General features: G+C 49.6%; 1 protein-coding gene across 1 annotated transcript; it reads left to right on the top strand.

Annotated features, from left to right (window-relative positions):
- The first annotated feature begins 55,721 nt into the window (after positions 1 to 55,721).
- SMOX (spermine oxidase) lies at positions 55,722 to 103,631 on the top strand. The gene is made up of 7 exons (XM_084285958.1): positions 55,722 to 55,893; positions 81,686 to 81,920; positions 86,344 to 86,570; positions 93,634 to 93,807; positions 96,085 to 96,784; positions 101,846 to 102,006; positions 103,135 to 103,631. The coding sequence occupies exons 2-7, from the start codon at positions 81,713 to 81,715 to the stop codon at positions 103,270 to 103,272; spliced, it is 1,608 nt and encodes a 535-aa protein (XP_084142084.1). The 5' UTR covers positions 55,722 to 55,893; positions 81,686 to 81,712; the 3' UTR covers positions 103,273 to 103,631.
- The last annotated feature ends 19,062 nt before the right edge of the window (positions 103,632 to 122,693 follow it).

Here is a 122,693-nt window from a genome sequence, read left to right as displayed (position 1 = left end):
ACATAATGGGGACACTGGGGACAATAGGGACATGGGGACAATGGGGACATAATGGGGACATGGAGGATAATGGGGATGTAGGGTGACAATGGAGACATGGGGACAATGGGGATATAATGGGGACATTGGGGACAATAGGGACAATAGGGACAATGGGGACAATGGGGACATAATGGGGACACTGGGGACAATGGGGACATGGGGATATAATGGGGACATAATGGGGATACTGGGGACAATAGGGACATGGGGACAATGGGGACATAATGGGGACATGGAGGACAATGGGGATATACGGCAACAGTGGGGACATAGGGACAATGGGGACATAATGGGGACATGGGGGACATAATGGGGACATAATGGGGACATAATGGGAACATTGGAGACAATAGGGACATGGGGGACAATGGGGACATAGTGGGGAACTAATGGGGATATAGGGTGACAATAGGGACATGGGGGACAATGGGGACATAATGGGGACAATAGGGACATGGGGACAATGGGGACATAGTGGGGATATGGAGGACAATGGGGATGTAGGGCGACAATAGGGACATGGGGGATATGGAGGACAATGGGGACATGGAGGGGACAATGGGGACATAATGGGGACACTGGGAACACTGGGGACAATAGGGACATGGGGGACAATGAGGACATAGTGGGGACACTGGGGACAGTAGGGACATGGGGGACAATGGGGACATGCCACCCCACCCAGGCCTGTCCCACCACCTGCTGGCCTCAGCGGGGACACCGGTGGCACGTTGCGTGACCACGGGGAGGTGGCACCATGTTTAATGCCATGGCTCTGGGCGGTGTCTCTCCTCGTGGAGGAGGCCGAGGTGCCTCCTGCTGCGTTACCTCACCCGGGCGAGCCGTGGAGGCGTTGCACAACCCGAAACTCCGGCCCTGCTGCCTGGCTCGGGGCTCCTCCCGTGCCCTATCTGGCCAACCTCATCTCCACCTCGTGAAGAACCCCAAAATGGCCATGGTTGGCTTCCCTCAATCCCTCCTCTTGCACGCACGCTCTGAGCGACGTCCTCCACGTCCCCTTGGAGGAGCTGTGGCTGGCCATGGATTTGGGATGTTCCCATTTCCCAATGACACGATGATGGGAGGGAAGTCGTGGGATGGGACCCGCTCTGCTGTCCTACACCACCTCCTTGTCCCCTGCCAGAAGAAGCAGGCAGCGAGGATGTCCAACGAGGGGCAGTTGGAGGATGGAGGTCCGCCAACTGTTGGCCTCCATGACCCCAAGTTGTTCCAGGGAGGTTTGGGTTGGGTATCTGGAGGGATTTCTTCATGGTCAAGCACTGGAAGTGGTGGGGTCCCTGTCCCCAGAGGGTCTCCTGCTACAGGTGAGGAGCCCACGGAGCCCTGGCCCGGCAGGGATAGGAAGAATTTTCCCCTGTGGCTGGTGATACAAAGCTCGTGAGATGGCAACCCCAAAACAGCACATTTATGGGAGCGGGGATACGTTTCTGAGCTCCGATTCATCACCCTAATTACAGGTTCACTTTCTCCCTGCACACCCTTGGGCTCCCGGCGCTCACGCTAACGCCGCCGCACTTTATTTATGAGAAGATCCAGTTTTTCCTACTCGTTGAGTGCAGGAAGAAGAAATCCGGCAGGCTCCCGTGCCCGGACCTTAGGGCAGAGAGATGGGGTGATAAGGGAGGGTGGGTCTGTCTCCTTGGGAAGGTGAAATGCTCGCCTTTCTCCTCGCTTCTTATCCAAGATGGTTTTGCTTTGTGGTGATCTCCTACCCGGGGTCTCAACAGGGCTGCCAGGTTGTGGTGTGGACACCACCACCTCCTCCCCTCCATAGGTCTTCTTGAGGGAACCAAGCCAAAACCCTCCTCCTGGCCCAGCATGAGTTCAGGACCATGAGTGCCACCACAGCCCTGTTGTCCCCCCAGGAGAAATGGGGTGACAGGGCAGCCATGGGACCTGCGTGTCCCTTTGGAAATGGGTGGAAACCAGAGTGGTGGCAGCCCCCGGGGTTCTCCTGCTCCTCTGGGGTAGCCATGGGACCACAGCTGGGCCAAGGGACAGGGACAGGGGCTTTGCCACTGAATTTCAGCCCTGCCTGCAGGCGGTGGCAGTTTTGGGTTCCCCTGCTCTGGGTGAGGCCTACCGCCACCTACACAGCCCAAGGGAAGCCATGGTCTGCCTCATGGCCCCTCATCTGAGCAGAAAACCCAGAATTTGTCCGTGAACACCAACCTAAACAGCTCTTGGGTGCCACATGTGTGATTTCCCATGTTTGAACAAAAATTCATGAAGTGATTTTGGGGACAGACCCCCTGCGTTTGCCATCGCAGGAGGCTGGCCCATGCCTGGTGCCACACAACCCATGGGGGGATTTGTAGGGCTTGGCTGAGGTGCAGAGGAAATAGGGCAGAAGAAAAGCACTGGCAGCTCTCGTGGGAGGATTCCCGTTTCACCTCGTGGTTGAGATTCAGCCTCTGGTGTGGAGGAGGAGGCTGCTTCCCTCAGGCTTCTTCCCAAACTCTGTTTCTGGGTGAGGTCCACACTGCCGAAATCTCAGCCCTCGGCCCCTCTGCTGGTGGCAGATGTTGTGGTGTGGGCTCGGGTCTGCCAGCAGAAATGGGATTTGGTCACCTCGTTGGGTGTCAGTGGTAGAGAGGACATAAAAACAGCCTGTCTGGACTGTCTGTACCCAAAACTTGTCTTTGCCTGGTCAAGGGGACTTTGCCAGGCTGGTTATAGAAGTGCTGCAGAAAGGAGACCTGGTGGGCTGAGGAGGAGATGGGCTCCTGCAGACCCTCTGTGGTCCCAGCACACCTGGAATATTGCTGCCAGCTCCTGGCCACCTTCACCCTGTGTCCTCCCCCAGCTCCTTCACTGAACATAATCACCCTCATTTGTCCCTTTGTGATGCTTTCATCCAGCACAGGAATTTATCCTTGGCTCCCCTTCTCCCTCCTTTCTCTCCAGATCTACGGGGTGGCTTTGCTGTCTGATCTAGGAGGCAGTGCAGCCAAAAAACTGGCAAAAACGAGACATTTAGAGAGTTGCCACTCCATCTCTGCCTCGCAGGTGGGACGCAGAAGACCACCAGCAGGGTCTCTTTAGGAAAATCTTGGAAGGATACTGGGGAGGCTCCTCCAGGAGGACGCATTATCGGGGCTGCTTCCTCTGACGTCTTCTCCACTCCCTCTGTGGCATCAGCAGGACTTTGCTTCTGCCCCGTGCCAGACCCATGTGGAGCAGGGTGGAGCAGGGCAGACTCCTTCTCCTCCTCGATTAACCCGGGGCTTTGACTCATGCGTGGCTTTGTGAGTCAGGGGACAGCGCCGCTTCCACGGGGCTTGCCCACGGCTGACCCACCTCCTCGCAACCCACCCAGGCACCTCGTGCTCAGCCTCGGCTCCAGCTGAACGAGTGGAGCAGGTATTCCTCCTGGGTGGCAACCCCAGCCCCGCGGCTCTTCCCCTCCTTCGGCACGCCGTGGGGCTCTGCTCTGCTTATAGGAAAGGGGAATTGGGGTAAGCAGCGCCTGCATCCACGCTGGGAAACCCGTGGGGTCGGGCAGGATGGAGAGCCAATTGCCCAGGGTGTTTTCCTCCCACTGATGTCAGGAAAACGTTTTGAGTGTCTTTTTCCGGAGCACGGACCCCTCATTCCTGGGATGCAGGAGATTGCCTGAGATGTTCTTGGGAATTGCCGTGATGCAGTCAGATCTTCCCGTACCCCATTAACGCATTTGGGCTCTGCCTCCGCTCCTTTCCTGCAAAAAAAGACCCAAATCTTTTCCCTCTGGTCCCACTACAGGAACCAGCTGGGGTGGTGAGACCCAGGCAGCTCTCGGTGCTCTGTGCAGGATCTGGCACAGGGATGGATGCAGGGGACAGAGAGAAGAGTGAGTGCAGCGTGGGTGGAAAACACAGATATTACACGAGAAAGTGCCCTAAAGGGAGGTCGAACCAGCTCTTCCAAGACATTATCTGCATTATATCCAGGCAGACAGTGACTGATGCAGCCTCACCACACCGATGCTGCTGGGGCCACCCCAGCTTTGCTCTTTGGTTGCAATTTCCACTCGTTCAACAAAATCCACCCAAACCGGGCAAGAAGGGCAGTGGACACAGAGGCACTCAAGGTGGTGAGGGATCCTCCTGGCCCAGAGCCCCCGGCGGTCTCCTCCAGCATCCGGCCGCTGGCTGGGACCCCGAGGAGCTGCTCCGGAGGAATGCGAGGCGAGGGCCAAGCGAGGGTAATGCTTTCCACATTATATTTTCCCAGCTTCCGGCAATTTGCTGCTTCGGGACTTCCCGAGCCAGGGGGTTGTCTCCGGATCTCGCTGTTTAGCAGCGCTCGGTGGGCTGGTGGAGACAGGGGGGTGAGCACAGGCACCGCGTTTCCCCAAGCAAAAATGTGCAAAAAAAAAGTCAGCGAGAGCTCAGGGTATGCAGCTCTGTGTAGCTGTGGTCGCATTCGATGTGCTTTAAATATCCTAAATGTTTAAATATCCTAAATATCCTAAAACGCAGCGAGCTAACATCACCCTCCGCCTCTCCGCCGGCTGTAGCGTGGAGGGCTGAGCAGGATTTCCACAGGAGGCCTTGCTACGAAACATCTGGAGAACATCAGCCGTAAAGAGGCAGGAATGCTCCGAAGCAGGAACGGGGCCAAACGGCCCCTCGCAGCCCCAGACGGTCCCGTATGCACAAGCTGCCTCTTCCCAAATCCCTGCTGGGCCTTCAGATGGGTTTTAGCGATAGCTGCATCACATCCAGGAGCACGAAGGCTCTGCCACCCCGTCCATTTTGCCAGAATCCCCTCGAGACTCAGCAATTTTAGGGATTTTCAGCTGCTACGTGTGAAACAGGAGGTGATCCCACCCTTACCAGGAGCGGCAGCATCCCCCAGCATCGATGTAGGAGTGGAGGCCAAAATCCGTCACCGCACATGGGTTCGGAGGACGGTTTGCTTTTTGGAACAAAAACTGAGTGGAAATAGGGATCTCGCAACCAGATCGGGAGGATTGGAAGCTCAGAACATCTGTGTTAAATGCTGTCCCTCTGATCCTGGCTGTGATATTTCAATTTGGCACCACTCTTGCCTCAAAATTAGGCTGGGAAAATCCTAGCAGCAGCATCCACAGGGAGAGCAGGGGGGAAGGTGGTGGGATGTCCCCTGCCCCATGGCAGGTCAGCAGGAGCTGGGGACGCTGCCACGTGCAAGGGATGGCAGCGTCTGGGAGGAATCAGGAACATCCAGCGGCATTGGGATGAGCAGGGTGGTTTTGATCCCTGACATCAGCTTTTGGAGCCGAGGACACCGGCTTTGGGACGAGGAATGCTGCTTTGGCAACCTGCCTTTGTGGAGCAAATCGCAGCGTTGCCAACCCGCAGGAAGGAAGGAAGAAAGAAGGAAAGAAAGGAAGAAAGAGAGGGGAAAATAAATCCCCCAGAGCCTCTGCAAGAAATGACATCTCCAGCCCCGTCCTCGTGGCTACCAGTGGCCCGCAGCCGGAGGGGCCAATTCGCCTCCCTCTTCCATGCCTGAAAAATCTGGCGCAGCAGTCATCAAACGTCTGCCCTCGTTGGGTGCTGATTAGAGACAGATGCTGCTCCCGTGAAGCTGCAGCGAGGAAAGTCCCCACCCTCCCTAGCGAATGCATATTGCCTCCTGCAAGTACGGGCAGGGCGGAGACTCCCGATAGCATCGCTGCTCTTACAGACCAGAACCCCAAAAAAAACGCCTCTGAGTGCTCCAGCATTGAGCAGGTTGAGCCTGGTGGGGACAGCGGGGATAAGGACACGCAGCAGATGGCACCGACAGATCCATCTGGGGCAGGGGTGACCCCAAATCTTCCCTAATCCTTCCTCCAGCGCTTGCTCCTCCAAGAGGGGTTGCAAATCAGCTCCATCACCCACAGCAGCATTATGGGATGAAGAAATTCTTCCTGACATCCAATCTAAACCTCCCCTGGTGCAACTTGAGGCTGTTTCCTCATGTCTGATATATCCCAGTGGGATTTTGCAGCTCCCAGCACCATCACCACCCCCTTGCACACAAGCAAGGTGACACGGGACTTCCAGGGCACTGAGGGGGTGAGAGGAAAATCAAGAGCCCGACTGGACCCCAAAATCCTCTTGGGTGAGCGTGGGGCTTCGTAAGCAGGGGATGCACAAGGTGGTTTTCTCCTCTCCACCGCAAAATCCTCCTGCCAACCCCTCTCCAGCAGGAGAAATCCCAGCCCAGAAGCGCTTTGCAAAGCAGGAGTCGCACCAGGATGGGATTTTCTCCTCTCCTCCCACTCCAGCGTGCAGGTCTGGTAGGGGAGGAGTGGCACCAGGACTGCATAAACCTCTCCGTGATCACCCTCAGGATAAACAGGAAGGCTGGAAGAGCCGGGCACGGCGACTGCAGTCATTTCTGGGCGGGGGGAAACCCAGCGCATCCGTCCCTGCCCGTCACCCTGCTAATTGTGGAGGCAAGGCCGTGTTTTCTCTTCCTGGGCGGTGCTGGGTTCCCACCTACGTGATGGCCGGGTCCTGCCCTGGCCACGTTTATTTATGGACCTCAAAACATCCTGGAAGGGTGCTAATCCTCTTGTGGTCGATAGGGAAACTGAGGCACAGCCCGCAGAGGGTGACCTGTTCTCCCCAGAGGCATCCGGCTTCGTAATTTTGTCCGGGCACTGAGAGAAATTGTGTCCCTTGGGGCAGAGTGGGGAAAAGCAGCAGCAACTTCTAGACCCATGGGAAATATGTAGGGGACCTTCACTTGGAGAAAAGGGAGGTCCCGGAGAACATCCTGCAGCTCCCAAAAAATTGGGATGTTCACGGGCTGAGCCTCGGAGAGGAATAATACCTCTGTGGAGCAGGGCTGGGAGAGCTGCAGCCCAACTTGGGGTTATCCTGAAGCCCTGGGAGAGGCTTTCTGCCTGGGTTGACCCAGAAAATCCATCTGCTGCAGCCGGGCCACCCTCTTGGGGTCCTCCATGAGCTGCTCTTCACCAGCCCTACAGAGAGCCGCGGCTTCCCCGTGGGTCAGCAGGTTATAGCAGGCCTTTGGGGCTATTTAGGATCACCGGAGAAGGCTGTAGGATGCCCCTGCCTCCATCCACGTAGCCGATGCCCCGTTTTGTGCTTTTTGGAGCACTTGACCTGGGCGATGCTTCGTGCTCCTCTTGGCCGGGCGCCTTTCCCGTGAAGCCGGGGCGCAGCGCGTCCAGCTGGCAAGGCGCGAGGGAGCTTTGACTCAGCAGGGCTTGGCTCTGCCTCTGAAACCTCAGCCCCGGTCCCCCCCGTGAAAACCTACTCTCCTCGCTGGGAGGAATGCGCTGGATGAGCCTCGGGTCTCGCTCTGCCTTTTTATAGCTCTGTTTGGGTGCAGAAAGCCGAGCCGCCGCACGGAAATCCCCAGGGGAGGAAAAAAGAGCCTCGTGTAGGGTCTGGGTGCTCGGAGACACCCTCCAGATGGGGCTGACGGTGTCCTGTCCCCAACAGGGACCAGGCTGAGGTCCTCTGAAGGCATTGAAGGGTGTGGGGTCAGCAGTGCTGATCCGTCCTGCTTCTGCACCTTTTTTTGGAGCAGGATGACCTCTTCTCCAGAGCCAGCAGCTCCTTCTCCATCCCTGCAGCGCCCGTGCCAGGTAGTGAGCGGGGAGCCAAGGTTTGGGGGATCTGTTTCCACCCCTGCCCTTGGCGCAGCGGCAAGCCCTGGCCACCCCTGGGTGTTATGCAACCTCGTGGCATTAAAACACGTACGTCAGAGGCTTTAATTAGCAGAGGGAAAGCGTTTCGGGGACGCTGCTGGCAGGTGCTGTGCTGCTGGGTCTCCCTCCCCGGGGCTGGGGAAGGACGAGGTGTTGCTGTGCCCCTCCAGCACCCAGCGGCTGGAGCAGATGGCCAAAGGGCCACGTCCCCGTGTGTTCCTGGGGGTCGTGGGGACCTTTATTCCTGTTCTTTTTTTCTCCTACTCCCCTGATGCGGGCAGCTAGAAGCTCTCCTCGGCTGGATTTAGCTCCCATGGCCAACAGCGGGGTGGAGACGGGGCCAACAGGACCCACCTGAAATTCATCAGATGTCCAGGACGGGATGGCTCAGCACCCAGCTGGGGGCAGCTCTGCAGAGCAGGACTTGGGACCACCACAAGAGCACATCTGGAAGCCGGGTCCCATTTGAGATTGCCTCATTCGGACTGGCTCAGGTTTTACGTTTCCTCACCAGGAGGAACGTTTCCTCACCGCTGTCCCTCAGGCAGCACATTTTTGGCACGGGTGGGCTTCCACTTTGACCAATTCCAGCGGTCAGAACAAAACCGCTGGTGCGTTATCGGTGTCCGTAGCTGTGCCTCAATTTACCTGCCTGGGGAGACCGAGCTCAGCTATGGGGCAGGGTCACCCTGGGGATCCTGCACCCCAAAATGCCCCCTGTGGCTCCGGCGCATCCCGGTGGAGCATTTTTTGGCCACCTCGTGTTTCCAAAGCTGGATCTCGGTGATTTCCAGCGTGCGGCGGGTGACCTAGGACATTGCCATCCTCTAGTGGCTGCATCCAGAAGCACAGCAGCGGCGATGTCTCCGGAGTTAAAACTTTAGAAACCTGTATTTAAAACCACTGGTGGTGTTTGGCTCAGGTCCATGTTGATCGGACAAACGGGGCTGCTCCATGACCTGCAGCGTTTCCCCATCACCACGTGCACCCTGCAGAGAGACCCCCTGCTTCCCTTGGGTGCTGAAGGCCAAAAAAACAGGAATTGGGCAAAAAAAAAGGATGGAAACTCAGCATGGCTCCTGCCTCGGGCTGCCACTGCATCTGCTGGCTCCCTGGTGGGAGATGCATGTGGTCAGGTATGGTTTTGGGATGCTGACCCTATTTCTCTATCAGCCTCCTGCCCAACAGTACAAAGGTTGGGAATGACAGCCGGTTTTTGGAGTTTGGTGCAGATTTGGAATATAGCTTGAAAAAGTGGTGGAATTCCTACCTCTTGGATCCTGCTCCATGAAAGGGTGGCTTAGGAACCAAACCAATGAAATCGATTAATAGAAAAATTATTGAAAGAAACTAATTGAGGACAATACAGCAGGGATACAGACGATGTTGGATGTTGAATGGGATCTCTGCTGCTTTTCCTTACTGCCCGGAAAGGAAAGGAAAGGAAAGGAAAGGAAAGGAAAGGAAAGGAAAGGAAAGAAAAGAAAAGAAAAGAAAAGAAAAGAAAAGAAAAGAAAAGAAAAGAAGAGAAAAGAAGAGAAAAGAAGAGAAAAGAAAAGAAAAGAAAAGAAAAGAAAAGAAAAGAAAAGAAAAGAAAAGAAAAGAAAAGAAAAGAAAAGAAAAGAAAAGAAGAGAAAAGAAGAGAAAAGAAAAGAAAAGAAGAGAAAAGCCCCAAGGAGATACTCTAACAATCCAAAAATTCCTCAGTCGGTGCCCCCGAGGTCTGAGTGTTTTGGTCGCTCTGTCCTGCTGATCCCAAGCGGGCTGTGAATATTCTTGGCCGAAGCAGAGTTTCAGATTGTTCGCAGCTTTTGCTGTAGCTGCAATCCTGACGCTTTGTGGTTACGATGGAAATTTGCTACCCTCCAGCTGTCTGTCACTGGATTACAGGCTCTGGCTGCATTTCTCGCTCTGCAGTGAGGTTTCCATGTATGTCCAATGCCTGAGCTGCCTGGAAACCCCAAATCAATCTGTGCATTTTAGGATTGCATCCCCACGATGCTTTTGGTGGTCTCAATACAAATCCCATGTCCTGGCAGCTGCTGAAGCCCCTCAAGGAGGAGCCCCCCAAGCTGTGGGCAGCCTGTGCCAGGGCTCCGGCACCCATCCGGCCCAGCAGTGCTGCCTGAGGGGCTGCTGCAGGTCTGGAAAAGACCAAGAGCTTCTGCAGACATCAGGGAAAAAATGAGTTTGCACCCCCACCCCTTCTCCCCGTGAGATGACAACTGGTGGCATCCATATCATGGGCTGTGGGGTGGCTGATGTGCATGGAGAGCGGGCTGGGAGGACCTCCTCTGACTGTGGTTGTGCTCATAGGGCTTCACCTGGACGTCATGAAGAACATCCTGCTCTTTATCCTGAGCAGGGAATGGGTTTCCCAGCTTCTTACCACTATGCTCCATCCTCCATCCACCCATCCATCCCTCCACCCACCCATAACTCTCTCCTTTTCACTGCCCCAGGGCATCTTTATGGTTGATCATCTTTAAAGGAGAGCGAGTCTCTACTGTCAGCGTGCTCCTTGTTTCCAATTAAAAGACTTTGCCATTAATTACTGATAACTCCGCCAGACTCTCGTTTTTCTCCGGGCTGGCTGGCTGCCTCCAGGCTGAAATGTTTTTGGAAAGTTTCGGCTAAGATATTGCAGCGTTTTGCAAGAACGAGATTAGGAGAAAAAAAAGTTTTGCCCCCGTTGGGTGGAGAGGGAAGGCTCCAGCTGTTTTCTGCAGCTGTTTCATGTCTTGCGCACTGGAGAGGGCCCTGAAAGCCAGGGGACTGGAGGAACGGTCCTTGCTTTCACTGTACAGCAGGGTTTGCCAAGGATGGGGCTCTATCCCTGGGCAGATCTCGTCCTCAGATGATAGCACGGCAGGGCTGCTCCTTCCCGCAGTGCTTAATCAGGAAAAAGGGATTAAGGGCCGTATGCAGCTGCCCTGAAACTCTTTACGTCTTCCCGAAAATCCCTTTCAGTTCCAGAGAAGCCTGTAAAATACTTTTTGTCTTCAGCCCTCGGATTTTTGACTGGTCCTGTGAGGACCCAGCAGTTGGACTCGATGAACCTTGTGGGTTCCTTCCAACTTGGGATATTCTGTGACTCCGCGATGAGTACAGAGCCTGCTACCCAAACTAGAGCATCTGGTTCTTCATTGTATCTCCTCTTTATCCACAAAAAATAAATTGCATCTCCTCCTGGGACTGCTCAGCTACGTGCTTGTAGCTCTGGTACACGGATACTCTCTTCATTAATTTGCTCCAATTATTTCCTCCGCAGCTGTGAGCCTTGTTTCTCCTTTTGGTTGAATAGCCCTTGTTTCTGGTGGCTTTGGTGGCACGTAGGGACCTGCAGGAGAGCGTGCTGAGAGGTCACCGTGCCCCTTTATTTGTATGGTGCTTGAGGGTTGGATGGGGACACTGGAGGACCTCCTGCTCCCCTGTCACAGGATGTGTCTTGTAGCATTTCTGGCCTGACCCTAAACGGCTGCCCCGATGTCCTCCCACAAGAGGGACAGCCACGGGGCACGCAGGCGGCTGTGTAAATAAGTGAGTGTCGCTTTCAGCAACTTGCCCTGAAAAATCAAAGGGAATTCGGGGCTGAGTCAAATGAGGTAAATAAACAGAACCCCCCCCCATTGAAAACAGAGTCTGAAAAAAAAAAAAAAAAGGAAATCTGACTCAAAACAAAAGAGTTATTTTGGGTTTGTTCCTAGCCTTAACTCTGTTTTGATTTAGTACTGCTGGTGTGAAAAAGCCGTGGCAGATGTTGGCTGTTCTGAAACAAACCCTGCGCTTTTGTGTATTTATTTTTTTTTTCATCTGGCCAGAATGATTTGCTAAATTCAGGATTTCTTCTGACCACTTACATGCACATTTTTTCAGCGGAAAGGGCCATCTGAGCCGTGACTCATGTAGGACACTCGTGCAAGCGCTGACCCACAGCTCTGCCTCAGCTCGGGGTCTCCAGATGCTGCTCTTTGGCCCTCGCTCAGATCACCCAGCCCCTTGCAGATGGTGCCTGGAGCTTCTCCGTGGTCCACAGGTCCCTGGTGGGGCAGCTGCCAGGGTTTGTGATCCATCTTATTCCTTCATCCTACCTTGGTACCCCATGAGGTGGTAAATACCTCAGGGCCTGAGCAGGGACCTCTCCCTTCTCCTCACATGGTGAAAAAGGGCTGAAACAGCGTGCCGTGCTCTTCTGCAAAGATATATCCGTGTTGCTGAACAATAAATACACCTGGGTAGGCTTGTTAATTCATAACGAGGCCTGGAAAAACCCGTCATCATTTCAGTTCTGCAGCTGATGGGAATGAAGGAAGAACGTTTGGCAACAGGAGTGGTCTTCTGAAGTCTTGGCCATGGCACTGGGCCTAGTGTTAATTAGGATTGGCTTTTCGTTTGACAAGAGAAACAAAATCTCTAAAACAGGCTTACTTGTCTCAGACTTGGCTGAGATGTGGATTTTGGGTCTTGCATTTTGGGGAAGGAACAGCCATGAGGGTTCACCAAATTCCCTTGTTCTTTGCCCAGCTGTGCTCCTTCAGCGGCTCTTTTCAGAGCACCTTGTGCAAGCCAAGTCATTAAGCTTCATAATATCTCCACGTTAATGAGAAGGTGATTATTGCACCCTAGCTGCTGAGAGGCAGCCCACCTGATGGGTGACACCTGACCGTGTAGCTGTGCCCCGCACCCACGTGCCACATTTTGGCTGCTGCACAGCCCCTGGGAATTCCAGCAGGATCCGAAGGAGGCAGGAGATAACTGTACTAGGGGCTCGGTGTTAATGACATAGCCCTCATTAAAAATGCTGGAGGGTTGCTGATAATGAAGAAGTGACAGGACCTGGGCTTGATTTGCCCTGGAAGGCAGGACCTCCAGCAGTCCAGGAACTTTGGTTTGCTACCCCAAAAAGGTTGGGGGTCTAGACCGCATCTCCTGTAAGGAGAGGTTGAAGGTTTTGAAGGATAGCTACAAAAACCACGGCTCAGCTAGAGTCTCTCCTCTTTTCCACTGAATTTCACCAGGATGGACCCAACCCCAGACTCTGGTGGGCCCTCTGGAGCACCGAGGAAATTCAGATCCAGAAGCTGGAGTCTGTCTCTCTGTCTCTCTCTCTGTCTGTCTGTCTCGCTCTGGGCTCTGTCAGCACAACGCTCAGGTAGAAATATGCTGTCAACTCATGACATCTGGAGGCAGGTCTGAGCACTTTCCTTGGCCTGCATCCAGGTGACAAATCCCTGGCCCGCTGGCAGCCCTAGCTCAGGAAGCTCTGCCTTTCAGCTCCTTCTCTCCACCACTGTCACATCGCCGACTTGTTGGCCAGGAGAGGGTAGGCGAAGTTGCTTTCTCCTCCTGTTTCCTAAACCAGCATAAGAGGCTGAATAAGGTGACGCTTTCCGATCCTGGATGGTTTCTCCAGGGCTATACAAATTATTTGAGTTGCTTACAATTAAAAAGTACTCTGATATGTGAATACTGGAAAGAAAAGCCAACAGAATATCACTCGCCCTGACGCTGGTGAATGCCCACCATTAACTTATATCCCATAACCCATAACAAGTAATCCCTAACCATAAAAATCCATAACCCATGAGCTCAAGGTGGTTGGGTGCAGATTGTGGTGGCAATGTGTTGGGGAGTGGAGGGAGGAGGAGAAGGCTTCTTGCTGGTGGCCCTCTCTTTTCCCCAACCCTGCTGTCCTTGGGCTATCCCGTGATGTTTCAGGCTTAGCGGAGGAAATGAGGAGATGAGAAATGATGACAAATGGTAGGATGGCAGCAGGTGAGCAGAATATGGTAGACTTTGCAGGATTTGCTTTCCAGTGTCTCTTGTTGGGCAAACCAACAATAGTTTGGGATGGTGGAAGCAGTCACCTGCAAAAGAAGAAGACCCAGATGCACGGCTGGAATTTTTCTTTTATGCAACTGCATCAGAGCGTGCCCTCACAGCCCAACTATATCTGGGCTCTGGTTCCATGCTGCCGGGTAAACAGGATGTTGATATAATTAGCTTTCCTGTCATCAACCCTATAGTAGCTGTAGAGTGGAAAAAACCCTCTTGGCAGTGTTGGGGCATTTCGTTATGGAAAGATCCAGTGTCTGATTTCAGCCCCCTCATTCCTTCTTCTTCCAAGCTGTAGGGGGGAGGTCCCAGAGATCTCCTGCTTCTCTTAACACTTCACTTTCCTCACCATCTCCATTTGAATCCAGGAGAAAAGGTGTTTGGAGCTTGGCACAAGTTAAAAAAATGCCTGTGGGACAGGGAAGGAGACTGGCCTACTCATTGCCAAGGACTTATATGGGGATTTAGGGATTCTGGGGACAAGGAGCCCTGTAAATACAGGGCAGTAAATGACAAAGGAACAGTTTGCATGTCCTAAAGGAAGGACTGAGCTTTGAGTCCTTCTCCCAGGAATGCAAAACTCCCCTAACTATTGGTATGGTGACTATTGCAAGCACAACGAGACTCATTTCAATCTGGAATGCAGCAGCAAAACCAAAGCAAAACCCATCAACCCCCTCATAACCTCGCATTCTAGGAGGATGCAAAGCAAGAGATTTGCACAACACCAAACCTTTCCCAGCTGCCCTGAGCTGGGAAAAGCAATGTGAACGAGTCTGTCCTGTGGAGACACACATCCATATGTTCTGTGATTTTTGATTAGAGTATCCCTGCCTTGCTGATGTGCTGAGGCTTGGAGGCTGTGGGTTGGGGAGGGTTGCAGAGGTGTTTGTGTGTGTGCACAGCTTCCCAGCCGTGTCCTTGGCTTGGGGCTGGGGTAAAACCAAATGGGTTTTGGTTGAGAGAGCTCCTGGGCCACAGGGAAATGTCCCAGCCCTTGATGTGAGACCGAGTGGGGGCAGTTTGGGGTGATTTGGGGCTTTACTTCCATAGCGTGGTGGGGAAGGGGCTGATGCAAGCCAGGGTATCGCTGGGATGCGGAGTGGGGAGGATGAAGCCTTGGGTGGGCTCTGAGGACACAGGATCCCAAAATATGAGGGCAGGCAGGGCCCCTGGGTGCTGGTGGTGCCCCCTGAGGGGCAGGGGCAGCCTCCGGGGCTCCAGGCTGAGGCCTCTGGGCCTGGCCCTGAGCAGAGCCTGGCTCCGGCCCCTCCACAGCCTATTTTCTTGTATTTATACACCTCAGTAAGATCCCCCAGACATCAATAAAGCCTCCCAGTGTCTGTACAGAGCTTGTATTTCAAAGGGCGTGTTGCCCTCAGGCTCCTCACACAACTTCTCCACCGGGAGCACCACCTTGCTACGAGCACGCTGACGCCTGGCCTGGTAGGGCCGTGTGAGCAGGTTTCTTCACGAGGAGAACCATAACCCTAAACCAATACAACTCTCAGCCTGCTTGTGCTGATAATTAACAGGGTCTTGCTCAAGGCCGTGCTCTGCCGTCTTCCCCTTGCTGATGTTTAAACGTGCCTTGGGGTGCTCCACACCTCGGTGGGCTCTGAGGTCCTGCTGGCCTGATTTTCAGAGGCTGTGACTGACACAGACTGCTCGCAGGGGCTGGCCTGGCCTTGGTTCACCCACGGCACGATGGAAATGCCGTGGTTTGTGCTTTCAGCCCATGGGAGCCTGCCCTGGGCTTGCTTTTTGTCTTGCAGCCTGGGCAGAGCCTTGCCTGTGGCCCGGCCCTCCGCGAGTCCTGCCCTTCCTCCAAACACGCGGAGCTGGTTGACCTTGACAACTCAGTGCTCTCGCTCTTTATTTTCCTCGCACAGACATCCCTCGGGGCTTTCCCAAGCTAGATTAAAAACAGAGCACCCACGGATTACAAAACAGAGCCGCAGTCACATCTTTTTCCTATGCTATTTTCCTACTCCCACCCCGACCGGCTCTCTGGAGCAGAGGCAGACCAGCTGGAGCCACTGGCACTAAAAAAGCATCCAGGACCCCAGAGCCACCCACGGCTCCTATCCAGCCAGCTAAAGACACTCGAACTGAGCTCAGGAGCTGCGAGGAGAAGCAGCAGCCAAATCCGTGGAGATTTAGGCTGGGTTGACCAGGAGGGCTCTGAAGGAGGGGATGTAGAGAGGCTTTGAAAGATTGCACCAAAAAACCCAGCTGCATGAAGCTGTGGGCAGACATGATCTTAACTGCCAGCAGAAGTTACTGTCCCAGCGGATTTTCTATCCCACCCAGTGAAACACCAGCTACAGCCATGCCCTGAGCTGCTTCAGGTAGAGTTTGGTTACTCATGGTCATCGGCATCGCCGTCTGAAAACAAGAAGGGTATCACTGGCTGCAGCCTGGGTTGGGCAGGTAGTCATCTCCTGATGGCCAAAGTCATTCCATATTGGCTGGTCAAGCATCCTGAAGTGTCCCCATACGCTGGAGAGAGATGCTAGGATCAGCTCATGCTGCAAAGTACTCAGCACCACCTGATTTACTTGTTCTTTGCTTGTCTTCTTTCACATAAAGCTCTTGCTCAGCTAGATCCTCTAGCACTTGGGAGCTGAATTTGTTTTTCCCCCAGCACGTGGGCAGGGCTGGGCCCGTGCACCGTGATAATTTGAGGTGAGCAGCCTTCCTTCCCTCAATTTCCAGGTCCAGGTTGTAGATGTTATCAGAGAGGTGGGGTGGTGAGGCTTCACAGGAAGGGTTTTGCCATCTTCTTGGTTGTCTTCTCTGTGTTAAGGCTTCCTCTCCCTCCCACCCTCTGAAGTGACCACCTTTTTGCTACCTTTCTGATTACTACCTGGGGCAAGGGAGCAACCTAGAGTCCTGGTGGGCTGCCAGCCAGGTCGGTCCAAAGTCCCCTCTGTAAATAAAGCCCTTCTAGCAGAAGCACTGCAGGTCCTTCTGTGGCTTCTCCTTCAGAGGTCCCGCATGAGCCAGGGCTTACAGAAACAGCCTGAATTTCAGGCCTGGGTCTGCCAAGGGCAACCCTGGCTGATGCTGTTTCTGTTTTGCTTGGGCTGCTGGCAGGCGCTCCGCAGCCTGCAGTGAGCCAGCTTCGCCCAGGGCTTGCAACGGCGGGCAGGAGATCTGAAAGCAGAGGGATTCCCCGCTCACATTACCGTTAGCTGCAGCCGGGGGTCGTGTGTATTGCTGCCAAGCAGCAGAACGGTGGGAAATGCCTACGGTGTGGCTCAGCCGGGCTGGTTGTGTCTCTGCGGGGTGGGTCCTGCTCCCACCTTTTCCGTGTTTCGGCAGAGAAGACCTGGAGGAGCATCTCCAGCATCCAAAGGGAGCTGGTGCCTCCTTCCCTCTACATCCCATCCACTGACCATGGGAACCAGAGACTCCACGTGCCCCAGATGTCTTCAGGTCAGGTCTGGACATCTAGCAATGACCCCATGGGGGGCTGCCATGGGAGAAACCTAGAGCTTGTGTCATGTTGCTCCTCGAATAACCTCTTCTTAGCAGTGGGTGGTGGCAGAAGGTGAGCTGGGAACGGAGGTAACATGCTGCTTCACTCCTCGCACAGCCTTTCATTGCTTTTCCAGGTCCCTAAGATAATTGTTTGCCAGCTTACAGGTCCAAACAGGGTTAGGTGAGGAGGAGCTGGGGCTTGGTTCTGTCTCTTCCCAGTGCTTGTGTCCTCGGAGGCACAACTCAGACTTCTGGGGCAGCTCACAAAGAGATTTCTGCTCATTATAAGGTCTTCATTGCTCTCTTGTATGGCCAAGATCTTCTGAAGGACTGACCGGTCCCTCAGTGGTAAGGTCACAACCTGTGAACCCTCCTGTGGACACGCTGATGCTGGCATGGGAACTGACCTTTCCTAACGCTGAATTTAGAATCAGCTTTTAGTGTAAAGGCATGAAAAGAAGACTGCCTTCCTTCCTGGGGTGGGACTCTTTCCCCTTCGGGCACAAGCTTTTGTTTGCTCGTGGGTATTAATGTTCAGGAGAGATAATGTCCCCAAAGCGATCGGTTGGCGTCACAGCGGAATAGTTTCCCTGCTGGGCTGCAGCAAAACCAGGCCCTTTTGAACATAAATGTCAGGATTGCTAAGCTCCTTAACTTCCAGTTGCATTACCCACTGGTCAGATGACTTCCACACTTCAAAGGGTGACAGAAAGATGACGCAGGCTTGCGGTCTGCGTGCATCTCCTGGAGCACCACGGCACCGCTTGCCCAAGGGCCTGAAATGCTTCACCGAGTGGACGCTGTGCCAGCCCTGGGGCTAGAAGAGGGCAACCCTGAAACAAAGCCACCCCTAGAGTAAGGGAGGACAGCAGGAGAAAGGCAGGAGGGTGTTTTCAACATCTGAAGACAAGATATTTGGGCATTTCTGATGTGAAAGGACTCTGCAGGCCCTTTTGGGATCTGTGTCACCTTCACAGCTGGATTATCTTCGCTGAAACTTTCAGCTGGTGTGGCTGCAGGAAGGGTTTTGATCCTGCTCCATTCAACTGTCCACACACAGGCACCTGTGTTACCTGAAACATCCTTGGTGTCAGGGCTCTGAGGGCACTAATAAGCCTTAACAGCCCTGAGCACCTCCACCTGGGGCCTCCACCCCACCCATGGACCCAGGAGCACTATTTAAACTCAGCCTGGGGCTTTCAGATAATGTTTGAGCTTTTTTTCTGAAAGGGTGTTGGTCTTCAGCTAGTCCATCAGCTCCTTGCTTTCTGCTTTGAGGTTTGGTTTGTGTCCCCTGAATGCTTGCTAAACCAGAGTGAGCAAAAGAGTGCTTCCTGCAGCATCTCTGAGCGTGCATGCAGGAAAAAAGTATGGGATTCAGCTCCTGGACTGAGATGCTAATGGTTGGAAGTACCAACAGGCCAAGCCTGGATGTCCCAAGGTAGGCATGCTGCTGTTTGAGATGTCTGAGAGCATCCCAGATATCCACAGGGTGCTGGCTAGGACAAGGTAGACCTTTATTGCTGAAGGGGGAAGGCAGACTGAAGGCATCTCCAAAAGCCCTAAAAGCCTGAGCACCTGGATGGGGATATTCCAGCCTGCTGTGACTGTCTCCAGCTGGAACTCCAAGCTGGTCCCAAAGGGTGGCCTCCAGACCTGCTCATTCCCAGCATCTTTTCTCTTCCAGCCTCACCTCACAACCACTGCCCTTGGCTGTGTTGCATTACCTTGCTCCCTGTCACCATGGGGTGACATCTTCCACCTTCCCAAGGCCCTATTAAGACTCTTTTTTTTTTCTTTTTTTGTTTCTGGTGTCCCAAACAGTAGCATCCATCTGCTTGCCCTGCTCTATGACCAGCCGACATCTGTGTGGCCCATGGGGTCTTGAAACAGGAGAGCAGCTGAGGGATCCTGGCCAGAGGACGAGCTCCTCGCCCTGTGGGGTGCGATCAGAAGCACGGCACCCTGGCAGGTTGCCACCCGAAACTGAACCGTGGCCACGTTCCTGTCATCAGCCGGCCTTGGCACAGCTTGCAGGTGCTCTGGGGTTTTCCAGGACGCTGGTTTCAGCTCAGGGCTTGTAATGTAAGCCTGCCCTGTAATGAATTTGGGGGTTGAGCTCCCGAAAGCAGCACGCTGTTCGCGCTGTGGCTGGTGGTTGTGAGCACTGAGAGATTAAACTTCTGTAGTGGGGCTGACAGCAAACCCTGGGGCTTGAGGGCAATGTGGTAAGTGACTCTTAGGATGGATGTGGTGGGTCTCTACTTTTTTTCTACGTTGTAAAATGCTTTTTGGAGCATGTGTAAGGATAACTTCACCTGATCATGCTGTCCCACTTGCTGAAAGCTTTGAGATATCTCATCCACGAGAGTTTTCTTTCCACTTCTGTCACTAGCTGGCATCAGATCATGTCCTACAGTCCAAGCCTGTAGAAACCTTCCCACATTTCCCCCTCTCCTCTGCTGAGCATCACTGTATATACCATTAAATTGCCCTGAGACAGTGAGGGTTGCTCCCCCAAGACCCCAAAAGCTGGGGGATGCCAGGCTGCCTGTGCTAATGCTCACGTTGATCCTTGGGTGTGTGATAGCACAAACTGGAATCTTCATTTTCCATTATAGATGTGCTTTTTTTTTTTTTTTTTGTATTATGTGTGCACCAAAGAGGTTATTTAGGTTTATTTTTGTTTCCTCCCCGTTGTCCTGGGTGACTGCTGGCTGTCCTCCTCAGGCGGAGCGTGGAGCCCCGCTGCTGCTGGAGGTGCTGCGTGAGCTGATGACGCAGGTTTCCCTGCCACCGTGGGCATCTAGGAAATAAAGAAGGTGTGAGCGAGCAATCCCTTCCTCCTCCCCCTACTTGAGGTGATTTAGTGTGGCAGCAGAGGTGGTGTCAGTATTTGCTGACGACATGCAGTGACTTTTTTTTAGCAGCAGCCCTTCTATTCCCTGCCTTGTGCAGGGCACCATCTCCTGACCCCCAAGGAGAGCTGCAGACCCTGATTTCCTATTATAGGGTTCAGATTTGGTCCCAGAGCTGCTTTGTCCTCACCCTGAGCAAAATGAGGTCTGGTGGGGATGAGCGTGAGCTCTTACATGCACCGGGACCCAGGGTGAGGATGGGGAGCTCTCCCGATTGAAGCATCCTCCATCACGTTAAAGTTTGACATCAGAACCTTCATTTTCTCTTAATGCAGATGTTTCTGGCTATGAATAACGTAATGAAAGTGAAACACAAACCTGATGCAGGTGCTCCAGCATGGGAATTGTTCTGGATCATATGAGGCTGAAGGAGTGACAGCAGATGCTGCTTGTGGAGATGTCAAAATATTTAATCCTTCGCTGGAAGTCGTTACCCAGGGTGTCACTGCGAAGCAGGAGATCAAAAGAGCACAGTGAGTATGTCAAAATAAAACCAGAGATGAAGGGAAGCAGCTAGCAGGGGATAATTACCAAACAAAATACAGAGATCTCTTCATCTCTGGAAATTCCCTGTTGCTGTGGAAAGGTACGAGGTGGAAGTCAGGGGCTGCAGTGTCTCCTGCAGCCTGCAGAGCCGTGCTGCTTCCCCTTGCACGAGTCTGGCTCACTGCTACGAGCACTGTTTGGTGTCGGGACACAAGTTCCAAACTCAAAACTGTTTTGTCAGATTTATTTTATTTCCTTTTAGGGCTCCTAAAGTGCAATTGGTCTCTCTTTCCTTATCAATTCCTTTTGGGTGAGCTCTGCATCTCCCTGCCAGGCAGGAGGAGGCTGCAGGGCTCCCCTCGCTGGCAGTGCCTTTATCCTCTGCTTGCTTGCTCATGTCTCTCTGCTGCACGCACGCCCACTTAATCCCCAAATGATTTCCTTTGGATGAGCTGTGCTGGCAGGGCACGTGGATTTTGCGTTGGGTACGGAGCAAGGCTCTGCTGAATGATGCCCACACCTGCACGTGGGGCGTTAATTCTGGAGCACATCCACAACATCCTCATCTGCAGCATCCTCCTGGCCTGAGCAGCTGTCACAATCCCTCCTTTCTCAGGGATACAGGCTGGGATTTTGCTGCTGCTCTCCTGGCTGGCTCCCTGCCTGCTCTGGAAGTGAGGGAGAAAACCATGGGATGCTACTCCAAAGTGTTTCTTCTTTAATTGTCACCTTAATGCTGCTTTTTTATGCAGGTGGAGCATTTTTAGGCATTTGCCTGGTGGTTTTCATTTTTTCTCCTGCCTGTGGGTTTCTTATCTGTGATAGAGAGGAGCTATAAAATCATTACAAAGCTCATGGTAGGTCTTGGTGCTTAGCTTTCGGTCTGAATCTGTTTTATAAGCCCTGAATTAGGGATCCAAGGCAGGAGACAGACTTGGACTCCTCGCTCCTATCCCTGGTTCCTTTCAGGCACTGAAAAAGCACACTGGAAACTTCCCATGAGAAGGAAGATCCTCAGAAATCCCAATTCAAGTGCTCCCTGAGCTCTTGGAGACCTGTTGCTGAGCCTTTGGTCTGCCGTGGCACAGCAAATCCTAAAGGGATTAGGGATCTGAAGGGTTTGGGTGTGGGAGTCTGTCCTCGGAGTGTCTGAGGCATCTGTGTACGGCATAGGGGATTCATTACTTTCCCCCACCAATCTGCAAAACCCATCTTAAAGCTGGGGCGTTTGCTTTCCCTGCAGAACAAGCACGGGAAGTCCCCTGGGTGTGATGGGAGATGCTCCCGCAGCTGGCACGGGGAGTGTTGATGTTGGATGAGCAACATCCAAGCAGTCTGGGTAAACGAGATGTGGCTCGTTCCCAGCGCTGGCACAAGATCTGTGCCAGAGCAGAAAATCAGAGGGAGAACCTGCTGGCTGCCGTGGGAGAGCTGACACCCAGATTGTCTTTGGTGGCCTGAAAATGGGCATCTGGTGGCATTTGAGACCCCTCTCCTGCTACAGCATTGAGATGCACACATTTTTTTGTGCCATCTGAATCCTGCCTCTGATAAAGGGGTTGCAGAATGGCAAATACAGAGGTACAGGGTTGAGGGGAGAGCAAGGCTCACCCCTACCCACATCAGGATGGAAGAGCTGTGTGTAGGTCTCCTGAAGACCTGGGGGGAAGCTCGGCCCTAAACCCACAAGAAACTCAAGAGTGGGGAGCTGGAGAAATGCTCAGAGGTGTCTCAGTCCTGTCTGGGTTTGCGCTGGGTAGAGTGGTTTTTGGAAATGCCTTGGGTGATGGCATTCCTTGGGTGAGCTGGTGGCAATCCTAGGGGGTTGGGAAGTGGAAGAGGGGAGTTCCAGGTGGGGAGATCCTGAGGGCTCCAGCCATCTGGGACCAATGCTGGGAAGAAAGTGGAGATGCAGCATGGGGATCCTAGGGGAAAGCACGTTTAATAGATGTGGCAAAGTAGAGGGGTAGTAGTGCAGGGGCAAGGCTTTTGTGGTAAGGAAGTGATGTGCTTTGGAAATGCTGTGTCTGGGAGAGAAGTTGGGCAGGATTTATCTAAGGCTAGTCAAAAACCAACAACAACAAAAAAAAAACAACACCCAAAACACTGGGAACTTGAGATGTGTAAGCTGCTTTGAGGCCGGGGATTTTGTCCCTTCAGGGTTCTGTTTCTAGTGGGTTTAGCTTTGATATTTAATCTTTCATTTTCTTTTCTTTCAGACTTTGTGCCTGTGTTTGAGGTTAACCCCGAGCCACGTATCGCGGCGTGCTCGGGCAGATCCTGTCGGAAGCGGCGCTTGGTCAGGAGCTCGGGTTTTGGGGAATGTGGGACCCCTGTGAGGCCTCACAGAGATCATCTCTCATCATAACAATGGGATGTCCTTGGGAAAACAGCCTTGGGATTAGAAGGGAGGTGCTCCTGGACTGATTTCCAAAGCCAGCTCATCCTGCCTCTCCTTTTTTTTGATGCAGATGCCCACTTCTATGGATCAGAGCCCACGCTGGGTGGCGAGGACTCCTTTGAGGCATCCAAGGGTCACCCACGATGACCCAACTGATGAGCCAAGCAGGTATGTGATCACCTGGGTGCTTTTTGGAGCAGGTCGCACCTCCCTGACTCCTCTCCAGGAACGTGGCACCCTGCGCATGCAAGGACGGGCTCCGGTGCCCTTTGCAGCTGCCTGCTTTGCACCTGGCTGCTTTCATCTCCCTCCCTTTCTCCGGGGAGAGGCTTCCAGAGCAGGAGAGGGCTGCCAGGTGCTTTCCCATGGAGCTGGAGCTTCGTTGCTGCCTGTCCCGATGATGAGGCCTTTGGGATGGGTTCTTCAGCCGCTCTTCTCCCGTGAGGCTTGCCTGCACTGCCAGCAGCCCCGTGACAAAAGGAAGCAACCAGGGCTTGGGCTGGAGGTCCCATTTGAATATGCTGAAGCCACCAGGTGCTGCGGTGCCTCCAGGACCTGGCATCAGGTGTAAACAATGTTTTTGGAGAGGTGGGTAGTGCAGAATGAGGCGATGGAGCTGGACCTGATGAAATTTCTCGCCTGGTGGTATTTTTACATCACATCTCTTTGATGTGTTTGGAGGTGCTGCGAGGAAATGCAGCACAATGAGCTTGGTTTCCCTAGTTTAGGATAAAAGGATAGGAAAAGCCCTCCAGAAGGGTGAAGCAGCCTGCTTGGTCAACGGGGTGACACTCGGGGTCGTGTCCTTCTGGAACAAAAGTCCTTGGAAAGAGCCATTAGGATCCAAGCAGGTGGGTTTTGTTGCCCGTGTTTCTGTGAAGGCAGGTCTCTTCCTGCCCTTCCAAGGAAGGACTGTTGATAAAAGTCCTAAAAAGCAATAGATGGCTTCATATTCCAGGGAATGTGAGTGCTGGTTCAAGGTCCGATTCCCAGCAGCGAGTGGAAGTGACAGTGCTCACCATAACATCCTTCTCACGACAATAAAGGTCGGATTTGGGGCTGTGAAACCAGGAACACTCAGAGCCGAAGACTGCCCACAAATCGCCCCCAGGGCCCTGCTAGGTGCAGGTGTCAGGGAAATGCAGGATGTTGTGTGTGTGCCTGGCAAGTCAGCCCTGTCCCAAGGAAAGGGGCGTGCTTGGTCTGGAACAAAGTCAAGAACCGCTTGCTCTGTCTGCATCACCTCTTGAAGCTCAGCTCTGCATTTCTGACCTCTTGGGATGTCCTTTGAGGTGATTTTACCCCTGGTTTGAGCAAAGTTCTGTTTGTTGAGGCCGAGATCCTGGTGTACAAGGTGAACTGTTTGAGTGGAGCGAGTGGTTGCCTTCTGGTGACGTTGGGAGGAAAAATCAGATAAAGCACAAGGTCTGGTAAGAGGCTAAATGGGAGGATGTGGTGACAAAGAGCTGGAGGCAGCCTGAAGTGGCAAAGGAGAGCTTGAACACCTTCAATGAGTAGGGTCAGGGGGTTGTCCTTGGTCATCCCTCTTAACAGTGAAGGGAATTGATGGTGAAGGCAATGCTGGAGTGACAGAACAAGCAGCAGGAGGCATGCAGGAGCCTGTGTTGCTTTTGGAATAAATCTGAATGTCCTCTACAGGAACCTGAGCATGATTCTGGGGATAGCTTGCACCAGAGACTCCTCTCCCTGATTTCAGGTTGTATGGATGCAGTTGGTCTGCCCTTGGTGGCATCCCCCAGGACTCCAAGAGTCCCCACACCAGCACATGCTGCTTTGCAGCACCTTAGCTCAGCCCAAACTCTTCAGGGACATCATTTCAGCACAACAAATGGAGCAGAAACATAAGAAATGGTGTTGTCTCCTGGCCCCAGGAAAGCCACAGGAGGTGCAGAGGAGAACCAGCCCTGGGTGATGGGGTGAGGATGTGCACGAGGTGGTCTCACAGGGAAGATGTGAGCTGCTCGGCACCGCTGGGTCTTGGGTGAATCGCCTTCCGCAGGATAGATGTGGGTGCTGGGAAGGGGAAAAGCTTAAAGGGAGGGAGAGGTGGAAGGACAGAAATAGGGTGTACAGAAGATTTAGAGGATTTGAGGAAAGCAGGTGAGGAATGGCACTCTGCATCCTCTCCAGGACACAGAAGAGGATGAGGTGAGAAAGCAACACCAGTGGAGGGAGGGGATGATGCTAATGGGTCACCTGCCTCTGAGACCTGTGCAAAAAGATGCTGGAAAGGGAAGGGGAAGAGTACAAAGCAGCAAAAGCTGTGCCTTCACACCCTGGGAGGGGAAGGAAAGCCCCTTGCGTTCAGGGAGGCACAAGCCTTGAGCCAGCTGGGGGCTGGAACAAAACGCCTGCTTTCCCACCGCTTCCAGTGGCCGTAACGTGGCCGGGCTTTTTGGCAGCGAGTTCCCCCGTCTATTTGTGAGCGGTGTGAAAAAGCACTTCCCTTTGTTTGTTTTAAGCCTGCTGCCAGGCTCTCTCGGCACCTTGCAGTTCCTGCGGAGGGGGAAGGCAGGAGGGCGGCTGCTCCCCGGCCCCATTCCCTGCTGCCCGGAGGCACAAAAGCCGATGGGAACCGGCCACGTCTGCGGGAAGTTGTTGCATTGTGGCCGTGACAAAGGCTGCTCGCCCCCGTGCCTCGAGCTGATGCGGCTCTGGCTTCTCCCAGCCTCGCTGCAGGTGCTGCTTTTGGTCTCCATCGCTTGGGAAAATTCATCGTGAGGAGCTGGGCGCTTGGTTTTGGGGGCTTGGTTTTGGGCATTTGGTCGTGCACTTGCTGCTGGCTGTCCCCCGCTCCTCCTCCTGGCTGTGAGTGTGAGGAGGCCAGGTTTGGGAAGCAAAGTTCCCACCAGGAACGCAGCCCGGTGACGAAGCACGACCTGCACAAACACCTGGCAAGCGTCCCTGGCCCGGCTTCACACCTCGAATAAATCAAACCATCTTCCTTCCTGCGCAGGCAGCCCCCGAGGAGCCTCTCGCTCCTGCCACACACGTTTTCTGTTCTTTTCAGGAGAAAACGGGCTTCCTCTGGAAAGTTCACAGGACGAAAGCTTTTTATTTCAGACTCGCCCCCTTGACCGTGATTCCGGCCAAGAGCTGGGAACAGGGAACGCTGGTCGCCTCCTGCTCTGACTTCAGGCACGTTTCTGCTCATCTGCTGCTAATCAGGGCTCCACAATGAAAAAAAATGGGAAAGAACCTCACAACCAGCTCAGGGATAGGATAAATGTCCTCCCAATGATGGATTTTCTTTGGATTTCTGCAGCTTCGTGCTTGGAGGTGGGAGTGACAAGGTCCTCCTGTCTGTCTGCTGCCCTTTTTGTGAGCTTGCTGCCTGCAGAGAGGTGCAGCAGCCCTCCTACACCGAGCCAGGGGGTCCTTGATGTTAGCTCGCTTTCAAAGCATGATCTCCAGCAGAGGATGAGAGGATGAGGGATTCATCTAGATTTCCACATGCAGCTCTGAGGAAATAATTCAGTGCTGTGTGTGCCTGTGGAGGAAAATCACATTGCCTGCAAGGCGACCTGGTGCCCAATGTCCCCCCCACCTTCCTCTGGTTTCTCTTGATGCCACCCAAACCCTTCTTGGCAAGAGCACCACCACCAGGAATGAGCTGTGTGTCCTTCTGAGAGGAGTGGTTAAGAGATCAGGGCTCCTTAGCTTGTGAAAGAAGAGACTGGGGGGAAATGGAGCAGGTTCCTAAAACCCAGCGTGATATGGGGAGGTGGGAGGGGACGGCTCATTGACAAGTGGTTTCTTGGAGGAGTTCATAGCTGAGGTTTTGGGGTGCAGATCTACCCCTGAACCATGTCCCGAAGCACCACGGCCACACATCTTTTAAATACCACCCACTTTATGTGGATGGAGAGGGTTACGAGTGTTGGCACGACAGCAAAGCACTCCTTTAGTTCTCCAGCACGAAATCTGGTGGTTCCCAAAAATGCTCTCAAAAACCTTTCCAGGTGTCAAACCCTTTGTCAGCTCGGCGAGGCAGGAGGAGGAAAGCACGGCGAATTCAATGGATTTTTTTTTTTTATTATTGTTGTTGTGTGTGTATACAAGTATGTACTTGGAAAAGAAGCCTCCCATTGTGTTACCTCGGAAGAGGGAGAGCTCCACGTGCCTACGGGAGCTGCAGCTCAGCATCCTGCTGCTCTACAGCATTTCCACGTCCCTGGGTGAAAGTTGATGCGAGGCTGCCAGCTGACGTTATCGAGGAGGAGGAGGTGGGTTTTTTTTTTCTTCCTCCCAAATGCCCCGGTGACACAAGATCTTTTTGTTTTGGAGTTACATCAAGAGCTGCTTCAGTCTCCCCACTGGCGACGGGGGAGATTTCACAGCAAACCCCTTTTAGGGTTGCTCTTGTCAACAGCAGAAAGCAACGAGGGGGAATACCGTGTTTTGTCACTGTCAAATCTCGCCTCCTTCTAGAACAACGTATTCCCTGTCTCCTCAGCTAGTAGCTCAAGTGATTAACTAATTGTTGGTGATTTATGGCACCTCTCGAGCTACTGCCAGGGTTGCTGAGCTGACATCACCCGATGGTTCCCCTCCAGAGCCAGCAGATAAGTGATGCTGGCTTGTTGCTGCCGTTTCGGGCAGGCTTTGCTGAAACATCCATGGGGTGAAGCACAGCTAGGACGGGATCCAGGAGCAAGCAGAGGCTGGGTGTGCTCGCCCATGCCTTCCTCTTCCCGCAGTGGCTCTCCAAGCTCTGGAGTGGAGCAGGAACTTGCGCTTCACAGCATTAATCCCTGCCATAGTGGTTTCCAGAGGAAGAAAAAAAGATAAAGAAGCCAGTAGCTGCATGCTGCAGGTGAGATCAGTCGCACCCAGCAGCTGACAGGCCTCAGGCTATGAGGGAGCAGCTTAAAATTGGCTCCTCCTTGCACCTCCTGGCTGCGGTTGTGGAATGCCGAAGAGGTGGCGTTGCTTTTCCTTCACCTCTGGGTCTTCTGCCCCATCCATGACCATGAACCTTCCTGTCGGCAGGTCCCTGGTGGTTTTGCCCTTGTTGCAGGTATTCTTCCTTTCCCATTCTGTGTCCTCTGCAGAAATCTTCCCCCCCTGGAGCTTGAACACCTTCTGAAGCAAGTCTTCTGTCACTGCGGTGCCCGCGGCTGCTGGAGCCACCTGCCTTTGCCACGTGAATCCTGCTGGTTATAAATGGATGGGGCCAGGTCTGGCAGACCTGGATGGGGCAGGGGCTCTTTGAGCTGCAGAGCAGATGTTCACCTGTCTGGGGTGCCAGGAGGAGAATTTAGGATCCATCTTCACAGCCCGTTTGCTGGGCTGGCCAGGAGGAGGTGGCCCTGCAGAGGGGGTGCACCCTCCTTCTCTCCTGGGGCTGTGCTCCTCGTTCAGTGCAGTCCCACATCTGTTGGTGTTTCAGCAGCTCAGCAAGTAATTTTGGTTTCCAGCTGCTTGGGGATGAAAGAAACATCCCAGCAGAAAGTTTCCTCGAGCTGCTCACTTCTAAACACACCCCGCACCCCGCCACGGCGGCTTCGTCCTCAGGGATGTGGGGCTTGTGTCTCGTGGGGAAAAGTGGTGGTTGTAGGATTATCTGTGGGAACTGATAGCTCCTCCTGCAATGGGCACAGGTTATTTTGTCACCTGGGGTGACTTCTCACTGTGCTTGAGCCCAGGGATGTGAGCCTAGGGAGATAGGGAGAGCAGGGATGCACCAGCGAGGGGGCTGCCAGATGCTCTTCTTGTACTTGGGGTTTAAAAAAAAAATAAAATTGGTTTTGGCATTTTTTTTTACTTAATTTTTATTCTTTGAAAGCAAAGGACAGAAAAGAAATTGGGCTAGTGAAGCAAGAGCCTTCCAAGTCAGTGGAAAGCTTATGGACACGGACATTTCAGCAGCCAAAGGCAGCAGCCAAAGGCTGTTGGTGATGCCCTAGGACCCACCTATGGTGGTTCTCCCGCAGATATATGGGATATATGCAGTTTTTTAAGATGTTTAAGATATCCTATAGTGTATTATGTATCAGCAGGCATCCTGCGGGCAGGCAGCCGACCCCTGAGTCCCAAAGGCAGCGCTCTGCCATCAAACTGCCAGGCTGAACTCCTCAGCTGCTCACGGTGACCATGCATCTCTGGGAATAGTGCTTTGGGTCAGGTCGGAAGAAGCAGCAGCAGAGGGAGCTGGTCGGCCGGTGGATGCTTGAAAAGCAGCGCTTAAAAGATGTTCTCGTTTCACGGAGCAGGATTTGTGCCCTGCTGCTGTGTGCTGGGTCAGGTCCTGCGTGGTGCCCTTGCCTGGAGACACGGAGGGGAAAGGTCTGACGCAGGAGGTGTTCTTATTTCTGTCTTGTGCAGATCTGCAGGTCTGGGTGAAGTTTCAGCTCTCCTGGGAGGTTGTATCCTCCAGGAAATCGTGCCCAAATCTGCTGGATTTTCCAGAAAGGGGCATTTTGGCTGCTCAAGGAGAGGGCTGCCTCATCTCCTCTGGATCAGGCTGGGGTTTCTTCATGCAAAAAAGCATTCCAGCTAAAGGTGCTTCTCTCCTTTGCAAGCAAAATCTTTTCAGGATTATTGCTCTACCCCTCAGAAAGCTGATCTTGGTGACAGCCTTAATTTCACGTCACTGAAATTTGCTTTGATTTTTTAAAATTTATTTTTTTATTCTAGGGTTTTAATGGTTTATTTTAAATTACAGGGAGGCAGGATTGTTCCACAGCTTAGGAAGATGTCGGTGGCTCAGGGAAAAGAAAAAAAAAAATGCAGTCCCCTGATTCTGCTAAAAATTTGGGTGATCTTAGTAAATTTTAATGGATTAATCAGTGATAGTCTCTTGAGGTTTATGTCTTTCGAATGAATGGCCATGCAGACAAGGGACTTCAGGATCACTAAAGGATGTGGGTCTACATCTGGCCTTGCTTTCTCTTTGCATTATCACTGCCCATAGCTGTAAAAAGAGGATAACTGCTTGTCCAGGGAGGGGACCTGTCATTTGGCAAAGAGGCCCCCAAGATGGGGAGACAACTTATAAAAGCCCACACTGAGCTTCCTGCATGTCTCCCTTTGCAATTCCTGCACTTACAGAGGGCTTTCATCTGCTTAAATTTGATTCCCTTTTTGGGGTTTTAGCAGGGAAAGCAGATCAATACCTCCTAAAGGACAGGTGAGATTTGCTGCCCTGGGGTGGCTTTTGGAAGCTGCATCACCCCCTTCCCCTCTCCTTTCCCCATTCCCTTCCGTGAGCTCGTTAGGTCGTGCCACAGGCAGAGATCCATCCCAGGATATAACTGCTGGGGATGCTGCCTTAAGTGTCCCCTTCAGACGATGATGAGACTCGAGTGCTTCTCCTAATGCAGTCACAATTCAGAGTTAGTGGTGTGCTCTTAACTAATAAACTCGCAATTGCAGACCAGAATAGAAAGCTGTGTAATCATGGGAAATTGCTTTCTGATGGGTGAAAATGCACGAGGCTCAGGCTGAGATTTTGTTCCCTTCCCCCTTCTCCATCTCTCTGAAGGCAGAAAGCTGCTGGGAATTGGGGGATTTTGCATGGCGGGGGTGGCGAGGAGGGGAGAGGGAGGCAGGAGCAGCCTCCAATTGCTATAACGATGTCTCTTCTCGCAGCACTCGGCATTCAAATGGGATTTGACACTGGTTATCCTTGCAAATTATGGCTCTAGGGCAGATAGGAATGAGATCTCTCCGAGGTGCTGTGAAAGCTGCTGTGCTCTGGGCTTCATTCAGCATGTCTCTAAGCCTCCTCCAGCGGTGCAAAGTCCCCGTTCCCCTGGAAAGGATGGGTCTCAGCATCCCGAGGAAGGGTACATCCTCCTTTCACCCACATTTTCTGATCCATTTCTGCTTCATCAGTGTGTACGTGAGCTCCAGAGTGAGTCGGGAGAGCCTGAACCCAGTCAGAGACCTCCTTGCCTTCAGGAACATCTCCCTGCACGCCTTTCTGGGGTCACACAGCTGACGTGAAGCACCGCAGGGAGCGAGGAGCCCATGCAGCACGGCGCCAAGCCCTCTCTGAGGGGACTTGGGGGCGAGGAGCACAGCTGGGTCACCTCCAGCCCCGGCACGGAGCAGGAGGCTCTGTCCTGGTGTCAACCCCGGTGACTGTGGAGAGAGGGCCAGGACGTTCCTCGGGCTGGAGCCGAGCCATGCCGAGGTCAGATATCCAGGGGCAGGAAGAATAATGTGTCTCCAGGGATGTCTGATAGACCGATGGCTGTGTGTCCCTAACGCCTGGCCCCACGAAGCACGTTGATGCAGCACACGTGCAGCAATGAGGATGCCAAGCTGCTGCAATTCACGTGCTCCTAGCTCCAGAAAAGCCAAATCTTCAATCCATGCTTCCCCCTGAGTGGGCTGCCCTTAATGGGGCCCTCTGTGTTTGTTCTGAATTATTCATAAATAAGGGTTCTTCCATACACACCCGTTTTGCTTATCCTGCTTTGGATCTGGCATCTTGCATCTCAGGCTGGCTCCGCTAATTAATTGGCACCTATGAGATTAGGAGGTGAAAAAATCCCTCCAAGCCCTTCTGAGAGCTTTGTATCTGAATTCACAGACTAACCGAGGACAGAGGTTCTGCCTACTATTAATATTCATTAAATAATATTTATCCTTATCCTTATCCTCCTCTTCTCTCTCCTCCTTCCTTCGTGCTGCGTTACCTCAAGACAAGGCCATCACATCAGCATTGCTCAGAGCCCTCCTGGAGCTCCCAGAACAGGCTTTACAGACAGAATAAGTCACTATATATACGTCAAAGAAGCTGATATACTTCAGTAACAGAAATAAAGGTGATCTCCCCATCAGTTTGGCTGGGTGGGAGGAGTGCAAAGTACTGGGAATGGGCTTGGAGGTGGCTCAGCCCCAAATGCTCACTGTCTGTGGGTGTTTCCATGCCAGGATGGCCACTTTGTGGGGTCAACTTATGGCTGATACCTTAGCGATGTAGAAGACATTGCCTCCTGACCAGATGGATTTTGATGATTTGAATTTTCCCCTGTGTCGTGTTTCCTTCCAAGGCGGAGCAAGTTACAGCCACGGAGCCTGGAGAGCTCTGGGCTGTGGGAAACTGCAGCCAGGCCCGAGGAGGAGCTGATGAGGAGGCAGATGAAGGCTGGGCTGAGCTGGGAGGAACATATTGTTCCCTCCAGGCCTGCCGGGATGCTTGGGGGAATTGGAGAGCACGCAGGAGCTGTGGGATGATGTGGTTGTGAGGGCAGAGGTCTTGGACAAGGGGGAGATCCCCAGAGGCTGCAGCTCTGTCCATGCTCCTGCCTCTTCCTCGCGCTGTGTTTGGGCTGGAGAAAAGCCTTGAGTGCAGGAGGACCCCAAGCTGAGGGGCTGGGCCCACGTCCTGGGACCATTCCCATAGTAATGTTGGCTCTCAGAGGGTCGGAGTGAAAATTTGGGCTCTCTGGGCCTCACAGACGAACCACAGCCTCTCCTGACGGGGCCTCTCTGCAGAGCTCTGGGCTGCTTCAGACCTCGTAGCAGCTAAAGAGTAAAAAGGGCGATGAAACCGGCACAAATGAGCACAGAGACCAGAATCCAGGCCTCCCCGCTGCTTCTGGCCTGACGGGGAGCCGCAACAAACCCTTTTATTTGAAAGGGAAACCCACACAGCTCTCTGCCATTCAGCCTAAACACAGGCCCCTTCTCATCCCAGGGCTGCTTGTAGGTGGGAGGAAACCACAGTGGCCGAGCACAGCGTTTTCTAGGGCACGTCCCATCCCTTTTTTCCAGGGGTGAATGGGTAAAAGTGGGTGGGAAGGCAGCCCAGAGCGTGCTGAGCTTCCTCATGTAGTTCCTATTAGGGTAAACAGGGCCCAGCAGGCAAAGGGAAGGGATGAAGGCATTGCCTGCCTTCTCTTTTCTGCTCCTGAAGAGGGCGTTTTGGCCCTCCTCCACATTTTGTGGCAACCTTCAGGAAGTCCTGGATGCACCTCCACAAACCCTTTGATTTTCAGCCCGAAGAACACCTTCAGAAGCAGCTCGTCCTCATGGGTGGGTCAAGGAGAAAGCACCAGGCTGTGAGCCACGCTCCTCCCTGTGCTGCTTATGTGTCGGAGCAGAGGTCATAACACTCATTTCACCTTCCCCAAAGCCTGTGATGATGTTCTCAGAGGCATGCTTGCACGTCGAGATGCTATTACCATCACCCACAGCTCCGTTTCTCCCAGCTCTGTGGCTTTTCCCCTCTGTTCTCCACTACAAAGCCTCTCGGAGCCCGCAGCCACCACTTCAGTACCCGGCTCGTCACGAGGAAAGTCCCTCGGAAAACCACTCCTGCCCTCTGAACATGTTTCCATTTGATCTGCTGCTTTTTCCAGGCTTCACCACTTACAGCACTGCTCGTTATTTTGGCTATTCGGTGCCGGTGCTGCTTACGAGGGATTTTAGGTCCCCTCTGAGCCAACAACACAGGGATTCAGATTTCTCGCTGGCGCGCAGGGATCGTACCAGGAGGGCTGGCGATGCCAGGAAATTCCTTGCATTTTCTTGGGCAATTTGTTGCCCTGTGCCTCCTTGCTGGAAGGGGCTCTGACACAGCTTTTTGTTTGTTGCGGCTGCCGCAGAACAGAGCTGTTATCATTCTTCTCCTCCGTGGGTGAAGCTCGTTATTGTGGAAAGGGGGCTGGCATTTTCGGAAACCTGCTGAGTTGGCATCTTGGGTGCCAACGTCCAGGGCAAGCACAGCCCAAGCTTTTTGGGCTCTCTAATGGGCAGGACACACCTCTGGGCTTGCAGAGACACTCGGGCAATGGTTCAGTTTCCTAAATACAGGTTTCCAGTGACGTTTTAGATATGTTTTATTCACCCCCTCTCCAAGTGGGCTTGGCGGTAGCTACGTCTCCAGTCCTTCTACCAGAGTAGAGATTTGGCACCTGCTGTGGGAAGGACACGCTCTCAACACAAAATCTTTGGAAGTGATGGAGTGGAAGGAGCAGCATCGCCACGTGCCCCTCTTGTGGGCTGTGTGCAGGCAGGGCAGTGATCGATGCGCTCTCCGTGCCGGCGGTGGGGGAGGCTCATTTCATTTGGGTTCCCTTCAGCAGCCGGGGTAAACCTGGCTGTTAGCAGGGAGAATAAATGTTGCTAAGCAACACGTGATCCCAAATCGGCTCCACCAACTCTGTGGGTTGATGAAGGAAAAGACAAAAGGCTTGCGAGCGGGGATGTGAGCAGGGAAAATCAGCCCCCGGTGAGGAGGTGGAGGACAGCACCAGCCCCGGTCACCCTGGGGACAAGACTGTCCCTGTCCCCATGCTCACTGGGGAGAAGGGGAAGCCCTGGGCTGGCCGTGCTGAGGTCCCCAGGGATGTCCTGCCCTGTGTGCTGCCTGGCTTTGCCCTCCTGGCTGGCTGGAGCTCCGCTGTTATCATCTCTGGCCCTAAAAGCCAGAGGCACCAATGTCAGCACGGAGCTAGCTGATATCCAAAGGGGTTTTCCCGGGGAGGGATAACACAGGAATTGGCCTCTCCTGCTTTTTCCGCTCCCCTCGGATAAGAAAGCCGCCTCTCCTTGTTGCCCTAAGCTCACAGCAGCTGCGGGATGAGCACAAGGGGTCACACACGTGTCCCTGGGCTCCTCCATGAGCCCGAGCAGTTTCCTGCCCTGCCCTGCTGGTATCTCTTCAAGCTCCTGGCTGATGTCCTTGAGACCTCACCATCATTCCTGGCTCATCGCAGCAGAGATGCCACCGTGCTCATCGACTCCTTCCCATGCAGCTGTTAGGCAGGAGGGAGCGTGCTTTGAGCCTCTCCATCCCCACCCTGCTGCTGACTCCCTTTCTCCAAGCCCTCCCTGCTCAGGTGCCTTCACCCCTGGGCTGTCTCATCACACAAGGGGGCAGACGAGGCCAAGCCAAACCTGGTGGCTGCGATGGTTTTTAGCCAAGAGGAGCAAAGCAGGCAGCAGCTCAGCCATGGGGGCTGTCCCCAGAGCCACCGAGGGGCCAGGAACTCTCACGCTGGAATAAAGAACAGAAGGGAAAATCACAATGCTCCGTGTGTCGGCCCAGCCCTGCCATGGAGACAGCATCCCTGGGCCCAGAGGTTCTGGAGAGCAGAGGAAGGTCTGGAGAAGGGCAGCGAGGCCGGCAAAGGCATGGAGTGAGATTCCCCTAAGGAACAGGCGGGTGAGCACGTGTTGGCTTCCAAAAGGTGGCTGTGGGAAGACACGAGGGTGGTGTAGAAAGTCATGAGTTGTCTTGGGGGGTGGAGGCACATTTTTAATGCACAGCAGGGGAGCTCTCGCACTCTGAGCCAACGCAGTGTTGCTGCAAATGCAGAATGAGATTTTCCCCCCCGTGGTTTTCGTTGTGCCTGGGTTAACCTCTTACCCACGTCTGCATCCACAAGGGGAGCCTCTGTGGGACGAGTGGTGGCCACTAGAGGGTGGCCATGCCCTAGCTGGCCTTGGGGACAGAGCCTTGGGGACCTCCTTGGGGTAAAAAGGAAAAAAAAATGGGAGTCCAGGAGGTCAAGTAGTTGTCTAGGCAGGGCCAAGAGTAATGCCCCAGCTGTGTGCCCTACCCCAGTCCCTGTGTCCTCCCCTGCTCTCCCGCTGCGGATATCTGGTGATAAAGCCAGTTTCCTCGTTCGTCCTCCCCCCGTTTTGGCTCTGCACAGGAGCTGGCTGTTCTCTTCCAAGGAGACTTTGGCACACAGCTCATTTCTTCCTTCCCCTCCAGCAGCCCCCTTCCTGCCCCGGCACTGTGCACGGCCAGACCTGTCCCCGCTCCGTCACCCCGTGCCCCCTCCTGCTTTGGCTCTCCCTTTGCTTTAACCTCCCGCCGGCTTCTGGTTCTCCTCCTCCTCGCAGCCCAAACACGATTTTAATCTTTTCCATCTGAAACAACTCTCCTTCAGCTCTGGTTTCCTCTCCAGCTCGGTCCGATTGCCACTTCTGTGTGCTCGCTGTGCCAAGCCCCGGATCGTGCCTTCGCTAAAACCTTGGCCGGGGTCTGACAAGTCCTCGTGGTTTTTTTTTTGGGTTGTGCCCAGCACAGCTAATCGCTTCCTCCTGTGCTGTCCTCGTGCCTTTTCTCTGAGCCTGAGGACAGCCCCGTGTCTGCTGACAGTGAATTTGGCCCATCCTCGCTTCACCCAGACCTGGGTGAAGACCCAGCTGCCCACGGCCAGGACCTGCTGGAGGTTTTGTGCTTCAGCCTGAGCCTCTTCAAGGCTCGACTGTGCTCATCAGAAGGGCTGGCCGTGTTCGCACGCCCCCAGCACATCGCGGTCCCGTGCTCTGTGCAGCCCTTTGGGGGCCCTGACCAGAACAAAGAAGCAGGGACAGGCATGAAACCCTCACACCAGCTCGGGAAGGCTGTGATTTCTGTGATCAGAGGCAGAAAATACTCAACAAATCCTCTTAACACTCCCCACCTCCCCGGGCTGTGGGCTGGGATCAAAAGGAGCCTGATTTGCTTGGCAGCGCTTCCGTGCCCTCCTGCCTCGGCTGTCAGAGCTTCCTCATGTTGCCTCGTGTGATCCTGGGCAGGTTCCTCCCTCTGCTGACTTTGCAGACACCAGCAGGCACGGATGTTTGCCCGGCGAAGCTTGTGTGCCTCTGAGATCTGCTCTGCCCCTCTCCATCGCTTCCTCGGCACCTCGGGAGCTGGAAACGGTTCACCCAGCGCCTGGGGTAGCACAGGTGGAAAGGGAGAGAGGGGGGAGAGGTTCACGGAGGATGCTGATGGTCCCTGCACGCCTTTATCAGCACCCTGGACCTTTGTCACTCACGCATGTCCTCGTGGGAAGGAGCTTCAGAAGCTCCTGGTCTCTTTTAGGGAGCATCCCGAAAGGTGGCTTGCTTGCCTCAGAATGAAAGTGAAGTTGGAAAAGGGTCAGGTGAGGACACCAGGATGCTCAAAAAGCTCTTCAGTGGCCACCATATCACTAAGCAGATGAGGACTCATCAGGGTGCAAGGGAGACATCTGAGAAGGGCCATGGCCGAGGAGAATAAATCACTCGGTGGCATGGGAAGGGTGGGCAGGGAGAGTTTGTCCACCTCTGCCTGCACAAGAATTACAGGGCAGCGGCTGAAACCAGCAAAACTCAAAACAAACACGAGGAGGTGGCTCTCCCAAGGTATAATTAAGCCGAGGAACTCCTTGCGACAGGATGTTGCAGATGTTGAAAATCTACGGCGCTTCGTAAGGCAATTAGGTAAATTCATGGAAGAAAAATTCACTACGGGTAATGAAGTATGAAAATGCTCTCCGTGGCACAGGAAGTCTGGAAGCCACACATTGCTGGAGGCTGAGTGGGTATTTTGGGGCAGTGTTTGGGGCAAAGCGTTGGCTGTATTCTGACGCTCTCCTCTGGACACCCACTCCATGGCCTACAGATGAGCCAAAAAAAAAAGCCTATCCTCTGGAGCCAAGTAGATGCAGTCCTCTGCCCTGAAATTATTTCTTTCCCATCTGAAGCAAAGCTTCAGTGAGCACGTAGATGGCTCCATCACGATGAGCACCCAGCTCCGTGGTATTATCAGCCCACCAGACTCTTGCCTTTTTACAAGGTGACTGCTCCAGGGGGCTGAAAGCTGTATGGGAATCTGTGGGGATGGAAATGCCACCCTCATTTCTGGGCATGACCAAAGCAAGCTGAGCTGCTAGATGTGTGACCCGTGTTAACCCAGTTCAACTTGGAGACCTTTAAATCAACACGTTCCCTTTGGCTACCAGTGGGTGACTTATTGGGGCAAGGAAAAATCCTCCTGCCTGGGAACCTTGAGGCTGCTGAGCCTCCCCATGTGGAGCCTTATTTCTTCTGTTCCCACAGATCACAAGGGAAGGGAGAAGTCACGATGCCGGCACTTGTTATTTTGATGGCCACAACTCTCTGCCTTGCAAATTAACATCGGCTTCCCTCCGCAAGCTACGGTGGATATTTCCTGCCAGAAGGAGCCCAGGACAAGCAGAAGCCTGCAGCTGGCTGACAAGTGGCCTGCCCAGAGCCCAAAGTGAGAGGTGACTTTGCCATCGAGGTAAGGCACGAGGCTGGCTGGTTGTCCTCGCGACAGCTCTTGCAGATTTGCAGTTGGAGGGTCCGAGGCCTGCAGGTGAGGGTGCAAAAGACAGACAGATTTGGAGGGGAAGGAGAAGTTTTCACAGTCCTTGGTGTCCTTACCCCAGGCAACATCATCCCACTGAGCCTCGGTGTTGTCTGTGAGCATCATCACAGAAGCTGTAGCTGGACGGCGTTGGAGGTTGTCCCCAGAGGCCAGTCCCAAGCATCCCACTGGGATCCACCAGCTTCAGATCGATGGGGACTCCTGCTCCTTGGGCTGACATGGAAACACTTCAGTTCATCTCCTACCTTCACGTTTACCTTCCCAACAGCTAAAAGTGAGCATTTCTACCCCAAATTCTATTTCGCTGCTCAGGTCAGAAAGATCTGAAAGTCCCCAACTCATTAACCTTTGATGCAAGGTTGTGTGGGAGCTGCTCACTGCAAACGAGGAATCAATTAGCCTGCTACAAGCTAAACGATATCACTGGGATTCAGAGGTGTGAAGGTTATAGGCCACAAATCAAGCTACCTAAAACCAGCTGGAAATTTGGAATAGCTGCAGGCTGCAGCACGCAGGGCTGCAGGTAATGTACGATAAAGCTGAGCTCCCAGGAGCTAAGGAGGAGGGCTGATCCTGGGTGCAGAGCTCTGGGTTTTTAAGTGCCCAAGTACCAGTTTCACTAAGCAGCATAAAAAACTCGTAGGTTGAAGGTTTGTCTGCTTTGGCAGGAGAGGGGGACACCGTGAGCAGATCACTTGGAGTCCAGTATCCAACACTGCTCATCGCTTGGCTTCTCTTTAGCATGGATAAAGTGCCCTGCTGGCCTGAGCTGGGCCAGTGCTTTCTCTCATAACAATTTAAACCCTCTCTTGAGTTCACTCTGATTAAGCCACGCCACATGCTTAATGCCCATGCAGGGCATTTTGGGTCAAATGACTGTAAAATTCCTACTTCCTCTGCTGGGACCCCGTTATCTCATCGATTATTAAGATAAGTAGATGGATTGACAACAGTGGTCTTTGTAGGGTGGGAAGGACTCTCGCATATTCTGAAAACACGGTCCAAAGGCTGGTTGTGGTTTGCAGTTCTTGCCTTTGCTAAACTGAAAATTTGTGCTGAGCTTTGGTGCTTGAGTGAGATCTGAGCTCGCTGGGTGCGTGCACGAGTTGGGCCAGGGCTGACAAAATGTTGACTCTGCACAACTTCAGCTGGCTTGAGGTGGAGCTGAAGCACAGTCGTGCCTCGGAAGATGGTCATTGCCTCTGATTTTCTTTCAAAAGGCCGAGAAAGATCGTTCCCATGTCTTAGAAGCCAAGAGCAGAACTGTTCCCCCTGCCCTGCAGGGCTTCGCCAAGGCAGCCGGTGCTCTCTGGCCTTCTGCAGCTACTTATATTTTAATCAGAAGCCTGATAAATGTCTCAGGGCCAAAGGACACAACCTTGCTTCATTTAATGACACCTGCCAGGAGAAGCCTCCTGGGGACGGTCCCACACTACGTGACTGCTCTCTTGTCCCCAGCTCCGCTGCAGGGAGGGGATGGGTCTGTCAAGCTGCCTTTTCTGCTCCTCGTTGACCATCTCTGGGGGCGTCCAGCCTCCTCAGCTGCTGGTCCAGCTAGCCAAAGTCACTCCAAACATGGGGCTGCCCCTCCTGACCTTTCCAGCTTTTCCCTGAACCTTTGTCCTCGCGCTGCTCTGATATAAAGCTTAACCATTCCTACTACGGAAGGTAGCAGGAAGGCTTCGGCAACAGATAACCATGAACATGAATTTTGGGAGATACGCGTCATGGGGGTAGGTACTACTTTGTACTTCAGTGCCAAGACTTTCCATTGGGATTCATTTCCCTTGCTTTCATCTATATGAAAGTCAGGTATTGAATCTAAACGTTGCCCAGGCTCCTTCAGAGGCTGGTTCCCCAACCAAAAAGAGGATGGAAAGGACCATTACAGCAGGAATACGTTTTGCTGTGCTTGAGCTTTTGCTGGGCCAAATCCTCTCTGCCCAAATCTCCTGCAGACTGAGAGCGCCACTTCCCTGCTCCAGCCATGGGCTGCATGGACAAAGTCTTCCTTGCAGTGTGTGTTTCAGCCACAGCTGGCCGAAAATTGGTCTGGGTTTGTCCAGGATGAGATGGAGGGGGAGGAAGAGGGCTTTTCTCCTTCAGCCCCCTCACCCCTGGGACTGCTGCCTGTGCCTCGATCTCCAGCTGCTGAGCCCAAGCAGCAGCCAAAGGTCACAGGCTCAGTCCTCAAACGCCTCAAAAGAGGAAGTGCTGTACATGCTGAAACTGTCTTCTTGACAAAAATAATAAAAAAAAAGCTAGACAAGCACCGCAGCTGGTGTTTAAATAGGCTGACCTCGAGTAACATGGGCCCACCAGCTCGAAGTGCAAGGTAAATGCCATGTTTAGGAGCAGGGAGGTGACTGCAGGAGGGAAGGGTCTTTCAGGAGAGGTGAGGGCAGTGAGTCGTGACACAGTCCTTACAAGATCTTTGAACTTTTTTTTTTTAAAAGAAGCCCATTTTGTGCATTAAGGCATCAGGGGACCCAGAGGAGACTCAGAGGAAGCACTCCTCAGAGTGGGCATGGTCAGGCTGTTCCAGGTGAGTATTTCTGAGGGGTGTAGACAAGAGCCCCCAGCATCTGGCCTGGAGACCACAGACCGCTTCCCGGAGAGGGTGGCTTTGGCAGCAGGGAGATAGTTGGAGTTAATTAGATCATTTGTAGCTTGCTCAGAGGCCGTGAGGGATTTATTTCATCTTTTGTAATGAAAAGTCCACAGCCTTGTTTCATAGAGCAAAAACAAAGGTCTAAGCCCTTGGGAAAGTACCTTGGCTCCTCAAACATGACTGGCCATGTGGATAGCTGACCCATGAGGCCCTCGTTTGCAAAGAGAGGGTAAAACAGGGTAATTGACTGCTCTGGCTTGGTTTTAGTTTGGGGTTTCTGTGTGTTGGGAGCAGTGGGAGCACTGACATTTCCCAATGGGAGAATGGGAAGGGTCCCTGACTCCTTCTCCAGGGACCAGCCCCAACTACCACCGCCTTTTGGTTTAAAAGTGGGCATAGATGGTATGAGTCGATATCAAAGTGCAGCTGGCCATGAGTCTCCTGGATAAAACAAAACAAAACGAGGCAAAACAAAACAAAATGAGGCAAAACAAAACAAAGAAACAACCTGCATAAAAAGGCCTGGGGACGCTGGTGGACAGCAAGCAGCAGACAGGCCAGCAGCGTGCTCCTGCAGTGCTAAACCACAAATAATGCCACATCAGCAAGAGAGCAGGCTGAGGGAAGTGATGATTTCCTTCTGCTCAGCACTTGTGAGCAGTTACTGGGCCCAGTTTTGGCCTCTCCAGTACAGGAGAGGCATGGACGTCCTGGACTAGGCCTGGTGGAGGCCTTGGGGGTGGTTGAGGAGTACGGGAGGTACAAGGAGAGGCTGAGAGGGTGTTATCTGCGGAGGGGTAGGGCGACTCGTTATCTTCTTGCTGTTGACAAATAGGTAATGAGAAGGTGCAGAGAAGATAGAGGAGATATGTCTTGGGGGTGGACAGTGGAAGGACAACATGCAATGGGCACAAGTTGCAACACGGGAGATGAGATGTGAGGAGTTCTGCCCCATGAGGGTGGACAAACAAGGGGCAGGGGGCTGGAGAAGTGGTGGCATCTCCATCCTTGGAGATATTCGGAACTCAGCTGGAGAAAGCCCTGAGCACCCTGAGCTAATTAATAACCCTGCTGTGGGCAAGGGGCTGGACCAGAGACCCCCAGAGGCACCTTCCAACCTGAAACGCTTGGTGATTATAAGGCACGTGAATATACGTGTATGTAGATGGTGTTGTAGGCAGGCACCTCAGGGTGGCTAGTACGTGATCTGAGATGCCTCCTGCAGTTATCTTTAATTCAGGGTGTGAGGGAGTGAGTAGTTATGGCTCCTGGGACAGCATCCCAAAGAGAAGAGAGAAATTATCTTCTTGGCTCGCCGCTCCCTTAATGCTCCTTTACAGTTTTGCATTATTCCCTAGTTTTGACTAACCTAAAATCTGAAATGCTGTCGCGTCCCTCCTGGGCCCCTTGAATTGGGTCATCAGCCTATTCAAACATGAGTTCGTATCTGGCACCGTGGCTCAGGGATTTGGAGCGGGATGGTGCGAGGGAGGTGACTGCAGTCACTTTCAGCTCCTCCATCCACTGCAGAAGCAGCAGCAGCAGCAATCCTGGCTCTCCTGGACTCCAGCTCCACTCCTTTGTCTCATCTCCAAGCCCTTCATCTCCTGAGGCAAGGCACCAACTCTCTGTTTTATAGGGATCAAATTTCCTTTCTTCCTTTGCTGCCAGAAAGCCCTGAGCCTGCTCTGTCTTCAAGGCACTGTGCAACACCCCCAGAAGGATCCTCTGCATTTTAATCTGCAAACCTGATGCAAATTGGGCACCAAATGCTCTTGCAAGCCCATGAAATCCTCTACCAGTTTCCACATCAGGATAGAGATGGGTGATTGTTTTGTGCGGGGAGCCAGGCCCTTTCCTCCCATCAGAAATGCTGGTTTTTGGGGAGTCACCAATAGCAGCCTGGGTCCGTCCTGGGGTTATCAGACTTAATTAGGTGTCCGTCCGAAACTGCCCCGTTTGTTTTGTCAACACGCATGGCTCAGCTTCTTGGTGGAGTTTGTGGTCACAGCGCTGCAGGACAGTGCTGCTGAGCATGTTCCCCTATGTGGGGAAGTGATAAACCTAAGAAAACTGGCGAGCTGAGCCTGCAGACTTCTCAGGAATTTCACTGTTACCTATAAAGTCACGAAGGACTTCTGTGAGAATAACCTTTCCTTTTCGGCCTTGATTACCACATCTGTCAACGCCTGCAACAAATGAGGTGAGGATACACAGAGGAAAATTGCTTTGGTTCTGCACAGCAGAGCTACCGAGGCCAACACACGGTGCAGGAGCTCTGCAGGAGAGCAAGAACCTGTGCACCAACCACCTTAAATGTATTATTTCCAGGCTTTAACCAGCTGATGGCTATGAGTCAAGGTCCCCTCACCTGTGCTTCATCTCTATCCACGAAACTATTGGCCAGACTTGATAATTCTTGGCCCTGAGACCAGAAGAAAGTGGATTTCTCCTACAGGTTATCAGTGTAGCTTGGTGGGACCGTATCTCATGGGCAGGCATGGCCAGCAGATGAGTTTGAAGGGTTCTGGGCTGCCACGGCGTGAACGTTGTCAGCACTAGAAATTCCTGGGAAATGCCACATTTCATCTGTGTCCTCGCTGGCTACAGAAATATGTATTTTCCCTTCCAACTGGAAATCTCATAACATTTTCATCTGAGGCCGTACCAAGTCCAACTGCTTCCAGACTTGTGTGTGGACCCCAGGACCTGGCAGTGCAGACTGCAGTGATGTGATGGTTGCCAATTTTAAGGCTGCTATCCCAAAGCGATGAGAGCTCTGCTGGTTTCAGATGGTGGCTGCGGGGATTTCTAAGGGTAAAAGAAGGAGCAATGACCTCAGGCAACCCGACTGGGTTTAGGTCTTCTGAGGCTGTTCAGCTTGATGGGTCCATTGGCCGCCTGGCTGATGGGTTAAGCTCCCCAAAAGTGAATCCAACATCCCAGAGATAACACGAGCAGGGATTGCACCTGTAATGAGCTGCTCCAGAGCCACGAGCTGCCAAGCTTATCCCGTTACATGACCAGGAGCTCTCAGAAAATAGTTTGGAGAAGTCCTGAGCTCATCGAGTCCTCTGGCATCACACGAACTGGTGGTGGAAATTCGTCTTGCCTAGTGAAAACATCTCCCTGCCTGGGCTCCATCGGAGGTTCACTGAATGCAATGCCTTTTCTGTGAAACGCTCAGCGTTTCACGTTCTGATGGGAAAAAAATGTTGCTCTGGAAAGCTCCCAAGCAGCTTGCCTGGCCCTGCGTGGCGTGGAGCAGGCCTGGGAGCAGGGTGATGTTGAGCAAACACCCTGCGTCATGCCGGCCGGCCCGTCTCCTGGGTGTAACCTCACCCCAGACCTGACTAACCTGTCGCTCTTGGCTGCAGGCGCTGGCTTTCTGCCCCTGTTCTCATCTCCCCATTCTCTCCCGAGCTTGTTCCCAAGGCTCTGTGCCACGGGGATAGCTGTCCCTCGGTCCCCTAAGGAAGCACACCCTCCGTGAACACCCTATGGGCTTCGCCATACGTTCGGAAGAGACGAGTGGTTTCATCTTGTCCTTCCCTACTTCCACTTCTTGAGGCATTTGACCAACTTCCATCAGATTTCATGGTAGGAGAGTCATGAAGATAAATATTTTTTCAAATGTGCAGTCAGCTTGTAGCAGGGTCCAAGCACAAGGCACAAATCCACGGGAAGTCATTGGGTTTTTAGTGATTCCGCTGCACGTTGAGCTATTTATTCTTGCTCCCCTCCTGCTTCTGTCCTGGCAGGGTGAATTTTAGGAGGGTGAGGAGGCCCACAGCCTCCAGCCATGGCTGGAAGGAGGATGCTGCAGAGTTTTTTTGCACCCAATGTGTCCTTAGTAGCTGAGTCAAGCAGGGTCCCTTCTCTTTCCCTGGGGACGTCGCTCAGCAGAGCAAAGCCATGGTGACATCTGCCTAGGAAGCTGACCTCTGGGTTCTGCTTTGGCCTCCCAAATCTGCAGTGTTTCTGGAGCATTACAAAAGGAGAAGTTCATGTTTCATGTTAACGAAGCCAGCCAGACGCCTCTGCTGTGCAACCAGCAAACTTTCCTGTTTAAAATTCATGCTGCCTGCGCTCCTCGAGGGACGGCAGGGAGGCACCAGGAGCAATCGCTCACACACTCCAAGCTGTAAATGAGTCCTTCCCTCTTCTCTTCCCCACAAACATGGCATTTGGCTGAAGGTTTACATTTATCTGCCTCCTCAGCATAAAGCACCGAGCTGGAGGACTGGAAAATTCAAGGGAGTGGCACCACAAAACCTGGGTTTCTCCTCTAAATGTGTAAGTGTAAGGCTGAGCTTCAGGAGGGATGCTGACGATCAGGAGGCTCCTGATGACAAGGTGTGAGCTGGCAATGCCCCCCGTCCTAAAAACATCTCAGGGGGATAAAAGGCGCAGAAATGATGCGTTCTGGCATCTGGTAAAAAAGATGAATTCTGGATTGGATTCATTTTCGCACTCCTGGTTTTGAATGGGAACCCCCACCCCAGCTGCCAAAATCTTCAGGGACAAGGGGCAAGGGACAAGGGATAAGGTACAAGGGACAAGGGGCAAGGGACAAGGGGCAAAGGCAGTCTGTGGAGGACAGCGTGATGAAGGCCTGATCCAGCTGATAAACGGCGCCTCTGGGAGTGACCGGCACCAACCCAGGTGCCAGTGGCACCTCACCACTGAGAACTCAGCTCCTTGTCCAGTTGGTTTGACCGGACGGGGAGAGCCAGGGGTGGAGGGAAGGCAACAAGGTGTTCTCACATCCCTGACCCACATCTGAAGCAGAACGGAGACCTCTATCTGATTAGAAGAGCCTTAATTACAAAAAGGGTGAAGGGCTGCCCAGCTCGGCGTTACCCAGCTGGTCAGTGGGGTTGTGGCAGTGCTTGGCACGGGATGGACACCGGGTGAGGGATGGGGACTTATCCCTGCTTAGGGCTAACAGAGAGGATCCCAATATAGTGAGGACATCGGGGACATCGATTTGTCCCGTATCACCTCCCAGCTGTAGAGTTCTGCTGGTCGTATGGCACAAAGCCTGGCGAGGAGCCTGGAGCTACTCTGTCGTGGTTCAGGAGCACTCTCTGATGTGTGGGATTGAGTAAAAACTCAGCATGTGTTTCAAATTACCTGCCTATGGCAAGGAGAGGGTTTGGCACCTGGTCGCATCCCCAACTCGCAGCTCCATCCTGTGAAATAAGGGATTATTGGCACACACGGAGGGGTGCCAGCAGATCCACCACCAGGTTTGTCAAGGGGGCTCCATGTCAGCTGCCCCATCCCATCGGGATCCCAGGGGAAAAAAAGAAAAAACACAGAAGTCCTCTGACTTCCCAACACACGGAAGGAACAGACCAAAAGGGCTTTCTCAGATTCCTCCCAGCCTCCTAACTCTTACCCATATATACGTATATAAATGGAAAAAAACAGCTATTAGCCATATATATATATATGTTAATGGAAAAAAACTTCCTGTGCAGGCAATTGATCCGATGTTTCTTGGTGAGCCAGGACAATTAGCTCATCGTAGCTATATGCTGCGAAGCGCTCTTGCTATTACAAATAAAGGTCAAACACAAGACACTTCCTGCTACTTTTGCTGACACGTGGCTGCCATTTAATGATTCATAATCTCTACACACGGCTTGGCAAACAGAGGGGGATTTTTTTATAGGCGCTGTTTTCCACTTGTGCAAGCACAACAAAGGATTTAAAGGGACCCGGGAGCCGCTCCCAGCCCCGGGCACCAGCAGCTGGAGGTAGCTCGGAGACGTAGGGATGCTGTCTGCAGGGGGAACCACGCACAGGAGGGGCTCGTCCTCCTCGTAGGAGGCTGAAAAAAAGTTGAAAGTTATGCCTGTTTGTGCTTTTTTTTATACGGTTTTGCTTCTGCGTATCTCATTGCCTGGTGAAACTGGACGGGCGCTGATAGCGCCGAGCGGCAGCGGGGGAAGGCAGGCGCCGGGAGATAAGGAAACCTGGTGGTGTTTGCATGGGCTCGGGGTGGTCCTCTGCTCCTCGGGATGGGCTTTGGCCCTGAGATGAGTTTAATTACACCACCTGGGCGGTCAGAGGGAAAAATTGGACGTGGATTTTCTGTGGAGGGTCAGTTCTGGGGTCTGCTCAGCACCTCGGGAGCAGGGATCCCACGGTAGCCCTTAGGTACAGCAGCAATAGGAAAAGGTGAAAAGGACCCTTTGCTTTTAGGAAAACAGCTGGGCTTCATGTCCTCGTAACATCAAACAGTCTCTTTTATTCCCAAAGATTGATGTTTGAGTAGGAACAGCGTTATTTTGAGACAACTTTTCTCCTTTTGCGTGGAAAGTGTCTGCAGGGTTCAGAAACGTGGAACACAGAGACACTGCGAGCTGCTGGAGATTTGGGAATTTGGTCTGAATGCAGAAAAGAGAAAAGGCATTTTCAACGCTCTCTTACCCTTTCTCAGGCTGCATCACCTCTCGTTTCAACTTTTTAAATGACCTGAGAGGAGACCTTTCCGATGGGAGCTGGGCTGGGAGGCACAGCCCGGGCTGTGTGTCCGTGAGCAAGAAATTCCACAAGCCCACGAAGGACCATCCTTCACCTTTGATGTTTGGCCCCTTTCATTTCCTTTCGGTAACCTTTTTTCTTTTCTTTTTTTTTTTTTTAATGTTCATGGAAAGTTCAGGGAGCTGGTTTGAATTCTGCAGTTTGAGTGAATTCCTCTCTCGGTTGGGTGTTTGCATCCCAGCCCAGCGCAGATTTTCCACTGTGCCGGGCACCACCTGGGCCAGCGTGGGCAGCTGAATGAAACGGGACAGAGAGGGCTGCCTGGGGAAGGGAGATCCGGGGCGGGCACCCCCATGGGAGACCTGCCACCCATAGCCCTGAATCACACGGATTTTGTCATTTTGCAAGGCTTCCTGGTGAGGAAGAGACTCCGCACCACGTGGGGCACCAGCCACGGCTGGCACCCAGGAGCAGTGAATCAGCGGTGCTGTTTGCGGAGCTGAGTCACTTGCACGGACAGAGACAGAGACCTATTCACAGAAACTCTTCCTCCGTGAGCTAAAAACCTCCAGCCAGTCTGTAAAAACAAAAAAACAATAATCCAGGCCTCTTCTTGGTAGCCTTTTTGAGACGGCGGCGGTGCCCGTAGAGCGTTTTGCTCAGCTGTGTGTCGCCTCCTCCTGAGGATTTATCCGTGGCTGTGCCCGGGTGCAGGATGACCTGAGGTTTCCAGCTGGCAGAACAAAGCCAGGGGATGGTGTTTGTCGGCTGTTTGCTCAGCGTCCCGGTAACAGCACATGGGGCACCTGGAAACTTTGGCATGAAGAACTTCTTTTTTTTTTTTTTTTTAAATTATTTTATTAACAAAACACAAATTGCATGAGGGAGGCAGAAATTATTGCCGGGAGGCCAAGTTGTCACCTGCTTGCTGATAAACCGCTCGGATACGGGCTCAGGGGAGATAAGTGAAAGCTGAATGTGGTTTTGGGTACTGGAGGGACTTGTGGAAAATCCTGAGTGCCGGGGATGGGGCGGTGAGACACCACGAGGCCAAGGTGCCAGCACGTGATGTTCCTGGGGTACAGGCTCCGAGAAAACCAAAGGAGATGACTCCTCGAGCACTGGGTGGCTGAGCTTTCTTGCTGAAGGCTCTTGTGGGCCCTGTGAGCTTCAAGAGGAGAATGGGGAAGGGTTTGGAGGAGAGAGAAGCCAAATCCCATCGGGCTCAGCAGGTCCTAAGCTCAGATGTGCCCCAGCACCGCCAGCAAACAGCCTGGATGCGCAGCTTTGCCTTTCATTTCTTCTCCCAGCCCCTTCCCAACCAAACCTGGACCCAACAAAGCAATTTTCCAAGCCAGACAGCCCCTGGGACAGAAAAACGCGGCTGTTTTTAGGCTCTTTGTATGTCCCTAAGCACCAGGCAGCCAGCCTAACATTTTGACTGAGATTTTTGACTGCTTGCTGTTACAACTTCCCTTCTGTTTCTCTCCCAGCAGCACCGGGTAATTTTACCAGGTCTTGTTATGTCTTGTTTCGCCCTTCCTTTGTGGTCTGGGACCAGGAGGCTCTTTCCAAAAATTGCATTTGGGTGCCAGCCTCCTGCCGGTGCCGGTCCCATCTTCCTGCTGTGTGCCATCCTCCTTGCCCACCTCAGAGCCAAACACATTCTGTCCTTTGAGGAATTACGCCCTAGCGATCTGAATGTCACAGCAGGCTGCCCGCTCTAACGCAGGAAACATTTGCGCCTGCTATTTAAGAGAAATAAGTCGCTCATGTTTCCCTGGGAACCAGCCTGTCAGTCGGGCTCGCTGGACTCCCCTGTTATTAAAATGAAATGTGAAAGTGTAAACGGATAAGTTGCGAGTCGTGGAAGGGTAAAATGCGACCTGGATACGTTTCGTATCCAAAATATGTGCCCTTACGTAAAGAAGGAGATAAATCCGAGTGCTTTTTTTGGATGATTTAGGCGCGCCGTTGTGCTTTCAGATTACTCCTGGGGCTGTATCTTCATGCACAGAACTTGGAGGCTGTCTGTAACGAAATCCCCGTGGCTCAGCAGTTGTCACATTATGTCTGTGTGCAGGTTATACACAACGCTTGCTCCCCAGGCCCCTCGGCACTAGTTCCTCCTGTTGCCCGTGGGTGCTGTATTTCCTTCTCCGTTCTACTCCTTAGCCTAATTTTCGGAGCATTTCTCCTCACCCCAGGAGAGCCTTTGCTCCTGACTTTGCAATCCCGACTTTGCTCCCGACTTTTAAGCCTTACCACCCAGACCTGTGTCTTTTAAAGACTGCAGGTTACCCAGGGGGCAAGCTATTTTTAGGGAAGGCAGTACCAGGACAGCCCGCTGCACTTGGCAGCGTACACGTGCGGCAGACAAAGGCAGCCTCTGTCCCGGGAGGCTTGCAACCCCGGCGTGGTCAGGAGCCGAGACAGGCACGGGCAGACAGAGAGGCTCAGCAGACAGCAGGACCCTTCCTGGGATGTTCCTGCCTTGGACGAGGTGCAGGAGGAGACGTGGGGACTGAAAACGGGATGGAAACAGTGGCGAGGGCAGGAGGACTCGGCGGACGGTTCGCTGGCTTGTGCAGGTATCTGCCCTCGGCCTTTAAGGGGGAGCATCCAAAGCAGAGAGCCTGGCAGTGCTGCTGCTACTTGGTCCAAAATGAGTCTTGCAGGACTTGTTTGCATTTTTTCCGCTGTTCTCACCGCAGTTGCTGTTGCTTGTGCCTCCCTCTGCTACCTGCTGCGAGATGCGCCGCGTTGTTATCACCAGCAGAGCCTCCTCCCACGTTTCCACATCCAACCCTCTTCCTTTGCACCCACCAAATTTTCATTTCCCGGACTCTCGGTGTTCAGAACAGCTCGAGTTCTTACAGTTTCATGCAAGTGAGGCTGAACTGGTTGCAAAGCAGAGTTGAGGTCTGTATCTGCTTCCATAAGAAGGCACAGAGCTAGGACTCTCCTGGAGATTACTTAAGAGGGGTTTTCCAGAGGAGTACAATATCTTGAAAGGCTTGGAGACAAGTCAACTATTTGCTGTGTTATCCAAGACCATGAGGTCATTGAATGAAGCTCGCCAGCTCTGAGCAAACCAAAGGTGTGTGGTTTAATACCAATAACAGTTATGGTTCACCGTATCGCTAACACCATAAAAGATACGGCTCCTCGGCGGAGCTCCTTGCTGCAGGGCCTCAGGTTGGTAAAGGAGGAGCACAGACGGGCTCACGAAAGCAAATTCCAAAGGAAGTTTCTAAATACAGAGAAAATATCTCGAAAATATCTATTATGAAGTCCATGAGCAGAAAATAACTGAGATCAGAGAGGGGCGAGTCTTATTCTTCCCCATGTGGAGGCAGCATACTGTCCTGGACCGACCTTTGACCCTGGAAAGTTGTTCTGTTCCTTGTCAGACCCATTTTTCTGCCTTTTTTTTTTTTTTTCTTTTTTTTTTTCCCAAAGCAGCTGCCCTGTGCTGTGGCTGGGGCACTGCTGTCCTTCCCGGCGTCTCCTGAAAATAACTTTCTCCAGGTTTTGTGGCAGGATGCGAGGGAAAAGAGTCCGTAATAAAATCCTGCAAGGCAGAAGTGTGGCTCACCCAACGATGGTGGGGACTGAAGGTACAGGAAGGATTCATCTCCTGTGTATCCCCCCTTTGGTATGCACAACACTCTGGCTGTCCTGGGATGTCTCACAGGACTTGTGCAGCCCACATGAGGCAGAGAAGTCGTGCAGGCTCCTTCTGGATGCCCCAGATGTGTACGAGGAGGCATTGGTGTCTTTTAGCCTGCTTTCTGGCTGGGTTCCTGCAGAAATACTTCCAATTTCCCTCCTAGAAACGAAACCAAAGGGTTACTTTAGCCAGGAGAACTCGCAGAAATGGAATCGCACAGGGTTTTTAAATTTAATCAGAAAGAAGTCGTGGTACGAACAAATATTTGGGACTTGAAGCTTGATAGATGCAAGCTAGGAAGAGCGACACATCGCTGGCATTCAGTGCACGCTGCCTGCAACCATTTATCGAGGATTACAATGGAGATTGCCCAGAGATTATTTCTGCCGTTGTTGAGATCAGATGCGTTTCTCAGCAGCTATATTCTTCCAAGAAACTGTGTAGATAAGTGTTAGAGACAGCAGCTGTCGGGTTATTAGAAGAAATTGTTGTTGGAGCTGCATCGTCCTGGAAATCACCTTCTTAGAAGGGAATACAGAAGGAAAAAAAAACCTTTCGTGTCAAGGGAATTTCAGGAGTTGTCCTTCTCACCCGGGCTCATTGTGTGTCTCGCTGTAGAGGTGAGCTGGATGGTTATTGGGGATTGTTGGTCGTTGCGGGGATGTATTTATGATGGATCTCCCCATCAGCTTGTCAAACGATGAGTGAGCAGCAGGCGTCACGATTATTCACTGCTCTGAATTTCTGTAGCTGTGCTGGAATGACTGGAAGGTCACAAAGCTTTTTAGCAAAGGGCAGGCTCTCTGAAGCAGCTTTGGAAAATGACTGTCGCCAGAATATTCTTTCAAAGGGAGGCTGCGGGGCTTTCGGATCCCCTTTGTAGTCTTGGTAAAACCTTCTATTGAATTATTATCAGAGGATTGCGAGGAGAAGGGGAAAAACATTGACAAGAAGTGATGCTGTTTGATCTTTGCCCTTCCCCGTTGTGTTTATGATCAGCGGCCTTTCTTCAGCTAAAACATCTAGCGGGATTTTTTTTATTTATGTTAGCCTGTTTCTCTCTCCTGTGCCGGATGTGGTTTTGCTTTTTTCTCCTGGGAATGGGTGTTTTTGTGTGCCGACTGCAGTGTCCCTCGGCTGGGTGGATGAATCATGGAAATTCCGTATTGCGTGCGGATGGAAAGATGATAAAGGATTAAACCTGAGCCCCGTCGGTGAGTTTGCCTCGCCTGCTTTGCCTGGAGCAGGTAAAATGGATTCGTCCCTCCGTAGCAAGCTGTGCGGAGGATGGAAAAGTCAGCTGGGCTGTTTGGGATTGCTGTAATGGGATTATTTAACATGGGCATTTCCAACCCGTGCTTAACGGACTGCTCGGGGGAACACGAGTTGCCTTGAAGCCAAAGGCAGCACCCAGCTTCGACATCACAATGATTCCTTGATTAGGAAATCAGAGGAGCCCTGTTCTGTGCTGCGTATATCTGCTTATGAGTTAAATGGGGACATCAGTGCATGAGTGAATCCCTCAAAGGCATGAGCAGGTGCCAAGCTTGTGTTTCGCCAACCTTTTAAATCTGTGGATAAAAAAAAAACACAACACGCTGTGTGAAGACGGTAAGAGGAGAAGGTGTTTGTCTGTTGAATGTCAGGAATGCAGTGTTTTGGAGCACCGAGGAGTCCCGAGTGCTGCCTGCTTTTCATCTCCCCTCCTGCTCTCTTTTACAGGCAGCTGGATCTTTATTTTTCCTAGAAAAGCTTTGTGCCATGCTTGATCCTCATCTCGCCTGACAGTTCTAGGAATGTGGCATTATGTTGCTCAAGGGGAATCTGGAGGACAGTCGCTTAATGGCTTTGCATCATTATTTTGCTTGGCAGAACAAAAAGGATCAATCCAGCCAAGAGATCCCCTTGACAAGACTTCAAACACCCCTAAACCCAGAAGGACAGGTTAATACCGTGTCCAGGTACCCCTCCAGGCCCGCCGTGATCTGTCCTGATTAGTTTGCTATCCTCCTTCCCCCTTTGAAAGTGTGTGTGCGGACCTGAGCTATTTCTGGCCACCCCCAGAGCCTTGCTGTAGTGCAGAAAAAAACCTTCCAGAAAGAAACCTTCTGGGCAGTTCCCTTCTCCTGCTTTATGTGGATTAGTTCTGTGGCTTGGAGCTCTTGGCAGTCTCCTCAGGTGTGTTGCACACGGAGATATTTCTCCCTAGCTTTTGGGTTATGTTCTCTGGACTTTCGTCATTCACTTCGCATTTCATTCACGAACCTGCAGCTCGTGGGTTCTTCCCGGGAAAGATGCCTTATTTACCTTGAAGGCCAGCTGTTCGCAGACCACAAGCTAAGAAAAGCAAATTTCAGAGGCACAAAACGTCCTTGTTTTATGATTTCATCAAATTTCAAAGGAACTGCTGTCTGAATCAGCCATGCATCACCCGTACCTATTAACTCTTTGTTCTTAATGCACCGAACACTGCATTAAATATGTGCTTGCAATACGTTTTATCTTTATTTCCCCACAGGTAATTGCATTTCTACGCATCCTCAAAATGTCTTGCAAACGTGTCGAGGGCTCTCGAGCTGGCTGGGCTGTGTTGCCAAAATTAAAACCGGAGAAAGAGGGTAGAGCCCAGGGGACCCCAGCTACTCCGAGCTTTCTAGATTTAGTTCAAATCCTTCAAATTGCAGCCAAGTGAGCTGAAAGCTACTGCAGTCCTGGAGCAGGGTTGTTTATTTGCTGTGGAGGAAATAGAAGTGCCATTCAGTAGGAATTGGCTCGCCAGCTTTCCCAGCTGCTGGATGACTAGCATCTCTCATGGGTCAGCTTCTCTGTGGGAACAGGGAGCACCGCTCTGTTCTTCGCCGTGGCTTCTCTTTGGCTTTGAAGAGGCACGGCCCCGGTAGGAGACAGCCCCCCAGGGCAGGTATTGCTCTGAGGAAATCCTGGCTTCCTCCCCGTCCCCTTCCAGAGAGGCAGCTCCAAGCTGGACCATCAAACTGACCCTATTTCCTCGTCATCTCAGACTCTCTCCGGTCCTGTGGGAGAGGCTGCTCTTTCCAGCCAACACAATCCACCTCGTTGCCAATTCTTCCCCTTCCAGATATAGCTGGTTTAAACAGGGAGATGGCTCACTTCCCTCAAGTCCTTTAATTTGCAAAGCTCTGCTTCCATCTGTAGGCTTGGTGGAGACCCCATGCCACGGGGTATGAACGAGAGCAGAGCTTCTGCCTCTCCTCCATCAGCACCCAGTGTGGGTGTGCAGGCTGGGGACAGCCATCCTTTGGGCTTGCAGGCTCAGAAATCACATTTCAAATGTAGGAAAACAGCCTGTGGCCATGGGATGCCTGTTGTCCTACACCGGCAGTCGAATACCACCAAAGTTTCCCCATCTGTGTGCTTTAAGATGCTTTGCAGATATCAGTTACAGATATCAGTACGGGCAGTGATAAGAAAGCATGGTCTGGAAGGAAAAGGCCCACCCACAACCACAGTACACATGAAATGGCAAAGTTTACACAGTTCCTATTTAATATTTGGTTGAAGCTGGGAAAGCCAGGTCCCATATTGTTGCTGCTTTTTTTTTTTTTTTTTTTTTTTTTTTTTTTTTTTTTTTCTCCAGATGTTTTGGCTGTCTGCAGGTGTGAACCCCAGGCAGGCAGATGAATGGTGTACAAACCTTAAAATGCGATGTGCAGACAGAACTGTTCCCACCCTAAAACAATCTTTTTTTAAGACCACCCCTGCCATACAGCCAGCATTTGATGGGGACACCGGGGGACACCTGAGCCGTTCAGCTCTACAGGGGGATCCTCATTCTCTGTGTTACACATTCCTTCCTATAAACTTTTTCAGAGAGGGACTCTAATTTAATAAAAAATGTGCTGTTTACAGGGCTGCCTCCTGGAAACAGACTTTTACCATCTATTTGCAGCTGCACGACAGCCATCAAATTCAGAAGCAGGAGAGCCCTGTCACCGGGCGGGCTGTTATGGGGCTCTGAGTGCTGCCTCCTGGCTTGTTAAACCCTAACGAGGTTTTCACTTTCCCCTACCTTTGGGACAGGTCCGTATCATGAAGGTTTGTGCCCTGAGGGTAGTTTTTAGGATATCTATCTCGTAGCAGCCTCGATGGTATCTCTGAGGGGCGCTGTGGGTTAATGTTGTGATTCCCAGCGCAGTCCTTTACCCAGGTACCAGGCCTGCCCTAAAACATTACACAGAGATTTATTAGACCCCATTTGACTTTTCGAAGCAATTTTCAGCACGGGGCTGTAGGTTGCAATAAATTTGAGACCGATGCGAGTTTTCTTGGCCTGTGCAAGCTGCTGGATGCTTTCAAGGGACGTCACGTAGTCGTGTTTTGGCAGGTAGGGACAGTGCTTTAGGTCCTGTGGGTTTCTTTCCAGGCTGAGTTCTGTTTGTATCCGAGTTTCAGAAAGCTGCAGAAAGTTATTTATTTGTTTATTATTTATATTTATGCTGTGCAGGAATGAGATGGGAAGGCTTGCCCAGGTGGAAGTGTGGCACTTTGGAGAGCCGTAATTGGGGCTAACTGGGGAGATTTGGGGAAAGCCGTGCTTCCAGGTTGGCAGGAGGGACCAGAGGCGATTTTGGGAGCCAGATACCATCACTCGGTTGGGATTTGGCTACGGGAGGCGTTTGGGGTGACATTTTGGGGTGACGATAGCGGGGTCGTGCCAGCACGCTGACTCGGGGAGGGCGTTTGCGTTTTGTGTGAGGGCTTGGCCACGCCGGGGTGACACCTGTTAGGGCCAGTTTGGGGCTTTTTGGGGCGGCTTTCCATGATTTGAAACGCGGAGAGGAGCACTTTGGGGGCACGGGGGCGATGGCGGTGGGGTCCCTTTCACCTCACACCACAGCCGGGGGGCGCGGCGCTCCGTGTGGGGGCGAGAGGAGGAGCCGGAGGAGGAGCCGGAGGAGGAGATGGAGGAGGAGGAGGAGGAGGAGGAGGAGGAACGGGGAGGAGAAGGGGGGGATCCTCGAGGCGGAGCCGGGGCGGGCCGAAGGGGAGGCGGCTGGAAAACAGGCCGCCGCTGGTTCTCGCCTCGCAGTGCCAGGAGCCGCCGCCGCCACCGCAGCCGCGCCGGGAGCAGCGACAAGCGGGGAGGGGAGCCAGGCGCTGAGGCGACCGAGGGCGGCCGGCGAGACCCCCGTCCCCTCCGCTCACCGCTGAGAGAGGTACCCGAGCCCCTCCGCCCTCAGCGGGAGGCTCCCCTCCGGCCTCGGGGGCTCCCCTTTGGGGTTGGGGCCGCTGCCCGGCCCCGCTGCTCCCCTCCCGGGTGCCGCCCGCTGCTCCCCTCCGCGGGTAGCCCCCCGCGGTTGAGGTGGCCCCGGAGGGGGACAGAGCACGGCCCCCGGCCTGTTTCACCCCCCCTTTGCTCCCCAAAAAGCCCCCAAAATGTGCTGAGGTGGGCAGGAGGCGGCGAGGGGGGGGCGGCTTTAGCCCCCTTTTGGGGAGGCTGCGGGGAAGCAGGTTGGGGGCGCGGAGCTGGGACAAGTGGCAGAGCATCCCTCAGAGGTGTCTTTCTTGTCTTCTTCTTCTTCTTCTTTTCATCTTTCTTTCCCCTGTGTGTTTATGTCAGCGGACAGCCTGCACGGGATCCGTGTCGCTCCATGCCTCTGCTTCCCCTGCCTCGGCGGCTGAGGCGATGACAGGCGAGCGAAGGTTCGGTGGGGAAGGCAGGGCGAGCTGACATCTCGCTGTAAAATCATGAGCCACGAAGGCTCACAGCCCGCCGGTGTGCCGTGTGCCGTCTTTACACGGAGCTGTTACGCTACCGGGGGCAGTCTGTTAAGGTCCGGTGTTTTTGGGCACATCCATCGACGCCTGGGGATCTGTCAGGTCGCTGTGGTGGAGCAGGGATTAGCCCTGGACACGTAGTAGTGAAATGTGTGAAGGCAGTAGTGAAATGTGTGAAGGCAGTTGTCGCCAAACCTGGCCTCAAAGCAAAGCTTTTGAGCAGTTGACATCCTTCATCCCAGCAATGCAGCTGCTCCGCTTGATCCTTGCACTGAGCACTCCAAAAAATCCCGTCCTTATTCTATAGGCACGCTGCTTCAAAATCAGTTTAAAGTCCAATGTAAAGAGAGGGCTGAGGCCAGCTGTAATTACCCAGCTGTATTGGATGCAAGCACGAGCTTTATGTAAAAGCGAAACCGTACGTATCAGCTAATACACATCCACTTCGCGATCCTGCACAAACAGAGTTGTGTCCAGGGCTCTGTCCTCAGCTCACCCTGCTGATCCCTTTTCCCTCAGCCCCTATGACACAGTCGGGTTCCCGGAGTTACGAGGCAGGTTTAGGGGAGGACACGGAACCAGCCTGCGAGCATTACTGCCTTGTGGAAGAATGCTGTGTGTTTTACAGTCTTTTACGGATGTTGCCTTATTGACTTACTGATAACATTTTGCTCTCCTAGGTCCTTTTCCCTTTTCAAACTGTTAGCCGAACACGAGCTAATCTTTTGTGGCACTCCTGTGGAAAAGATGTGTGGTGCTTTTCAGTGAGTAGCAAGGTTCATAGTTTCGGCTGGTTTAGCCTCTAAGAAAGACAAAACCTGATTTTTTCCTTGTCCCCCTGTTCTGCCCTTTGTGGAGTGGGAAACAGATAAGGACAAATACTGAGCTGGCAAAAAAAACAAGACAGTCTTCGGTCTGACTTAGTGCCTGGATCCGAATCATTGCATCGCTGCTCAAGTATTTACATGGGCATCTTCGGGGTCAGAGGAGCAACGAGCTGGTATTTTGGCCCAACTGTGTGTGGAAATTGCCTGGAGATCCGGGTCTTTAAGTCCCGAAAATGGCAGCTGATCTTGGGCACTGTTGTCTTTTGTAATCCTTCTGAATCCTTGGGCTCAGCAGAGCCCAAGCTGGACTGTTCTGTGCCACACTTTCTTGAAACTGTGGGGTGTGTTGCTGGAGCACCAGAAACACACAGCATGTGTCCTGGGAGCCCCTGCCCTCGCCTCTTCTGCTGCTGAAAGCCCTCTGTGGTTTTCACTTGAAGGGCTGTGCCTCTTCCAAAAAAATCTCTGCTGTGTCTTTCCCACCAAGATGTGTCAGAGAGCTGTCACAAGTTGACGGTGGAGTCTTTGCAACACATCTTTTCCTGTGGTGGTGAAATCTCAGGCAACCTGGTGGGCATGGAGAAGTTGAGGCAGAGTTTGAAAAGCTACGTCCTCATAAGCAGAAGGATGCAGTTTATGGGCTCCCTACAGGATACTTTGGTCTAAAAGGTGTGGATCCTATTCTTAATACTCGTGTCTACTTCAGCCTCCACTGCTGGTAGCATGATTTGGGGTTTTTGCAACGTGTAGTAGGCTCCTGCCTTCGAAATCTGGAGGGGTATTCCTACACGTCGTGTGTTCCTGCTGCTTACTGTGAAAGTGGAGCAGCGTTTCCTTTAAACCCCGGGGACTGGGTTATAGCGCTTCATGGTTTTTGTGACTGTCTTCCCAGAGAAAAATAATCCCTTCTAATGAAATCTAGGGCTCTTCATTTAATTTCCTGCTGGCCCAAACGAAGGTCTAAGGAGAATGGCAATGCTGACTTCTGAAGTATGTAGATTTACTTTGTGTGATTGGGTTGTACTGAGAAGAAACAGAAATTATTTTCTCTGTGCCTTTGACAAGTATTAAAATACAGCCCGTTGTATTTCACAACTCTAACTGCTGTCTCCTTCTCTCAGTAACCATAATTAACCGACCAGAAAATGGAAAAATGTAGAAATACCCTTTCCCAGTGGCTACAAGCATCAGTCCTGTCTAGAAGTTAATGAAGTCAAGCCTATGAAAATTAAATAACTGAGTTGTTTGCTTCTGTTGGTAAGCTAAAAAGTTGTGTCAGAGTGGTAAATAATGAAGAAGTACAAAGGCTACCTCTTGGAAATGAAGCGGGTGGCGATGAATTTGAACTCTTTGTTCTCAAGAAAGTGGCTGAACTGTCTGGATAAAGGGTCTGTCCTGCTCTGCGTTGGGGCAGAAATGAATCTGTAGGGTGGGAGGGTGATGGCAACCCACAACGTAGTCTCCTGGTGAGTGAGGTGGGAGCTGGGTTTCGAATCCCCTTGCACAGTCAGCGTGCTGGCTGCTCTGTAAGGAGGGGGCAGGAGCGTAGCCACAAATCAACAAACGCAAGCGAGCCCTTGTGTTGTGGGCTCCCGAGAAGTCAGCTGCCTAACGGGTTGTGGCATCCCCAAACGGCGTGCCATTTCCACAGCGTGTCGTCACGTTCCTGCTGAGGGCGCGTGGAAGTTCTGAGTCGCTGTGATGATGCACCCAGTTATCCTCTGCTCCCGTCGAGGAGCTGGCTTGGATGCGTCCGGGTATTCCTTGCTCTGCGCAGAGGGCACGCTGGGGTACGCGCAGCTGGGGTTACAAATCTTTGCTTTTTTGAAATCTGATGTTTCGGTGGTTCCTTTTATTTTAAGAATAACTTCCAGAAGTGCTGTGGGTGGGAGTACGAGCTACTTAGAAAATCAAACTTCCTGGGGACTCGGCTGAGCACCAGTGCTCGGCGGAGCCCGTGTGGTTCAGCTCCTCCCTGTTACCTCCTGAGGATCCGCTGCAACCTGTAATAAAGCCTCCTGAGGTTTAACCTGACACATGCAGTTGTCTTTCCTGGAGCAGGCTATCGTCAGTGCGGTTTTAGCAGTCTCGTTCTTCAGCTGTGTGGGGTGCCTGCTTTTTTAAGGAGTTCATGGCAACGTTCTTCACCTTCACCTGACCAGAGCACACTCATCACGTCGCCAAAACACCCGGCTGTGCCACCAGGGTTTGGCTGAGCTCTCCGGTCATTGTTTGGGAAGAAAAGGCATCGGGTACCGGAGCCAGCACTCGTGAGGAGCCCTGGGGTAGGACTGCAGGCTGGAGGGACAGAGCTGGTGGTGGGGCAGTGCTTTGCTGCCCACCCTGGCTGCAGAGAACACAGCAGGCAGGGGTTTTGCAGGATGAACCTGGCCCTAACGTGATGCAGATGCATGGTATGTGTAGAAACACAGAGTATCTTGAGTCAGAAGGGGTCCACAAGGATCATCGAGTCCAATGCGTGATGTATTGGTGACTTTTTTTCCTCTGTAGATCTTTAAATTCAGTGGATTTTTAAAAAGTGGTGTTTCTTAGGTGAATTTCAATTAAGCCTTTTGGTTTAAGTGCAGTTCTGTGCCGCTGGAGTTTTTCTTTTATGACTTCTTCGGGCCAGAGACGCGGAGGTTGTAAGGATGGAAGCAGCGGGGAGCTCTGGCACTGAGGAAGGCGGCCGTGAAGGTGGTGAGGTGAGCAGGAACGAACAGCAAGAGGGGATCAAAACACCTTTCCCTGCTCCTCACGCTGGAGTTTGATCCCCGAGCTGTTGCAGAGCGGTTCTTTGCGACTGCGCCGCTCTTTAAGATTTTCTGCAAGTCCCGGGGAAACAACACGCCTATTGTTAGTGCTCTCGGATCCCTCCAAATTGTGGCGTCTGGGAACTTGCCGGGTCTGAGCGAGACAGAGCTCGCAGCCCTGGAGTAGGGATTCGCACAGAGCTTCGGTTGTCGCGCTCTCTGTCTTCAGGGCCTTCGCCCACGTCGTCCTCGGAGGCGATTTGCAGCTCACTTTTGGGAGCAGGAGGTCGGAGCTGGAGGCCGCGGAGCAGGTCGGTGGCAGGCTGGAGGTTGCAGTCAGCCAGGCAGATTTGCCGCTGTGGGAAGTCCAGAAAGCTGAACTGACATAAATAAAGCTGATTTCAGGAGTCTTTGGTTGAAAAAAAAAAAAAACAAACATTTATTTAATAGCTCTTGAAAGAACTGCAAAGTCTTTCTAATGGCTTGAAACTTTCGTTCAGATCTGTTTTTTAAACCCACTGAGCTCAAAGGCAGGAACTACCTGTTAAGAAATCAGAAAATGTTTGTTCTCCAGGCTGATGAAATAGAGAGGTAGGTCGGTTCAGAACAATGGGTAGTTATTTATTCTTTTCTTCATAGCTCATTATTCAGCATAATGGTGGTTTTTTAATTTTTTTTTTTAAAGCGTGCTCTCCAGGTTTAGCTGAATGGCATTTAACAGCGTAGGTTGCTGGCATGCTTGGAATGACTCAAATATTGGACAGGATATGATGATGTTTGCACACTTTGAGGAGAGAAAAGGAAGAAAAAGCTTTGGCGTGGATCATTTCCGTTGTGAAATACCTACTCAAGTGTCCAGAAAACACCTTGCTGGAAGCTAGGCAGGGAGTCCTGGCCTATCCCTAAGCTGGCTGTTGCATAGAAAGGAGTGTTTGCTTTGCCTTTATAACCACCTCTGTTCGGGCTTTTCCTCCAGACCTCGTCCAGGTGTAACTTCCTCGTGTTTCTGCTGGACACCCAGCCGCCGATTCTGAAACGGAATTCAAAATTCCCCAGTCCCACGGGCGTGCATGTTCCAGGATGTAGGTGTAACCTCCTGCTTTGATCTCCTATCTTCTTCGAACAGGATTTTCTTTTTTTGGCCACGGTCGCGGTTGTGGTCCCAGAGGACCCTGCCAGGAAGACGTGCATCATTAAAGTGTCTGCCGAGCCTTTGGTTGAACTCCCGACAAGCGCAGACCCTTTCGACAAGTTGCTGGAAGGAGCCCGATTTTGCAAGACGCTGGCACTTGAGCAGTGAAACTGCATCGAGATATTTTCGCTGCGCTGTCCTATCTCTGCCTGCTTATTTCCTCTCTTGCACAAGTGCTCTCCACCCCCGGCGGGGCACGGTCTCACGGCTGGCTTCCAGAAATTGAAGGCTGGTGAAGGGCTTGGTCCTCTTCTCGCTTGTCTGCCGCTGTGACCGTGGACGAGAGATCCCGAGCAGGGATCCCACCCTACTGACAAAGCCTTGTACGCCCCCCTGCCTCGCTGCTGAAGCTGATAGCTCCAGCTCTAACCCTGAGATAAAGGTCAGCGCTTTGGGGCTTGCCGTTTACAGTCTGCTGCCCGGATTGTCTGATCTCCCAGAACACTATGTGCCATTAATTAACGCTTGCAGAAACACAGCGCTTCCAGTAATGCAGCAGACTAAATTAAAACCTCTCTTTTATAGTGGCGGGGAGCTCGCACCATTGCTCCGGTTGTACAACAGCATCTGGTGCCTCTGCCTGGGCTTGGAAGAGAACCTGTGTGTGACAAGGGGCTTCGGAGCACGGGGTCGTTGCTCTTTTTTGTCCCCTGGGGTGGGATCCACGTGCGGCGTGGCAGGATGCTGGGAGGGGATCTGGAGTTTTGGTGAGAGCACTGCCTAAAACCAGCTTTGCTCTCGGTAGCTGGCTGCTGGGCTAAGCTGGAAGGAAGCACTGGAGGTCGTAGATCTTGGGGAGGACAGAAAGGAAAGTGCTAAGGAGGTGTTTCTGCATGGAAAGGTGAGGCAGGTGGGGTTTCTCATGCCAGGCTCCCAGCCTGGCAGTGCTGGAGGGGAGAGGAGTCTGTAACGCCACGCAGGTGATCTGTGAGGGTTTTTTGTTGGTAGAAGCACAGACGTTTTGCTCCCAGCTTCCTGAAACATGAAAGGGATCCGGTCCTGAAGATAACTGTGAAAATATTCCAGAGGAAGAGGAGGAACAGCAGAACGACCTAAGGGGGAAAAAAAAAAAAAAAGAGCACTCCTCTGACTGCAGGGAGAAGTGCGAAGGAGGCAAAACGGGAGGAAAAAATGCAGATGGGGTCATGGTAACAAGCGTCCCCGTGCTGTGAGATGCAGGAGAGGCACTCAGCTGCGAGCTGTCTCGCTGGGAGGGCTGTGCTGGGCAGCTCCTCTGCACACACGTGTCCTGGAGGAGCCGGTGGCGTGTGCTCTCTCCGTGCCGTTCCTCCAGGAACGCAGCGAGAGGTTAGCACGTGGGAACGGGCAGCTGCTGCTCGCAGCACCTCTCATTTCTCTGGCGTACGCGACGGGGATGTTAGGAAATAATTCGGAGAGCTCTCGTGCTCTGGGGCTGCTGCTGTGTGCTGCTGTCGTATTTCTGGTACGAGCAAAGAGCCGCAGGGCCGGAAGGGCCCTTAATAAATTGTCTAATCTGACCTTCTGCCCCAGGGCTGGGTCACATCTAGCTAAACTTTCCCAGCAGATGTTTGTCCAACGCACTTCTTAAAAGCCTCCCGTGATGGGCTTTCCCCATCCTCCCTGGGCGATCCTGTGAAGTCCTTCATTGTTCTTGCCGTTACCGAGATTTTCCTAGTTTCTGCTTCTTTTCGCTGACCTTTTGTTGTTGCCCTTTTTGTTTTTGCACAGCGAGCGTTGCTCAGTCGCCTCCTTGCAGATCTGTGGCCGGGCCGGGGCTGCCTCTCGCCTGCAGTGCTGCATCTGGCACCTGCCAGGCACACGTGGCTCTCACATGCAGACTTCAGGACACGATGGATTCCTTCGTTTTCGTTCTGGCAGCTGCGCAGATAACACGTTTTGTCCCGAAAGCTTTCCTTAACGGGTTTATCTCTCTCCACTCACTGTAAAAACAGGGCGCATGCTTTTCTAGCACGTCTATTCCCCAAGGAAAAGATCCCTGGGATGTTCACCAGCTGGCCCAGCACAGCGCCTCTCCATCGGAGGGTGAAGGTCCTTGCCAGCTGCTATCACCAAGGCTTTCCCCACGATGAGGAGTTTGCAGTTTGGGCAACGGGGCTCTCCTGATGCTGACCTCCCCGCTCTAGTTCACGAGTGACCTTCTGAGCTCACAGCCTGCCGTGGTTACACACAGTACATCTGATCTGTAGGTACTGTCTCTTTGTTTCTGTGAAGGTTTTTCTTGCATTTGCAGAGCTGTTTACGGGTGGCTCTGCAGATTGTTCTGAGAGGAAGAGGTAATACTCGAATGGAAAACAGAAAATACAGGGGATAAGCGTTAGAAGCATTCCTTACAAAGGTGAGCTGGGTCATGTCAGCCAGAGTTAGAGGAGTGATCAGACATTTGCCTGAAAGTTGCTTGATAATTATAATTTTAGGGAAATGATTCCGAGTGGCTGTTGTGTGACAGAGCCAGATAGCTTGGTCGTTTTGGGTGAAGTGAATTTGGGTCTTGCTGCTCACAGGTGGGCAGATGTTGAGACTACACAAAGCACTGCAGTTTGCGTTCCTTGGCCTTGCAGTACACCAGAGCTGTATTTCTTTTGTCAGGTTTTATAGGGTTTGTTTTTCAGGATACTCAGAGGAAAGTAGCGGTTTCATCTGAACTGTGGCTTAACTGCTTCACTTTGTGGAGTGCTTTACTTTTTTTGGGGAGCAAGTAACTTGCCTGTGTGTGTTGTTGCAGGCATCTTCTCTAGATCCTTTAACACCTCTTACACTTTTCAGTGGGAGAGAGTAGGAGGCATGTAAAAAAGTGATGTCTACGTACAGGGAGCCTTCGTCCTGAGACACATGAGGATGCTAACACCAAAATGAAGGCTGGTTTGGACAGGTCTGAAATCCCTCTTGGCATCAACTCACATTTATTGCAGTAGAAAGAGCAGGTAGGGAGGAGTAGTCTTGATTTTGTTTGTTTAAACCATCACTACATTCCTTTTTTGAACTCCCCCGTTTTCTTGCAGAGCTTTTATAGAATAACTCCTGTAATGTGATTCTCCAGTGTCTCTTGTTCTGTTTCAAAGAGCAGTGATAGCTCTAGTGTTTTCTTTCCTGCTCTTTTTCTCCCTTAATTACAGATAAAGAGAACTTCAATCATGTGGAAAGTGTTTTATTAACAGCTTTTGAGTCTAAAGCACTTGTTAACACTGAGCAGGTGTACGGTGCTGTAGGCTGTTGTGCAGAATCCCATCCTCCGTGTTTCTTCATAACAATTTTTTAGAGTCTTAGAATAAAGTTCTTGGGGAGTGCAGCTAAATGGGATGGTGCCCCAGACGCAGGCTCCTTGGTGCCACTTCCCTGAGCTCCTGCCTACTCCTGTTCCTGGTACGGAGCAATACGGGGCTGGCTTTCATCACTGCAGGGACACACCAATTCCTGTTCACCTTACTCCAGTGTGGTGTTGTCCCTTTGAGCTCAGTTCTCCAACCAAATTTTAACCACCTTGTATTCCACCCACACCGCCTGTATCTTCCCAATTTGTGGGGACAGGTTAAGTGTGTCTAGGACAGCCGTTCTTTTCAAGATCTGCTAAAGAGAGAGATGCTTCAAAAAAGTGGAAAAGTTGTGTTCAAATTAACCTATGTGGGGCTTTTCTATGTGGAAAAGAAAAAAAGCTGAAAGCTTATGGGAATCTTAGAAATTCTTCTTGATCTCTTTTTCTTTGTTGATAAGCCAATGGTCTCTTGTTAGTTCCATCCCGATAGCTTATTTTTAAGTAGTGATTAAAACGAGTGTCCAACCTGGAAGAGCCAAACTGAATTTTTCCTGCTGGATGTCGGAAGAAGGAGGCTTCCTTCAGACTGTGACCTGCCTGCTTGCCTGGGCTGGTCTGTTCTTTAGAACATACCTGGCTTAAATGGATCCAGCTTTGTCTCTTGGTGTTTTTTAATTTCTGTGACTTCTCGTTGTCCTCCCCAAGATTCTCTCCAATCCCCTTTAAAAAAACAACGAACGTTTTAGTCTCACAGCAGTGAGCAAGTAAGGGCAAAACCATGCAGGTAGAGCTGACTGCTTTTCACGGATCATCACTGCAGGCTGAAGGTTGCCTTAATGCAGCTCTGAAACCTTGTGGAACCTCACAATTATACCGTGACCCTCAAAACTGCAGAGCCTTTTCTGGAGTTTTGCTACCCAAGAAGTTGCTCCCCCTTGTTGCATCTGTACCTGTGGTTTCTCTTAAGCATTTCCTCTTGTTGATGTTGGACCGGTGTGGCAAAAGCGTTTGGAAATCTGAACCTGGACCCCATCATGCTTGCAGATCCTCCCAGCTCTGAATCATCTCTTGGTTTTATGTCCGTGCATTCCAGTCTATCAACCAGATTGGTAATGAAAATATTGCACAGCTCTTCTGCCTGGCTGGACCCGCTTTCCAGTGCCCTCCCAGTTAGATATGAAACCCTTGATAATTACGCTCTGAGAACTATGTTGTCAAGCAGCCATTTTATCGTGATTGCATCTAGTTCATGTTTTCTTAGCTGGATCTTTCGGGAATGTCATGTGGAACGGTGTCAGAGTTAATAAAGATTGCGTATCCGAATATCCTTATCGCTTCTGCACAGGCACACAATTTTTTCCTGCTGATGTATGTATCCTTTATTATTCCATAGATTTCGGAAGATAAAAGGGGCCTTACAGGTGGTGAGATTTGCCCTCGTCCCCACTAAAAGCTGAAATGTGTGAGCCGTGCCAGATTTATCAGGACTTTCATAACGGGACAGTTGCCATATGACAGCTCCAGGAGATCAAGAGGAAACAATCGTGATGTGTTTATGGGTCCCAAACAAAATAAAACAATTACCTGAATCCAGCCTTCAAAGCAGCCTTTGAACGAACCCCAACCCTCTTTCTGCAAGGGCTGGAAAAATAAAGAACGTGTCTAATCTGTACCAGCTATCAGCCAACTGTTATCTGTGCCTACGTGCTGTTACTCAGATCTCGTTAGCCATCTAATTGGATAATAGGCAGTACACTTCACAACTACATAAGTATATTAAACTTAATCTGCTTTGGAGCTGGGAGGGGAAGATATGCTTGGTGACAAATGGACACAAGAGGCTGGACAGGGGTGGAAATGTGGCTCTCTGTGCCCATCACTTCGTTTTCGGGAACTTTGTGGGGCAGAGGCTCTCTGGTTTTAGCCTTTACATTAATATTTGAGTCCCAGAGCAGAGCTGCAACACTTTCAGACTTTGCCCATGTTAGCTGGGCAGCTTCACGTTGAAAAGCAGGGTTGCTCTAGCTGTTAAATCCCTTTCGGAGGTGTCTTAATAACGCGTGAAGGATGATTTCATCTCTGGTTTTAAATCCAACATGCCGTAACAGAGACACATCCTATGCGTGCGTGGCACACCTGGGCTTTGCAGCAGGTTCCTCGTCCTAAAGATTATTCCAGCATTTGAAGGAGATGCAGAACGGACAGAAAGCTTTCATGCCCGGTTCTATAAATGGAAGAGAAAACTCTGCTATTATGGAAATACTTTTCCCTTTCCTTCCTGAGAAGGTGCAGTTACTGCCTTCACCTGCTGTAAAACTTCTGAAGTGGATCGACTCTTTTCAAAGGCATAGCTAAAGCAGCCAGACTCTTGTAAAAGATGCGTGTTTATATTTTCCCAGCAGCTAGCTTATTTGTTGAAGGGCAGGCGGATATGAGCACATTTCATCAGTTGTCACCACCTAGTCCATATTCCCAGGAGAAGGTATTTGCAGGGGACATGTCAGGGGACAGAAGACGCAGCCACCAAGGGGATCTTTATCGCATGGGACTGGGAAAACGACTGTGTGAAACATGCACTGTGCAAATGTTTTCTGGCTTCCCTTGGGATGGATCGAGAGTTTTGACACAAGGCTCCAGTTAAGCCCAGCTTCTGTCCCTGTATCTTGAGCGAGCTGCCTGGGGCTTTTCATTTATAGCCTGCTTGCCTCATCGAAGAAGCATCTTCAGCTTTTCATGCTGTCTGATATCCATCAGTAGTAGGCAGAGAAGATGGAACTAAACCTCTTTCTCTTTGTCTTGAGCAAATTAAACCCTGTGAAGTGTGTTTATCACCCAGCAGCTCAGTCACCAGCTGGGCCGAGTCGCTGGTGGTTCATTTATCTGAGAGGTCTGGAGGACTCTGTGATGCTTTCTGTCTTGACGCCCGTGTTGTTTTTGGCCAGCAAGAGTTAAGAGTTCAGCACTTATCCGCGTGAGGAAACTGCTCCCCTGTCAAGTAGGATGTGAATTGCGAGCATACTGGCTATCCTGTGGAAAATGTTATTACATAACAAAAACCGTAAATTGCCTTTATTTTGGATGAAGGGGAGAGATTGTACAGGAGTTGCTCTGCTCCATTTCTGTGCAGCCAGGCTCCCAAGCCACCAGTTTTTTGGATGAACGAGGGAATTGCTGTTGAATGCAGAAATGTTTGATAGTTATCCACACCTGATGTAGTGCCTGAATTAAGAGCATGGACAGCAGGGAAAATGTTTTTTTATTATTATTATTATTATTTTTTCTTTTTTTCCAGAGTAATTCACATCCTAGCACCTAAATTACTTGGAGAGGCTCCAGAGACAGTCCAGGTCCTTGCTTTGACCCCGTAGAAACCCATCCTAGCGAGGCAGTGGTGGTAGGTAGCTCCAGGTAACTGTTCCCTTGCTGCATGCCTGGGACGAGTTTCAGCCTGAGGCATCCAGAAGAGGTGAGTTAGGGTGGTCTGTTGGAGATGGCCTCCCCAAAGTGTCAAATGAGGTTGGGATAACAACATCCACTGATCCTCCCTTTCTTTCCCATCCTGATCTGCTGTGCACTGCAGTAAACTCCCATTCCCAATCCATCACCAGCCTTGAGTTGGGCTTGACGTCAACCTTCACTTATTAAAGGGTGAAGAATGTGCCATCGCGTGCAGTTGATAAGGGAATTCTGAAACGAACCTGGATATTAAGCTGTCAATGACCTTCTTTTCCCTTCAGCTTTAGGTGGAAAAAAAATAATGGCATAGGCATTTTCCTCCTCCTGTGTGGGCAGTCTCTAGACATGCCCTGCACTTTCAGAGCTGTTTCTCAAGACCAAAACAAGCCTTTTGGCGGTCCTGCCTGCTGCAGTTCAAGCCCACGTGCAGTAACTTGTCCATCAAAAGCCGAACACCTGCTCGGATGGTCATTAGTGTCTTCTGTACAAAATGTTTCAGACCCCAAACCTGACACGCGATGGTGTGTGCTTTCAAGGAGACGAGGTGGTGAGGTTTGTGATGCTTCTTAGTTCTTGGGGGGCTTCGTCTCACAGCTGTGGCTGTCCTCCTGTTGCAGAGGGCTCCATGAGGTCCTCGTTAGGTCCTTCAGCACTATTTTAAATTTCCTGAGCCCAGGTCATCGAACATCTTGTGTCTAGAGTCAAGGCCTGGGCTGTGACGGACAGGTCCCTGGAAAGCTGTGCAAAGATCCTCCTGTCTCTCAAAAACAGCGGCCTCGATTTCAGAAAGGGACATTGTGAGCGAGGAGAACAACTTTCAGATCACATGTACCCAGCAAGTACTTTTCTTTCGCTAGGAAGACTTGTTGGAGAATGTTAATTGAGGCCCTTTTTAAAAGAAGGAGCCTTTGCTTCCTTCCCAAGTTTTCAAAACAAATTTTCCAAATACAGAGCCTATGTTTCATTCAAGTGTAAATCCTTTCTCTTTAACCTGGAAGTTATCCCAGAAAAAAAAAAAACAAAAACAAAAACCACCATCCATTCACTGCAAGACAGACCCTCGTGGTTGCGGTGGAAAAAATGAAGTGGATCAAATTGTCCAAACAGGAAGGCAATTAAGAAAAGACTTTGCTCAGTGAGTTTAAATGGTCTTCCTACAAACTCGACTTTATATCTCGGTTGCTTCTGAAGCACAGCACAATAGCTGAAGTGTCGGCTAAATTTAGCAATGACAATTTTCTCTTGCCAACCTGCCCGCCTATCTGGAGGCTGTATGTGTTTCAGCATGCAGCTACGGGATGGATGCGAAAAGTGATTGGAAATTCATTGGCTTGTTATCTCTTCCGACTTCCACGCTGCTCAATAGTCCTGTTAGGTATCAAATACCTTACACTAATCCCTTTTCATTTGAGGGCGTTAATCGAAGAGCTTTTTTTGGCACAGCTAGGTGTTAATGCTCCTCTACATACGCTGAAGTTGAAGTATGGAGAGGATGAAGCGTGACATGCTAAAAGGAATGAGCCCCCGTCTGAAAACATTGAAATTTTACTGTATTCTTAGCAGCTTATGGATAGGCTTGTTATTCTGTTACCCCAGTTACACAGGAAGGCTGTGGAAGAACAGATCAAACACCAGTGTACCCGTTTCTGGTCTTAACTGTTTACCACATGACAAGTCTTCCTGCTCTGTGAAAACTCCTCTAGATCTAAAATATCTGTCTTTTTTTTTTTCTCTGCCTGTGCTGTGTAGTTTTTTTCATTTTGAGCAACACTTGATCTTTATTTTGTAGTGGTTTGGGATGCGGTTTGCTGAAGAAGAGCCATGCTACCCACATTTCTTTTTTTTTCAGTAAAATGTCTTGGTCGAGGAAGAAATGTTTTCGGATTCAGGTGTGTCAGGAGGAACGACAGGCGCCTTGCAGAAGGGATGATCCATCCGCTGTGTGCATCCCGTAGCAATTCAGGCTGCAGCTGCCTGCAGGGCATTTGGTAACCTCAAAGCACAGGAACCCATCTGGAAGAGGTGTTCTGTCAGAGTCTCCAGACAAAATTGCATCCTTGGGGTTTGTTTGCAGCAAGGTGGAAACAAAGCCCAAGGGGTCAATGTTGTATTTTTGTCTCTTCCCTCTCCTATTTCTCTTTTCCCCATCTTTCACCAGCTGTTTCTACAGCAGGGATGTGAGACGTAGCAGTCACTGACTTCAGTGGGTACCTGTGGGTGACCTGAATGCAGACGGTGTTTAGGGAGGAGAAAGTCTGTGATTTTCAGCTGAAACATGAATAACATCAGAACATTTAAGCTGTCATATGCAAAACCCCCCAGTTCAAGGAGCACAGGGGAAACACCTTCATCTTCAAGGCGATTCTCTGGTGGGCGCAGATCTCAGAAAGCCGCTGAGCCGGCCACGACCCAGACGTCATCAAGATCTAAGGACAAGTTTCCCAGCCTGATTTCCCCTGCCTTGGGGCTCCCGTCTGATGTGTGAGCGTGTCTGTGCAGAGAGCAGGATGGGGAAAACTGCGCATATCGCAGCGGGCTGGAGCCAGCCCTGCTCGTGCCTGCTGTCTCAGGGCTGGAGCACTGTCGTTTGCATTTGACTTTCCAGCAAATTACAGCCCGGGAGAAGAAGTCCCCTCGATACAGCTCCACCTGGAGAGGCACACGTCTCCTGGACTCGTGTCAAGTCTCTTCCAGGCTGAATTCAATCCAGTTGCTGTGGGAGTAAATCAGCGCGGTGCTCGGCTTTTCTAATTTCTGGTTCTCATCCCCTAGCGTCTCTCCTGCATTATTTGATGATTTTCCCTGTGGCTTGAATGGTAAAGATGTGGTAACTGCTCGGGGATGGCTTGAAATCAAAGATTCAGCGTGGGTGTTGCTTTCAAATAGAGAATAAATGATGCTATTTAGAGAGCCGTGCTGCTATTTCAGGGCAGTTTGTTAGGTCTGGATTCTGAGAAGTGGTGAGAAAATATAATTGCTTTTGGGCTAGCGTGTCTCGTATGGTGTGTCCTGAAATGATCCTCATGTACACATCGAGTTGGAACTGAGTACTGAGCCTCTCTGCATGCTGACTCCTTCCCAGTCTCACCCTCCTATTACGCAGGATGGGAGGAGAAGGAGAAGATGCCTGTTGAAACTTTGCTCCCAAGCTTGCTGCAATGAGCTTAAAACACCAAACCACAAAGAATTCCCAAATGGAATAGGGACAGCAGTGTTTATTTGACTGAGACCCCATTGTGTTCTGAGTTGTGCAAACACGGGCATGTTTCCTATTTAATTAAGGCCGGTTTTATCAATTACGTTTCCCAAACAATTGCAGAGAGAAGGAGGGTAGCAGAGATAAGATCGCACGGTTATGCCGATGGGATGGGGTACAGCTCTTTTTGGCAGCCAGAACACAAGTTCTGCAGGAAACTTGTTTGCAGCATTGTTCTGATCCAGTATGCCAACGGTTTTAGCTTGTTACCTCTTTTTTTTTTCGTACAGTTTACTGCCTCTCTCGTCTTCCTTTTACAGTCTGAGCACCAAGCCTTGCTTTGCCGGGAAGCGTAGCGGTGCGGATGCCTGCCAATACCGAGTGTGAGTGAGGAGCTGGAAACACGGGGCAGATTCCCAGCACTGGGGCAGCCAGAGCTTGGCAGGCTTGTGGGTCGGTATTGACGCCCCGAGTTAACTTTGCACCAGGAATACAAGAGAGCAAAGCGCTGGCACATGGCGCAGGGCTGACCAGTTTGGGACTGGTTGTTACTGGGCCCGGTTAGCTCAAGAGCTCTGTTCCTGAGCTGTTAACCCTCTGTGTCAGCCGAGGCCAGCGTAGCCAAACTGCATCTTGCTGTGCTGGTTTAGGTTCCAGCCAGCTCACGGTGTTGCTGAGTCCCTGATTGTCTATACTATGCAGAAACACAACATTTTCCACCCCAGATGCAAGAATTTGTGGCTGGGTCATGATTTCTGTCGCCAGGGTTAAGGCAGGATTATCCCATCCCATGCAGCAGGTTAAATACCTCTCAGGTGTCCCTATTTTCTCCAGCTTCTCCTGACGTGGTAGAAGAGTGTTCTGGCAGTGTAAGCTCTCCCTGGTGATGGAGCAGGTGTTATGGGATGTCTTCGAGGTTGGTGGACCATTGTACTCATCTCCGTGCCCTCCCAAAATAAAGGGCTTGCTGGCGTGCCAGCTGCGGCACAAGTTTCTGTCTTTGGGGGATTTCTGGAGCAGAGGATTTACTGGATTTGCTGTTGTGCAAGGAGCATGCCAAAGCTGTGCTCTCTGTCACTGCTCCCACACTCCATTTAACTGTCCTGTGCAATACTGTCGCCTCTGGCACGCGAACCACAGCGCTGCAGTGCTGTGATCTCGGCAGCTGTGTGGGCAGGAGAAGCTCCACGGCCCAGACCGCGCGGCGCAGGGCACTCATTGTCTCAGCAGCAGACGCTCTGCCCAGCTCCGTGCGACCCGAGGAGCTGCAGTAAAGGGAGGAGGAAAGGCTGAAGGTGGAGGAAATCATCCACTTCTTAGTTTTCTCCCCACGCTGTAGGTGAAGATGCCGACCCACTGGCCAGGCTGTCTTCAACCAGGCTGCAGAGGAGCTTTTGAGGAGAAGGACAAGAGAGCCTGCTCCCTTCTCAGCATCTCGGAGCTGGCTGAGCCTCCTCTGGTCCCACGGTACCCTTGAGCCAGAGGAACAAGCCTGAGAATCAGCCACAGGCCAGCCAGTTATTTTGATTTATTTTCTTTTCTTTTCCCTCGCATGAGAAGGGTTTGAAGAAGACATAATGGCGCATTTTATCAGAGAGCTTTAAATGGGGTGATTCATTCCCCATGTTCTTGGCATGACGCTTTTTTTTTGGATATCCTCGCGGTTCTCTTAGTGCCAAGCGCTGTATGGAAGTGCCCCGTGGCAGACAACCTGCTCTGCCCATATGCTGGCTTTAAAAAAAAAAAAGCACCTCATAATGGGAAGCCTTTATACCACATGCCAAGATGCTTTGGGCTTGTTAAATTATCTTTCGCTTGTCAACAACTACCCGACTGAAAAAGCAGCCTGGGTGCGAATCGCTTCTGAGCGAGTTCATTTGACTCGGGGGGTATTTGCAAGCACTGAAACAAGTTGGATCACGGGCGTACAAACACGCGGTGCTTCCCTGATCAAAACCACAATCGGTGACCCTCTACAAAACACCTTTAACCTTTCAGGAGCGCAGAGAGATTTTCCCAGTTAGCAGGTTTGCGAGGAGTGGAGGAGGCTTGCTGGGGCAGGTGCTTCTGGAAGCCACTTGGTGTGTTACCGGGACACTTGTTGCAGCTGATGCAAGCTGAATATTGATGTACAGGGGTATGGGTGCAACAAGAGCAAGCATCCTGCCATCCTCCTTTGCCTGAAGTCAGCATTGCTCAGCGGGGTTCGCTGGCTGCAGCAGGATTCCCCCCGGGCTCATTAATCACGTGCGGTGCCGTGTGCTCCTCAACAGGTTCGTTTCTAAAGCCAGCACCGGGGTTCCCAGCGGCACTGAGAGCTCTGCTCCCTGCCTGCTCCATCCTTGCTGGCTTCTTGTCTCAAATTGTCCTCCCAGCCCGCTCCCCTGCCAGCTCTGCAAGTCACCTCTGGCCTGGGAGCGATGGGAACGGGAGCTGGTGGCTCCTCGCAGCGCTTCTCTTTGTCTTGAATTATTACAGATTCTGTTCCTTTCTCATCTCCTGCTGTCCCTGGGCTGCTGCTCCGGTCATGCTGAGATTTGGACACTAGCTATTTGCGTCTTTCCTTGCAACACAGCTTCAAATTAGCTTTGTCTGCTCAGAAAATCAGGTGCCCAGTGCCTGTAAGCTAGCAAAAGGTCTTACCACAGAGCCTCTTTCACCATCTTTGCTGATTCAGAGCTCATTTTAAAATGTCTGATTTGATGGTTCATTCTTTCTCCCCTATGTTTTTCCTGGTTAATGACGTTACGGTGAGAGGCTAAGGGGACAGCTGTCTTGAATCACATGGGAAATATTGTTTTGCAGAACATTTTTTCTGCTGGGGGTGAAGAACTTCAACATTTCTGCTCCATTTCCAAGGCCAGCAGTGTAGGACCACGAAGCGGTGCTGCTGTTGGAGCCTGCAGAAGCTCTGACGGCCTCAGCTCGGACATCCAGCAGCTTCGGGCTGTTTCTCATTCATTGCTGGCGAGGTTTTTTTACAGAAGTGGGTCAGGGTTATCATCCTGATATGACATGGATGGGTGAAATGACTTGCTGAAGGTCCCGCAGACCATCAGTGGTCACACCAGGGGTAGGAGCCCATTATTTGTGGGGTGTGCACTGAAGAAGCACGGCTTCTTCTCAGCTCACAAAGAGGAAATACGGGAGTACGGCCCCATTTCTGCCTGTCCTGTGGGGAGGTGATGTTTCTGGGGATGGTGATGGAAGGACAGGGAGCTGCAGAGGCGGTGGAGGTGCAAGGAGCCTGTGTTGGTGGCAGTCCTGCTTGGAGCAGGAGCCTGTCGGAGGCTGCTTTTGGGGGAGTTTCGGTGAGTTTTGGTGAGCTGCCGCTACAGCCTCCTCTGCCTGCCCACGCTTGGCAGCTGCCTGCGAAAGAGACCAAACAGCATGACTGGTCTGGGGCTGAGCGACTCGTTCCAGCTACCCACATCCAGCCGGCAAACTTCTTCAGCCTAAAACCCCACCACGGACAAAACCTGAGCGTGGGGATGCCAAGGAAACGCCGCTCCGCGGGCTCCTTCAGCCCAGCAGCAGGAGGCGGCTTCCCAGCATGTCACCATGAATTAACCTTGATCTCACCGGTGCTGTCACAGGTTTACGAGCTTGGGAAGCGCCCCGGTACGTATGTGGATGGCCGAGGACCATTCTCCTGCTCCTGCAGCTCTCCGGGTAGCTGAGTAAACGGGGTGTGCCCGCATCCGCTGCAGCAAGCCTCCTGTTGCGCCGCAGACGCGAGCTTGCCGGGCTGGTGTTTGCACAACTGTGGCAAAAAGGGTTTTTAACAGCAGCCCGCTTCGTGCACGCACGCATCCGAGTGACGTGGAGTGCTTTGGTTCAATTGCTAATTCTCCTGCCTGCTGTTGAAAGGCTGCTCGTGCTTAACCCGTGCTGGTGTAGATGCTGAAAGGGATCGGGAGCGAGTTTGGCAGGCAACCTGCCGGATTAAGAAAGAGCAGGGAGGGGGAAAGAAGAAAGAGAAGGATCTCCCAGTTTGACATATTTACAGCCCGGAGAGCTGGGAAAGAGCATGCCGAAGTAACAGGCAGCGAGGATTAATGTGCTTGCTTCTGAGAAGGCTGATGAAAGGAGAAAAGAGGGAGAAGTTACAAAACGCCTGTTTGCTGTGCTGGGAGCCGGGGAGAGCACAGCTAGAGGCGACAGGCAGCGCTGAGACAAGCACAAAAACCTCCTCCCTCTTCTTTTCTTAGCCCCTCGGTCTGCTCTGGCCTCACCGATGCCCAGTGGGCAGCCGGGGTCTGAAGCCTGCAAAGGTGCTGCAGGAGATAAAAGCGCTCCAGCTAGAACGATCCCTCCAAGCACTTCTCCCCCAGCTTAAAAAGCATCTCGGAGATAATAATTAATTTTTTTGTTATTGCAGTTAATGAGGTGAAGGTTATGCACTTGCTCGATACAAGTGGAGCTGCGCTGTGCAATGAGTTAAGGGTTTAAATGCTGGCGTGGCTTCATATTTGTGAAATAAAATGCCATTCAGCTGCCTGGGCATGAAGCTTTCGCATGCGGGCTCTTCTCGCAGTGCTTTCAGATAGCCATTGTGGTGCGTGCCCTTGATGAAATAGTAGAGATTATTACAGCTACTGGGGAAAAAAATAATCAAACTCTCAAAATATTTGCTCTTTTTTTTTTTTGGAAATCATTTTCTGTTTCCCACGTTGTCAGAGATGCGCTGCACTGGGTGCTCCGTGTGGCGGATGCTCATTCCTAAATTGAACAGGGGTCACTGGAAGCCACCCGTGTTGCTCTGTCTCTCCAACACCATGCTGCGTGTGCTTACAGACATACAGCTGTGCACGACTGCAGGTTCCTGAGCTGCAAAGGCCAGAAAGTTTTGTCTTGAGCATCGCTCCTGGCCTTCTGCATCGTGGGGCAGGAGCACTCCCAACACCACAACCCTATATTCTGGTGGCACTGGGGCATGAACGTCTCTGAGGGATTTGATCCTGATATAAAAGCTTCAAGCAGTCTCCTCTCTGTCTTCAATGGAAAGTGTTTCAACAGCTGATTACTGTCACTATTAAAAATAGACATCTTATTTCTGTTCTGAATTTGTCTGGCTTCTGCTTCTTCGTTGCTCAATCTTGCTTTGTCTCTGGATTAAATTAGTCGTTTGGTGTCAAGTATTCTCTGTTTGTAAACACTTTCAGCCTGTGATCAGAGAACCTGCGTTACAACCACGTGTGTGTGCCGTGCCCCTTCACGTGCTGATGGTATCCTGAATAGCTGCAATTCAAAGAATAATAAAATAATAGTGGTTTTATTTTTTTTTCTTGTGTTTCCATTTAGTCTTTCAAATGAAATTAGGTCCTGTCTTTCTTTACCCGAGCTCCTTTCAAACGAGCACAGTGCCGTTGTTTAGGTGTCTGATTAAGGATGGTGCTGAATTCCCAGCAAATACAAACCCAGTGGGAGCAGAGTGCTCCTCCTGTTTATGCTGGAGCTGCCTGGGCTGTGTGGTCAGCGGGGATTTTGTGTTGATGGGGCATTTCTCGCTCTCCAGACTGGCTGGAGCTGCTGCTGTGAGGACTGTCAGTTCAGCACTCTGCAGAGGGATGGCAAGTTCAGATGTTGTGGTGAAGAAGGAAAACCAGGTCCTCAGCCTCAGGATAGGATGTGTGAGTAGTCACTGGGTGCCTGTTTGGGACCTGCAGTTCCTCTTAACCTTAATTTAGCCATCTGAAGCTTTGTCTAGGGCAGTAAGCGTGCTCGTGGCAATCAGAGGTGATGTGTTGAGTGAACTAAGTGGTGCCGAGCACCCCGTGTCTACCCTGTGTGTATCCCTGGAGGTTTCACTCCAAGGCCAGCTCCTGATCCTAGCTAAGCTGCTAATGGAGGAGGCCTCCGAAAGGTCTGTAAGCTTCTTTTCAGCTTCCCCATTGTCAGACAGATCCGCCTAAAATCTGCTGAATTACCCCTTGGTGGTTTCTCTTCCTCTCTGCCAGCTGACAGGCCACAGACAGCTGATGCACATTGGCACCCAGGTAATGAAACGAGACGAGGCCCACCTCGGATGGCCATTCTCATCACCCACGGGAGGCTGCAGGCTCCCAGCTTACAGCTCGTGGGCATAACACAACCTGCTCTGCAATATGAGGCAAAGCCTCAAGGAAGAGGAAGGTCTTTTTTTAGACTAGCCAATCCCAGTGAGAAAAAAAAGAAAGAAAAAAAGGAAAGAAAAAGCAAACACCACCACAAACCTTGGAGCACGCAAGCCTTGCTTTCAGTACGTTGCCTTCCCTCATCACGGCTACGACGAGGGTATCTGGGTGAGCCAAGAATAGGAGATTTCCTTGAGAAATGTTTGTGTTTATTTTAGTTTTGTATTTTTAAACTGTCTGAACCTCGGTGACCTTTTTGCTTAAGGATCCTAGAAGAATAGCCTGATCAGAGAGTATTGTTGTAATAAGGAGGGCAGTTGAGAACGGCTGTGTTTCTCTGGCTTCTTCCTTGTGGCCGGCAAGGTTTTGTTGACAAAATTGGAAAAGAAACCACGAAGTGGATATGTCTCTCAACTTTATCATTTGTTTGCAGCTGGATTAGAGGTAGAGAAGAGGAGCGTGACGTTTGCATCTATGCTATTAGTGGGATGCCGTTGTCTGTGGCTCCATTGTAATGTAAGTAGGTAGCAGGCACTCCATGCCAAATGGGATAGATCCAGAATATCTCTGTATTAAAGGGAATTAAATTATTTGCAAAGATTTGTCTGCTGGGAAACAGCAATGAAGCTCAGTTGTTTTCTTTTTTTCTTGGGAATGTTTTCAGGGATTTTTTTAAAGGGATTTTTTGGGATGAAGCAACTGGGCTGTAATAAGAAGGGCTGAATGAAGGGTGGTGGCACCTAAGGAGGCAAGGGCAGAGTGGTGACGGAGACTGAGAAAAGGGAACAGGTCTGGAAGATGAAGTGATGAAAATACCATGAGTAGGGCAAGAGGGAAGAGGATCAAAGCTACGTTTTTAAGACAGAAAGAAGATGTGTATATGTGCTTCTTTTTAGTGGGGTGTAACCCGTCTGTAAGCTGTCTCAATAGAAAGCTGTAAGCAAGACAAAGCAAGGGGGATTTTACATTTTGTGAAGCTATGATTTAGCATTACACTTGTTTTTGGATGGACACGAAGTAAAATTACAGCCTCGGAGAGATTCACAGCAGAGCAGCTAACACACTCCTTACCCTGTGATTAAAAAGAAAAAAGAAAAGAAAAGAAGAAACACAATCCTTTTTGGCAATCAAGAAAGAGTCAGAAAGCCGGACCATCTTTGTGTAAGAGGACCTAGTAATACTCATGGGCTCTGGTGGCTTGGCAAGTACTGAAATCAGGGCAATAAACACAAAAAGAACAAGTGTTTTATGTGCTTATCTGACTTATAACAGCGTGTATAAATGATACTGAAATAAAGTGCAGTGCGGATTCATATATTTTTATTGTCTGTTCGTTTCACAATGGAGCATGTGTCTGGTTGGGAAGCCCAAGCTCTTGCTAAATCTTAATTGCCTGCCCCTGCTCATCATACGGTAAAGGCTAATTAAGGGCGGTTTCTAAATCAGGATTCTGTACACACAAAATACCCTGTTATTTTCTCATCTGTCTAGACAGCTCACCTAATCCGGTATTAAGATGCTGAAGCAGGAGGGGAAAACATTTTCTTGAAGCTTTCATGTTGAAGAATTCACATGAGCTTGCCGGAGCCGGGATTAGGAAAGCTGTGCTTAAAAAAAAAAAGAGCTACAACTGTTCAGTTCGTAAGGAGTGTAGGTGGCAGAAAAGATGTTTCTTTATAGTAGCAATTAAAACACTTGCACCAAAGGGTTGTCTGGAGACTGGCTGAGAAGTGGAGAGTATTGTCGAATGGGTATGGGTTGAAATAAATCCTGCAGACTTTTTTAGTAAGGGTTAGTTCAGCTGTGAGTTTATACTAGCTCACAGATGGGCAGGTCTGGCCGGGTTAAGATTTATTTCTTCATGAAGATGACTAGGATCATGTATTAAGGTACTTAACGCTGGAGAGGATGTGAACAGTGGATTACTGTTCAGTATTTCCTATGACACCATTCTAGAGGACGCCCTCGATTGCATTGGGTTGTGGTTTTGAAACCACCAAGAGGACATTGATGTTTGCTGAAGGTTTATAGGCTGTGGAGCTCCTCACCATGGAACTGGTGTGAAGGCCAGGAGCGTGGAGTTGGCTGGTGAAGTCCCCAGGGACGTTCACTCCACCTTCCAACACCTCTTCTCGCAGATAACTTGGGATAGGGCTAGAGGGAATGACCCCTCATCTCTGCGTTTGTGTACAAACCTTGAGGGGTGGCTTTCTCTTTCATATCAACCTCTGACTGGTGAGAATTTAATCCATTTATCATGGAGCAGATCTGGACTGATTGCTGAGGGAGGCCCTCGTTACCTGGATTGCTGTGTTCCTGGTTATGGCAACCGTTCTGAAAATCCCCTTTCAGAGTGGATTAAGCTAAACAAGAACCTCACTCCGGTCCCAGGTGAGGATTGTCCACACGAGGAATGAATCGGCCTCAAAGCCAAGCAGAGACAAGCCCTAAGGGAACTGGGAACTTGGCCCATCTCACCAGTTGCTGTAGGAAAGGGGCTTTGCATCCTCTTCCTCTCTTATCTGTTGATTGCTGAACCTTAGGGAAAAAGTTCTCACTGCTCCTTTTTCAAAATATTTTACTGCTTTTAAACCCTGCTCACTTGGAAGTAAGTCCTGTGTCTGGTTTGGGCTGCTCACAGCTTTCTGCTTGTCTAGTGGCTGTGATTCGTGACTCTTGCCGTGGACTAGAAAGCATTGAATGCTTGACATGTTTGACTCCAGCTTGGAAATAACTCTCCACAAACCGATGGCTGGCTCCCTGTGACAAATATCTGCTAGCAAAGGTCTGTTGGCCAGGAGATGGAAACGATGAGATGATTGATGTCATGGCAGGTAGGAGTTTTTAGCGTGGCTGCAGGCAGGGCTGGCTCCCTGACCCTTTTGCGTTGTTCAGCAGTGGTTGGGACATGCTGTGTTGGCAGGAGCAGCTTGCTCTGTGCTAATATCTCCTGCAGGTGAGCCCAGATCGAGCTGAAGTTGTTCCAGCTGAAACTAAGCATTTTCAAAATGGTTGTCAAGAGCACCTGTAGGACCACTTCACTTTTCATACTGCTGCTTAAATCACTCCTGACTGCAGTCTGGTGTCACCTCTGTTATATAAAAGCTTTAAGATCGCAGAGTAAAATGGACTCTCCAAATGAAATCACTATTGCTTTGTACTTCATTAGCACTCTGGGTTATATACTGCAATAGTTGGGCAATTTCTCAAGCGCAAAGGTTTGGTTCTTCTCCTGGTGATGCAAGAGAGAAGCAGGAGCCTTTGACGCTGGCCAGGTGCTGGGAGAGCTGGGGAAGAGTTCAGAAGGAGCACCCAGCAGCTCGGCAACAGGTAGCAGCAGCTTACTGGCTTCTTGGACTTCTCTGCTTTCAGTAAGTGTTGGGAATCTTATGCACATGTTGTCCAAATTGTTAGGCACCAGCTCCTTCCAGGGCTGGTGATTTCTGGGTTGTGTTTCTCCTTTACAGACCAGGACCAGTGCCTGGTGGAATATGGGTCTTCGTATGCTGTGTCTTGGTGCTCTTGAGGACAGGTGTGAACTGACCCAGAACCTGATCCCTAGACGGTGACATTTGTGTATAAAGACATCCTACAGAGGTGATCCTTGATTAAAGTATCACCTTAACGATAAGCTTAGACCATCCACTAAAATAAGGCAACGGGACCCGAGAACTAACACCATGCACGTTTAAAAAATGCCCTCAGGGATTTTGCCAGGAAGAAAATAGGATGCTGCTTGGAGAAGGAGCTGGGTATGTCGGGTAGGTGGAGGTAAACTCGTTCTAGTCGGGACTGGTATGGGTTTGAAGCTCCTGATGTGGCAGGATAATGCAGGCTCTAGGGGCTGCATCACACGGACATGAATTTTTGAACCGTCCCCCATTGGCTCTCATCAGTTGAAACATTTTCTCTGTCTGTACCACGTCTGTAAGGGTTGGTTTTGATATCTGATCTCCGTGCTTTGAGCTAAATCCTCCTTACCTAGTCCCGTAGTTAGGCGATCTGAAGGTTGTGCTTTGTGGTTGCCACAGAGGCAAAGCGGAGCTTCATTACTGTGTTGTGGAGCTTGTCGGCACTGGGTATGTGGTTTTCTTTTTTGTTCTTTCAAAGCCTTTACCACAAAATTGCCACTTGTGGAGGTTATATAAAGAGATGGGAGTCTGAAAATCCTTTGGCTCCTCTGGAAATAGTCTCCATGGTGCAAGAGGGTGGGGATTTCTGGAGTTTCCAGTGGTGGTGCTCCAGGCCAAAAAGCTGTTGCATCCCAATTTGACCTCAGTTATCCTTATGCATCCCGTTTGGAAGGCTGGTTCTTGTACACGAGCTCACTTTCTTTCCTGCTGGACATCTATTTTCCAGAGTTCTTTAGGATTTTGAACTGCTGAGGATACGCTTGAGCCGAGTTCCCTCAACACACTTGTCTGCTTTTTTCCATAGGTTCCTTAGAAAGAGAGCTTGGACGGCATGCAAAGTTGTGAAATATCTGGAGACAGCACGGATGATCCTCTTAGTAGTGGCCTACGGAGAAAACGACAGCCTCGAATAGTAGTTATTGGTGCTGGGCTTGCAGGCCTGTCAGCAGCAAAAGCGCTCTTGGAAAGCGGTTTCACGGATGTAACTATCCTTGAGGCGACTGACCGAATTGGAGGCCGCGTGCAAAGCGTGAAACTTGGTAAGAGCAGCGTTTTCAGAGCAATTAGCAATCCGCTGGGCTTCTTTTTTTTCCCTCCTAGCAGGCCTTTGTGTTGTTATTAAGTTAATTTGACCCCGGAAACTTGCTTTTTCAGTCAGTGTGCATGCCCAAAAGGTTATGTGAGGTATGGCACTGTCAGGGCCGTGGGTCCTTGGGCTCCTTGCAGGGTGGTTGGATGGTCTTCTGAGGGAGGGCTGCTCCAAAACAGATCATATTTCTATAAAATGAAGATCTTACTGATTGTGCTCACTCTTACAGGAAGCACTCTGTGATAAAATAACTGTCTGAAGATGGTTTCCACCAACGTCTTCAGCTTGACTCCTGACTAGGAGCAGTCAGAATATCTCCTGGCCAGCAAATGTCTGTTTCTCTGTGACTTACATGACTTGCAAAGGGACAAGCTCAGAGCTATTTTGTTTCACAAACAGCCCCATTCATTTCCCTAGAACGAATTTACTGTGTAGGACACTACCCACTGTGAATCAGGCCGCTGGAAAAACCTCTTCAATGTATCCTTTCATCCTGATTTGCAGCTTTCCTACCTCTGCGGATTCTTTTCTGTGCATAACAGAGGTGCAGAAACTGGATATTTTAATTCTTTGTCAACTGGAAGGGCTTGTAAAATATCTAAATGTAAAATTACTGGACTAAATGTCGCCCTTTGCAGCACAGTAGTCAATGAAACTTTCCTGGGTATCTAGAAGGGTGTTACCTATCTCTTTTCCACAGGAGGTAAAAAGCTCTTCTTTTATTGAATTTCCTTCCTGACTTCAATTAACTCATTCTGTTTCTAATCCAACTCTGTGTTTTTATTAACTTTGGCCTCTTGCTGGCCTCCTTTATTATTTTTTTTTTTTTTTTTACGTCAGGTGCTTACATCACTTACTACGTTTTACTCGATAAGCTCACCGCAGTAAATAAACAGCAGCGTCCTATGAACTTTCAGAAGGGAAATGAATGAAAAGGTAGTCAGACAAATCTAATCTGCAGGGCTTGAATAGGGCACTTCACATTCTGCTGAGACTTGGCATAGAGGCTTGAATGGGAAGTGTGTCCTCTGCGCACAATACACTGTATTAAAAATATCCTGCATCATGTCTGCGAGAGGAGGGAAGTGTTAAAGGCTTGAAATCTTCAGGGAGCAGTAAATAATTTTGTCAGTGCACCTGTGAAATAACTCTGTGGTCCTAGCACAGAGACCAGTTCTCTCACCTTTGGATCCTCTTTGTGTTACTCCTGTCTTTACCTTTGCTGGGAATCTACCTCCTGTTTATTACCGCTTGTTAACTAACATGAGGCAGGAGTAGGTTCCTTGCAGATCAGAGGACTGGAAACTAAAGTTTTAGTCTTGATCTCTTAATGTTTGTCTTAGAGCTGTAAACTGTCTTAACTTTTGCAAGGTACCAAAATTACATTGCATAGGTACCGACTGCAGTCCTTTCCCAAGGTGGGTACATGTCCTGGCCCCCTGTGTGCTTCTCAGAGGTACATGGCTTTCAGCCAGACAATTTTGGAGCGCTTCTAGGTGGTGAAATCTTCAGAAGCAGCACGTGCCCAGAGCCTCCCTATTCCCTGGTACAAGGGCAAAAGAGCCGCATGATACTGGGTTGTTTTTTTTTTCCCACTTCCATACTGCTTAGAGCAGCAAGATTGCACCTGCGGCATGCAAGACCTGCTCATTTCTCTCAACTGGCTAAAACTTCCAAAAAATGTTTCAAAAGTCATTATTCTGGGTCTTCAACATACAACCACTTTGACCTGCTTGTCTAACTGGAATGTAAATGTTAGAGTTCTCTGCCTACTCCCCTGTCTGTACCCTGGGCTGAAGATCTAATTGATATCTTCAGCAGAGCAATGACAGCCCCTCAGGGTAATATCCTAATACTTCTGCTTCACCGAGCAATGCTGCATCTTGCAGGGGGCAGTATTTTCCCTCAGCTGCATAGAGCATGTTGCTATAAGCTCTGGGGATTTTCAGAGATTTGGTTCATCATCTCTAGCACAGGTGAGGCAGGGGGTTTGTGCTTGTGGACTGTGTGTTTCTTGTAAGTGTTCTGTAACATCTATATCCACTGCAGGTGTTTCATGACAGGATGCCCAAGGAATAGTCAGGGCTTTGAAGGGAAGTGTGAGATTTCCCTCACTATGCAATCTGTGCATTCCTTTGGAGCATTGCCAGTATGGTTTATCATTGTATATAGTCCTGTTTTGACTGCTGCTTGTACCTTGGTAATCACATTCACAGCTTAGGAGGCAGAGTTTTTCTATCTTTGTTGTATCGACTGATTCATTTGAAGTAGATTAATATTGAAACTAAAATCTTTAAAGGCCCTGGAAGTATATTAACTCTCTCTGTTTAAGAAGATGTCATTTAAATTTACACTTTTAAATGATTCATCACACAGCTTACACTAGGTAACAACTGGCTTATCTGCTTGGGAGTAATGATAATGAGCTTCTAAGTACTACAGGCAAGAATGACTCTTTTTAATTTGTTGGTATTTAATTGCATTCCCCACAGCTCCTGAAAACAGGAGAATCGGAATGCATCATTAATGCTACGGAGCACCAGTGCAGAGGGACCTGCTGGCAGGTATTTTCTTTTGCAGATCAGGTGCCCCGTAAATAAGACCTACATGCAGGAGGATTGTTAGTGTTGCAGAGAGCAAGCTCCTGACAGAAAGCAGCAGGCAGCGTTCCTGCTGCTGATCTGGCATGTGAGGACTCACAGGAGGATTGCATTAACAAGGTGACTGCCACATGCAATATTTATGAGCTTTGTACCTTTGGCTGCCAAGGTACAGCAGTCATTTCCGCCAGGCTGGGTGCTCTCAAAGTGTGTTTGAGTTTGCAGCTCCTAGCGACTTGATGCTGCACGCTCTGAACCACACTCTTGGTATTAGGAACACCTAGAAATCTTTGCACCCTTGAGTGCTGTAATGCATATTTTGAAGGGCAGTCAGCCTGCTTCTTACCAACGAGGCTGTTGTCTGCTTGAAAAATCAGCCGTGTGGGGTTTCTCTTTGAGGCAGTGTCTCAGCCAAACATTTGGAGCTTTCACCTATAACTTGACTACTTTGGTACGGTGTTGTGATGTCTTTCTAGCTGAGCATCTATTTGCATGTTAAGCAGTCTGTGATGGCTGGTAACTGCAGGATGCTTACTTTATCAGGCTGGATCCTATTAACGATCCCACTTAATCAGGCATTCAGACACCTCTGCAGAGTGAGCTGCGCAGCGTGGTGCTGGCTGCGATGCTGGGAGAGCACTGCTTTGGCAGATTTTGCTACAGCACTTAGCTTTGGATTTAGGAGAACCTGTAAAAATGTGAGTGCAAGACTTGACCCAAGCTTATTTTTAGCGCTTCCTTTCAGCTGCTGAACGTTTTCCTGTGCAGTCAGCCAACTGTGGCAGAGCCCTAGTGCAAACCTTGTATAAGGAAGGAGGAGAGTGGGGCTGGCCAAGCTCTTTGTTTGCAAACAGAGGCTACAGGTGATGAAGACAAAGTGTGTTGGGTGTTTAACCTGACAGTGCAGCTTTTTTTTTTAAGAACTTGATTTAAACTTCCATGGGCAGAAATAATAAAATATGACTTGTTCCCTCATTTTGGGGAATGGAAATGCATTTTTGTATTGCAGTTGGTCTAACTATGGTAACACAAACCATCTTTGTAAATAACATGCATTTTTAATCAGAGGACAGGGGTCAGTATGCAGGCCAACGTTGCTATCCCAGGGCAGTCCCAATTTTTCCTGCAGCTCCCTGACGTAGATCCTTTTCTTCTTGTGTCTCTGTATCTGTCTCCTCCTCTCCATAACAACAGATATTTGAAGTCTTTAGATAATTCTTATATGCTCTTTTCCTCCTACTTTAATATTTATTTAATGATCCTCTTATGTCCTTGCAGTAGTACAGTGTAGCTTCTTACAGCTCTTTTCCTTTTCTCCCTCCCCAGCTCCTCACTAATACATAGCTTGAGCTGCACCACGTGCTGTGCATCCTCTGCTGTCCAGTTGTGTTTTAGGTGCAGGGTTAGGGGAGATGATGTAGAAGGGCCAAGTAGCAAAGATAGAGCAGCTGGCAACAGTGATGGTAAGGACTGTGAACCTAAAAAACTCTGCATTTCACCTTAAGTATCAGAGGTGTGTAACTATGGTGTGTCTTTACTGGAAACATCCCACCCTTCTAGCACTATCTCACCTTGCATCCCAAAGGATTGGCTCGAAGAACACTGGTATTGCCCTTGTATAAGAGAGAAAGCTTGTTTAGCTGATGTTCAGACATGATGTCCCTGGGCAATCATTCTGCTTTTGAATGTATACAGTTTATTTAGGGCTGAGCGTGATGTGCTTTCAGAGAAATGGGCTTCCATAACCTGTCTGCTTCGTTTACTCTCCTTCAGGGCACGCCACTTTTGAACTGGGAGCTACGTGGATCCATGGTTCGCATGGAAACCCAGTCTATCATCTAGCAGAAGACAATGGTTTACTCGAAGAGACTACTGATGGTGAGAGAAGTGTTGGCCGGATCAGCCTTTACTCAAAGAATGGGGTGGCTTATCATCTTACCAACAACGGGCAAAGGATCCCGAAAGATGTGGTTGAAGAATTCAGTGATTTATACAACGAGGTTGGTATTCAGCTGGTCTGCCAGGTTTGCCTGAAACACTAGCAGCCCTTGGTATTCCAGGTACTGGACAAGGGTAGAAAACCAGTCATGTCTTGAATTTCTTTTCAAAAACTCAACATTTAGATTGTTCTCATCTACTTAATTATAACCGATTTGTCTCTGATGTCTGCTTAACTCACTGTTGTTAGGATGAACAATCTTTCCACATTTGTCATCGGTTTAATCACTTCCAGCAGCTATTGCTGGTGAGATCCAGTCATTTGCTCTAGAAAGTTGCTACTTAATTGAAAGGGTAAAGGAAGGATCAAATTACTAAACAAAGTAGAACGCAAAACCGTAGCAACAACCAGCTAAATATTGTAGCCTGTGACATTTTATTGACGTTATAAATACCTTAGTGTGCAGGGTAGTATGCCAAAGTCAGTGTAGTAACATAGGAATTGCGAGCTTTGTTGCATCAGGAGGAAAAGAACATCTTTTCTGGTAGATTCAGACCAGCGTTGGCTTCAGTTTAAAGTTATTCTGACTTCTTTTGCTCGCTGTTTACTGATGTCCTCTTCCGTTCAGTGTAGATGAAGGCCTCAGTCTGTGACAGAAGAGCAAAACATGAAAAAAAATCAAACACACAAAAAATACAGAAGTAGAACCTAGAAATTCTAAATAGAAGACTTCAAGATGGGAATGGAAATGCACATTTAGTGGAAAGATTAAGCTCTGCTGAAGAAGCTGTAAGTCAGTGTTAGGCTCTTGGACAAAAAGGGCCAAGTTTACTTTGATGTAGGTAGGCAATGCTGCTAGTGATCCTAGTGTTTCTTCAAGAGGAAAAATGAGGTTTCTTATACTGATTTGTGTGATGAACATGTGAGATAGACAGGTTGGTATTACTTCCATCTGCTTTCAGTAGCAATGTTTAGCTTCAGGCAGAGTAAAGAGAAAGAAGGAAGCTTGCTAAAGTTAAGTATAATTATTGCCAACACTCTTTGCATGTCATTTATGAAGTATGTTTAGGGAGGTCGATGCAGAATGTCTAGTTCTCCTTTTTACCCAGGTAATATGACCTCTTAGTTATTTAAAACACAGCAAAACATTATTTTCATCAGTCTGTAGTCACGCCTTGAACCCTTCAGATTGTCATCTGACAGCGAACTTCACTAGTATTTGACACATGGCTGAACATACACTAGATTGAGGTTACTCTTGGATATTTTATGTTTAAAAATATGTCCGAGAGCTTTTAGGAAGTCACCAAAAGAAAAATCACTGTAGCCTGAAAAGAATTATCAAGAACTGAATGTGGAGCAGGAATGTGGATTTTTTGCTTGGAAAGACTTTTAATACTGTGTCCTGGGGCTCTGAACAGGAATCCATGATGAGATGGTGTAGAATTATTTCAGTTTTAAGAGAGGAGGAGTAGGAATTTCGAAGAAACCCATTACAGTAGGAATTTAACAAGTATTGGAATTCAGCATGGAATTAATTAGGAATTCAACGTGGAAGGTAATTCTTTCTGGATGAATGCAGGTAGAGATTATTCATCTGAACAGTGCTTTCACATTACTGAATCAAAACCAGAACCACAACGAGCTGGAAAAAATGACAGCTAAGACATGTGAAGCAAGATTAACAGAAAATAAGAATAGAAGAGAAAAGAAATAAGTGAAAATACTGCAGCGAGCAGCATTACTTATGTAAATGGAACACCACCAACTTCATGCAGTGCTCAGTGATCATCCTGACTTAAAGATGATAAGAAAACCTCCAGCAAAGGGCGAGTGTCAGAGGCAGGCAGGCTCTGATAGAAGAGAATACAAAGATGAGAGCTACTTAGCTTTGAGATGCAGCCGATAAGATAAAGGCTGTAATAAGGTGCCAGTGTTTTAAAAATGATTAATTTGGTAAATCTACCCTTCCTTTTAAAGCAAGAGAAAGGGGACAGCCAGTGACATGAGAGAACAACACATTAAAAGTTAATCTTCTTTACGCAACACGTAATTAGCTTATCATTGCCGCAGGATATCTTTATCGCTAGGAGACAGAAAAGGATTTCACATTTATGGATTGTAAAAATGTCTACAGCTACTCTGCAATAAAAAAAAAAAAAAAATAATATGTAGGGGACAGCTTAAGCCAAGAAGAGGACATCAGCCAGCCTCTAATTGCTGTTGCTGGGGAGGTGCTTTCTCTGTAATCCATCAAAGTGTGCTGGAATTTCTTGTGGGGCAGCTTACAGTTTTGTTTAGCTTCTTGTCCCAGCCTCTTTGGAGTGTCAGATTGGCCAATCTTTAGTGATTTAAGACAGTAGACTGTTTGTTCTTCACTCCTCTGTTTAGGAAAAGTGGGAATTAAGGTGGTCTATGCGATCTCCTGAAAAACACCAATTAAAAAGACCGTATGAAGTGCAAGTGCCGCAGTGGGCTGGAAGACAGAAACATGTGCAGCAGGCATGCAGCTTTGGGAACCTTTTCCTCTGGCATAAATTGCAAAGAATGTTTCTGTTTACATGTGCTGAGTCAGCCTGGTGCATTTCTATTTTTTTCATCCCCCCATCTTTTTTTTTTTTTTTGCCTTTTTTTCTTTAGAGTCCATTTCCATTCCATTCTTGTTATTATTGGTAGAAATCTGGTCTTCAGTTCTGTCTCTCTGCATTTTTGAGGTGGGATTTTTGGTGTTACGACATCACGAAGCTGTCCAGCATAAACAGCCATTTTACAGATCACCGGGCCCTGAGGTCAGGCTCCTGCTCTGCTGCGTTAGGAGCTCCCAGCCCCTTCTCAGAGCCTTGGGCAGCCTGCTGCTAGCAGTCCCAACGTCATCTTGTGTCATCTCTCAGCCTGTGTGTCCCGTAGAAGAGGCTTAGATAGCAAAGGCTGTGACACAAACAGCCCTGGCTTGAAAAGAGAAAAAAAAAAAAAAAAAAAAAAAGCACCAAACACATGATGTATGTGAAGCCTAATCAGGGACTGGCATTACCAGTGGAAAATGTAGTCCTGAATGAACAGGGGCTAAATTTGTCACAGGTTCAAGTGCCTGCCTTCCCCTGCACAGCCGGCTTGCTTCCCAGGCATTCACTGCTCTCCTCTCGCTGCAGCTGCTGCTGTGTGCTTGGACCCTAGTGCATGCCTCCAGCTCTGCTTCTGCATCTGCATTTCCCTAGTCCCAGTTATCTTGTCATTTGGACACCCGATTAAGGGCATGCGAAATGCAGATCATTTCCCTTGAGCGTTTCACTTGCGTATGTGGAGTCGCTGAGGCTGGAGCCTGCCAAGGTGAGGTCTGGCCCTCTGTACGCTGAATTCCCCTGCTGTGAAAGGCCGAGCACCCCGTTACCACTCAGCTTCGCCTCACCAGTTCATTTGGAGAGTCCTTACTCTTTTCCAGGCACTTATCCAATCTTTTTTTTTTTTTTTTTTTTTTTTTTTTTGGCTGGCTTCTGCTTCTCTCCGAGTTTTGCTTCTTTTTGTTTGCAGTAGCCTGGATTTCTAATAGCCGTGGGGATGCCTCACAGAAGCCTTTATTTGGTTACGAGGAAGCTGAGCAGGCTTCATTTCTGTAGCAGAAAGCTCCCTACGAGAGGCTGCCTTGAGTGAGAAGCCGGTGCACTGAATCCAGGGCAGTCAAGATCTATCATCAGCTTGTGACCGCGCTGACCTGAATCCTCCAACATGAGAGCAAAAACAAGCTGGGGGAAGGCCTCCAATCCCACAAAGCAGCTCCCTGGATTTCCAACCACTGGGAGAAAAGGCATCAGGCCTGCTGTTGGCAGAACAGTTCTCCAGACACTGTTGTTTTGAGATTATCCTTCAGAGACCTTGTGTTGTGCAGGGCTGGCACTGCTTAGGGTCATTTGGTCACACCTCAAAGGGGCAAAAGCTGTGGAAGGTGGTTCCCCGGGGGGGGGTGATGTCCATGACACGTGTTTATAATCTCCCCACTTTTCTCTCCACTCCTGCTAGGATAATTTGTGGATCCTGGGGCTGGGAGGAATTTAGGACTCTGCTAACTATCATGTCTGTGTGACCCACAGAGAAAAGGGACAGGAACGTGGCCGCTGAGAGCCGTGTCCACAGCTGGGAAATGTAAATGGGGCCAGCCCATCTCAGAGTTGCCCTTCTGTCACTGCTAAGTCCTCATTTTCCTCTGCAAACAGGTATTTCTGGCCAACTCCCAGATACTTCTGAGGGGTGGTGAGTTTGGCTAGTTAAATACAGGTGAAAAATCACTGCTCCCAAGGGTTTCACAGTGTACCGACCAGCCTGGTTTAGGAACTGTGCCTCTTTTTAAGGCTTTTCAGTAAGGCCATGGTCCCTAAAGGCCTGCTTTACAGGAACCCTCCCTTTAACAATTGGCTAATTAATGTCCTCCTTATCTGTCAGCTTTCTCCTGTGTGCTGCAGGGTTTCTGGGGGAGGGCTGCAGCCGAGGAACCATGAAGATTTCCCCCCTTCTGCTCTCCCCACCCCATGCTGGGCTTTGTGCCATCCCCGATTAAGGCCTGGCCTTGCCGTATGGGGGAAGCAGGCCCAAAGGAGGTCACCGGTCCCTCCCTGCCCTTCTATTGCACCGACAGATGTCTGGCTTGGTAACAGCACGGACCTATCTCCATCAAGGTTTTTTTTTACTGACCGGGGATTAAATCACTCGAGTTTTTAAGCCAAACGAGAAAAAGACAATGCTGCGGCTCGTCACCGGCGCTGCCAGGAAGGAGCGTGGCCTGGGATGTGCTTTCCTGACCTCCTTCGGTTTGGAGAAGCTTCTTTATTTAGATTTGTGCTTCCTAAGGGACTGCCTCTTCCTGTGGTAGAGGAGCACGTAGGTGGTAAACACGTGGAGGTGGAAGCCTGTAGGTAATGGGGAGGACATCTTGGGGGAGCCCACCTTCCCTTCACAGACCCCTGTTGTGGATGCCCCAAAGCTGGTCAGAAGGAAGACAGAAAAGCCAAAGTGGATCTGTTTTAGGATTATAACCTTTCAATTGGCTTTAAATCACGATTACCTGGCTTCTGACTGATGGGATGATAGCAAAGGCTTGGTGTTCACAGCACAGGGATCGGGGTTGCTCTGCTCTTTTCTCTGTAGGGCAATGGAGAATCCAGTGGTAAATAAAAACATACCCATGGCTCGCTTATCCTTCTGGCCAAGTGGAAGCTGGGCTTTAACACAGCTTTGCTTGTCTTGTGAATGCCTTATCTGCTTAGAGTGTGCAATCGGCTTAGGGAAGCTGAGCTGTGTTGTGCTGATGCAAGGTCTGTGCAGCTCGTGCTTGCTGGAAGTTGTCTGGGCCTTGGAAATCAGAAGACTTGAGAGCCATGGGATGCTGAAACTGCCAAATTGCTTTTGGCATTGTGAAGTAGAGAAGACATCATTTCCTTTCCTTTGCTGGAAGCCTTAATTTCATAAAGGGAACTGGTCTCCACCTTTCTTACCTGGAAACCTCCTTGGAGAGGCTCCATGTCCAAGTCTGCAAGTCTCGTATGTCTTCAGCAGTTCCACTCATTCTTCTTGTGATTTCTTCTCTGCTCTTTCAGTTTATTTTTCCCTTTTGTCCCTTTTCACTTATTTTCTTCTTCCATTTTCTTCCTGTCCCTCACTTACCCTCATCTACTCTCTTTCCTCCATTTACTCACAGACCTGCTCTTTCCTGCTCCCACTGCTCCTGTGCATTTTCTCTCAGTACCTTCCCTTCCTCATCATCCTTCCAGTCTACCTCCTCAAATTCACTTTACTTATAAAACCCCAGAGAAAATCAAGCTTATGGGGAGCATTGTGATGGGAGTCAATGAGAACACGGTTCATAAGCCATGTCGAAAGAAAATGAGACACTCTAGGAGACTTTGAAGGAGAGCTAGCTTCCTACCAGACATTTATATTCAAGCTGAAGTCCTCAGCATGCCCAAATTATCTGTCTCTAACAAAAAAAGGTCATAAATTTTAGTCAAACCATCCTTGACAGGAAAAACTCATTCAGCAGGGATCTTACCTCTGTACTTGTAAGAGAACTGTGCACCCCTGTGGCATGATACCGAGGAGAAGGTGACTCATTTTGGGCAAACAAGTTATTAATGGGATGAGTTGTACTTCTGGGAGCCACCTTTTAAAAGCTTTGCTCTGTTAAAAGATTCCTTGGAGTTTTTACATGGAAATGAAGGGCCATGATTCAACTGCAGGCTCTGCTGGGAATCCTGCAGGCTCAAGCACTGATTACTCCAGACAGCCACAAGCAGATGGCCAAGGTGGATAGCTGCTTGCTTGCTTTTAAATAGCCGATGTGGTGGAAAACAGGGGCTTAAAAAAGTCAGGATCTCCTTCAAAGAACGTTGTCAGGAAGGGATCTTTTTGCAGGTCCTGCTCAGGCTGACTCTGGGTGGGGGCTACCGAGGAAGTTTTTGTTTCCCATGGATCTGTGCTTATCTTGTGCTCATCAAGTAAAATGATTTAGCATACAAAATTCATTTTTTGAGTGTGTGTTACTTATTTCCTAGTTTTGGGGGGACAGCAGAAAGCTAAATATGAAACTGATTTCCCCCAACCTGGTGGATTCTTGAGCATCATCGTGAAGCAGTTAGGTTATAACGGTTAGAAATAACACCTAGCAAATCCAAGCTGTCTTTGTAGAGATGCTCAGCAGCCTCCCCTTGCCTGGCTTGCTGCTCCAGCTGCAACATCTAAACAGCTGGCTGAACAACAGGCTTTTGCTATGGAAAATAGCAGGACTGCCTCAGCTGGTCTTCTGCAAGTGATAGAACGGACACCCTTAAATTAATACGAACTTAATAGCAGCTTATATAATGACTTAATGGTGACTAGGCTGCTGCAGAGGTGAGTGAGGGTGATTATCTTTGCCTGGAGGGAAGTTTTGTTTTCTTCCTTCTGACCAGCATAGCTGTGGATGCAGCGGGACACGGTGTTGGAGCAGAGGGCACAAGAAGCTGCCAAAGCTGATCTCTGAGGCTGGCAAGGGCAGGTGACCTGAACTTGCTGGTTTGGGATGGAGGAAAAAACATCCTGCTCGAGGTTTGGCTTCTGCTGTGATTCACGTTGTCCACCTCCTGTCCTGTCTCTTGCAGGTCTATAACCTGACTCAGGAGTTCTTCCAACGAGGTAAACCAGTCAATGCTGAGAGCCAGAATAGCGTGGGCGTCTTTACACGGGACGTGGTCCGCAAGCGTGTCAAGGCCGATCCGGATGACACAGAGGCCGTCAAGAGGCTGAAACTAGCCATGATCCAGCAGTACCTTAAGGTGTGTGTGCACGTCGTGGCTTATTTGGTTTTACTAAGGGCAGACAAATCTTCAACCTCAGACACCTGGCAAAGCCTTGCCTGTCACTCAGGAATTGCTTTCCGGGGGCTCTTGCTGCTGGGGCAGTTCCTGTTTGTGTCGACAACTTCTCCTCTTGAGGCATGTGCTAAGACTGGGGGCTGTAGGAATCATGCATTCGCTGTTTTTTTCTTATCTTAAACTTCCAGTTTTCTAATTAGAAGGGGATTTCCTAGGCCCTGTTAAATTTTCTAGTGTGATTTAAGGTTTTCTTGTCAACTGAAGCTACTCTACTGTCAGCTTGTTCTAGCAATGCACAGTCTTGTGCCTTACACCTGGGACTTGATCCTGCCTGAGTATCTTTTACCCTCTTCTGCCTCTGCCCATATCTCAGACACCAGAAAAAAAACAACATAGCTTCAACACTAGTAATTTGTTGAAGAAATCCCTGGAAAGCATTTTGAAGGTAAAGCAATAAAGCCAAAGGTAGCTTGTATAAACCCCTGTCCTAATCATCTTTCCTCACGGCTTCCCTAGTTCTTTTTATCTCCTTGATGCCTTGGCCTAAATGGGATCTCTGTGGGATGAGGACTTAATGCTGCATCAAGCACTCCACAAGTAAAGTGTAACAGTCCTTCCTATTTCAATTATAATGACTTAAAGGCTTATGAAATGAGGCAGGGGAGCCGAGTGGCACTCTGTGACATGGTGTGTGGTGGGTGGGAAGCTGAAACACAGATAAAGACCTAAAGAGTCTCTTGCAGGAGGTCTGTGATAAAACTGGGATTTGAGCCCAGGCATCCTGAAACTGTACTGATCTCCCAGAATCCTAACCCAAGAGCTTGTCTGCCAGGGCATCTCCAGAGCTGCTACACAGGGGCTGATTATTTCTTGTGCTATCCCCATGCAGATGATGCTAGCCATTTGATATGCCTCTGTTTTTTTTTTTTTCTGGTGGTTATTTCTGTGGTGGCTACAGGTTGCTACAGCCAGAGACTTTCTGCAACTCTTACAAATCCCTTCTCATGTGTAAATACCTGAGAGCAACAAAGCTGCTGATACTTAAGGCTATCAGATCAGAGTAGCAGCTGAGAGAGAGGGGATTAATTGGTATCTTTTGCTGAATTACAGGCTTGGTAGTTGCATGTTTTTCTCCCTCTTAACTGGTTTGCAGTTTTTCTTCATGGTTGAAATAACCCTCTGGCTGTCAGGAGCAGCCTTTGAACTACTTTGTACAACTTTGACCTGTTCCTAAAAAGCAGCCTGACTTCTTTGCATGATGTCTTAGCCCTGCGCGGAGATTTTTTTCACACACTGAGGGTCTGGGCTTGCCAGGTTTCCAAACACTGCCATGAAAGCATGAAAAGGCCTGGAAAATTGGCCAAAGAGTAAGGCATGGGATTGTAATGTTCCCTTTGCCTAAAATGTTTAAAGAAGTACAGTGTGAGAATCATTGTGACCTGAAGATTTTAACATCATTATGTCTCATGTATCAGTATTGTCATTAAAAAACTTGCCATGAGGCAGACCAAACTTTCTGCCTTTGCTCCAGGGATTGGTGCCAGCTGCTTCTATGCCTAATACTCTCGTTAACATTAACCTACAGGGCCTGGATCTAAAGTTTGGATAATCACACCAAGTGAATCAAATGCAGGTGTCTCACATCTTGGCATTTCCCTTTCCTGTCTCCTTCGGTTCCTTCTGTGTTGGGTGCTGCCACCTCCTGCAGATCGTTAGCTTGCTGATTGCTGTCTGACAGCATGTAGAAAGCTGCAGGCAGCATAAAAATTGCTGCCAAAAGTTTTTCATGGCTCCTCACGGGAACATTTATTGACGTTGGGAAGAGCATCCGATTATCACAGCTCCAGCTGCTGTTGTAGGAACACCAAGCAGCAAGTCCCTGGCCAGGGCTCTGGCTTTTTAGATGCTAGGAATCAGTCAGAACTAACCCCCTACCCTCAGGAGCAGACACATCATCTCCAAAAAGTGGCTGAAGGAACCATGACCAGTACAGCCAAGGCTGATGCAGCGTGTGACCATAACAAAGTGGTTTCTCTGATTAGAAGCAAGGCTGAGGGATAGATTTCATCAGGTCTTGCGAAACACTTCTTTGCTAACAACAATAATGTGGTTTAAAAGGGGGATTCAGGATTCCCAGCTTGTGTGTCTGCTCTTTTTGCCCTTGCAGTGCTGAGCTGTGGCAGAATGACCCCGTGGGTTGCTGTGTGGCAATGTTGCTTCTGTCTTGCTTTTCCTTAGGTAGAGAGTTGCGAGAGCAGCTCCCACAGCATGGACGAAGTCTCGCTCAGCGAATTTGGGGAATGGACCGAAATCCCCGGGGCTCACCACATCATTCCTTGCGGTTTCATAAAAATTGTGGAGATTTTGGCCCGCTCCATTCCCGAGTCCGTCATTCAGCTCCGCAAGCCGGTCAAGTGCATCCACTGGAACCAGTCGGTCAGCAAGGAGATCGAGAGGGTGGCCGACCACAACAGTGACCTCCCCGAGGAGGACAAGGGCTCCGATGTCTTCGTAGAGTGCGAGGACTGTGAGTTCATCCCAGCCGACCACGTCATTGTGACTGTGTCCCTGGGAGTCTTGAAGAAACGCCACGAGAGCCTCTTTCACCCCCGCTTGCCCGAGGAGAAAGTGATGGCCATCGAGAAGCTAGGAATCAACACGACCGACAAGATTTTCCTGGAGTTTGAAGAGCCTTTCTGGAGTTCTGAATGCAACAGCATCCAGTTTGTCTGGGAAGACGAGGCGGAGAGCGAGAGCTTGACTTATCCCGAGGACATGTGGTACAAGAAGATCTGCAGCTTCGATGTACTCTACCCGCCGGAGCGGTACGGCCACGTGCTGAGCGGCTGGATCTGTGGAGAAGAGGCTTTGATCATGGAGAAGTGTGACGATGAAACTGTGGCGGAAACCTGCACCGAAATGCTACGGAAATTTACAGGTCAGCCATGCTCTGGTTCACTTGGTGAGTGGAGGAAGAGAGGGGAGCGTGGGGCTTGGGTGTTGAATAACCATTAGGAAGGAAGTTTGCTGGAGGAATTTTTAGTTTTTTGGCATATTTTGTCCCTGTGAATGGGCCGGGCAAGTGCTTCCAGCATCCCTCCTGCTTGGGTGTGCCTGGAGGCTATTTATACAGAGGAGCTGATAACCAGCTCAGGAAGTGGTGGGCTGAAGTGCTTGAGGATCCCACATCCTCTGCTTTATTTAATCACAAATTATACACAATTGTAAGAGGAGTGTCCTCCAGATTAGATGCATTTTATGCTATTCTAGGGACGGGTCCCGTGATGAACCTATTTATATCTGCCTGTTACTCGTGTAAGCCAAATCTCAACACCCAGTGAGTTTCCAGCCTTGCCTCTTGTCCAGTGACCTCCATTTCATCAAAGAAATTTTCCTTCACAAGTGTAGCTTTCCCCTGTGCTTACAGACCATTTGCTGCTGACAATGCAGGGATCTAGAGCAAGGGACCTGGAAGCTGAGGACTACTCACCTAACTGGCTACTACCGGGAGAGGTTTTGCCTTTTATTACTCTTTTTAGAAATCATAGGCTGGCCTGCATGTTCCAAAACCCTCTTGCAGGGACCAAAAGGGAATCCTTGTCTTGTCTGCTCAGTGGTGCGTTTGTGGAGGATGCTGAACCTTGTGACTCCCCCGCAGCCTGCGGTGAAGCACGATGAATTGGTGTGTGCTGGGCTCTGGGCAGCTCCTGCTTCCTGAGCTCTGTGTTTTCAGCAGCGTGAGTTATCCCTACGTTACGCTGCGGTAGCACAACATACACAAATTCGTTCCTCCTGGCCCCAGCAGGTCAGCTGCTGCCCCACAGAGGCATGGCAGGAGGCCCTTCTCTTTAGGGCCAAGTATTTCTAGTGCTGACATCTCCCACAGAGTACAACCAACCTCATTCTGTGGCAGCTTTTATTGCTTAACCCCTTTTTTAAAAAACAAAACAGAACAACACTTCAATTTACCCAAGAGACTTTGTTTTTTGGGGTCTGTCTCAGCTTGGCAGATGGGAGTATACTCTCCCTCTTCCTTCTTGTGCTCCTTTGCTGTTGTTCTTGTTTGCATGCGTTGGATGTCCTGGGATTTCTTCCTCCTGGGATGGAAATATGCTGGCACTGGCTCACCAATACGTGCTGCACTTGCTGTTCCAGCTGATGCTGCACCTGGTCACTGTCCATCAGGCTCTTCAGCGGTGTGAGCTCTCTCTCAACCTTCTGCTGATCCCGGGTTATCTAACCCTGGAGAAATTCAGGCTGAAAAGTGCAATGAACATTTCGTTCACGAGCTGAGAGATCCCCTCAGCTGCTCGAAACCGCAGGAAGAAAGCCTGTCCTTGGAGCACCCATTGCACAACATGACCTGTTCCACTTTCTGCTGAAAAATAAACTTGTTGCTTTGTGGAAAACCTTTTCACCTGACTTCCAGGATGGCCTTGCTAAGGTAGCAGGGTTTACCCCTTACCCTTGCTCCCCTGTTTTTCTTAGGGGCTTTGCAGAAGAAGCAGTACCTCGAGGCTGATGTGGGCCAGGTGCCAGGCAGCCTGAAATAACACAGGTGTCTGTACAGCAGGGAGCTCCTCTTCTTAGCAAATGATCATGTTTTGAAGACTTCAAAACAAAATGTTCTAGAACTGCCATCGGCAGCAGCTTTTTTTCCAGCAGTTTTGTTTGGAGAGGGGAATAAAGCAACCTTTTATCTGTGATCCAACTGTAGTCATTCTTGAAAATGACCGGTCCCCACCAAACCCAGCTTTTAAAGTGCTTCCCATCACCCAAAGCCACGTTTAGTCAGCTAGCTCAGTTGGGAGACTTGTCTCCTGAGGATCCCAAGCTCGATGGAAGGAGAGCCTCTTCCATAAGGTCATTCAGGGCTCCCACTCCTCACCTGGAGCTCTGGGACATCTTCTGGAGAAGACTGACTACAGAGAGAGCCTTCTGCTCAGCAATGAAAGCAGGTTGTATGAACCTATCCATTCTTTTAGACTGGTTTTTACTTTATTCTGAGGATTTCTCTGTAAGAGGAGGTGATATACCTCTGTGACCTCAAATTTCACTCGCAGGTTAGTGCTGGGGCTTATCTGGCTCTGCTGTGAAAAGCTCTCGGGATTGTTCTAGCCTAAGAACCATCGACAATTACAGCTCTTCACAACTGGGTGGCTGAAAAGCCCAGCATCCCTGTAAATCTGATTAAACGGGATGTCTTCAGACAATTAGAAGTCTTGCTCTGGTTTCTTCGTTGGCTGAGCTCCGAGCGTGAGAAGCCAGAAGGCAGTAATTGCAGCCCTGCTCCCTCTGAAGGACTCCCTGATCCGTCAAGCTGAGGCTGGAGATGCCCTGAGGAGGTCTTTTAAGGTCTGGGTCATACCTCCAGCCCCGCGTGGATGCCTGGGGTATCCTCATGTCTCTCTGTGCCTGTAGACACTAAGATGTGGGTAGCAGCCTAGATCTCTGTTGGCCTCGGTGGGAGTTTAAACATCCTGCTCTCAGGTAGACATCTAAATCTGGGAGTCTTAAACGATCAATATAAGCTGATTTTATGATAATCCAGTTTATCATAATCATAATTTATATAGCCACATCTCCCAGAGCTGAATGAAGAGGGGCTTAGTTGAGGCTCCTGGATTTATCTGCCGTAGCTTCACAAGAGGGAGTCAGCAGCATGATAATACCTGTCCTCCTATTTTAGTGAAGGCTGAGGTCCTTTTTTAGGCTTTTTATCTCTGTTTGGACAGTGAACGTGTGCTCAGTTCTTACAGGTTTCCACATCTATATTGATTGTTGCTTCTAACTGTAGGCACATGTTTACCCATCCATTTAACAGCAGATTGAGAAAGTCCAATTAACGATGTTCCTTGAAAGAGTCTGGCCCTGCCGGTCTTTGTGGTTTGTGTCTTGCAAACACGCTCACAACCAGAGCTTCTGTTGAGTGCTCCTGTGGGACCTTTGACCAAGGTCTTCCTATCTGGGTGCACCTGAAATGGAAAGTCTCTTGATTTTTTTTTTGTCTTAGAAGCAGCCGAATGAGAACATGGCCAGTGTCAAACACAACCAGATCATTTAACTGGTGTTCCTCGAGCTTTCCACCCCAAAAGTAATGTGTTCCTCACTGGAAAAAAAGTGCATAAATGCAGAAGGGCACGAGCACCGCAGTTGCCCAGGAGACACTTGCATCGTGCTCGTGTGCTCTGATGTGCTGGAAAACCTCACGGGAGAGCCTTTAGGGTGCCCAGGAGAGCTGGTACGTGTGCCCCACGCAGCGTGGTGCCAGGGAAGGAGGCTGAATTCACCTCTGGGAGCTGTATGGCTGGGTTATAACACACCCAGGCTCCTCTGACCATGCTCTGTGTTGCTCTGCTTCTGCCGGCATGAAGTGGCTGTGTTAGGATTAACTCCCTGGTGTGATGCTGCTGTTGGTCTCCGTGTATACACGGTACGTGGACATCCATAGGAAACGCTAGAGAGGTGCAAAGCTGTTGGTTTTACCAGTCTGAACGACTCCTGTATTAAATAGTGATGGATTTGTGCAGTTGTTGGTTGGGCTGCTGACCCCACAAATGCTTCTGTTAACAAATTTCAGTCTTTTAGATCTCCTTATCTGTCAAGCCGTTGTCTCACTGCTTGTAACACTGCGTGTTCCTACCGCTAATCATCTTTATATCAGCACCTTACACGTTGACTCCTGTAGCAAAAATCTTCCAGGTATCTTGGCAGGGGAACATGAGAACACGTGCTAGCTGCGGAAGAGGCATCAACAGCCCACTGCAGAGACTCCTTTTATTTGAAAATACAGCGTGTGGTTTGTTTTTTTGTAGTGCAACGTGATGGATGACTGCTTTTGGCCCTGTGCATTCATGGTGTGTTCTCCTGGGCTTTCCCACAGCCCTTCAAAATCAAACGCAGTTACTTATTTCCTTGACGTGTCTGAGAGCTCCCTGTTCTCTGACTCCCCTGGGCTTTTCACTTCCATCCCAGGCATTCCTGCTTTGATCGCTCTTGGAGGAGCGTCTTTTTAGAGGCTTTGTTATGCTAAGGTCTTACTCCTGAAACAACATCCATTTGTAAGATGTGTTTTGTTTGTAGGGTGTATTTATTTGCTAGTCCCTGCCATATTTTGATCTGCGGGTTAGTGGTTGGAAAGTGTTCCCAGTGTGCTCCAGCAAGCCATCCGGGTGCCTCTGCTGTTTCCAGTGTTATATTTCTTAGCCCTCCTAGACTCACCGTGCTCCTAAAAGCAGTAGCTGGACCAGGGAAATAACCTGCTCCTGATTTGAAGGAATGAAAGGCACAACTAATTCATTATAAACTAATAGCTATAACTAATTTCATTATAAATCATTATAAGAGTCTCAGCTCTCCTACATCCAGAATTTCTCTTCATTGCACTTCTGCTGTAACTCTTGGATCTCACGTGCTCCTGTACATTTGGGATGGGGACAGTTGCTTATGGTGACACTATAATTGGTTCTCTCAAGTGCCCCTCACCTCCTGACAGGTTTTCCTATGGCTCTGCATATTGAGGATTTGCCTTCTACCTTATTTCTGCACCTCTTTGGAGGTGCACCTCTTACTTAACCTTAACATCCTGGTTAGACTGGGCACCCAGTTAGCTACCTAAAATTGGGTGAGGTGAATCACACAATCACCATCAGGCTTGCCAAGGTAAATGAGATGAGGAAACGCTTTGTATTTTCACCCAGAATGTGTCCAAGCTTTCCTGAAGCTCTCCAGTCTCATAGGGACATCTGTGTTTTAAGGGTCTTTCCCAAAATGGAAGGCTGCAGGTGAGATGACTGGAACTGAAAGGGATCCTCTTTCTGATATTTAGATACCTGGAGCTCAACAACAGAAAGGAGATCTGGTTTAGGGCCTCTTCCCTGTAGCCTGCAGGCTCTGCCAGGATTTATTTCCAATAATTTCCAACATGCCACTCCACAACTTGCATTGATGTTTCTTTGGACATGGTCTCACTTTTAATTTCCTTTTGCTTTCCACCCAGGGAATCCAAACATTCCGAAACCTCGCCGGATCCTGCGGTCCTCCTGGGGCAGCAATCCCAACTTCCGTGGATCCTACTCCTATACCCAAGTTGGGTCTAGCGGGGCCGATGTAGAGAAACTCGCTAAGCCACTGCCTTATGCTGAGAGCTCCAAAACTACTGTAAGTATGGCCCAAATCAGCTCTGTGGCAAGAAGACTAACATGACACTGGGCACTGGGTTTTCTGGGAGGCAGGTTGAAAGAGACGATCTCTGGAGGGGCCTCCCATAGCTTGTTTTCCATTTTTTTTTTTAATCCATACCCCTTTGGACAAATGATGTATAGAGAATTTTACCTCCTTAGTGACTGGAGGTCACTAAGGAATCCCAACACCTCAGGGATTCCCACCTCTCTCTCCGAAAGTATCAGGAGCTGGGCATCCACGTGGCTTTTGGAATCATGATCCCTGTGTTTAATGTATGTTGACTTACTGGCCAGTCAAAATTCCTTAGGAATGCACAGCTTATTCTGATTTAAGGCATACATTGAATATTTAACATTAAATACAAAACCCCTGCTAATGGCTAGGTCTGAACATTTTGGAGATGCATATCAGGAAATCCTGCTGTGTTGGCGGTAGAGGCTGAGGGAGATCCAGTCCTTGGCATAGGATGTGGTGGACGAATATACAGCCTTCAAGCAGCTGTTCAGTCCGTTTCCTCCACCCAGAGCCACCATGCAATTTTGTTCAGCATGGAAATCTGTTAAAAAGGATAGCAGGAGCTTTAGGAATCTCTCTCAAGTTCTCAGGGAAGATCTGAAATCCCTGCCTCAGAAGTGAGTTGGGAACAATTTCATCAAGCACCTAACTACTGATGTAAGAGCTAAGACACTGTCTCACCCCCTGGGGTTCTGTCTTGGCTCCTGAGGTTCCAGTCCTGAAAAATAAATCCTTAATGCTAATTAAGGCTAATAATGTATGATTTGGAGGAGCAAAGAGAAAGAAAAGCAGAGAGTTAGGTGCTCAGTGCCTCGTGCAGATGATTTTGAGGTTATTGGAGCTCGGATGGTACCGCAGCCCTGCCAAGAGCTCTGTGCAGGCGTACCAAGGGTGAGCTTGATATTGGCACACGTGCCGTGCCTTCCCCGAGGTTCACCACACCGGGATTTCAAGAACCAGCACTCCTGTGACCACCGGTGTCATCTCGCGGGGATGTGGGAGGGCACAGAAAGTTTTGTCTCCTTTTTGCCTCACGTGTGCTTTCCAGTAAGCGCTGCTGAGCTTTCCCACTTTTCTTATCCTCTCCAGCCCATGCAGGTGATGTTTTCAGGGGAGGCCACTCACAGGAAGTATTATTCCACTACCCACGGTGCTGTGCTTTCTGGGCAGAGAGAGGCTGCTCACCTCATTGAGATGTACCAGGACCTCCTCCAGTGCCGGAGCTAAAAGGCCCCGTGTTTGCAAACACCACCAACTCCCGATTCCTTTTACAGGTGTGTGGAGGGGGTTCTTTTTTTTTTTTTATTTTTATTATTTCAGTTCACAGTAGAACAGCCTTTATCTTTTCTATTAAAAAAAAAAAAAAAGCCCTAACTGTTTAAAAACCTAGTCATCAATAGCTTCATTTCCATGTGCTGTATTGTTAACAGGGAAGGGTGCTCTTTTTGTCTGGTAAACTGTTTCTTTGTCATTTTAATTCTAACTGCACTTTCGGTGCCTATCATTTTTTTTTTTTCCTTTCTGTATTGTAAGTGCCTTCTATACTAAAATAAATGTTGTAATAAAAAGACTGGGTGCTTTGGTAATTCCTGGAGACTCCGCTCAGTAAGTTATTACTCTTTTTTGATATGCTCATATGTTTTATATGTTATAAAAAATAGGGGTTTTCTTCCTTTCTATGAAATTTGGAGTAGGAGGATCTTCAGGTAGATCTGGATACTGTCTGTACTCATTCATCTTACTCACGGTGCGTTCGAGGAATTGTGCCTTAGGGACATAATCATTTGTCTTGTCCAGCTTAGTGCTGAAATCCCCCCGCATCACTGTGTATTTAATGGTGTGCCACCTGCCCATCAGCTGCTGCAGGCCCTGGTGCTTCAGCAAACCTTCCTATAATTTTGTGGGGGAATCTGGGGAGGGTCTAACCTGTTACTTGTCCTTCACAAATTCTTGAACCACATTCAGAAGAGCCAAGTGAAAGCCCCAAACGACCTCGGTAACGCAGATACAGCTGGAGTATAACCTACAGCTGTAATGGTAACTTGTCCAGGTGGGAAACACCACACAAACTGGTGTGGGAGTGTGGGCAACAAGGAGGAGGATGAGAAGATGCATTCTTGAACTATCTATGCATTTAAACTCCATGTTTTGTTGGACAGCAGTGCCCCAAACAGGTGAGGTTTCCATCCCCTGCCTCCAGAAAAGAGGGTCCCAAAGTCTAAATGACGCCACTGATGCGGAGAGCTCTCTCAGGGAGGTCAAAGCCATGCCCACTAGCAGGGAATTGTGAAGGGATGTGAAAGCATGGCTCAGACATATCTGGATAAATATTATGCCTGCAGAGTTAAGACCTTAAGACACAGCCTCTCTTCAAGATGGGGAAGTTTAACTTTCCCTGCAGGGATGCCGCATCTCTCACGTCGATGGTTTTTACTCTGTCCAAGAGTAGGTGGCACCCCAGCACCTCTGATACACCCTGAATATCCCTGCGGGCCTCCCTTTTTGTTCACACTGCACCCAGCTCTGTGTAAATGTGCTCCCTGTTTCGAGCAGAGATCCTGCTGAACCATGAGAAGACTTAAACACCAGTGCCAAGGATAAGGAATGCCTGGCAAGGGCTGGTTTTGAGCCTGCCAGCTTTCCTTTGGGTGATCTGGAGAGCACATCTTATCTGAAGAGCACCTCAGGCAGCGGCCGCTCTTGCACCGAGCAAGTCAAACTGCTTGGAAATGCACTCAGATGTGCTTGAGGACAACGGCTGGAAATAAAGCTGAGCAAAAAGGGGAATTGAAGAAGAAAACGCTCTGAAAATTTACTTGGCGTGAGCGACTTACGACAAGCTTGTCCTGATGTGCACCAGTCTGGGGAGACAACCAGGGTGAGATTACCTTCTGGGTAATAAAACTGCTCCCCCCTGGAGCCTTAAAATAACCACCTGTAGCGATTCTAACAGAGATGAATAATCCTGATGGTGTCAGAAGTTCTTTACACAAGTGGTGCTCTGGGTGGAAGAATCGCTCTGAGCTGGGGTTTTCCTACTGCAACGACACAATCTGGACCAAAGAGGAGAGCTTAGTGCAGAGTTAACGGGCCGGTGATAAACGAGAAACCATCTGCGTGCTGCGTCCAAGCCACCCCTCAGCCAGCTTAGCAGGAGGATTCGCCTTTGACCTAAATAGGCTTCCTGAAAAGAAACTTGCTGTTTATTTCTCAAACAGGTTCTCGCTTTAGTCACCGAGGCATACGTGGGTGTGTGTGTTCGTGTTTTGTTTCCCTCGAAGGGATCTCTGACCGCGTGGGCAAGGAATAGCTGGGATGTGTTTTTTTGTTAACCCCCTAAGCCATGGGGCAGCGGAGCTGAATCGCAGCGTGTCCTGCAGAGGAGGTGGGTGCAGAGGCAGGGAACTTGCAGCTCGTCGGGGGCTGCGGCTCTTGGGATCCCCCGAAATGCGTGGGTTTGGAGGGGAGGCTTTGGCAGCTCGTGCTGGCTCTGAGGGGATGTTAGGATTTACGGTAGGGCAGCAGCTTGCTCTGAGAGTCCCATTTTGTCCTTCGGTGTCCCAGTGACACCTAAATCCTCGGGGGCGTTTTCACGCTGGGAGGCTTCGTGGCAGGAGGGCTGGAGGCTCAGGTTTCTGCTTTCGGAGCCTCGTGCCAGGCAAAGGGCTGCGCGGGTCGGTGTTTCACCCCACTGACGTTTGGCTCTGCTCTCCCCCAGGGGTGACAGCTTCAAGGCCTTGTATACGACAAGTCCCTTTGTTAATGAGCCCCTTTGTTTTAATTGCATGTCCTCAGGCTTAGCGTGAGCACTCATCCCCAGTCCAAGCAGCCCCTGGACTGTGGAAATGTGCATCAAAACCAGCAAGGTTTTGTCCTGACTTTATAAAAAAATGCCTTCTGGAATATATATATATTCTCAAGGATATAAATCCTTTTCTTCTTAAAGTCAGCTGAGCAAAACGTAGACACCAGCATAGTTTTACGATGTCTAAACAGTGTGTTTTTTTCCCCCCAAATAAAAAAAGTTTGCAGGATGAAGAGGACACGTGTTTAACTGTTGCCTTATCTCCTCGCATTATCCATCTGTCTGGCCACTGGCCAAGGGCTCGAGCGAGGAGCGAAGTGATGAATGCGTCTGTTTTGGCATCTGTTGCCCCAGGAGAAGCACGCGTAGTCTCCTTGTGGTTTCCTACCAAGCATCTGGGGTGGGAGTCACGTTGCTCAACTGCAGCTATTTAGGAGTGGGACGTTCAGTTGATAAATGAGTTACGGGGGCTCCTTCTACAGTCAGCAAAAAGAGGGAAAAAGAGGAAAAGAAAAGAAAACCACAACTCGTTAAGAGGGTAAGCCAGCTCATCCCAAGAGACAGTTGTCCGGAGAGGAGGCGCAACCCCTGCCTGTCCCCTCCAGCCTCAGGGATGCTTTCCTGGCTGTGCCAAAGTTAGGGAGGGTCACAAAGTTTGGGATGCTTGTCCCCTATTTTATTGCAGGAGCAAAACTATTTTTGTGATGTTTCTGAGTTGCAGGAGTTGTGCTGTAGGAAGGGTGAGCAGTGCTCTTGGATTGGAAAGATGGAAAGTCTGTCCTGCTTCAGTCACTCGGCTTCTGCCAAGGGTTATCCTCGAGGACCCAGAGCTGGGTTCCAGCAGCCCCAGCACAGTGGCAGCAGAGCAGAAAACGGAGTCCTTTGGGCTAAGACACCAAAAAAGCCTCAGGACTGTCGCTTTCTCCCATGGCTTCTTCATCCTGGGATATCCAAGAAAAGCTGCGATGCTGGTAATGGGGGTTTCAAAGCTCCCTTCCGTGTGCAGACACCGCGATGGTGGTGTCTGATCTTGCTAAATAGGCACATAAATAGGAAACAGTGATGGGTTGCAAGCCATGTTCAGAAGAAGTGTCCCAGGACCCTGGATTTTAATGAAGATTTTTCTCTCCATACTTTGTTTCTCCCAGGACTGTGTGCCATTTAGCTCTGGGGTCTGGTGCTCGGGGTTCACTGGAAACGTGTGTGGGCAGGTCGATGAAGGAGGAGGGATGAAGGATGAGGGATGAAGGATTAGGGATGAAGCTTTGCACCTCCCAGCGAGGTGCTTTTCATTCTCCCTTCATACGGGGGCTTCTAATCCACGTCTTCAGGAAAACCAAGCAGGGCGAGCCCACTTCGGCTCGTGTTTCTCCCCGAGACCCTAAATTTAGCAACTGTTTACCAAGAGCTGCTTAAAATTAGCAGCCTCTGCAGCAGCAAAGGCCGCCAGGTGGATGTGGCGAGGAGAAGTGACCCTGGCATCGCCACGGGGCCCTGGGACCGCAGGTAGGACCCCATGCTCTGCTCTCCCTTCTCCAGCCCCTGCAGCATCCTGGCTCCTGCCGCATCCCCAAAACGCCCATCAGTAGGAAGAAGGTTGGTGGAAAGAGGATATGGGTGCCACAATGGTGAGAGCCTCCTAATTTCCTAGAAATAATTAAAAAAATGCTCGTTTTGGTTGGGGAAGTGGGTGGGGAAGGCAGGGTGCTCGGAGAGGTGTCTCAGCACCCCACCCTGGCTGATGGTGCCACAGGGATGTGGACACCCGTCCCTGGGTGCCCACGTCCTGGCTGAGCCTTGCCCTCGGTAGCGAGAAATGTCTGGAAAAGATGAAATGAGCCCTAAAAGCTTCCCCTGCACCAGAAGGGTGGTGTTATGGGGCAGCTCCTGCTTTGGGGCTTAGCATCATCCCCCTTGCAAGTCCCGATGTGCGGCGAGTGAGTGCGCAGCCTGTGTAGTGTCCCTGGGGGGTTAGTGGTGCAATAGTGCAAACAGCGGAGTTTGGGGACCAGGAAACCACCCTGGTGCTGGTTTGCACCAGCAAACACAGACCCAAAACTTCTCAGGGAAAGGGGACGATGAACCCCAGGGGAGATATGAAGGATAAGAAGCAGGAATTAGGGGAGTGGACAAGAAGAAATAGTGAAGTGGGGGAGAAGCCGGGTGTCCAAGCCAGGCTTGGAGGTCACCTTGGAGTTATTACCCGAAAACTGGACAAATTCAGCAAACCAGAAGCGTGTGGAAGGGGTGGATGGTGAATTGCAAATGTCTTGGAGGTGACCAAGGCTCCCCGGGCTGTGCACCCTGGGGCTGGATTTTTTTCCTCCTGTGGCCATCCCTGGGGTCAGACCTCCGGGTTCTTGGCACCAGTAAGGGATGCCTCCTGCAACAGGAGGGCAAACTGGTGAAATGTGGTTTTATGCTGCCATCTTGTGGCCCAGAAAGACTTCTCGAGCCATGTTAAAAATGATTTGGTGTAAAGATTAAATATATATACGTGCACATAGGTTGTGAGTGATGTTAAATGGGAGGAAACGCAGATCTGGGTGAAGGAGGAGGTCGCTTCTTGGTGAGCTCTGCTCCTGGTCCGTGCAGCTGAAGGGCTCCCCAGCCCGAGATATCCAGGGGTACTGAGATTCCCTGTACCAGGCAGGAGCTGTGGAGGTGGGTGCAATAAGCTGGCTCATTTTTAGTCTCTCAAAGCCCATCTGTGTGAGATTTCGGGCCGTGCTGCGGGTCCCCTGGGGACCAGGTGCTGGTTTCGTGGTGTTTTGGGGAAGAGCAGCCCGTACCTGCCCAGCACAAACCCTCAGCATCACGGCATGGCCGTGGCAGCTGGCACGCAGACCCATAGGGACTTCGGGTGGCCCCTTGTAGAAGTAATCAAAAAAAAGTGGTGTGAGAGTGAAAGCAGCAATAAAACAAACGATTTTGCGCTGGTTTTCTCGCGGGCAGCGTGGCCCCAGCCAGGGCGGCTTCCAAGGGGCAATTTGCGAAGCATTTGGCAAACGAGCCGGGCCTAATGGAATAGCAGCAGCGCAGGGAGCGATTCAGGGGCTGGAGGAATTGATTTACGGGGGCAGAGATTGTGGAATAAATAAATTAGCAGAGCCGGCTGCGCATCGCTTGGCTGGGCGGCCAGGGAGCCGAGCTGGTGTGCTGCCAGGAGGGCGAGGGTGGGGAAGGGTTTGTGGCCCTCGTGGGTGGCACCGGGGGTGCAGGGGGTGACGATAGGGACAGGGGAGTGGGCACGCAACGGGGACGTGCCAGGCATCGGTGGTGCTCTGCTAAAAGCCACCAGCTGAGGGCCATAAATCTCCAGGAAAACTTCGGTTTGGGGGAATCGGTGCAAAAATCTCTCCTTCACGGTTCTTGTGTGGATGTGCTTGTGTACAGGCAAGTGAGCTTCAGAGTCCAAACCACTGCATTCTCCCTGACCTGGGGATGTTCAGCCCCTCTGGATAATACCTGGATTTGCTCGTGCTCATAAATATGCCCAGAAATCATTGCTTATTCCACCCTGCAGTTTCCTGGGTTTCCCAGAATAAAGCACACCGGTTTCCTTCTTACCAGCAAGCCCCTCTGGTCTCATTTCACTAAAATATTTCCTCGTATCTTGCAGCACAGCTCTGGACATCATCACTCATATGCAAGTGGCACATGGGGTGCACTGTCACCTGCACCCCAAGCACAGCATCCCCTCTGGATCCTAAAAATGCCCCCTGGCGACAAACTGAGGTTTGGTCCAGCCCTCTAATTCCTTCCACCCTTTCAATTAATGTTCAATTAAAATACCAACTTCTGATGGGACTGCTGGGTGATTTTTCTTGGCTGTTTCATGATGCCAAGCCCAAGGAAACCTTCCTGCTCTGACTTTTAAAGAGCACAACTTTGCCATCCCCAAAGAATGGGAATATCAAGCTGCCTGCTGACACAATCGGCTCTAAATGGGCCAGGCTTTCAGCACAATCAGGATGGAGGAACGGCAGCTTTTTCCTTTAATGCCTTTTCAGTCGAGGATTAATTTTAGGCTGCCCGGATCACCCCTCCAGACAACACGGTTGGCGTATTGTGTATGGTCCCCTCCTAAATCCATCTTCCGCCATGCACCTCACATTTGCAGATGGAAAAGCTGGGTTTGAAATAATGTGTATCCTTCCCAAACTTCATGGAAAGAAGTGCCGAGGCATGCCCACCGTCACAGCTCTTGGCTAATCTGTGCAGAAATGGGAAGCAGAGGGGTAAGGAGAGAGCCGGGATGGGTAACGATGGGTGCACGGGGTGGGTTTGGATAAAACACCCCTTAAATTATTTGGAGCGGGATAAACTCACTGCAGCTGAGTTTTGTTTGCTTGAATTGAAAACTCTTGGTGTATATACACACAAATATATATGCACACACACTTCTGGTGAGCACGCTCTTTATATATACATTTAGGGAGAGAATTACATGACTCTTCCTCCTAGGGATCTCCTAGGCAGACGCTGCCGATGCAGTTGGCTCTGCAGAGCAGCCACACGACCCCGAGCTAATCAGCCTGGCTCTGAGCTCCTTTCCCACCCAGATCCCTTCCCGAAGCTCTCTGGCCGTGCACTCTCCACCCTCCTTCCCGTCCCCTCGGCCCTTCGCAGTGTCATGTCCTTGCTATGCGCTGGCGTCACCGCAGCCACGCCTGCTGCTCCAGGACAAAGATTTCCACTGGGAAATGCAGGAGAGTGAGGGAAGGAGCCTTGCCGAGCCAAGCCAGGCTCCTTGCTGCTTACCCCTGCTCTGAGGACAGCTGAGATGTGTTCTTCGGGACCCAAAGTGACCCATCTCCGTCCTTCCTTGGGATGGTGCAGGGTGTTGGAAGACGTGGGTCAGGGTGGATGCAGCCAGTCCTGGGGGCACCAAGAAGAGTTTTTCTCTGGGTAAGGAGAAAGAGAGAGTAATAAGGTAGAGCTGGGGCAAGGACGTGATGCTGGGAGAGAGATCTCCAAGAGAGAGATGCTCTGAAGATAAGGCTGAGCATGCTGGTTGTGGGATGTAAATGACACCAGGAATTAATGCAAATTTTCGTGCCCCTGGAAATGCTTGATGGGTCACTGCACTTCTGTGAGAAATGCTCAGCCTTTTCTTTTCACCTGAAGGAAGCTGGCTGTGTCTTCTGCTCTGAAGAGTTTTCTTCTGCAGCACATTCCTGACCCACTGTTGGACGTACGGAGCCTTTTTGCTCGGGAAGATTGGTGTGCGGAGGAAGTATTTTATCAAAAAGTGAGGTGAGGGGAGATACCTAAAGCTACTTTGTTATTCTGGTTAAAAATAAAAATAAAATAGTATTTAATCAGGCCCCAATACAATGTAAGCAAGGTAAACACGGGTTCGGCAGGGCTCTCTTCTTTTCTCCTTGGCTGAAATTTCTCCATTATTTTTCAGGACTTGATACAGTTCCCTTTGGGACCAGCACCTTGTGGCATGGCAGGTGGCTGCACAACACCAGGGCACAAATCCCTGCTTTCCCTGCTCCCTTCTGCCCCCTCCCCATGCCCCCACCACCACTGCGATCTTGCCCCCAACCCCTCGGTTGGACGTGGGTTGCTCTGGCTCATCTGGAGAGAGGGAAAGTCCAAGTGGGGCTGCAGGAGGAGAAGAGACAGAGGTGAGAACAAGAGCCCAGTATTAGGTAAAAAAAACTCTGCGAGAAGATCTGCTGAAATTAAATTTATTTATTTATTTATTTATTATTGCTGGAGAGTGGACAGGTTTTAAGAGGTTCCCAGCAGCTCCTTCCCCTGGAGGCTTCTCCTTCCCCAGCTCTGCCCAGAGTCAAAGTGGCCCCATGATGGGCCAGGAGCACATCTGTAGGCAGGTGAGGAATGGCAGGACATGAAATTGGGGACAGGAGCAGGGCAGGGACAGGTTAGAAACAGTAGTGAAATATTATGGGATTTGGGAAGTTGACCAGCAAACTGGTACCACTGAGCAGAGTTGGTTGGGACTGGTAGCACCCTGAGCAGGGTGCCCGGCCCCACGTCCAGGTGGCTGCTGAAGCTCTCCAGGCTTTTCAACGTCATGAGCAGCCAGAGAGCCCTGCCAGTAATTTTAGGTTAACCCCAGTTGTTAAATCTGTGTAGAGAAGGTGGGAGGCAGGAGGAAGGTTAAATGGTAGTGCAGTGGCACCGTGTTTCATGGCTATGGCACAAGCTACAGCTTTGCTCCTGCAGTGCCCTCAGAAGTACGTGCAAATGGGATGTTTTGTCTCCTGGGCTGGAGAATTCGTGTCAGCTGGATGAGATACGAACGCCCTCAATTTCTGCAGTGTCCAGACGAGCCTGGCTGGCTGAGAGGCTTGGACATGGCTTTGCTTGGGTCAAAGCAAGCGGTGACACATTGCTTTTTCTGCCCTCGCAAATGGTTTCAGACATCCGTCTTGGCTTTGGCTTCTCCTTGGCGTGCTGGGGAAAGATTTGCATGATCACAGTTCATAGGTTGCTGTTGTTTAAAATCTCTTTGGAAGCAAAACCAAGAAAAGAAGAATTAAAGATAAACTCACTGCCAGCTACGTAGTTTGTCAGATTTGTGTAAATCAGCATGGAACCATCAAATTACACCGAACTCCATCGGTTTTCCCCGGGTGTTGCCTAGAGGGACTGTTTGAGTGTTGTGGACACACTCGTAGGGATGCATTCACTGACACCACAACGTGCCTGGAAATGGGTAAAACGCTGAGGTTTTAATAGCTTTAAGAAAAACAAACAAACAAACAAACAAACGAGCAGGAAAATGTTGATGTTTTGCACTGGGACACAAAGCAAAGAGTCTGGGACTTCATCCAAAGCCCATTAATGAGAAAAGAAGACTCACGATGACGTCAAGTTATTGGAGGTAGCTGGTTGCCAATTGCTCTGCATCATGTAGACACGTAGGAGCTAATTTAGTGATTATCTGCCTCCTGTAATAAGGCACTATTTCCATCTCAGTCCAGAAGATTCTGATTTTTTACATACGTTCCATACAGCTTCATATAAAATGTTCCTACTGCTTTACCTAGCCCTTCATATTTGCTGGGCAAAGACCCTATTGACACAAGGACGTAGAAGATGAATTATTTATAGGGAGTATTTAAAGCTGAGCCCCAGATACAGGAATGGTTTCATTACAGAAGCTCACAATAAAGCTCTTGATCCTGTTTCGGTATGGAAGGTGGGACACATAAAATATGAATATAAGCACATCAAAGACGTATATAAACTGAGAGGTTCCCCCCATGCTGGGGGTCCCTCTGAGGCAACTGAGAAGAGGAATTGGAGAGCATGGACGCCTTAAAAATGTTTATGTGTTGGTGTGGGAGTGGGATGAGAAGGAAAACAACTCTCAAAATGGTGCTTGCAGTCCTTTTCTAACCTCCCCCTGAGGCAATATCAGCTGAAGTGCTGCCCCATGCTAATATTTCAGCATGGTTTTCAGACACGAGCTGCCTCCCACTAGGGTCTCCCTCCCTCGTAGACCTTGCAATTTTGATTTTGGGGTAAAATGTAGATGGGGCAGGCATGACAGCCCCCTGTTCCTATAGACTTGCCTGTAGATTGCTGGAAAAAAACCTTGCCATGAACCTTGAATGTCCCTTGCCTTGTCTCAGGAGGCCTTCCCTGGGAGTGCAGAGCATCTGGCCATTTGGAAGCAATTTAGATAGGAGGTGACAGACCCACTAAGGAAAAGACAGAAGGATTGGGATATAGGGAAGGCTTCATTTATATCCAAAAAGCCTTAAGGTGTGACTGGGGGAATTACAGGTCGCCCTTCTTTACAATTGTCCTGGGGAAATTAGTTTGAAATGATGTTTATAAGCAGGATAATGACATGTCAAGGAGATAGCTTACAACGGGAGAGCACGGACCCAACAGCTCATGGAGAAAAAAAAACCCTCCTGAAGGAGCTATGGGGCCACAGGATGAGTGGGGAACTCTTGTTGTGGTCCTACAGCTGTTCTAGGAGAAAGCAAAGGGATTACATTGTCAGTTATGGCCAGAGGTCACAGTCTGGTGCTTAGTGCTGTGCTGGTTAATGGGCTGCTACATGGCTTGGAAATAGAGGCAGATGAATCCGCTGATGGCACAGAACTAATTTAGGCAATCAAAAGCAAGGAAGAGCTTCAGAGATGCTGAAACAAGCCAAGGGAATTAGCAACAACATAGCAGAGGAAATTAAGCACTGATAAAATGCAAGATAATGCAGAAGAGAAGAGAAAAAATTGAGCAAATCCTGCTCTGGACAGGATTCTCAGATAATCTGTGCCCACCTGAGAGTGACACCTCTGTACCAGGACAGACGGTTCAATACAAACCTCTTTTCACTCTATAATTGCAGTCAGGAAAGCAAACAAAACACTGAGATTTATAAATAGTGGGATGCTGACTAATACTGATAGCGCCTTCATATAAAAATCAATGTGTAGTCTTCAAAAAATTAATGCCAAAGTCATGCAGGCGGTCGTGACTGGGATCCAGGACCTAGAGAAACTTGAGTCACAGGGAGAGACTGAACAACATTTGTATCATTTACAGCACAAATTAGGGGCAATTTTGCAAAAACATGTGAAATAATACAGGCTGTTTCATGCCACGTGAGGCAGAAGACCACAAATGTGTTGGGACTTGTTTTTCTGCAGGTTGAAAATACAAATTCTGTGCCTGCCACCCCAAAACACCGGGTGCACGTCGGTGGCGGCACCTCCCCGGCTCTCCGGGTTTGCTTTGACAAAATGAGTTTTTTTAGATGCTTCGTCATAAATGCTGGCCCTTTTCCAGAAAGTCAAAGCCCCGGTAGCAGCAACCATGTGACAAATTTGACAGCTTCCCTGCACATTTTGAGCCATTTGGAGAGGGGCAAACAGACACTTTGCAGGCTCTTTTTTTACGCAGGCACTTACGGGTAGGTCTGCTCCCGTCTCAGTTTTGTCCATTTATGATTATTTACCTTTTCTCACCCGTGAGTTTGGCCTCGTGTGTGACCAAAATGTTAATTATGATGTAATCAAGTGTGTTCTGTAATGTAATTGGGAGGGAACTCAACCCACTGGGTGAGTTTGGCTCAATCTGGTGGGTTTTTGTGTTGCCCGTGCCACGTCAGGTATCCAGCAGGGCCTTCAGTGCCACATCTGCCCCGTAGGACAACATGGGTTGTATGGGATACAGTGAAAAGAGGGCTCTGAGTGTTATTCTTGTAGGTAATGATGCTTTGTAGGTCATTAGCGTGGGTTTGTTGGGCATATGGTAGCTGGAGCAGGTGTCCTTGTGGTGGAGGTGAGGGTTAAACTGTGTGCAGGTGAAGGGGGTTTGGGAGGGAGGAGGTTTTAGATTTTTATTTATTTATTTATTTATTTTATGGTATTTTGACCACAATCAAGATTTTTAGAGGGGGTAGAGAAAGAGAGATGCTGATGTGATTTGTAGCACTCCTTGTTCAGAAGGACCATGAGGTGCACTGCGTAAGGAGGGATCAGCTGCAGGATCAGCGGGCTTTAATAGGGGACTGCTTGTTGGCAACCCTCCCAGCAGATCAGGGCAACTCAAAGATTTATATTTATTTCCTTTAGAATTGATTTTACCACCCTAGATCAGGGCATTTTGTGGTTAAAAGCCACATTTGGGGCCTTTATTGAAGTACAACTATTTGAGATCAGAGCAACAGCCTTTCAGTAATTGCAACGATTTTCTTCTTCTTAGCTCAGCGTCATTAAGGAGGAGGATAAAGAGATGGAGAGGAACAGGGGGAATGAAGCTGAGCACCTCGGTGGTGCCAGGCAATCGGTGTCACACCGCTTGTGTCAGATTGTCACTCCAGGGAGAGGCAAATAATGGGAAACTAAACTCTGGCATCCCAAATCCCAGGTGAGGAGGGAATAGCCAAGGTGGCTGTGATGCTGGAGACTGCAGAAATGAGACAACTGATGGAAGGAGCAATATTTGTGAGTCAGGAGTGGCCCACAGGTCTGGAGCCAGCTCAGAGCATTGCAGAAGTGCAGCCCATTGTTAACGAGTTAATAACACTAATTATATTGTTTCTCAGGGCTGGGCTCGAGCAGGGACAAGGAAGATGAAGGTGGTACCCAGGTGAGTTGATCCCTGCCCTCGTACAGCTGAGCAGATGATTTGTGTTCACCTTGCTTGAAAGCAGCACTTTCCAAAGAAAAAAGGCAGGGAGAATTTATGGAGGACTGAAAAGGAGAGAAAAATAAGTTTTTCTAAATAGCTGCGTACGTACCTTTATGAGAGCTGGAGAATATGATAGCACTTTTATCATAAACTTCAGTTACAATAAATAGACCATTTTACAGATCCACCGGGGAGGCCTGATGAAGATGTATTAGCATAAAAGTGACTCAATCTCTCTAAGTCTAGGTTCTTTTGATTGCACTCCATTTGTTTTCTGCTTTTAATGACAAACAACATTCAGTCATCAGCAATGTTAGCACACCATCTTTTTTCCAGCTGATGATATTTACACGCCTTTTGTTTTGGGTTTAGAGAAAGCCAAACGAGGCTGGCGTTTTTGGGTTTAACTTTCCCCATTATCTGGGCAAATTCTGTTTGTGGCCTCTGAAGGACTGCGGGTCCTGGCTCCTGGACCCTGATGAGCTCGGAAGGATGCTGGGGGAGATGCTGTTGACCCCAAATATGTGGGGTCCCCTGGCAAAATGGGTCACAGCCAACTCCTGTTGTGAGCTGCTGGTTCCCCTCTTTTGCCCTGAAATTCCCAATTTTGTGAGACTCAGCTAGCAAATATCAGGGTGTTAGGGCAGGAAGGCCCTTCCCTTGGACATGTATTGCGTGACCTCGCTGCCCTTGTTGTCACCAGCCCTCCTGATGACAGCACAGATGTAATGAAGAGCTATGACCGGTCGGCACAAAGTTGGGTGATGAAAACCTAGGTCATTAATGATTTAGTGTCCCCGTCAGGGTTTGGGGTGTGCCGACCTTAGGAGTACATCTGAACTGAAACAACAGGGGCGCTGATTTCCCTTGATAGACACAAATCAAAAACAGCAGGGAAGGAGAGCATATTTACATTTTATTATGGACGTTTTTAATATTCTGGACAGCAGCCAATGTTTCTCGGTGCAGTATCTTCCAGAAATGTGCCCGGCCAACTCTGGGGCCACCGGAGGAGTGTGATATGACCACTCTGTAGCTTGACAGGAGCTGATTCTTCCAAAACTTTTTGGAGGCTCTAAGCACGCCCTCCTGTTGCTTCTCTCTGGAACAAAACGACTTCTGCAAAGCTCTGCACTCGGCGTTCGTGCAAAAAATGGCTTTTGCACTGGAGCCTCAGAGGAGTTCAGCTCAACACAGATGGCAGCCTTCAGAAAAAGGCTCTTCTAAAGGGAAGAGATAGATGCATGCACTCCATTTTCCAAAGAATTGTGGGCTTGAGGTATAAACGAGGTTGTGGGTCTCTATTTCAGACCCTGCTTAACCATGGGACAGCCTCAAGGCCAGCTCAGGTTGCTCAGGGTCCTGTTCAGACCCTCTTTTCTCCAGGCTGGATGTGCCCAGCTCCCTCAGCCTCTCCCTGTGTGCATGCTCCATGCTCCTGACCGCTGCTGTGACCTCCTCGGGCCCCACTCATGAAGGTCTCTGTGCGCAGCAGCCGAGTGTCCCAGCAAATCCACCCTTTCCCCAAAACGTTGGGTCCCAGGGGCATCGCCTGCAGCTCTGCTGATGCATCTTGATCAATACCAGAGACCTCCCCACAGATTTCCTCTCTGTGTGGGGAAAGAGAATACTTAGTGAACTTTTCTTTTCTTTTCCTTGATTAATTATTTATGGTCTATGCAAATGTGAAGGCTAAATCTTTTTTTTTTTTATGTATTATTTTTTATACATTTTTTCCTCTTCAAACAGCTAGTGATGGTATTCTCACTGCTCTGTTTGATCTAAGGCTCTCAAAGCAGGAGGTTCATCCAGGTCCTCTTTCAACCTCCCTCACAGTGAGCTGCAGTGCGCGAAGCCTTTTCCTCCTTTGTTCTGCACTCAGCTGAGAGATTCCTAATTCATTTGAAGACATTTCCAAATCCTTCCTCAATTCTTTTGGTTCCTGATCCCTCCATTAGTTATTACCTTTTCAAGAGACCTAGGGACTGGAATATTTTTAAGATACATTAGATACTTATTACCTAGTGAAGTTATGGATTTTTTTATTTTTTTTTATATTTACCTAAACCATTAATGGGAATAAATTTATTTACGCAAAGCCTGAGTTTCATCTGTTCACTGCCCGTGACTTTTATTTCTGTGTTGCTAACAGTATTTTTAGGAATACATTGGCATAAGTACCATTTTCTGGTTTAAAATAAATACATGACCTTCTTACTTCGCAGTTGCCTGTCACATTGGCTTTGCTCTAAGGCTGTCCATTGCTCCCATGGAAAAAAGTGTTTGATCTTGTGAAGCTGGCATGAGATGCACACTGCACACAGTGTCCATACACTACTGGCCTTTGCAAATTCCTCTGAAGTGATATCATCCACCACTCCTTCCCTTTTCTTTCCCATAAGTCAATATTGTCTTCTTTCATGAAGGTTTTGTAGTGTTTAAGGTCCTGGGCATAATATTCAGCAGTCTACCTAACTTTCGTAGGCTGTCATAGGGTAAGATAAAAGGTCTTCTGCTTTAATAAATCATGGAATAAACAGGGAAGAAGAAAAAATTATGATTAAACAGGCATCTTTCACAGTGGAGGAATTTTATTAGAAATTTCCTTAAGGTAGTGCTGGGACCCATACTGTATTCTGAAAAGATCTGGGGAAAGATATAAATAGGTTGGTAACAGTTTGCTGACAATCCTTCATTATTCAGGGTAGTCAAAGTTAATTTTCAACACTTGTGGGAGAGATTTCATGACATTGGATTGCTGGGTGATGAATTTGGTACTAATGAATGCAAAATAATGTAGATGAGGAAAAAACTATGCATAGGTGGTCGTGCACCCAAAAGTAGTCGTTAGCATTCAGGAAAGATGCTGAAACTTTGTGAATAGCTCAGCTCTGTGCCCAGCAAAGGTCAAAAGGGCCAATACAGCATTAGGAATTATTAGGAAGAGAACTGAGAATAAAGGAAAAGTATCATCGTGCCATGTGCATAATGATGTTATGCACTTAATGACATCCCTTGTGGAACTACGGCTGAAATAGTCATGTTAACTCTGGCCACAGATTCTGAAAAAAAAGACCCAGAAAAGTTCAAGGGGAGAGAATTAATGATGAGAGTTTGGGAAAAGTTCATATTCAGATAGGGTAAATAGCAGAGGACTCTGCTGGAAAACAGATGGTGAGGATGAACTGGATGGTCTATAAACCACAAGTGAAGTACACCCAACCACACAGAGCAGAAAGGGAACAAATATTCATCTTGTGTCAGAGTTCAGAAGGTGGAAGCCCCAGGCAGCTTGGTGTAAAGAGAGGACAGAGAGATGCACCTCTCAGGTTGTCGGTCACTTTCCTTTCTCTTCTAATAAATCCCTCCAAAATAAATACCTAAATGAAAATAATCATAATAATAAAAAAGAACTTGTCTAACCGTCTGGCCAATTTCCACCAGCTAAATATAGCTGCAGGGGCCCTTGATAGAAAAATGAAATGCAAAGAAAATGGTCACCAAAAATAAAGTAAGAAATAAACAAATGCCTCAGCCTCGGAAGGGAAGGGAAGGGAAGGGAAGGGAAGGGAAGGGAAGGGAAGGGAAGGGAAGGGAAGGGAAGGGAAGGGAAGGGAAGGGAAGGGAAGGGAAGGGAAGGGAAGGGAAGGGAAGGGAAGGGAAGGGAAGCAGCAGGAGGCTCAGCACAATCTCTTTTCTCCTTTCACCAAAACAGGTGCAATCTTTTGGCAATATTTTAAACTCAGCATGGCTAGCCAAGTCAGGCAGAAAAAAAAAAAAAAGCAACAAAAAAACATTTATTTTTAAAGCCAGACACCATATTAAGACAATTTAGCCTGACCTCCTGTATAGGAAGGGCAGGAAAGCAAATTTTTATGTCAAGCCCATTACTTCTTCCCTAGCTAAAGCATGCATTCTAAAAATGATTTTCTTTTTTCCTCTCTCCAGCGCCTTGCATTTCAAAAACCTCTCATATCTTTGAGAGATTTTGCTCCGGTTGTTAATTACTCCCTGAATTCACTTGGTTTTTCAGTTGAATTTGCCCAACCCCAGGTTCCTGCCAGCAGCTTTATTAGTCTGTTACCTTTTGAAAGGAAGAGTCTTGCTTTCCCAGATCCCAGACCACTGCTGTGGATGTGGTCTGCAAGGAGAGGAGCTCAGTTAAAAGCACATATGTTTCTCGGGAATAGTGTTGTGCTAGAGGAAGGATGATTGTTTAGAGGCTAGCAGGAGAAAGTGGAGACTGGAAAGGAAAGGGAAAACAATAATTCTAGTAAATTAATCACCAGCAGAATGTTTATTCCTTTTACAGGCAACTTATTAGTGCAGTCGTTTGCTCGGTTTTGGCATACTTGCAGGGGATTTCTGGGGACTGTTTGGGCCAGACACACTTCCCCATTTTTATTTTATTTATTTATTTATTTATTTTTCTGTTATGGATTAATGTTTTAGGCCTCAAAGTCCACTGAATTTGGCAACTCTCAGCAAAAGCCTTTACAAAGAAAGACCTCAGGTCTTCAACTTTTTGTAAGTGCAGTTTCAAAGCAAGGAAAGTTGAAGGAAGGAATTTTATTCTTCCCACCAAAGTGTTGAACCTTACACTTACTGTACCAGGTGAAAGGAATTGTATTTATTTGAAACCATTCCTTAATTTTTCCAGGATTATTTGGATCTTGAATTTGGAACTAATGCTGTCCTCTATGAGCCTTGAAATTTCTTCTACTTTATATTTTATTTAGTTTTCATAAACACAGTCTGTTCTATGTCATCTGTGACTTCCCTATGCAACCTATAAAACCCAGATTTTAAAAACTAGAGGTGGGGTTAATACCTGTAGTGCATTCTGCAATGAACAACCAATTCACAAAACTAGAAAATACGTTTTTCTAATTCCTTATATAGGGAAGAGAACATATGGGACAGCATCCAGCATAGAACGATATGCCTCAAAGGGACCTCAGAAGGCTTAGATCACCTCATCACCTAAAACATTTAGATAGGATGGATCCTCCTAAAACACTACCTAAGACAAATATTTGTCTAGAATCCAGTGATGCAAACTCCGCATCTTTTCTGGGCAACTAATTTTAGTAATGGATTATTGAAAAACTCTTGACTGATTTTTGCATCACCAAAATGGTGGTTCAAGAGCTGCTCTTTAAGTACCATCTTTTGGGTACAACCTTTTGTCTCGTAACAGCCTGGACTTGAAGCTAGTCATAGGCAGAGGAGTGCTTTTGGCACGAGAACATGAACAAGTATTTGAAGTATAAAATATATACATATTCATATGTGTATCTATGTATATCTATGCAGAAATATCTGTTTAAACATACATATAAATATATGTTGTCAAAACCCCCATGCCCTAAAGCTCTGAGAAACAACATTTACACTTGCAAGCCTAAAACAGGTTAGAAATGAAAGCGCAACAGCAGTCAAAGTTAAATTGGATTTGTGCTGTGAATCATTTGTTGAAAGCTGTAGTAATAAACATGCATAAAACAATGGCAATTTACTCACAGATTAACATTAGTGCTGCCAAGGTAGCAAGCCTTTTAAACTCATAAAACTACCTTGCTGTGATAAAACACAGGGTTACCCAAGGGCATTCCCTTTTTCCAATAAATAGTTTAAAATTCCGATCTGTGCCAAGGCAACTCATAAATGACAAAGAGCTCTTTGGATAACAATGTTACTGTAGTTTACCTGTGCATGCTCGAGTCAGTGTAATGCTGTTTTTTGGGGGGGCTTTGGGGGATTATTTTTAGTTTTTATTTTTAATTTTTATTTATTATTATTACTTTTTCATTAGTTTTAGGTTTTTGAAACAACTTCTTTGGCATTCTGGAGATGGAAGCGTTCCATTTCACAAGAAGAAACTCTCTTGTAATGGTATTCTTTGTATAACCATGCCACCTGAAGCCTTCTGTCCCTGGACAGGACTAGGAACCTTCCCTTTCCAAAAACACCCTTCTGCCACAAAACAACTCAAATTTCTGGTCCATGTGCTATTAGGCTTTACTGCATGGCAACCACAGATCTGCTAGGAGACAGCAATGGGGTTTGAACACGTGATGCTGTATCTCTGAGCAGTGGTGCTGCTACTTAATTATGGTTAGATTTCAGTAAAATTCCAGAATTGATTATAATGCCTTTTAATTAATTATTTATTTTTTATTTATTTATTTTTGATGCAATCAAAGCTGTAGAGGAAGTGTAAATATTGAATCACAAAAGCTGGATTTTTTTTTTTTTTTTTTTACTATCCAGATACTTTCTGTAAGGTCTTAGTAAGATGTTAACAATGGTCATCTGAACCAATCAAGGCCAGAGTCCACACCTTGTTTCAGATTTTTTGAAGGTAAGGGATACAAATCCAGCAATTTTCAGACTGTGTGAAATGTCCTGCTTGTGACTGGATTATGAAAATTAAATGGTAGAGCTGGGCATAATAAAAGGGATATAATGTTTCCAGGAAAAGCACAAAAAAATATTTTTGATGCCTAGACCCCACCCTCCAAACCCCAAGGCATCTATTATCCATTGGGATTGCACAAAGGAAACCTTTAAATTTAGTTAAATTTGGTTTATTGAACTGAATGGAACTGAACATTTTGCTCTAAGCCCTCTTTTTCTTGCCTCATGGGACTTTTAGATAGGTTACTATCTCTGACTTCTTCCTACCCCCTCATAATTCTGCCTCCCA

Source organism: Netta rufina (genome assembly GCF_964035555.1).
Source record: "Netta rufina genome assembly, chromosome: 4".
Lineage (NCBI taxonomy): Eukaryota > Metazoa > Chordata > Aves > Anseriformes > Anatidae > Netta > Netta rufina.
Note: the sequence above shows the minus strand (reverse complement) of the source record. Positions and strands in the feature narration are given on the sequence as shown.

Excerpts from the sequence above, each read along its gene's own strand:
- SMOX (XM_084285958.1), top strand. The coding sequence starts at position 81,713 with ATGCAAAGTTGTGAAATATCTGGAGACAGCACGGATGATCCTCTTAGT. Across the intron at positions 86,571-93,633 it reads TCAGTGATTTATACAACGAG|GTCTATAACCTGACTCAGGA; the intron begins GTTGGTATTCAG and ends TGTCTCTTGCAG. Across the intron at positions 96,785-101,845 it reads AATGCTACGGAAATTTACAG|GGAATCCAAACATTCCGAAA; the intron begins GTCAGCCATGCT and ends CTTTCCACCCAG.